The 144,179-nt window shown below is 38.6% G+C and overlaps 1 protein-coding gene and 1 pseudogene across 2 annotated transcripts; one reads left to right on the top strand and one right to left on the bottom strand.

The window, feature by feature from the left end:
* The first annotated feature begins 25,973 nt into the window (after positions 1–25,973).
* Positions 25,974–26,747, top strand: LOC472453 (large ribosomal subunit protein eL8-like; annotated as a pseudogene).
* An 18,630-nt stretch (positions 26,748–45,377) lies between these two features.
* On the bottom strand, positions 45,378–111,790 carry SDHAF3 (succinate dehydrogenase complex assembly factor 3). 2 transcript variants are annotated; one of them, XM_009453657.4, is made up of 3 exons: positions 109,829–111,790; positions 84,334–84,479; positions 45,378–46,153 (listed from the first exon to the last, which is right to left on the bottom strand). In XM_009453657.4, the coding sequence occupies exons 1-3, from the start codon at positions 110,000–110,002 to the stop codon at positions 46,015–46,017; spliced, it is 459 nt and encodes a 152-aa protein (XP_009451932.1). In that variant the 5' UTR covers positions 110,003–111,790; the 3' UTR covers positions 45,378–46,014. The 2 variants fall into 2 exon arrangements, with proteins under 2 accessions (XP_009451932.1, XP_001171009.1); XM_001171009.7 differs by lacking the exon at positions 84,334–84,479 and having other exon boundaries at positions 109,829–111,380.
* Between the last annotated feature and the right edge of the window lie 32,389 nt (positions 111,791–144,179).

Genomic DNA, 144,179 nt, shown 5'->3' with positions numbered 1-144,179 from the left:
GATCTCAAGAAGGCTTGGCAATTTGTTTGTTTTCATGTCACTGAGGTCAACAAACGAAAGGAATCATATTGTATTCATTCTCCCCAGGGGTTGATAAAGTTCCAAAGAGCTCTTTTGAGCCCCCATTCTTCTGGCCTCTCCATATTCTCTCCATTCCCCAGTCAATAAAGTCTCTAAGACCTTTTCAGGCAAAAGTATAGCATACACTGGTCTCTAGCATTGCTATAAAACCAAGGAGAAAAAGCCAAAAGAGCTGGAGGTCATTCTGAGAACTAAATAACTCAAGATCTATAACGTAGGTTATTAGTTTCAAAACTGAGAGCTGAGGCCAGGCACAGTGGCTCAGGCCTGGAATCCCAGCACTTTGGGATGTCGAGGCTGGGGGATCACTTGAGCCCAGGAGTTGGAGACCTGCCTGGCCAAGATGGCGAATCCCCATCTCTACTAAAAATACCAAAAAATTAGTTGGGCTTGGTGGCGCATGCCTATTGTTCCAGCTACTCAGGAGGTGAGGCAAAAGAATTACTTGAACCTAGGAGGTGGAGGCCACAGTGAGCCGAGATCACACCACTGCACTACAGTCTGGGCGACAGAGCAAGACACTGTCTCCAAACAACAACAACAAAAACAGAGAGTGGCCCATGAAGAACAGTGAAAGCAAAACTCAGAATACAAAACTCTCAGTGGATGTGCTTCACCAACTATGTCCTCAAAAGAACTGGTTTCAACTGCACAGGAAGTCAGTCCATTTATTAACATGTTGCATAATCTATATATACTGTCCAATTAATCACCTACTGTATTTGCCAAACTTTACTGTTTTCCAAAATTGAACTCACCTTCAAAGAAAGATAAACAGCCCCTAAGAAATACTCAAAATAATTTGCCAAGGATATTTATGGTCCGCCCCTGCCCCACGAGATGGCGTCTTGCTGTCACCCAGGCTGGATTGCAGTGGTGCAATCTTGGCTCACCGCAACCTCTGTCTCCCGGGTTCAAGTGATTCTCCCGTCTCAGCCTTCTGAGTAGCTGGGAGTACAGGTGTGTGCCACCACACCCGGCTAATTTTTGTTTTTTTTAGTAGAGATGGGGTTTCACCATGTTGGCCAGGCTGGTCTCTAACTCCTGACCTCTTGATCCACACACCTCAGCCTCCCAAAAGTTTTATGTTCTTAATGTCTTCTTAGTTATCCTCGTAATCTGGACCAAATGAATTGTTATAATTAGGTTTCAGTTCATTAAGTTTATAAAAATACACTGAACTGAGATTTTTGGTGAGCATGCTGCAGTGAGATGAATACCACTTGTCAGTGAGAGGATTTTTCATTTCTAAATTACTTAAATCATCTTTCTCAGTCCTCCTTCTGTAATAATTATGCCCCTTCAACATCTTTCTGAATCTTTATATCATTCTAAGTAGGTAAGGATATTCCTATGGCAAGGAGTTAGGAAACAAGTTGATGAAGAAAGGTAAGCCAAATAGATCCCAAAACAGCAAATAAATGGTTACATCATTGATATTCAATCATTGATTTTTGTTTTGTTTTGTTTTTACTTGTGTACCACAGTTCCTTTAGGGATTTTTTTTTTTTTTAAGAGACAGGGACTCATTCGGTCCTCCAGGCCATCATAGCTCACTGCTGCCTCAAATTCAAGGGATCCTCCAGCCTCAGCCATGCAAGCATCTGGTACTACAGGCCCATACCACCATGGCTGGCTAACTTTTAAAGTTTTTGTAGAGATGAGGCCTCACCTTGTTGCCCAGGATGGTCTCAAACTTGTGGGCTCAAGAAATCCTCCCACCTCAGTCTCCCAAAGTGCTGGGATTACAGACATGAACCACCATGCCCAGGCCCTTTATGGATTTTGACTCAGGGTGTAATGATCTGGTTCTTCTCTTCATCATGTTTTTAGGTCCCATTGAGGCAGTGCTGTGGACTGAATTGTGTCCCCCACCCAAGTTTAAAAATTAGAGCTCTAACCCCCAGTGTGACTGTCTTTGGAGATAGGGGCTTTAAGGAATAATTAAGGTAAAATTGATTTTGGACGTCCAGCCTCCAGAACTAGGAGAAAAGAAATTTCTGCTCTTTAAGCCAACAACTCTGTACTCTGTTAACTTCACTGTTATGGCAGCCCAAGCAGACAATATAGGCAGTTTCACTTTTGCCTCAAGTTGATAAAATGCCACCCAACACAATTGTTTTGTATGTAATGCTATTAATAAAAATTTTCCAGAAATTAAGTGCGTTCAAAATAATATAAAATATGCTTAGAGAGTTTAGGCTTGTAAAACTGAATATTATAAATGTGAATTGAAACCAAGTGACGTCTATACAAGTCATATTAGAATAAGAGTGAGTAAAATACTTCACAAATCTGGAAATAGCACAGAGATAACAGCTAGTCTGATGTGGCATGATATTTTAATTCAAAGGTATCAATTACACATAGCCTATCTGGTCATGTGTCTTCTGCAGAGATTTAGAATAGATTTGCCCCCAAATTATGGAATTATATAATGTTACAGCTGAACTAACTGCTAAAGCAATACAGTCTGAATCTCTCTTGTGGCAGCTAAGGAAGCTGAAAACCAAAGTGAGCAGGTAATTTGTCCAAAGTCACAACTTAGTGCAGGTAGTTTTAGTGGCCCATCGCCAGACACCAAGTCTGGGGAATTTTTAGGTTACTTTGTTTTTGCTTTTAAGTGGTCAGTGTTTTGGTCCACACAACATCTATTCTAACCTCCTTATTTGACTTCCTGGGCCACTGATGTCAGAAAAGCTCAAAACTGCAATTGCCAGACTCCCTTTCAGCCAGAATTCCACATGTGACCTGGTGAAAGATAAGAATTAACAGCTGGACTGTCACTCTTAGTTTTAGGGATGCTTGAGCATAGTTTGATCTGTAGTTGAACTTCTTGACATATCCACTGTGGCTAAATAAGCCTTCTAAGACATTCCTAAGTACTGTACCTAGTTGTCGAGATGGTTCATTGTGTAAACTGTAATATATGCACCGTAGCTGCACTAAAGAATGGAAGCATGGCATACAGCCTTTGGAATGCTGAGGATTAGCTGAGACTTCAGGCTTCAGGGATCCTAAACTCTATGACTTTCTTATGCTGATGTGATCCACATTCACTTCAGCCTGTCATTTGTTGTGACCAAAACATGCCCCAATGTATGTGCCTGGGGACATCAGAAACTGCACCGAAGGCTTCTGAGACACTGTTGCTCTGGATGCTGTCTCTTCTGTATCCTTTCTAAGAGCTAGTTAAATGTTGTGGTGGTAAGTTTGTGCCTTAAAAGTTTGACTAACAGTCCAAACTAGGAACCCACTCTAGTAACAATGCACCTAGGGTCTGCCAAGCAGATCCACCTGCATGAGACTTGGAGGCAGAAGTGAGCACCAGGTGACCAGGTGATGAAGCCCACAGGAAAAGCTATCAGATCTTTTAGTGGACATGACAAAAGTATTTGGTTTTTCTGGGGCAACTCCAGTGTCTATTGTCCAGTCTCTAGCATCATCAGTACAAGCAGCAAGCTATTGCAGCAGGGATTTTTTTCCATTATAACCAACTCAGGTATGGTGGGATACTTTTCCCTACTCTTTGCTCCTGACTACTTAAATTCTGTGGGCCAATCAGTTCCTTTAAATATGCATCTTTTTATTGGGTAGAGGGGACTCTTTCTGCATTAAGAACCCTGGGTCAATAAAATTAGAACCTTTTGTCTATCGCATTGAAGGGATTGTTCTGAACATTTTACTTCAGTTTGGCTTTAATTCCTATGTAAAACCCAGGTCTGAATGAAAGGTATTCATCTACACACTGTAAGGTTCAAGACTTGTTTCTAAAGGCTTCTGCCTGAAATTCAAACTCCCCCAAAGCTTCCTACAACTTGTTTATGATTCTTTGATCATCTCCTGAGGTTTTCAGTCAGGCAGTCAGACAACCAATGGAAGAGGAAAGGAAATTGAGGCCCATGGTTAGCTCTTTCTTGGGACCCCATTGCTGTGAGATGTTTGGATAATTTGGGAGACCTCTCTGGCCTCATGAACATTAAAACAGTCAAAAACAAGGAAGCTTTGGGAGAAAGAAATGTTTCACAAGAGCCTGGCTTACACAGCAGAGGAGGGAAGAAAACCAGTACAATGGAGCAGTCCCTGTGCATTTTGCCAAAGTAAAAATGCTTCACCCTGACTCTCACTGGCTACCACTTATCACATCAACATGGCTTAGGCTTTAATAGTCAATGGGATAATTGGCCAAAATATGTTTATGGACCATCTGATAGGTATTGAGATATTGTGAAAGCTACAAAAAGAAAGACACACAAGAAGTTTGTGTATAAGAATTAGTCTCTTTCAATGTGTTTGGCAGTGTTAGAAAAATTCCGGGGAAGGAGACAGAGATCAGCATGGAGACAGATGGAGACAGAGAAAGCAGAATGGGTTGGCCCATGGTAAGGACCCTGAAGCTGCAGGTCTCTAAAAATGAAGAGGCATCAATGGAGAGGAGAGGAGGAAGGCAGAAGGCTTTCTATACAGGGGGAAAATGGTTTGAACAAAGTACCAGAGGAAACAGAAACGGAGACAGAACTGAAACTCAGTGGACTTATTTGCTTACAGAGAGATGATTACATGGGTGAAGCAGGAAAATAAAGGACAGTGGCTAGAATAGGGTCCTAAGTCTTTCATTCTATTGCTCTGCCTGCCCTCAGATAGAGAAATGCAATACTGCAGCAAGTAGTAAGGCTCTTTTCAGTGTGCAGCTGCCTCCTTTATATCTTATGAACTTAGGATTCAAATTGAGTGGCTACGAATGTGTAAGCAAAGCCTATAAGCTTTCAAATGAAATAAGGAACTACTGGCCATTTCTAATTCTGATGTGTGTAGGGAAATGTTTCCATCCATTTGCTCATTTATTCCATAAGCATTAAGTACCCAATAATTAAGTATTAATTTCAACTGAGCACTTACCTGTGCCTGGCTCAATGCATTAATGTTATAGCAGAGACAGACAATTGCTTCTCATTTAACAGAACCCAGGACTTAACCCTTTTTGTATTAGAAATGACAGTGAATTCATCTAAAAGACTGTATTCCTCAGCCTCCTTTGTGGATGTGGGTGTGTGGCTCAGATCGGGCCAGGAGCAGTTGGATACAGGGGTTCTGGGAAAACTCCTTAGAAGGGATGTAGACTCAGTCCTTGATCCACCCTCCTTTCTGTTGCCTGAAACATGGCTATGTTAATGGACCTTCTCCCACTGAATCATGGTAGCATAAGGAAGCCACAGTCAGCCTAGGACTCTAATGACAACATGAAGCAGCCATACCAGGTCTTTACCGCCCACTTCTTTTTTTTTCTTTCTTTCTTTCTTTTTTTTTTTTTTGATACAGAGTCTCGCTGTGTCACCCAGGCTGGAGTGCAGTGGTGCAATCTCGGCTCACTGCAAGCTCTGCCTCCCGGGTTCACGCCATTCTCTTCCCTCAGCCTCCCAAGTAGCTGGGACTACAGGCGCCCGCCACCACGCCTGGCTAACTTTTTTGTATTTTTTTTTTTTTAGTAGAGATGGGGTTTCACCGTGTTAGCCAGGATGGTCTTTATCTCTTGACCTCGTGATCTGCCCGCCTCAGCGTCCCAAAGTGTTGGAATTACAGGCGTGAGCCACTGTGCCCAGCCCTCCTTTTCTTAATATACACGATAAAAATGAATGCCTACTTATCTTCTTTAAACTGACCACAATTCCTAACTGATGTTATCTCATTTAGTATTCATCACCTTATGCCCTTAACATATGTAAGAGCAGGAAGAATCCATTACAAACAAACAACAAAGCTTAGTATCTGAGAGTTAAGCTCACTCACAGAATCCAAGAAAGAAGAAAAAAGTTTCTGTTTGTCTCTTAGTCACCTGTTAGTCCACACTAAGTTCTTACACGAGCAAACATAAATCCACCTTTTTCTTTTCTTCATTCAAGTATTGTCAACTCATCTTTTAATCTCTTATCTCTTCCCCTAGCGTTACACTTCTTTTCTGACTCTGTTCCCCCAGAGCTGGTCATTCTGAGTTCTCTGCTTTGCCCTTTGGCCAAGCTGGAATGGGGTTAGAGTAGGGAGTAGAGGTTGGGGGTCAGGGACTGAGGGGGGAAATGGCATCAGGTGAAGGGCCCTCTAAGCAGGAAAAAATAGGATAAACAAAGTACAGAAAACAATAGGAATGGGGAGGGAACTGTGAGTGACCCCCCATTTGCTTAATGAGAGAGGATCAATATGGACAAAGGAGGGGGGATAATGAAAAAGGAAAAAAGCTTGAGCTGAATCCTGAGATTCTGAATGTAGGAAAATCAGACTCAGGAGGAAATCGGTCCTTTATGGGTCAGTTTGATGATAAAACATTTATAACAAACATTTTTAATTCTAAGATTGTCCCCTCTTCGTATAATCAATTGCATTTCCTGGCTAACAGAATATGTACTCTTCTCTGTATTACCAAAAGGTCCCCTTTTATTATCCTAGTCTGGCATAGACCAGAGAGACCCAGGAGTATGGATGTACACTCCACTTTAGAAGTGGGATGTTTACTCCTTTGAGATAGTTACTATTATTTCCATTTATCATATGATAAAAAAGAGACCAATAATTTAAGTAATTTGCCAAAGATCACAACTGGTCAAAGGCAAAGGGAGAACTCAAATATGGATATGCCTCTACTACTCTACTACTTCCTTTGATGTCTGACACCATGTGTGGCACAGGAGATATAAGACGGGGTAAAAAATGGTTCTTGCCTTAGGGGATTTCTCAGTCTATCTGGTAGCTTGATATACAGTAAACACAAATAAATAATACTAAGAGAGCATAGAGGAAGAAACAAACAAATAGGCAATGGTTTATAGAAAAGTCTCTTACAGGCCGCGCGCGGTGGCTCATGCCTGTAATCCCAGCACTTTGGGAGGCTGAGGTGGGCGGATCACAAGGTCAGGAGATCAAGACCATCCTGGCTAAAATGGTGAGACCCCATCTCTACTAAAAATACAAAAAATTAGCTGGGCGTGGTGGCGGGCGCCTGTAGTTCCAGCTACTCGGGAGGCTGAGGCAGGAGAATGGCATGAACCTGGGAGGCAGAGCTTTCAGTGAGCCAAGATCGCGCCACTGCACTCCAGTCTGGGCGACAGAGTGAGACTCCGTCTGACAAAAAAAAAAAAAAAAAAAAAAAAATCTCTTACAGCCCTTGAAGCAAAGTCTCTTGAAATCACCTTCCTTTTTTGACCCCATCCTTAGGGTTTAATTGAAAACTGGTGATTTTCTGGAAAGTCTTAACTTATTCACTTGCGGTATTTCAATGAATATTCATTGAATACCTTCTGTGTGCAAAGCACTGTGATTTATGTTTCTCTAAGGGGTTGACAAATGGATGAGGAATGGTCCTACCCTTCAAAAAGTTTAGAAGAAAAAGTATAAAAAATTAAAGGCATAAAAATCGTAGGCTAACAAATTCTGTAAGGGGAATCAAAGGTAAAAGGTAAGAATACCAATGTGCTTTCATCTGTGATCTTTGGTCTCCTTTAAAGGTTGATTCATTCATCTGCTAACTCATTTGTTAAAATTTTTATTGAGCCTTTACTAGATAAGTACCATGCTAAGCTCTGGTAAGTCAACAAAGAACAAGACACAACATATGCCTCAGGAGTGCTTATAGATCAGGCATTCCCAAGAAGGGGCATTGGAAAGGGGGAAAGTAATATCACCCACAGAGCGGATAAAAGTTGGCTCTTGGTGGAGGTGGAAGAAAATCTTTTTAAAAAACATATAAGACACAGACATGCAGTACAAAAATATATAGCATATACAGGTCATTACATTTTTAAGGAGGAAGGGAATGGTGATTAGGAACAAAATGTCTAAAAAGATTCTTTAGATGGGTGATGATAAAGAGGGCTGAGAAATGCTGATATAAACAATTTACCAAGCAATTTCTACATAATGTGCTAAATGCTGTGATAAGAATGAGTCAAGTGGGCTGTGGGAGTACAAAGAAGGGAGACCTAACCCAGATTTGGAAGACAGGAAAGACTGCTTAGCAGGCAATAGCTAAGGTCAAAAAGCACGCAAGGGCCAGAAAAGGGATAAAAATGTGTTCTAGATATATGGAGCAGTATATGCAAAGTGCTAGGGCTGAGAAAGAAAGCATGCGGCACTAATGGTACAAACTTCACCATAAAGTTCAAGTTTGAAAGGGGAAGGGATGATATGAGGCTTCTACTCTTATCCAATAACTGTTTTTAAAAAAATTCTAATAGGTCACTTGGCTGAGACAGCCATCGTGCTTTAGGTTTCTATGTGAGCAGACCAAAGCCCAATGTAAACAGTAAAATGAAACAAGAGACTTTGCCAATCAGAAACTGCCAACTAACCTCTGAGATTGTTTCCATATGAAACCAATCAATGTCTTTGGCTTCCCTCCACATAAACCTCACTGCCCATGCTGCTGTGGTGGTGCACTCTGAGCCTCTCCTGAGTTCTGCCAGATTCATGAAATAATCTTTGGTCAAATCAACTCTATTACATTTCTGTTGTCTAAAATGTTTCTTTAAGGGTATTGCATAAGGGTGCCACCTTTTGAGTGTGGTCCAAAGCAATAAAGGGCTCTGTAGCAAGTCAAGACTGCAACACAAGCTATTCTTCCACTTGGGACTTATGATTAGCAGATCCAATGAGACATAAAATGGCTGTAGCAAATAGAAATGATGTATGGAGTCTCTGACAGACAAAATAAGAAAAATCACAGCATAGGCTTCTAGGGTTGAAGCAAAGTCACACTCCCTTCAGCAGATAACTATCCTCATTTTGAGAAACAATCTTTTCTATGAGGCAGTGGTATAGACTAAATGCTAACTGTATCAAGTGAGCATGCAACCTGGCGTGTCTATAAAAAACTGGGTGTTACCTGATTTGCTGAGCCATAATTTGAATATATACAGCAGCCATCTATTTTCAAGTTCTATAACTAGATGGCTCAGATTTCTTTGACACTTCTGTTGCATTCCCACTTTTTTTTTTTTTTAATCAATCCACACTTAAGGCCCCATGGGAGTTCCTATGACTAAGAAGGAAAAAAGTCAGTACTGGTTTGTAGATGTCTCTATACAGTATATTAGTACCCACCAGAAGTGAATGGCTGTAGCATTATAATCCCTCTTGAGAGGATTGGTAATGAAGGGCATTAGTAATAGAAATTTATCTCAATGGGCAAAACTTCAAGCAGTTCATTTGATTGATCACTTTGCATCAGAAGGTAGACAAAAGAATGTATCTATATTGATTTGTGGGGATTTGTTAACACTTGGGACTGATGATCAGGGACTTGGAAAGAACAAGATTAGAAGATTAGTGACAGCAAGGTCTGGAGAAGTATGAGGATAGATCTCTCAGAATGGGCATGGTGTGAAAATATTTGTATTTCAACTGATGGCTTATCAAAAAATATCCAAAGCTTGTCAACCACAAAGCAAAAATCTGTATTAGATACACAAAACAAAAATATAAAGGATTTAAAGTGTGCCACTCCGAAAAACAATCACACTACAAAGTCAGCAAAAGAGGAAAAAAGAAAAAAGTCTATAAAACAACCAGAAAACAATTAACAAAATGGCAGTAATAAGTTCTTACCTATCAATAATTATCTTGAATGTAAATAGATAAAATTATACAATAAAAAGTCATAATGACTGAATAGACAAACAACAAGACCCAACTATATGCTGCATTCAAGGAATTGATATCAGTTTTAAGGACACATAAACTGAAAGTAAAGAGATGAAAAAAGATTTTGTACAAATAGAAACCACAAAAGAACATGGGTAGCTATACTTAGCAGACAAACTAGACTTCAAATAAAAAACCGTAAAAAGATAAAGACAACATTCTGCAAGGGGGTCAATTCATCAGGAAGATATAATAATTGTAAATGTATATGTACACAACATCAGAACACCTAAATATATAAACTATTAACAGATATGAAGTGTGTGAGAGAGATTATAGCACAATAATAGTATGGGACTTCAATAATGGACACATCCAGACAGAAAATAAGAAAACATCAGACTTGAAAAATGCTTTAGACCAAATAGACCTAACAGTGATAATACAGAACATCCCCTCCAACGGGAACAGAATACACATTGTTCTCAACTGCACATGGAACATTCTCCAGGATCATATGTTAAGCCAAAAGACAAGCCTTAACAAATTTAAGAAAGTTAAAAATATCAAGCACCTTTTCTGACCACAATGGTAAAAAAACAGAAATCAATAAGAAAAATGTAAACACAACATACTAAAACATGGGATGCGCAAAAGTAGTGCTAAGCAAAAAATTTATAGCAATAAACACATCGAAAAAGATATCAAATAAACAATGTTATGCCTCAAGGAAATAAAAAAAGAGAACTAAGCCCAATGTCAGCAGAAGGAAACAAAGAGATTAGAGCATAAATGAAAGAGACTGGAAGAACAATACAAAAGATCAGTGAAAATAAATTTTTTTTGAAAAGATAATTGACTAATAAAAGTGAGAACTCAAACTTGGAACTGAAAAAGACATTGCAACTAATAACACAAAAACAAAAAGGATCATGAGAGACTATTATGAAAAATTACATGCCAATAAATTGGATAACTCAGAAAACGAATAAATTTCTAGACACATATGCCACGACTGAACCAGGAAGAAATAGAAAATCTAAACAGATGAATAATGAGCAGCAGATTGAATCAGTAATTAAAAGTCTTCCATCATAGAAAATCCCAGGACCTGATGGCTTTACTGCAGAATCAACCAAACACTTAAAAAACTGATACCAACTCTTCACAAATCCTTGCAAAAAATGGAAAAGGCAGGAATACTTCCAAACTCTTTTTATGAGGCCAGCATTACCCTGATAACGAAACCAGAGAAAGACACTACAAGGAAAAAAACACATTCAAAAACACTGCAGGCCAATGTCTTCAATATATATCAATGTAAAAATCCTCAACAAAATATTAGCTAACTAATTTCAACAACGTATTAAAAAATAATTTACCATGATCAAGGGGAATTTGCCCCAGGGATGCAACGATGTTTCAACATACACAAATCTATAAGTGTGATACATCATGTTAACAGAATAAAAGACAAAAACCATGTGGTCATTTCATTAGATGTAGAAAGAACATTTGACAAAATTCAGCATCTTTGAGGGCATTCCAAGACAGCTGAATAGGAACAGCTCTGGTCTGCAGCTCCCAGCGTGATTGATGCAGAAAACGGGTGATTTCTGCATTTCCAACTGAGGTACCTTGTTCATCTCATTGGGACTGGTTGGACGGTTGGTGCAGCCCACAGAGGGTGAGCCAAAGCAGGGCAGGGTGTTGCCTCACCCGGAAGTGCAAGGGGTCAGGGGATTTCACTTTCCTAGCCAAGGGAAGCCGTGACCCACTACCTGGAAAAACGGGACACTGCTGCCCAAATACTGTGCTTTTCTCAAGGTCTTAGCAACTGGCAGACAAGGTGATTCTCTCCTGTGCCTGGCTCGGTGTCTGCCACGCCCATGGAGCCTTGCTCACTGCTAGTGCAGCAGTCTGAGATGGATCTGTGAGACAGCAGCCTGGCTGGGGGAGGGGCATCCATAATTGCTGAGAATTGAGTAGATAAAGCTTCCAGGAAGCTCGAACTGGGCGGAGGCCACCCCAGCTCAACAATGCCAACTGCCTCTAGACTCCACCTCTGTGGGCAGGGCATAGCTGAACAAAACACAGCAGACAACTTTTGCAGACTTAAACGTCCCTGTCTGACAGCTCTGAAGAGAGCAGTGGTTCTCCCAGCACAGCGTTTGAGCTCTGAGAATGGACAGACTGCCTCCTCAAGTGGGTCCCTGACCCCTGTGTAGCCTAACTGGGAGACACCTCCCAGTAGGGGCCAACAGACACCTCATATAGGTGGCTGCCCCTCTGGGACAAAGCTTCCAGAGGAAGGATCAGGCAGCAATATTTGCTGTTCTGCAATATTTGCTGTTCTGCATCCTCTGCTGGTGATACCCAGGCAAACAGGGTCTGCAGCTCACTCCAACAGACCTGCAGCTGAGGGACCTGTTAGAAGGAAAACTAACAAACAGAAAGTAATAGCATCAACATCAACAAAAAGATCATCTACACCAAAATCCCATCTGTAGGTCACCAACATCAAAGACCAAAGGTAGATAAAACCACAAAAATGGGGAGAAATCAGAGCAGAAAAGCTGAAAATTCTAAAAATCAGGGTGTCTCTTCTCCTCCAAAGGATCGCAGCTCCTCATCAGCAACAGAATAAAGCTGGATGGAGAATGACTTTCGCAAGTTGACAGAAGTAGGCTTCAGAAGGTCGGTAATAACAAACTTCTCTGAGCTAAAGGAGGATGTTCGAACCCATCCCAAGGAAGCTAAAAACCTTGAAAAAAGATTAGACGAATGGCTAACTAGAATAAACAGTGTAGAGAAGACCTTAAATGACCTGATGGATGTGTCACGAGAGCTTCGTGACACATGCACAAGCTTCAATAGCCAATTCGATCAAGTGGAAGAAAGGGTATCAGTGATTGAAGATCAAATGAATGAAATGAAACAAGAAGAGAAGTTTAGAGAAAAAAGAGTAAAAAGAAACGAACAAAGCCTCCAAGAAATATGGGACTATGTGAAAAGACCAGATCTATGTTTGATTGGTGTACATGAAAGTGATGGGGAGAATGGAACCAAGTTGGAAAACACTCTTCAGGATATTATCCATGAGAACCTACCCAACCTAGCAAGGCAGGCCAACATTTAAATTCAGGAAATACACAGAACACCACAAGGATACTCCTCGAGAAGAGCAACCCCAAAACACATAACTGTCAGATTCACCAAGGTTGAAATGAAGGAAGAAGTGTTAAGTGCAACCAGAGAGAAAGGTCAAGTTACCCACAAAGGGAAGCCCATCAGACTAACAGCGGATTTCTCAGCAGAAACCCAACAATCCAGAAGAGAGTGGGGGCCAATATTCAACATTCTTAAAGAAAAGAATTTTCAACCCAGAATTTCATATCCAACCAAACTAAGCTTCATAAGTGAAGGAGAAATAACATCCTTTACAGATAAGCAAATGCTGACAGATTTTGTCACCACCAGGCCTGCCTTACAAGAGCTCCTGAAGGAAGCACTAAACATGGAAAGAAACAACTGATACCAGCCACTGCAAGAACATGCAAAATTGTAAAGACCATCAATGTATGAAGAAACTACATCAATTAATGGGCAAAATAACCAGCTAACATCATAATGACAGGATCAAATTCACACATAACAATATTAACCTTAAATGTAAATGGGTTAAATGCCCCAATTAAAAGACACAGACTGGCAAATGGGATAAAGAGTCAAGACCCATCAGTGTGCTGTATTCAGGAGACCCATGTCACATGCAAAGAGGCACATAGGCTCAAAATACAGGGATGGAGGAAGTTCTACCAAGCAAATGGAAAGCAAAAAAAAAAGCAGGGGTTGCAATCCTAGTCTCTGATAAAACAGACTTTAAGCCAACAAAGATCAAAAGAGACAAAGAAGACCATTACATTATGGTAAAGGAATAAATTCAACAAGAAGAGCTAACTGTCCTAAATATATATGCACTCAATACAGGAGCACCCAGATTCATAAAGCAAGTCCTTAGAGACTTACAAAGAGACTTAGACTCCCACAAAATAATAATGGGAGACTTTAACACCCCAATGGCAATATTAGACAGATCAATGAGACAGATGGTTAACAAGGATATCCAGGACCTGAACTCAGCTCTGCAACAAGCAGACCTAATAGACATCTACAGAACTCTCCACCCCAAATCAACAGAATATACATTCTTCTTAGCACGACATCACACTTATTCTAAAACTGACCACATAATTGGGAGAAAGCACTCCTCAGCAAATGTAAAATAACAGAAATCACAACAAATTGTCTCTCAGATCACAGTGCAATCAAATTAGAACTCAGGATTAAGAAACTCACTCTAAACCACACAACTACATGGAAACTGAACAACTTGTTCCTGAATGACTACTGGGTAAATAACAAAATGAAGGCAGAAATAAAGATGTTCTTTGAAACCAATGAGAACAAAAACACAACGTACCAGAATCTCTGGGACACATTTAAAGCAGTGGGTAGAGGGAAATTTATAGCAGTAAATGCCCATAAAGCAGGAAAGATCTAAAATTGACACCCTAACATCACAATTAAAAGAACTAGAGAACCAACGGCAAACGAGTTCAAAACCTAGCAGAAGGCAAGAAATAACTAAGATCAGAGCAGAACTGAAGGAGGTAGAGACACAAAAAACTCTTCAAAATAATCAATGAATCTAGGAGCTGGTTTTTTTAAAAGACCAACAAAATTGATAGACTGCTAGCAAGACTAATAAAGAAGAAAAGAGAGAAGAATCAAATCGATGCAATAAAAAATGATAAAGGGGATATCACCACCGATCCCACAGATATAGAAACTACCATCAGAGAACACTATAAACATATCTATGCAAATAAACTAGAAAATCTAGAAGAAACGGATAAATTCCTGGACACATACACCCTCCCAAGACTAAACCAGGAAGAAGTTGGATCTCTGAATAGACCAATAACGGGCTCTGAAATTAAGGCAATAATTCATAGCTTACCAACCAAAAAAAGTCCAGGACCAGAGGGATTCACAGCCGAATTCCACCAGAGGTACAAAGAGGAGCTGGTACCATTCCTTCTGAAACTATTCCAATCAACAGAAAAAGAGGAAATCCTCCCTAACTCATTTTATGAGGCCAACATCATCCTGATACCAAAGCCTGGCAGAGAACCAACAAAGAGAATTTTAGACCAATATCCCTGATGAACATTGATGGGAAAATCCTCAATACTGGCAAACTGAATCCAGCAGCACATCAAAAAGTTTATCCACCATGATCAAGTTGGCTTCATCCCTGGGATGCAAGGCTGGTTCAACATATGAAAATCAGTAAATGTAATCCATCACATAAACAGAACCAATGACAAAAACCACACGATTATCTCAATAGATGCAGAAAACGCCTTTGAAAAAATTCAACAGCCATTCATGCTAAAAATTCTCAATAAACTAGGTATCAATGGAATGTATCTCAAAATAATAAGAACTACTTATGACAAACCCACAGCCGATATCATACTGAATGGGCAAAAACTGGAAGCATTCCCTTTGAAAACCGACAGAAGACAGGGATGCCCTCTCTCACCACTCCTATTCAACATAGAGTTGGAAGTTCTGGCCAGGGCAATCAGGCAAGAGAAAGAAATAAAGGGTATTCAATTCGGAAATGAGGAAGTCAAATTGTCCCTGTTTGCAGATGACATGATTGTATATTTAGTAAACCCAATTGTTTCAGTCCAAAATCTCCTTAAGCAGATAAACAACGTCAGCAAAGTCTCAGGATACAAAATCAATGTGCAAAAATCCTAAGCATTCCTATACACCATTAACAGACAGAGGGTCAAATCATGAGTGAACTCCCATTCACAATTTTTACAAAGATAATAAAATACCTACGAATCCAACTTACAAGGAAGTGAAGGACCTCTTCAAGGAGAACTACAAACCACTGCTCAATAAAATAAAAGAGGACACAAACAAATGGAAGAATATTCCATGCTCATGGATAGAAAGAATCAATATTGTGAAAATGGCCATACTGCCCAAAGTAATTTATAGATTCAATGCCATCCCCATCAAGCTACCAATGACTTTCTTCACAGAATTGGAAAAAACTACTTTAAAGTTCAAATGCAACCAAAAAAGAGCCTGCATTGCCAAGACAATCCTAAGCCAAAAGAACGAAGCTGGAGGCATCACGCTACCTGACTTCAAACTATAATACAAGGCTACAGTAACCAAAATAGCATGGTACTGGTACCAAAACAGATATATAGACCAATGGAACAGAACAGATGCCTCAGAAATAACACCACACATCTACAACCATCTGATCTTTGACAAACCTGACAAAAACAAGAAATGGGGAAAGGATTCTCTATTTAATAAATGGTGCTGGGAAAACTGGCTAGCCATATGTAGAAAGCTGAAACTGGATCCCTTCCTTACACCTTATACAAAAATGAATTCGAGATGGATTAAAGACTTAAATGTTAGACCTAAAACCATAAAAACCCTAGAAGAAAACCTAGGCAATACCATTCAGGACATAGGCATGGGCAAGGACTTCATGACTAAAACACCAAAAGCAATGGCAACAAAAGCCAAAATTGACAAATGGGACATAATAATTAAACTAAAGAGCTTCAGCACGGCAAAAGAAACTACCATCAGAGTGAACATGCAACCTACAGAATGGGAGAAAAGTTTTGCAATCTACCCATCTGACAAAGGGCTATATCCATAATCTACAAAGAACTCAAACAAATTTACAAGAAAAAAACAAACCCCATCAAGAACTGGGCAAAGGATATGAAGAGACACTTCTCAAAAGAAAACATCTATGCAGTCAACAGACACATCAAAAAATGCTCATCATCACTTGTCATCAGAGAAATGCGAATCAAAAACAATGAGATACCATCTCATGCCAGTTAGAATGGCAATCATTAAAAAGTCAGGAAACAACAGATGCTGGAGAGGATGTGGAGAAATAGGAACACTTTTACACTGTTGGTGGGAGTGTAAATTAGTTCAACCATTGTGGAAGACAGTGTGGTAATTCCTCAAGGATCTAGAACTAGAAATACCATTTGACCCAGCAATCCCATTACTGGGTATATACCCAAATGATTATAAATCATGCTACTATAAAGACACATGTACACGTATGTTTATTGCGGCACCATTCACAATAGCAAAGACTTGGAACCAACCCAAATGTCCATCAATGATAGACTGGATTAAGAAAATGTGGCAATATATAACATAGAATACTATGCAGCCATAAAAATGGATGAGTTCATGTTCTTTGCAGGGGCATGGATGAAGCTGGAAACCTCCATTCTCAGCAAACTATCAAAAGGACAGAAAACCAAACAGCGCATGTTCTCACTCATAGGTGGGAATTGAACAATGAGATCACTTGGACACAGGGCAGGGAACGTCACACACTGGGGCCTGTTGGAGGGGGTGGGGGGTGGGGGAGGGATAGTATTAGCAGAAATTCCTAGTGTAAATGATGAGTCGATGGGTGCAGCACACCAACATGGCACTGGTATACCTATGTATCAAACCTGCACATTGTGCACATGTACCCTAAAACTTAAAGTATAATTAAAAAAAAATAGAATCAATTAAATCAGTGGCTTTCAAAAAAATTCAACATCTTTTGTCATTAGACACTCTCAATACATTAGATATAGAAGGAATATACCTCAATACAATAAAGGTCATATATGATAAGCCCACAGTAAATATACTCAACAGTGAAAAACTGAAACCCTTTTCTCTAAGATCTCGAAAAGACAAGAATGCCTACTCTGATTATTTCTATTCAATGTAGAGTGGGAAGTCCTTGCCAAAGCAATTAGACAAGAGAAAGAAATAAAAGGCATCTAAATAGGAAAGGAAGTAGTGATATTATTATTGTTTGATGACAAGAACTTACATATAGAAAAACTACAAAGATTTCACCAAAAACTGTTAAGAGTTAATTTAAGAATATAATAAAGTTGTAGAATACAAACTCAACATACAAAAATTAGAGGTCTTTATGTACACTAACAATGAACATTCCAAAAGAGAACAATCCTATTTACAGTAGCCATAAAAATAATTTAGAAATAAATTTAATCAAGGAGATAGAGACCTGCACACTAAAAACTATAAAATGTTAATAAAATAAATTGAAAAAGACACAAATAAATGGAAAGATATCCCATGTTTCTGGATTGGAAGAATTGACATTGTTTAAATGTCCATAATACCCGAAGTGATATACAGATTCAATGTAATCCCTATCAAAATTTCAATGTCATTTTTCATGGAAAAGAAAAAAACAATCCTAAAATTCATATGGAACCACAAAAACCCCAAATAGCCACGGCAATCATAAGGGAAAAAAAAAACTGGAGGCATCACACCACCTGACTTTATATTATAAAGCAGCATGGTACTGGCATAAAAATAGACTCATTGACTAATGGGAAAACATACAGAGCCTGGAAATGAACCCATGCACATATGGAGAACTGATTTTCAACAAAGGTGCCATGAATACAGGAAAAAGACAGTCCTTAATGAATTCTGTTGAAAAAAATTGGATATCCAGATGCAGAAGAATGAAATTAGACCCTTATCTCACACCATATGTAAAAATCACCTCAAAGTGGATTAAAGACTTAAACATAAGACCTGACACTATAAAACTACTAGGGGAAAACATTCTGGAAAAACTACCAGACACTGGTCTGGGCAATGATTTTCTAGATTTGACCCCAAAAGCACACTCAATAAAAGCAAAAAGAGATAAACAGGATCACCTCAAAATAAAAATCCTCCACACAACAAAGGAAACAACAGAGTGAAGAGACAACCTAAAGATCAGGAGAAAATAGCTGCAAGCCATGCAGCTGATTAGGGGTCAATATGTAAAATATGAGAGTCAATTCTATACAAAGAAAACAAATCTGATTTAAAAATAGGTAAGGGAACTGAATAGACATTTATCCAAAGAAGATCTACAAGTGGCCAACAGATACTAGAAATATTGAGCATTTTTTCATAATTAGAGAAATGTAAATTAAAACCACAATGAGATATCCCCATACACGTATCAGAATGGCTATTCAAAAGATGAAAGATAATGAGTATTAATGAGAATGTATAGAAATGGGAACACTTGGACACTGTTGGTGGAAATATCAATTAGTACGGCCATTATAGAAAACTGCATAGAGGTTTCTCAAAAAACTAAACATAGAATTACATATGATTCAGCAATCCCACTTTAGAATATTTACTCAAAATACTTGAAATCAGTAGATTGAAGAGATGTCTGCATTCCCATGTTCACTGCAGCACTATTCACAGTGGGAAAGTTATGGAGTCAGCCTAAGTGTCCATCAACAGAGGAATAGATAAAGAAAATATGGTATCACACATAATGGAATACTATTTAGTTAAAAAAACTTGTCATTTGTGGCAATATGGATGGAAGTAAAAAACATTATGCTAAACTAAATAAACCAGACACAGATGAAGATTGCATGTTCTTATTATATGTAGAATATAAAACACTCAAATGCAAAGAAGCACAGAATAGAATGGTAGTTACCGGGGGTGAAGGTCGGGGGGTGGTACAGGAGGAATGAGGAAGAAGATGGTCAAAGAAAACAAAGCCTCAATTAGAAGAAATATTTCTTTTTCCTTTAGATGTATTGCATTGCAGACTGAATATAGCAAAATAACCTATTGTACATTTCAAAATCACTGAGAGTTAATTTCAAATGTTCTCACCACAAAAAATAAGTATTAAAGATAATGAACATATAAATTAGCTTGATTTAATTATTCCATATTATATTCATAAATATCACTTTGGGCCAGGCATGGTGGCTCATGCCTATAATCCCAGCACTTTGGAAGGCTGAGGCAGGTGGATCACCAGGTCAGGAGTTCGAGACCCACCTGAGTAGCATGGTAAAACCCCGTCTCTACTAAAAATACAAAAAAATTAGCCAGGCATGGTGGCACATGCCTGTAATTCCAGCTACACAGGAGGCTGAGGCAGGAGAATTGCTTGAACCCAGGAGGCAGAGGTTGCAGTGATCCAAGATCGCACCACTGCACTCCAGCCTGGGCTACAGAGTGTGACTCCATCTCTCAAAAAAAAAAAAAAATCACTTTGAACCCCATAATTACATGCAATTATAACTTGTCAATTTACAATTAAAAGTTTTTTTATAGGCCTGGCACAGTGTCTCATGCCTATCTCAGTATTTTGGGGGCTGAGATAAGAGAATTGCTTGAGCTCAGGAGTTCAAGACCAGCCTGGGCAACAGTGAGACCTCTTCTGTACTAAAAAACAAACAAACAAAACAAACAAACAATCTAATAAAAACATCTACGGGCCGGTTGTGGTGCCTTATACCTGTAATCCCAGCACTTAGGGAGGCCAAGGCTGCTGGATCATGAGGTCAGGGAGATAGAGACCATCCTAGCTAACATGTTGAAATCCTGTATCTACTAAAAATACAAAAAATTAGCCGGGCATGGTGGCACCACCTGTAGTCCCAGCTACTTGGGCGGTTGAGGCAGGAGAATCCCTTGAACCCAGGAAGCAGAGGTTGCAGTGAGCCGAGATCACGCCACTGCACTCCAGCCTGGGTGACAGAACGAGACTCTGTCTCAAAAAAACAAACATCTATGGTAGAGGATATTCCCAGTAATCAGGTGAATAAATTGACATAGTTTGTGAATATCTTTCAACTTCTTTCTCCAACCACCCTAGTGCTTAATGGGCCTATGTACAAAGTGGCCATGGCGGCAGGGATATGGTGGCAGGATGCTATGCATGGGCTGAATAACATGGACTTTCCCTCACCAAGGCTGACATGGATACCACTGTTGTTGAGCCTAATCTATCAACATCAGAGATCAATGCTGAGCCCTTTGATGTGCCAGTACCCGCTAGGAGACTAGATAGATATCTGGTAGCAAATTGATTCCGTCAGTCTCTTCTTTATGAGGAATAGGCAAGGATTTATTCTCATTGGAATAGGTATGTATTCTGGATATGAATTGGGCTTCCCTGTTGATAATACACTGCCAGCGTCACAATTTGTGAACCTATGGATTGCCTCACTCAGAGTTATGTGATTATACAAATGTTGCTGGTAACCAGGGAACTCATTTCAGAGCTAAAGAAGTGCACAATGGGCTCATGCCCATGGAGTTGATTAATCTCCCAGCACCAATCACCTAGAAGCAGTTGATCTAATAGAATGCTAGAATAACCTAGTGAAGACTCAGTTATGGTGCCAGTTTGGAGACAATGCCCTGAAAGTATGGGGTTCTATTTTACAGGATGAAGTTTATAGTTTGAATTAGTGACCAATATTTGCGGCTGTCCCTCCCAAAGTCAGGATAGATGGACCCAGAAATCAACCTGCAGAATTGCATATAATTCCCCTCACTATTAGTAATGTACTTGCAGAATTTTTGCTTTGAACTTTGCCAATTTAGAAGACGTGGTTCCAAGGGGAAAATGTTTCTACCAGGGGACACAATGATGGTTCTATTGAATTAGAAGTTAGGGCTACCACCTGGCCATTTGGGGTTCTTCATGCTACTGATCCAACAGGCAAAGATGGGGTTAATCAACTGGCTGGGATGATTGACTTTGTTTACTAAGAGGAAATGGGGTTGCTGCCTACACCGGAGCTGGGAGAACTATGTTTGGAACCCAGAAATGTTTCCGCCTCAAAAGGGCAGGTCCACTGAAGATTCAGGTCCTTCAGAATGAGAGTTTGAGACATCAAACATCACCAGGTTAAAAACAACAGTAAAGACAACTTTGATCTGCTGAAGTTACGGCTGAGAACAAAAGAGACAAGGGATTGGTAGTGAAAGAAGAAAGTTATAAACTATTACCTTGGGACTAGTTATAGAAGTAATGACTAATGTATATATTTTCTGTTTATTGTATAAGTGAGCGTTCATCTCTGTACATATAAATACAAATTTTTCTTTCATATGCTTCCGCTTATTAATTTTCACAAATTTTGTTGGCAGGTAAGTTTACTATTTCCTCTTTAGGTGACCAAATATTCAGATGGAACTGTGACTGAACTTTGGGAGTAGTTATCATAGCCCAGAGATAAATCATTTATGGATGTGGATGCTCTTATTGTTGTAACTTTAGGCTCCTCATTTTGAGAAAAGGATGAGAACATCTTCATTTGTAAAAAGGATAGTTGCATTTCTAAGTGAAAACATAGAGTTGTTTTTGTTGTTTGTAAGACAAATACACATAGAAGGATGCGAGCGTGCTGAATAGCTAAAGGGATGGATTTTGCCAGTTTCTGAGTTATTGTCCTTTAGCTTCAAACCCACTCTTCTAACTTAGCTTTGTGATGCTGGTGTTAGGACTCTACAAACTACATTCCTGCTTTGCCAGATGGTTTCCTTAGGCTCTGCCAATAGGGGATACTAGAGGAAAACTACTGGAATGGAGAAGGAAAAGCCTTGTTACTTCCAGTTTGTCTCTTATTCTTATTCCTATCAGTGTCCTCCAGGCTCTTTTCACTCTAGAAGCTGCTGCCCATTCTAGTAGCAGCAGTTGAAGCAAATTTACAGTTTCTAACATTTGCAAAACTAGCTGCATCATAGTCACTCCACCTAAGACACACCAGCTGTCCGCTGTCCCTCTCCTCAGAGGCCTGAATTTCAGCTACTCGGGGCACACTTCTTTTAAAGTTTAATAATTTTAACCTCTTCCCGTTATTCCCTCAGCGCTAGAATTGATAGCTTCTTCCTGCATTTGCTACCTCTATGACATCTTATTGTTCTCTTTTGCTTTATCAGTTCTTCATAACTAATAAACAACTTTTCATCTTCTGTCAATGAAAATGACTGGTGTAGTTTCTGTCTTTTGAGAGTAGTTTCGGTCTTCTGACTGGAGTCAAGTTCAGCCTAAAACTGCCTTCTCACATATTTTAAGTTCAGCTTAAAGGTTTCTCCATACAGAGAAATACTGTAAACCAGAGGTGTAAACAGATTATAACCTAATCTTGTTTCAATCAAGAAGTTTTGGCCAATTGAAGGCAGCCAGCTCTTCAAACCATGTTCAAATAAAGCGAACACGAAGATGTAATCAATCCAGCTGTTTCTGTACCTCAACTTCCATTTTCTGTATGTCACTTTCCTTTTCCTGTCCATAAATCATCTTCTACCACAGAGCTGTGCTGAAGTCTCTCTCAACCTATTTTGGTTTTGGGAATGCCTGATTTGCAAGTCCTTCTTAGTTCAATCAAACTGTTTAATTTGTCTATGGTTGTTTCTTTTAGCGACTCTAAGTGATTCAAGAGGTAAACTCAAGCTAGATCATAAAGAATCTAACGATATGCATTGAGGAGTTTGGACTTACCTTAAATAAGATAGCATTGAAGGGTTTTTAAAGCAAGGAAGTGACATAATCAGATTTGAATTTGAGAAAAATTACCCTCATGGCACTCTAGAGAACAGATTGGAGGGGTCAATACTAGAGGAAGTTAGGAAGATATTGGGGAAATCCAGATGAGATAATAGGTTGAACTAAAGTGAAAGTGTGGATAGAAAAAACTGAGTGAATGTAAGAGTTATTAAATAGAATAAACAAGACTTGGTGATAGGTTGAATAAAGGTGGGGAGGGAACAAAAGGAATGTATTTCATGCAGAGGTAAGGAAGAGAAACACATCAAAGATGACACCCAGTTTCTGGTAATGACAGCTAGGTGATTGTTCATAAAAAGAAGCCCAGACAGGGTGATCAGGTTTAGGGCAATGGAATGAGTGGAGTTTTGAACTATGGTCTTTGGGTTTTAGGATAGCTAGGGGTAGATATCTAAGGAATGCTTGGATTCAGAGGTATGGAGCTCATGAGAGAGATGTAGCCTGGGGAGAGATCTGGATATCATCAAATACATGGTTCAGAGAGCCAAAGGAGTTGATGGAGTACCCAGAGGGGGAATGGAGTAAGAAAGATCTAAGACCAAAATCCTAAGAACAAAATGTGAGGATGTTTGGTGTGGTACTTTGAGTAAGCAGGTGTTTCTTTTTCTTGCTTTCTTTTTTTTTTTTTTTCCAGACAGAGTCTCGCTCTGTTGCCCAGGCTGGAGTGCAGTGGTGCATCTCCGCTCACTGCAAGCTCCACCCCCCAGGCTCATGCCATTCTCCTGCCTCAGCCTCCCAAGTAGCTGGAACTACAGGCGCCCACCACCATGCCTGCCTAATTTTTTTGTATTTTTAGTAGAGACGGGGTTTCACAGTGTTCACCAGGTTGGTTTCGATCTCCTGACCTTGTGATCCACCTGCCTCGGCCTCCCGAAGTGCTAGGATTACAGGCATGAGCCACCGCGCCCAGCCACAGATGTTTCTTTTCATTCCTGAATTTGAAAGGTACCATTAACTGTGTCCAGAGTTAGGGCCCATTTACATGATCTCAGGAAATTTGCCTTGCAGTCTTCTTTTGGAAGAGTTACTATCATCTAGTGTTGACTGCCATGCCTGCACTGTCTCCCTACACAGGGGACTCTACTGGGACTACCCTATTGGCATCACTATTTGATGACCAGTATGGGGTGCTCGTCTATGAGGAACTGACGCAGAGGTAACTAAAGGAATGCTTGGCACCCTACGAGCAACATGAGAACCTTTGAGTGGGTAAGACCACTGAAAAGCAAGTGTCTAAAGTGTCACTTGATGAGGACACAACCAATAGGTGCTGAGCCAGTAGGTTACCTTTAGCAATTCAATAACATTTTCCTCTGGGAGGAAGTGTAATGGGATAATGGTTAAAGGCATAGGTGCTAGGAAAACTAAAAAGGTTAAAATCCCATTTCTTGCTCTTATCAGCTATTCGACACCTAGCAAGTTACTTCATTCCTCTAAGCTTCAGATTATTCATCTATAAAACAAATAGCAAATCATAGGGAAATTGAGGTTTAAATAATTTATGTAATATGATCTATATAATAGATGAATAGCTATATACTATATGTAATCTAATAATAACCAATATAAATCTCAGTATGTGGCATACATTCTATGTTAACTACATGCGCTTGATGTCAGTTTATTGCCTCTCTTCTCCAAAGTGATTCTGCCTTACCAGCTCTGTGATGATGGAGATTTAAATATTTTTCCTTTGTAGTGAGAAAATATCTAGCTTTATCAGTGAGAGTGCTGGAGGATCATTGTAAAAGCAGGGATTTATCTAGTGTGCTGCCATTTTTGCTTCTCCTTTGTTCCTACTGCACAGATGCCAGCAGCATGTGTCTTGGGACACCAGCATACTCCGCCTACCTGCATGTCCAGGATGTATAGTCTCTTGCCAAGCTTGTAGCCTGGCCTGGACTGGTGATCACCTCACCTGGCACTCAGGACATTATCAATGAACATCTCATGCTATGGGGCACCCTGCTCACAAGTAAACTCCAGATGCCCTGGCTCCCTCTTTGTGCCTACCTGGCTATCAGCCTCTGCCCATCCATACCTGAGTTGCTTATTGTGTAACTCCAGACACAAACACTGTGCACTCCAAGTCACACATTTCCTTAGGCCTCATACCCTCTGTGTGCCTGTTACCATCCTCAACCTGCTTGCATTGCATAAGGTTGTTAAGACGCCCAGATATCCACACTACATATCCATCTGTACACTGACTTACCAATGAGCAGAATCTCCAAACTCCCAATTCCTCTGTAAGCCTGCCTGCCTGCCAGGACCATCACACATGCCAGAGGGTAGTTTCCTGCTTGCTTAGCAACTATACACTAGCTCTAGCCTGGGCAACACAGCAAATGCCTCTGCTATCTACTAGGTTCTGAATCCCAACCTTGGGAAGGGCCTCTCTTTCCAAGTTTGTTCTTCTGTGGGTACTCTGCCTTATCCCTAGGGTATTCCTTTGAGTTCTCTTTACAGCTTTATAAGAGTTTTACAGTTACTTTCCTACTTAATACTTTTTATATTAAACTTTCCATATTCAAATTGATTGTTTGTTCCAGAATGAACACTGACTACTATACTATTTTTAGATATTATTTTATTCAACTAATATTTATGGAGTCCCTGCAATGTGGCTGGCACTTTATAAGTATCGGTCAAACATCAGAGAACAAAACAAACTTTCTGACTTATGGAACTTGCATTCTCCATAGAAAGACTGAGATTGGGCTCTCTCCTCCTGCCACCCAAGATGCCAAAAAGAAAGGCCAATGGGAAGAAGCAGGTGGCCAAGAAAGTGGTGAATCCCCTGTTTGAGAAAAGAATTAAGAATTTTGGCATTGGACAGGAAGGACATCCAGCCCAAAAGGGAGCTCACCTACTTTATGAAATGGCCCCATTGTATCAGGTTGCAGCTCCAGAGAGCCATCCTCTATAAGTTGCTGAAAGCGCCTCCGGCGATTAACCAGTTCACTCAGGCCTTGGACCGCCAAACAGCTACTCAGCTTCTTAAGCTGGCCACTGACCAGAGAAAAAGCAAGAGAAGAAGCAGAGGCTGTTGGCCTGGGCTAAGAAGAAAGCTGCTCGCAAAGGATATGTCTCTGTTAAGAGATCACCTGTCCTTCAAGCAGGAATTAACACCATCACCACCTTGGTGGGGAACAAGAAGGCGCAGCTGGTGGTGACTGCACAGGACATGGATCCCATCGAGCTGGTGTCTTCCTGCCTGCCCTGTGTCATAACATGGGGGCCCCTTACTGCATTTTCAAGGGAAAGGCAAGACTGGGGCATCTAGTCCGCAGGAAGACCTGCACCATTGTAGCCTTCACACAGGTTAACTTGGACAACAAAGGAGCTCTGGCTAAAATGTTGGAAGCTATCAGGATCAATTATAACGACAGATATGATGAGATTCCCCATCACTGGGGAGGCAACGTCCTGGGTCCCAAGTCTGGCTCACATTGCCAAGCTGGAGAAGCCAAAGGCTAAAGAACTTGCCACCAAATGGTTAAGTGTACCCTGTTGAGTTTTCTGTACATAAAAATAATTAAAATAATACAAATTCTCCTTTAAAAGAAGACTGAGATTGGGGCAACAGAGTTAAACAATGTGAGATGTGTCTTTGGGTCTAGAAGACATAAAGGTACCCTCTACATGTTTCATAAAGCTAAGCTTTGAGAACAACTACAATATTTTGAAGATATTCACTATACTATTTTACTGAAGTGTTACAATGCTGCCTTTCTCCCTACTTTAGATTAGTTGGTTTAAAATATTATCTAATCCAAATCCCATTCATTCAAATGTTTTTACCATAATCTTTTTGTTTAGTCATATTTTAAAATCAAATTGCTATTGAGTGAGCTTATCTTACAAGTTCATTATGATATACATTTTAAATGTAAAATTTTACTATTCTTGTAGCCTGGTGCTTTGTTCTCCTTTCTGTCATCTAATGTGAGTGGCAGCGTTTGTTAGATATGCCATTACTATGCAGATAGTTATTCTTTTAATGTTGCTTAGCAACAATTATTCAACATTCAGCTCCTTTCAGCTTTCGCACGGATATATTTTGAAATCCTGAAAAGGGTGTACTATTTCAGGTATCTAGCATTGAACTCTATTATTTCTTTGCTAAAACATTATAAGCTAATCTTACAATTTGTACAAAAATAATACATTTCCTAAAGCCCATAACTGCCAACGGACCCCAGCACTTCTGCATGTTTCTGTAAGTCAGACTTAAAGATGTCTAAAATACTCAACTAGTTGGAATAAGTGAATTTATATTTCAAATTCATTAATCTCGAGAGTCAAAATGCATTCCTTGATCAAATAAGTTCTGAAAATAAAAGGGCAAAAAATGTAGTTAAACTAGATACATTTAACAGCCTCTTGAAATTCCATAATTTTATAGGAATCAAGTTGATATAACAAAGGTCCTGTAGTCTTTCCTCTATCAGGTCTCTTAACAAAAGGAAAATGCAAACAACCCTCAAGTGTTGTTCATTGTAAAACCAATTTTTTGAAATACATCAACATAAAATGCCAAGAGCTAGAAAATAAGGAGCTTTATAAAAAATGAAAGCAACAAATATAATCACAAAAGTAACCATTAGGTCAATTTTCCCTCTTAAGCAGATATATTCCTACATGACATATTAACCAAATTCTTGAAGTGTTAGGAATAATTCAAAATTGGGGGGAGTTGGATTACATTGAAAGGGAGCTAATCACTATAAATGAAAGAATCTGTGGTTGATCCTTAATTGAAATAATTATTTTCCTATTTTTTTAGTTTTACTCACTCAAGGTATATTGTTGGTTTAGTTTGTTTTTAATATAGCAGTGAAAGTCAAGCCCAGAAACCCATCAGAATTTCCTAGACAGCTTTTTTTAAAACTACAAATGCGGTGGCTCACGCCTGTAATCCCAGCACTTTGGGAGGCTGAGGCGGGCGGATCACGAGGTCAGGAGATCGAGACCATCCTGGCTAACACAGTGAAACCCCGTCTTTACTAAAAATACAAAAAATTAGCCAAGCGTGGTGGTGGGTGCCTGTAGTCCCAGCTACTCAGGAGGCTGAGGCAGGAGAATGGCATGAACCTAGGAGGTGGAGGTTGCAGTGAGCCGAGATTGCACCACTGCACTCCAGCCTGGGCGACAGAGCGAGACTCCGTCTCAAAAACAAAAAACAAAAAACAAAAAAAACTACCAATGCCTAGGCTCTATCCTACACAGTTTCTTCAGGGTGGGCACCCAGCAATTTGTATTTTTTAAAAATCCACCATTGTACTCAATGGTAAAACACTCTCATTTATAAGGCTCAATATGCATTGGGAGAAGGAGGAGGGGTTCCATATCGTGTCCACTCTTTCTTTCCTTGATCTTGAGCAAATGTCTCCAAATGCCTTTGGACTGTCCATTTAGAGATTACACTTTATCTCTCTTTCCCATGCCCACACTTTGAACAATTATCTTTTCCACTCCAGAAGTTTTTAGTAGCTTAAAAATGGAAGTCAACAACATATACATACAATTTGAAGAATAATTATAAACACTCATATAAACATAACACAGCTTAGAATATGAAACATTGCCCCCCAGGATCCGAGAAGACCCCATGTCCCCATTTCCAGTCACAACCTTGTTAGTGGAGTTAACCACTATTTAATTTTTGTGATAGTAATTTGCTTGCTTTCTTTAACGTTTTACCATGAATACCTGCATTCCTCACGATATTGTTGTTTTGCCTGTTTTTCAGTTTTGTACTAATGCATTCACACCATATTTATTTGACTTCTTTCTTCTGTGTATATGAAAATAATAGTTCATTCAGGTTTGCTGCTATATGACTATATCATAACTTTTTTTCCATTCTACTATTGAGGGACATTAGCATTGTTTCTGGTTTGACAAAAACAAGCAATGGGGAAAGGATTCCCTAGCTAATAAATGGTGTTAGGAAAACTGGCTAGCCATATGCAGAAAACTGAAACTGGACCCCTTCCTTATACCTTATACAAAAGTTAACTCAAGATTGATTAAAGACTTAAACTTAAGACCTAAAACCATAAAAACCCTAGAAAACTGAAGCTGCTAAAATAATTCTTATATGAACATTCTTGTATAGTATCCTAATTCACACATGCACAAAATTGTCTAGAACTGGTTTTGTGGGTTGCAAAGTAATAGTAACAGCAATAACAATAATAAATGCTTTGTAGTGTTTATTACATTCCAGGTACTGTTCTGAACATTTCACACAGACTAGCTCATTTAATGCTCACAACACTATGAAAGCAAAAATTGGTTTTGGGGTGGGGAGACAAACTTTACTTTTATGAATCAAGTCACATGTTCAAGGTGAAAAAGCTAGGAAAATGGAATTCAAATCAATGCAGTTGGCAGAAGTGTCTGTACTCGACCATCATACTACAGTGTAATACCATGAATGCAGTAACATGAAAAATGCAATAGTATTATGCATAATAATCTTCAAATTTACTAGAGAATATAAAAATGTATTCCAAAGACATTATACTAATCTACACTCCCACCAGCAGGATAAGAGTTTTTATTATTTCCTTATCTTTATCAACACTTGTTATTGTCAGACTTTATTTTATTAAACCTGGAAGTTGTGTAATGTAATCTGATTGTAATTTCTATTTAAGTTTCCCTATTACAAATGAGGCCAAGGATTTTCTTCTGTTAACTGACCATGTAAATTTCCTTATTTGTGAACTTACTGTTCAATATCTTTGCCCATTTTCTATTGGAATTTACCCCTTTTTCATTGATTTATAGGAGTTCTTCAGATGTTTTTGGCCATTAATATGTGTAGCAACGATCTTTTTATACTCTGAGGCTTGTGTCTGCATTCTTTACTACTTTTAATAATAAGCTTTATGTTAATCAGACTTATTCATTTTGTTCTTTAGAACTTGTTGTCTTATTTTAAAAGTTCTCTCCTACTCCAATATTTTGAAGATACTCCGTATTATTTTCTTGCAGTGTTGTAATACTGCCTTTCATATTTTGATCTTTAAGAAACCTATAACCAATTTGAGATACCAAAGTTTATTTTTTCCTAGAAAAATACCACTTTCCAGAACAGTTTATTGAAAATTAGTCATTTCTCCATTATACTGCAGTACATCATTGCCGTAAGTCAAGGCACCCTATAATAAAAGGCTATAATATCTTAATAATTAAAGCTATATTTTGACATCTGGTAGGGTAAGTTTGATTATATTGTCTTTAAGGGTGACTTGGTTATCCTTGGCCCTTTACAATTCCATATAAATTTTAAAATAAGCTTGTCAATTAAAAATAAAAACATTTAGAAATTAGATGAAGACTGTGTTGAAACTACAGACCATTTGGAAACAAGGTATTTACAATATTAAATATTCTAATCCTTGACTGTGGAGTGCCACTTCCTTTAAGACTTCTTTAGTGTCTTTAAGTAAAAAGTTTACAATTTCCTCCAGAAATTTTTTTTTAGTATAGTTAATTCCAATTATTATTTTTAATTTTTTAAAATTAAGTTCTGAGGTACATGTGCAGAACATGCAGGTTTGTTACATAGGTATACACGTGCCATGGTGGTTTGCTGCACCCATCAACCTGTGATCTATAATAGGTATTTCTCCTAATCCTATGCCTCCCATAGCCCCCCACCATCTGACACACCCCCAGTGTGTGATGTTCCCCCTCCCTATGTCCATGTGTTCTCATTCTTCAACTCCCACTTATGAGTGAGAACATGCAGTGTTTGGTTTTCTGTTCTTGTGTTAGTTTGGTGAGAATGATGGTTTCCAGCTTCATCCATGTCCCTGCAAAGGACATTAACTCATCCTTTTTTACGGCTACATAGTATTCCATGGTATATATGTGCCACATTTTGTTTATCCAGTGTATCATTGATGGGCATTTGGGTTGTTTCCAAGTCTTTGCTATTGTGAACAGTGTCGCAGTAAACATGTGTGCATGTGTCTTTATAGTAGAATGATTTATAATCCTTTGGGTATATACCTAGTAATGGGATTGCTGGGTCAAATGGTATTTCTGGTTCTAAATCCTTGAGCAATAGCCACTGTATTCCACAATGGTTGAACTAGTTTATACTCCCCCCAACAGTGTAAAAGTGTTCCTATTTCTCCACATCCTCTCCAGCATCTGTTGTTTCCTGACTTTTTAATGATCGCCATTCTAACAGGAGTGAGATGGTATCTCATTGTGGTTTTTGATTTGCATTTCCCTAATGACCAGTGATGATGAGCTTTTTTTCATATGTTGGCCACATAAATGTCATCTTTTGAGAAGTGTGTGTTCATATCCTTTGCCCATTTTTTTGATGGGGTTGTTTTTTTCTTATAAATTTGTTTAAGTTCTTTGTAGATTCTGGATATTAGCCCTTTTCAGATGGATAGATTACAAAATTTTTTCCCCATTCTGTAGGTTGTCTGTTCACATTGATGATGAGCTTCTGCACAGCAAAAGAAATTTTTAGTTTAATTAAATCCCAATTGTCAATTTTGGCTTTTGTTGCCATTGCTTTTGGTGTTTTAGTCATGAAGACTTTGCCCGTGCCTATGTCCTGAATGGTATTGCCTAAGTTTTCTTCTAGGCTTTTTATGCTTTTAGGTCTTACATTTAAGTCTTTCATCCATCTTGAGTTAATTTTTGTATAAGGTGTAAGGAAGGGGTCCAGTTTCAGTTTTCTGAACATGGCTAGCCAGTTTTCCCAGAACCATTTATTAAATAGGGAATCCTTTTCCCATTGGTTGTTTTTGTCAGGTTTGTCAAAGATCAGATGGTTGTAGATGTGTGGTGTTATTTCTGAGGCCTCTGTTCTGTTCCATTGGTCTATATATCTGTGCTGGTACCAGTACCATGCTGTTTTGGTTACTGTAGACTTGTAGTATAGTTTGAAGTCAGGTAGCGTGATGCCTCCAGCTGTGTTCTTTTTGCTTAGGATTCTCTTTCTTCCGCTTGATCAATTCGGCTATTGATAGTTGTGTATGCTTCACAAAGTTCTCGTGCTGTTTTTCAGCTCCATCAGGTCATTTATGTTCTTCTCTAAACTGGTTATTCTAGTTACCAGTTCGCCTAACCTTTTTTCAAGGTTCTTACCTTCCTTGCATTGGGTTAGAACATGCTCCTTTAGCTCAGAGGAGTTTGTTATTACCCACCTTCTGAAGCCTACTTCTGTCAATTTGTCAAACTCATTCTCCATCAGGTTATGTTCCCTTGCTGGTGAGGAGTTGTGATCCTTTGGAGGAGAAGCAGCATTCTGGTTTTTGGAATTTTCACCCTTTTTGCGCTGGTTTCTCCCCATCTTTCTGGACTTATCTGCCTTTGTTCTTTGATGCTGGTGGCCTTCAGATGGGGTTTTTGTGTGGACGTCCTTTTTGTTGATGTTGATGCTCTCATCCTTTCTGTTAGTTTTCCTTCTGTCAGTCAGGCCCCTCTGCTGCAGGTCTGTTGGAGTTTCCTGGAGGCCCACTCCAGGCTCTGTTTGCCTGGGTATCACCAGCAGAGGCTGCAGAACAGCACAGATTGCTGCCTGTTCTTTCCTCTGTAAGCTTCGTCTCAGAGGGGCACCTGCCAGATGCCAGGCGGAGCTCTCCTGTCTGTCGACCACTGCTGGGAAATGTCTCCCCGTCAGGAGGCATGGGGGTCAGGGACCCACTTGAGAAGCAATTCTGTCCCTTAGCAGAGCTCAAGCGCTGTGCTCAAAGAACTGCTGCTCTCTTCAGAGCCAGCAGGCAGGAATGCTTACGTCTGCTGAATCTGTACCCACAGCCGCCCCTTCCCCTAGGTGCTCTGTCCCAGGGAGAATAGGGGTTTTCCCTCCAGAGAATTTTTAACATCTTTTTCTAAATTGGTTTCTAAGTATTTAATATTTGTTGATAAAATACTTACAAATTTTCATGCTGCTTTTTGCTGCTACACAGAAATTCAATTGATAGCAATTATTGCATCCAGCAAACTTCTCTTATTCATCTGAATTTGTGGAAATTTATGGATTCTTCTAGATTTTCTACATATACAATTATATTTTCAGAGACTATCAGTTTTGAATTCAGAAGAAATGACAGATATCTTTGTCTTTTTCTCAATCTTAAAGACAAAGCTTTCAACGATTCATCATGTTTGCTGCTGATGTTCAGTAGAAACCCTTTCATTGATAAAGTGCCCTTTATACCTGGTTTGCTAAAAGCATTTTTATCATGAATGGATACTGAATGTTTAGCAAATGCTTTTTCTCCATCTAATGAGATGGTCATAATTAAATCTCTTTTAATTTATGTGATCATAGTAATTGATTTTTTTATGTAAAAACAACTTTGGATTCCTGGCATAAACCCAACTAGTTCCTGATGAATCATCCTTTGCTGAATTTGTCTTGCTAATACTTAGTTTAGAATTTTGAATCTATGTTCCTAAGTGAAATTGGCCAGTAATTTTCCTTTTTCATACTTCATTTGGTTTCAGGTATTTGCTGGGCCCATATAGTTAAGGAGTACCCCTCTTTTCTGAAAAGGCTTAAGTTTGGAATTACATTTTGAATACTTGTTAGTACTCACCAAATAAGTTGTTTAGGCATGGAATTTTCTTTCTGGGAATATTGTAAATTATTGATTCAGTTATTTTGATGGCTATTGAACTATTGTATATTTCGGTAAGCTATGTTTTTATTAAAATTCATCAGTTTCTTCTACGTGTTACAAACTTATTGGTTTTAAGTTATTCATAATAATATGTTTAACATCATAATAGGAATATTTATGTCCTCTTCTTCATTCTAGACACAGGATATGTGTGCCTGCTTTTTTCCTTAACTTTGTCAGAGGTTTATCACTGTTAGAAATCTTTTTCAAAGATAAAACCTTAAAATAAAATTCTGCTCGTCTTTATTGCCTTCTAGTTTCTTTCAGCTTATTTTGTGTTGTTTTTCTATAACTTAAGATATATGCTTCTTTCATTAACATTTAGTCTTTCCTTCTGCTAGACACGTTTAAATCTATCAATTTCTTCCAAGTGCTGTTTTAGCTGCAACACATACATTTTAAGTATTTTCACCACTGTCCAGTTCCACTTATATTTTAGGTTAGATGAGCATTTCTTTGACACATGGGTTACCTTGAATTGCGTTAACATCCTCAAATATGAGGCTGCTTAATCATTTACTTACCAGGTAATGCCAAACTTTTTTTTTTTTTTTTTTTTTTGAGACAAGAATCTTGCTCTGTCACCCAGGCTGGAGTGCAGTGGCACGATCTCAGCTCATTGCAACCTCTGCCTCCTGGGTTCAAGCAACTCTCCTGCTTCAGTCAGCCTCCCAAGTAGCTGGGATTACAGGCATGCACCACCACACCCAACTAATTTTTGTATTTTTAGCAGACACTGGGTTTCACCGTGTTGGTCAGACTTGTCTCAAACTCCTGACCTCAAGCGATCCACCCACCTTGGCCTCCCAAAGTGCTGGGATTACAGGCGTGAGCCACTGCACCTGGTCAGTAATGTCAATTTTGAATTACCTTCCTAGTGGACTGAAATTTTCATTATATGACTCTTTCCCTAGCAGTTTCTTTTTTCCAATACTAATATATCTACATCAGCTTCCTTTTGGTTTGTATAATTTTACCCATCACCTTACTTTCCAAATGTTTGTATTTTATGGTTTAGGTGTTGTCTTTTATAACAGTATATAATTGGTTTCATTTTTTAATCAGTTAACAATCTGCCTTTAACTGGATAACTCAGTCCATTTACATTTAATGTAATTACTCACATTTTGGTTATGTCTACTAATACTGTCTCATTTTTTTCTACTTATTCTGTTCCTTCTATTTCTCTTATAATTTTTTTCTATTTCATTTTTCCACTCTACTAGTTTTGAAGTTATATATTCATTTCTATGTAACAATCATTTGTAGTGGTTACACTAGAAATTACATCTATACTTACATCTGTTAATATCTTTTTTTCTACTTATTCTGTTCCTTCTATGGTTTTTTCTATTTCTTATTTTATAATTATTTTTCCTGTTTCATTTTTCCACAGTACTAGCTTGAAAGTTAAATATTCATTTCTATATAGCAGTCATTTGTAGTAGTTACACTAGAAATCACATCTATATTTACAATTAATCAGTACATTTTATTCACTTCTCACACCATCTAAACTTAAAGCACTTCCTTCAATCATTACCATACCAATTGATGTATTATTCCTGTATATTTTTAAATCTCTCATTTTTAACCCCATGAAACATCAATATTCAATATAATAAAAGCTCCTTCAGAGTCATCCATTTTTACAATCTAATTGGTCTTTTATTTCTTCTCATTACACAAATAAAGCACATCCTTTTTTATTAAAAAGAAACTTTTTAAGTTCAGAGGTATATGTGCAGGTTACATAGGTAAACTTGTGTCATAGAGGTTTGTCGTATAGATTACTTTGTCAGGTATTAAGCCTAGTACCCATTAGTTGTTTTTCCTGATCCTCTCCCTCCTGCCACTCCCCACCCTCCAACAGGCCCCAGTGTCTGTTGTTCCCCTCCATGTGTCCATGTGTTCTCATCACTTAGCTTCCACTTATAAATAAGAATATGTGGCATATGGTTTTCTGTTTCTGCATTATTTTGCCAAGGATAGTGGCTTCCAGCTCCATCAACATTCCTGCAAAAGACATGATCTCATTCTCTTTTATGGCTGAATAGTATTCCACAGTGTATATGTACCAGATTTTCTTTTTACACTTCCACCAACAGTGTATAAGCATTCCTTTTTCTCCATAACCTCACCAGCATGTTATTTTTTGACTTCTTAATAGTAGCCCTTCTGACTGGTGTGAGATAGTTTCTCATTGTGGTTTTGATTTGCATTTCTCTAATGATCCATGATGTTAAGCTTTTCTTATATGCTTGTTGGCCACAGGTACATCGTCTTTGGAAGAGTGTCTGCTCATGTCTTTTGTCCACATCTTAATGGGGTTGTATTTTTCTTGTAGATTTAAGTTCCTTCCAGATAATGGATATTAGAACTTTGTCAAATACATAGTTTGCAAATACTTTCTCCCATTCTGTAGGCTCCCTGTTTGTGCAGCTCTTTAGTTGGAATTAAATCCCATTTGTAAATTTTTGCTTTTGTTGCATTTGTTTTTGGCGTCTTCATCATGAAATCCTTATCCGTGCCTATGTCCTGAATAATATTGCCTAGGTTGTTTTCTAGGGCTTTTATAGTTTTGGGCTTTCCATTTAAGTCTTTAATCCATCTTGAGTTGATTTTTGTATATGGTATAAGGAGTCCAGCTTCAATCTTCTGCGTATGGCTAGCCAGTTATCCCAGCACCATTTACTTATGGGGAGTCCTTTCTCCATTGCTTGCTTCTGTCACGTTTGTGGGAGATCAGATGGTTGTAGCTGTTTAGCTTAATTTCCAGGCTCTCTATTCTGTTCCACTGGTCTATATGTCTGTTTTTGTATTAGTATCATGCGTTTTGGCTACTGTAGTCATGTAGTGTAGTTTGAAGTCGGGTAGTGTAATGCCTCCAGCTTTGTTCTTTTTGCACAGGAGTGCCTTGGCTATTTGGGCTCCTTTTTGGTTCTGCATGAATTTTAAAATAGTTTTTCCTAGTTCTGTGAGGATGTTATTGGTAGTGTAATAGGAACAGCATTGAACGTACAAACTGCTTTGGGCTGCTATAAGGTCATTTTAATAAAATTGATTCTTCTTATCCATGAGCATGGAATTTTTTTCCATTGGTTTGTATCATCTCTGATTTCTCTGAGCACTGTTTTGCAGTTCTCCATGTAGAGATCTTTCACCTCCTCGTTCACTGTATTCCTAGGTATTTTATTCTTTTTGTGGCAACTATGAATAGGATTGCATTCCTGATTTCACTCTTGGCTTGACTGTAGTTGGTGTATAGGAATGCTACTGATTTTTATATGTTATGTATCCTGAGATTTTGCTGAAGTTGCTTCAGCTTCAGAAGCTTTTGGGCTGAGATTATGGTGTTTTCTAGATACAGAATCATGTCATCTACAAACAGAAATAGACTTCCTCCTTCCTATTTAGATGCCCTTTCTCTTGCCTGGTTGCTCTGGCCAGAACTCTAATACTATGTTGCATAGGAGTAGTGAGAGAGAGAGAGTATGCTTTTGCCCATTCAGTATGATGTTGGCTGTAGGCTTGTCATAGATGGCTCTCATAATTTTGAGGTATGTTCCTTCAATACCTACTTTATTGAGAGTTTTTAACATGAAGAGTTGTTGAATTTTATCGAAAGCCTTTTCAAAGCACATCCTTTATAATTTCCTTTAGTGAGAATCCGCAGGTGGCAACCTTGCTCATATTTTGTTGTCTGACACTATCTTTTTTCTACCTTCATTCCTGAAATACACTTGCTAGGTATATAATTTTAAAATGGAATTTATTTCTCTCAACACATTAGGGATAGTCATTCAACTGGTTTCTGATTTCCATTATTGTTCTTGAGAAGTCAGCTTAAGATTAGTTGTGAGGAAGATTCACTGTGCACTGCTTACCACTTTAGCCCACTGCATCTTGCACTGCAGTCTCTACTACTTCCAAGAGTCTGGTGAGACAGGACATTCACACACACGTTTCATGAAGTCGTCTTATTAATTGTAGGTAGGCAGTAAGGAAAAACAGTAGCCCAGGATTCATGACAAGCAAGTCTCCAAAGGCTGAGGAAAGCTGCCTAGGGCAGATTGGGACTCATCTGTGCATACTCTACTTGCACCGTCACGGAGAGCCCCTGGATTTTGAAAGCCGTACCCCCTAGGAGGTGACATGGGCTGCTGGGTTAAAGTGGTGAAGGACACCCTGTTCCAGGAGGGACAGGAACAGAGCCTGGGCTGTTCTGGACAATTCTTCATTAGGATGTTGTATTCCTGGCACATTTCTACAAGAGCTACAAGTGAGGAAGTGGAGAATAGCTGGGTCACCAAAGCCATCCAGGGACTTGTCCTGTACTAGCTGAGGTTCCCTTGTGACTTTTATTTCGGCTGCTTTTACAAGTTATTGGCATTCTGCTGCTTCAATACGGTATGTCTAAGAATGAGGATTTTATATCTATCCTGCTTAGGATAAATCCATAGACTATGTGTTTCATTGATTTGAAAAAGTCTCAGGAAATATAGCTTCAAATATTGGTTCTGCCTCGGTATCTATCTGAAACTATTAGATATACATTACACTCTTGTGTTTTAACCACCTCTCATATTCTCAAGTTTGTTTTTCATGCGGAATTCTGGATAATTTCTTTTGGTTCTGTATTGCAGTCACTAATTCTCATTATTTCAAGTCCATCTTGTCTTTTGAACTTGTCCATTAGGGTTAATTTTTTAATTTTAGTTATTCTATTTTCTACTTCTATAAGTTCTATTTGGTTCTTTTTCAAATATGCCAGCCTACTTTTTATAATGCCTTGTTTCTTGCAGATATTTCCAAATAACTTTTAAGTTTAAACATGTGAACACGTTTTATATTATACATGTGTTAATTCCAATATCTGAATTTTCTGGTGGTCTGTCTCTGCTGCCTCTTAGTCATGGTGCTAGCTTTCCATGTGGAGTCTGCTTGTTTACTGAAACTTGAGGATTCACTTTTCTGGAAATTATCTGTGACCCGAGTATCCTCAAAACTTGTTTACATTTGTCAGGTACTCATTCTGGGGCCATATATTAAATTTATAGCTTAAGTTTTGTTTTAGTACACAGATGACTTGAATCCAGGATAGCCTGCAATTCTGTACAAGTACTGGAGCAAGTTTTCTTCTGGCTCACTCTAACCCTGAGGGTATATATAGTCTTTAGGGTCCTGTCTCTCTGGAAAAACCGTTTATGACTCTCCAACTTACGCGGGTTCTGTGCTTTGTCTTCTGCCCACTGTGTCCCAAAGAACCATCAAAACCAAAGTAGAAATTCATCTTAGGGTAAAAGAGGCTTTGCCAGTTTCACTTAGCAATATTGGCCTTATAATTAATCTCTTAGGGTATTGCCAGCTCCTAGAAGCTTCTAAAAAATACTTTTTCTACTCTACCTAAAAGTTTTCATTTTCAGCAGAACTGCTCAGATTAGCATTGTTTGCCACATTACTGAAAAGAAAATCTAAAATTTTATTTAAAATCCCATATATTTCATAGCATCATTTTCTCACCTATCAATGTCAGGAAATGTTCCATGTCATTAAAAATTCTTCATAAACCTACATTTAAACTACTTCGTTATACATGTCATCACAACTCACTTAACCTTTTAAGTATTTGGGGGAGTTCTGCTGTTCCAAATTCACTCAAATATCACTTTTAATAACATGATTATGTGAAAAACTGCACATTCCTCAATATCTTTTCTTTAGGATAGAATCTTAGAAATAAAATTTACGGGTTCAAAAAGTACCATTGTTCTTAAAGTTCTTAATACATATTTCCAATTTATTTTCAATAAGCTGTATCAGATTCCTCTCAACCACCAAGTACAATGGTAAGAAGCCAATTGTGCCATGTATCACTACCATTAAGTACAATCCAAACACCCTCCTCCACTCCAAATGTTAAGCAGGGAAATAGGATTTGCATATCACTAAGGTGACTGGCTGCAAATAACATACTAAAAAAACAGGCTGGAGACAAGAAAGCCACATATAGATTGCTACAGAAAAAAATTGTAAGTCTAAAGTATCAGACTAATAGTCGGAAAAGGGGGAATGAGGGATTTTGAGACAGTAAGGCAGTACAGTGTATCAGCCCTAACTATATAATAAGCTGCCCCAGAATGTACTGATTTAAAAGAACTGCCATTAATTTAGCTTGTAATTGGCAATTTGGACTGGGATTAGCTGTCATGGCTAAGCTCACTCATATAAATGTGGCTGGCTGAGAGCTGGCTGGTCTAGGATGACTCACCTTTGCTCCACATGATCTGATCCTCTGGTAGGCCAGCCCTAGTTTGCTCACATGGCAGTTGGTCAGATGTCCAATAGTGCCGGCAGAAGTATGCAAGGCTCTGAGGGCCTAGAACCTAAGTTTGCATAATATTACTCCCTCATTCTTTTGAGCAAATCAAGTCACAAGGCCTGCAGATTTGAACAACTGAAAAACAGATTAATAGGAGGCACTGCAAAGTTACCTTGCAAAGGGCATGGGTACAAGGAGTGGTAGAGAACTATGAGCATTTTGTGATCCACCATGTAGTGTTGTCAGAATTGCTGAATAATGAGAAAGAGGCCTGTAGGGAAATGGTGAAATCGAAGCAAAATTGCAAAAATCTGAACTGGTAAACTGTGTACATGTTTTTTTTTATTTTTATTTTTTATTATACTTTAAGTTCTAGGGTACATGTGCACAACGTGTAGGTTTGTTACATATGTATACATGTGCCATGTTGGTGTGCTGCACCCATTAACTCGTCATTGCGCATATGTTGTTATTCACTGAAAAGGGAAGAGAAGTATATTTGATTTTAAACATGAGTTGGAAATGTCAGTCTCAAACACAGATCTGAAGTTCACAAATGAGATTAAGAAGCTCCATCAAAAACTACAAGAACTGATAAAAATCAGTAAAACTGCAAGATACAAAATCAACATATAAAAATTAGTAACATCTCTATATGCCAAAAGTGAACAATCTGAAAATTTTTTTTAATCCCATTTACAATAGTTACAAATAAAATTAAATACCTAGGAATTAACCCTTTAACCAAGAAGTAAATGATCTCTACAATGAAAACTATAAAACAATGAAAAAAATTGAAGAGGACACAAACTATGGAAAGATATTCCATGTTCATGGATTGGAAGACTCAATATCATTAAAATGTCCATATTAACAGATTCAATGCAATCCCTATCAATGCCATTCTTCACAGAAACAGGAAAAATTCTAAAAATTATGTGGAACCACAAAAGACCCAGAATAGCAAAAGTTATCATGAGCATAAAGAAGAAAACTGGAGAAATCACATTACCTGACTTCACATTCTACTACAGAACTATAGAAACCAAAACAGCATGGTACTGGAATAAAAACAGACACATAGAACAATGGAAAGAAATAGAGAATCCAGTAATAAATCCACACATCTCCATACATCTACTGGCCAGGCGAAATGGCTCATGCCTATAATCCCAGCATTTTGGGAGGCTGAGGCGGGCGGATCGCTTGAGGCCAGGAGTTCGAGACCAGCCTGATCAACATGGTGGAACCCCATCTCTACCAAAAATGTAAACACTAGCCAGGCATGGTGGCACATGCCTGTAGTCCCAGCTACTCAGGAGGCTGACGCACAAGAATCTCTTGAACCTGGGAGGTGGAGGTTGCAGTGAGCCAAGATCATGCCACTGCATTCCAGCCTGGGTGACAGTGACACTCTATTTAAAAAAAAGAAAGAAAAAAAAACAAAAAACCCCCACACATCTATAGTGAACTTATTGTTGACAAAGGTGCCAGGAACATACATGGGAGAAAAGACAGTCTTTTCAATAAATGGTAGCGGGGAAAACTGGATATCCATATGCAGAAGAATGAAACTTGACCCCTATTTCTCACCATATACAAAAATCGAATCAAAATGGATTAAAGACTTAAATCCAACACCTCAAATTGTGGAACTACTATAAGAAAACACTGAAGAAAATATCCAGGGCATTGGTCTGGACAGAAACGTGAGTAATACCCCACAAGCACAGGCAACCAAAGCAAAAATGGACAAATGGGATTATAGTACATTAAAAAGTTTCTGCGCAGCAAAGGAAATAATAAAGTGAAGAGAACCCAGGGAATGGGAGAAAATATTTCCAAACTATCCATCTGACAAGGGAGTCATAACCAGAATATATAAGGAGTTCAAACAACTCTATAAGAAAAAAATCTAATAATCAGATTTAAAAATGGGCAAAAGATCTGGTAGACACTTCTCAAAAGAAGACATTTAAATGGCAAACAGGCATATAAACAGGTGTTCAAAATCACTGATCATCAGTGAACTGCAAATCAAAACTACAATGAGATAGCATGTCACCCCAGTTAAAATGGCTTTTATCCAAAAGACGGGCAATAACAAATGCTGATGAGAATGTGGAGAAAAGGGAACCCTTGTGCAGCTTAGGTGGGAATGTAAATTAGTACAACCACTATGGAGAACAGTTTGGAGGTTCTTAAAAAAACTAAAAATAGAGCTAGCATATGATCCAGCAATCCCATTGATGGATACAGATGACAAATAAGAAAAGTCAGTATACTAGAGAGAGATATCTGCACTCTCAAACTGCAGCATTCTTCACAATAGCCAAGTTATGGAATCAGCGTAAGTGTCCATCAACAGATGAATGGATAAAGAAAATGTGGTATACAATAGAGTACTATTCAGTTATAAAAAAGAATGAGATCCTGTCATTTGCAACAACATGGATGGAACTGGAGGTCAGTATGTTAAGTGAAATAAGGAATGAATAATACCTAGTATTTCACAGCACAAGGTGACTATAGTCAATAATTGTACATTTAAAAATAAGTATAACTGGATTGTTTATAACACAAAAGATAAATGTTTGAGGGGATGAATAGCCCATTTTCCATGTGATTATTACACATTGCATGCCTGTATTAAAATTATCTCATGTACCCCATAAATACATACATCTATGTATCCACAAAAATTAAAAATTTAAAAATGAGATTTAGGTTGGGGTTAGTGATTTAAGAGTAGAGCTAATATTTGAAGCAACAAATGTGTAATGTGAGAGTCCTGAGGATGAAATCCCACAGACATCATATTTTTAAAAGTGGGGGTAGGGAGGAGAAAATTTATAATCTAAAGGAGAAGTAGGCAGTATAAAAAGCAGAAGTGGTTTAAAAGCAGAAGACAGTAATACTATCAAGTCTTCAACTTATCAACCTTACAGTGATTAATATCCCATTGATTTTGGCAAGTGAGTGGTTACCCTGGCTAGAGCAGCAGGTGAAGTAAAAGAAAAAGACATGGAAGGTACTGCTCAGTGGCTGGCTGAAGTGAAGGATCACAGAAACTAGGGAGTCTGTAATGGAAATAAAAGCACTAGTAGAATGACATTGAAGGCACCAAGTAGTCAAAGGACTGATAAGTTTATGTATCAGTTTACTGTTAAAGACCACTCCCTATTACCCAAACTTTTAGTTCACGAACTTGGTGTCCCAGTATTTGCACAGTGCATCTAGGCAAAACAGCAAACAAAACTTAGTTTTGTTTATTAAGTAGTCCAAACAACTTATTTGTGCCAAAACAATTTAGCACCTGTTGGATACTATGCAACTTACACTGTAATCATATTAACCAACACTACCTACATTTTCTGTTACTCATCTTCTGTGATATTTGCATTTTTATCACAGCAACCACTAAAAGCCCAGCTTCACAAAGATCTGTCATTAAAAAGAATGTGGCAATATAACTGTAAAACTGAAAATCCTTGCACTAGTAATGTGCGTGGTGTCCAGCAAACACAAATGTGACTGTGATTTCCTCAAAGCTAAAATATCCTGCAGCACCCCTGAGTTCTCTGAGGTGCCCAGGGAATCTCAGTTTATAATTTTGGAACCATAGCCCTATTCCCTATCCTTGCTTTTATTTTTCTCAATAGTACTTATCACCCTACATATTTTATTTCTCTCCTTTAGAATGTTGAGTTCCATGGGGGTAGCAGACTTTTTGTCTTTGATAAGTGCTATATCGCTAATACCTAGAATGACATCTGGCAAATGCAGGTTTTTAATAAGTATCTGTTGAATGAATTGTGCAGTGGGAGTAAGAAACTGATTATATTGTTAAGAGATAGTGGCAAAAGCACAGGATATTGAAATTCATAATTTCAGATGCAAAACAGTTCTGAACAGAGTGAAGGTTTAAGTGTAGCCATGGCATGAGTGAGTGGTTGAATGAAAGTGAATAATGCTAGATAACTCTCAGTCTGCTGGTTAAGTAAACGACATAAATACTAAGTCACCAAAATAATGGCAAGATTTGAGGTTAAGTCAAGTGCCAACGAACAGAAGGGAAGTATACCCTAAAAGAAAAAAAGCCACAAAGGAACGAGTTCTTAAGCGAGGGTGGCATAGTGATGGGTTGAAAGGGACAATAGGATGGGTCTCTTGTAAAGTGGGAGTTGTGGCCCACTTTACAAGACTACAGCGAAGCAGCGTCTTCAGAAGTATTAGGTTTCTATTAGGCATGATGAAAAGGATAATGCTGTAAAGAGTTTGCAGATGTATTTGTTCATGATGAACGAGGGCTCCTGAATGCACAACTAGATTTTAAACTTCTTGAGGGCAGGAGCTTTGTCTTATCCATTGTTGTATCCCTGAAGCCTGTTATAACACAGACGGAATAATTATTGATTATCATCTTTCTCAATGAGAAAGACCAACAACAGATCAGACTGACTCAAAAAAAAAAAAAAAAAAAGGATGCAAGAACGGACTAAGGTGGCCCTAGCAGGTATATACAAAGAGAGAACACGAGACACCAACCCAGAGAAAACATGTATCAGTTTCTAAAGAGATGACATAAATTGCAAGTACATCTAAAAAAATGATCGTTTCAGAATCTTGGAGTAAGCCTTCCTAACTAACTGTCTTAGTCTCTTTGGGCTGCTATAACAAATTACCTTAAACTGGGTGGCTTATAAATAGAAATCTGTTTCTCACGTTTTGGAGACTGCAAAGTACAAGACCAGGGCACCAGCAGATTCAGTGTCTCATGAGGGGCCACTTTCTGCTTTAACATCTTCTCACTGTATCCTCATATGGTAGAAGGGGCAAGAGATCTCCCTGGAGCTTTTTTTTTATACGGGCACTAATCCCATTCATGAGGGCTCTACCACCTAATAGTATCACACTGGGAATCAGGTTTCAATAACTAAAGATACAAGTCATTTAGCATAATATTTTTTAAAATCCACATTTTATATTGTAAATGGGGTTACCGTTTTTAAAATTTGAGATCTTAGGAAAGTTTATTATACTTAAGTTGATTTGTAATGTCCTCAACTATTAGTTGATAAATGAGAGTCTCAATGTAGCTACACATTATTTCAGGGGTTGTTATTAACAAACAAACACTGGAGGAAACGTATTATACTTTGTATAGTTTAGTTTAGTTTATTATACAAATGATAGTAAAATAAATAGTGAATTTTAAAGCTTCTTCCTAACCTTTCATTGTGAATGAACAGTGATGCAGGGAGAAGAGACATTCAGAAGAAAAATCATGTACGTATTATTAAAGTAGAAATGATAAAATGTTCAGAATGACAATGTATTTAAAAAATAACCTTGTTGGAATTGTACATCTATCATTATCACAACATGCTTATTTGATGAAGCTAAAGAAAAGCCAGAAGACTAATATGGCTGGATGAGAATAGCATTTTAAAACGTTTTCAGCAAAATTCTAGAAATTTGTCCATTTTAGATACATTATTTGCTGTTTAGTTCCAAAACTGAATTTCATACAAGTGCTATTATTCCAATAGTTTTTTCAATTGTCACTAGTGATCTTGATCCATATACTGCAATCATAATATCCAAAATAAAAGAGTATTTCATTAATAACAGGTGTTTTCAAAGCTTAAATATATTTCAAAAACCAATGACAAAGTAGGGGTTCTAAATTTTTGCATGTCTTATTAAGCTTTGTTGTATAGACTAAAATTTTGGTTTCGTAGACTCAGAAATACTAAATTGCCTATTGGGTTTTGTGGCTTCTTGCATCAGCTCCTGCAACTGTCCAATTTGTTCATCACGAAAGTCATTAAGTTTTTCTTCTGGGAGGAAGGTGCCAAAACATGCTTTTCCAGTTGAATTTTGTCTGTTTTCGTTAGCCTGTTGCGATAACGCTGTTGCATACACCTAAAAAGATAAAGAATGAAGGTTATAGATGTAAAGTTTAAATAATATTTAACATTAGAGGACTTGAATTCTAATTCTGAGTCACCTATTTTTCCTCATCAGTAAATGCAGAAGTATTTGGTTAAGGAGATATAAATATAGTTGTGAAGATACAATTCATTGATAATTTCATGTATATCTATTTTTAGCACTTTTAAGTGTTTTAACCAACTTTTAGCAAAATTTTTAACCTGGATATAAGTAAAGAGTGGTGAGTCCCTGGATGGGCTTCAGAAGCATGCATAAACCACCTCAAACCATATGCAAAATTGTATTTACACAAGTACGGACATCATTTCTGGGGCCATAGCTTTCAACGGATTCTCAAACAGGAACCATGGGTCTTTTTTCCCCCAACTTTTATTTTAAACCTGCACATATATCCCCTAGATACAAGGGGTACATGTGCAGGTTTGTTAGATGGGAATAACTGCATGATCCTCAAGTTTGGGTACAGGTCCTGTCACCCAGGGAGTAAGCACAATACCCAACATGTAGCTTTTCAACCCATACCTCCCTCCAGTAGTCCATGCTGTCAGTTGTTCCCAGTTTACATCCATGTGTGCTCAATGTTTAGCTCCCACTTAAAATTTTATTTTTCTGTTCCTGTGTTAATTTGCCTAGGATCATGGCATCTATGTTGCTGCAAAGGACATGCTTTCATCCTATTTATGGCAGCACAGTATTCCACGGTGACATGTAACACATCTTCAAGTGAGTCTAAATTCATTCCTATGTCTTCAATTACAATTTTAATTTAAAATATACTAGAGAAAAACTTCTTAAACCTTTAAGCCTTCAATGTTTAACAACCATCTGTGTCAAGAAAAACTTTTTCATGTTCTAATTTGGTCTTATTAATAAGTACATTCAGCCTAATATTCCAACTATCCCCATCTGCACAAGTGCCACTGTTTTGAAACAGATTCACTCTAAAATTAATCTTTTAAGCAGACAAAGTGCCAAAGTATTTTAGTTCATGAAGTTAAAGTGAATGAACTGGCTAACTCTGGATAATGCTGCTACCTGATCTGGCTTGAGATATATAAATTGCTTGTAATTGCTGGAATGGCAGCATTGCCAGAGCAACTTTAATTCCAAACATTCCAAACCTATGGAGAAAATATTTCTTCCATGATTTACAGAAATCCACTTACTAAGACGAAAACATTTCAAGTTTTATCAATTCCACTTCTATATGCTTCAGGGCAGGCAGGGTTTTTCAACCTTGGCACTATTTTGTGTGTGTAGGGGGGGTAGGGGTGGGGAGGGGTCGGTGAGAGTCTGCATTGCAGGATGTTTAGCAGCATCTCTTGTCTCTGACCACCAGATGGCAGTAACACCCCTCTCCCAGTCTTGATAATCTAAAATGTCTCGAAACACTGCCAAAGGTTTCCTGGCAAGGCAAAAATCACCCTACCATCCTAAAGAAACTTTAAAACATGTGAACAAGTATCATGCACAAGAATGTTGATTGTTAAAGCAAAAAAAAAAAAAAAAAAAAAAAAGGAAATAATTGTACTTCAATAGAAAAGTCAAATACACTGAAATTTACTCAGATGATAATAAAGATGTCACAACAAATAAGCTACAAGTCTATGTATCAACACGGATGAAACTCCAAAAAATAAAATCTAAAAAGCAGGCTTTAAGAAATTATTCATTTGCAAAAATGGACAACTAAGGAGCTCTAAATAGCAAAAACAGAGGACTCACAACTCCCAATTTCAAAACTTAACTAGAAAGCTACATTAAACAAAAGTGTGGCACTGGCATTAGAATAGATATATAACACCAATAGAATGAGGAGTCCAGAAGTAAATCCTTACATATATAGCCAATTGATTTTTGATAAAGATGTCAAATCCATTCAGTGGAGGAAAGAATAATCTAGGCAACAACTGGTGCTGGGAAAACTGAATTTCCACATGCAAAAGAGTGAAGTTAGACACCCCATCTTCTACCATATACAAAAATTAACTCAAAGTGAATCAAAGACCTAAATATAAGAGCTAAAATCATGAGAATCCTAGAAGAAAATATATAGGTAAATCTTTATGACCTTTGATTTGGCAATAATAGGTTCTTAGATATGACACCAAAAGCCCAAGCAACAACAACAAAAATAAACTGGACAGTATCAAAATTAAATACTTCTGTGCATCAAAGGACACCTAATAGTAAAAAGACAAACTACAAAATGAGAAAAAATTTGCAAATCATATCTGAAAAGGGTTTATTATCCAGAATATATAAGGAACCACAACTAAAAGACAAATAGCCCAATTTAAAAATGGGTAAAGCACATGAATAGACATTTCTCCAAAGATATACAGATGGCCAAGTACATGAAAAGATGGTCAAAATCATTTGCCATTAGAAAAATGTAAATCAAAACCACAATGAGATGCCACTTCACCCTAAGATGTCTACTATAATAATTTTTTAAACCCCAGAAAAATAACAGTTGGAATAAACTAGAATCCTCATACATTGATAATGAGAATATAAAATGGTATAGCCACTGCAGAAAAGATTGGCAGTTCCTCAGAAAGTTAAACACAGAATTACCATATGATCCGGCAAATGCACTCATAGGTATATTACCAAAATAACTGAGAACAGGAACTCAAACACATACTTGTATACACAATAGACGACATTTGGAAAATAACCTAGATGTCCACCAGCAAGCAGATAAACAAAATGTGGTATACACATACAATGGAATATTTATCACCCTTAAAAGGGAATGAAGTTCTGATCCATACTACAACATGGATAAACCTTAAAAACATTATGCTAAGAAGCCAAACATAAAAAGACATATTGTATGATTCCACTTACATGAAATATCTAGAATAGGAAAATTCATAGACAGAAAGAATAGATAATACTAAGGGCTGGGAGGAGGTAGGAGAGGGTGTTACTGTTTAATGGCCACCGAGTTTCCATTTGGGTGAGGAAAAATCTAGAATAATGTCTCTACAATGTATCATTTACAGTGTCCAGGAAAAAAATTAAAAATTATTACAAACACAGTTAAGAGAAGAGGCAATCAATGGAGACCAGTGCCTGAGATTATTCAGACATTAGAATAAGCAGAGATAGATTTTAAAGCAGGTACTATAAATGTTAAGTATGTAAAAGAAAATACAGTCATCATAAATGGGGCAGATAAATCTCAGCAGAGAATGAGGAATTATAAGAACCAAATAAATTCTAGAACTCAAAAATGCACTATCTGGAATTTTTTAAATGTCACTTAATAGTAGACTGGAGATGAAAGGAAGATTCATGAACTTGAAAATACAGCAATAGAAATTATCCAGTTTTAAACAGAACTATTTAAAAAATGAGTAAAAGATTAGTGATCTGTGAAATAATGCCAAAAGATCTACCGTAAGTTTAAGTGGAATCCAAGAAAAGAGGTTACTGCCTTAGCAGAAAAATAAATTTTAATGGGTATCTTATTTTTTTTTTGAGACAGAGTCTCGCTCTGTTGCCCAAGCTGGAGTGCAGTGGCGCGATCGGCTCACTACAAGCTGTGCTTCCCGGGTTCACACAATTCTCCTGCCTCAGCCTCCCCAGCAGATGGGACTACAGACGCCCACCATCACACCCAGGTAAATTTTTTGTATTTTTAGTAGAGATGGGGTTTCACTGCGTTAGCTAGGATGGTCTCAATCTCCTGACCTCATGATCCACCCGCCTCGGCCTCCCAAAGTGCTGGGATTACAGGCCTGAGCTACTGTGCCTGGCCGGATATCTTATTTTTATAGTTTTATGAATTTTAATGAATATTTTAAGGAAAAATAAATTCAAGAAGCTTAGCAAGTTCCAAGCAGAATACAAAATACTATACCTAAGCATATGATAGTTAAATTGTTGAAAAATAAAGCAAAAATCTTTTTTTAAAGTTTAAAAATATATATATCATTTACAAATATATGCAAATGTACAAAACATAAAAACAAGCATGGAAACAACCAACATCAGGATCCTGATTACCTCTGAGGAGTAAGAAAGGGGAATGGAATTTTAGCTGTACCTTTTAATATTTATTTACTTTAAAAAAGTGAACTAAATATTTCAAAATATTAATATTTGTTAAATCTGAGTGGTGAATACATAACTTTCCCATTTTTGAAAATTTTCATAACTGTGCATAATTTCAGAGAATATTTCACTTAGGGTATAATTTATAATAATTATGGGAATAATGTTTCTTATGGAAAGTAGAAATACATTTCATGTGTGAGAAATGATCAATGAATGAACATCTTGGGTAGAAAGACTCACGAAAAGGAAACAAAAAAACCCAACCTTTCGCCCGTACACCACCCATTACCGACTAGTCTTTGACTCCATGTACTTGCAACAGCATTCCTTTCCTGGCAAGAGAGAAAAATGGCCAAAATAAAAATAACTTCAGGACCACAATTTGGAGGTTTCCAGATATAGGAAGAAGCAGCAGTAAAATGTGAATTTATGACTAAGTCACCCCACCAAGCATATCTACCTGGAGGGAAGAGACTCAGAACAGAAAAATACTACACTACACATTAACTAACAGCATCCTTTGGTTTCAAACTGTTATGCTGGCTTCTAAGAATAAAGCTATCCCGAAAGTTAGAAGATTTCTATGATTGCTCTCTTGAACCAAAGAGAATGTGCAGTGCTTCCTCAGGGTAAGTTAAGCAGCTGCTTCAAGTAGCAGAAAGCTGTCGAAGAGAGACACTTTTGAGTATGGTGAGAGCAGGTGCAGTGGGCTGAATGGTGTCCCCAAAAGATGTCAAGTCCTAATCTCTGAAACTGTGTTACCTTATATGTATATTATAGGTTTTGCAAGTGTGATTAAGGATTCTGAGATGAGATTATTCTGATGGTCCTGAAAATACGGTCACAAGTATTCTTAGAGGGGATGAGATAAATTAGGCATACAGAGGAGAATGTGATATGAAGAAAAAATAAGTTTGGAGCGATATGGCCATAATTCAAGGGAATCCTGGATCCACCAGAAGCTGAAAGATGTGGATTTCTTCCCTAGAGCCTCTCACTCTTTAATTAGGCCTCTCCAGAATACACTACCATTGTTTTAAGTCAGGCTGTGGTAATTTATTACAGCAGACACAGGAAATTAATACAGCAGTGAACTACAGAAACACAGTCTTAAAGTCTCCTAGTAGAAAAAAACTAACCTTCATGCTATACTGTTTCCCACTAGAGTTTTTGAAAAGGCAGAGAAGCTGTAGTACCAGTTTGTCAGTGATAGAACAATTAAATATTATAAGGCCAGCTGTGCCTTCACTGTACTCTCTAATTCTCTACCTGTATATTAAACTTGCTTATAGTCTGAATCAAATTGATACTATTAAATTACTGGTATGGTCGAGCACACTGGCTCACACCTATAATCCCAGAGCTTTGGGAGGCCGAGGCAAGAGGACTGCTTAGTTTTTAGTAAACCAAACATCACACATTCTCACTTGTAAGTGGGAGCTAAATGATGAGAACTCACGAACACAAAGAGGGGAACAACAGACACCTACATAAGGGTGGAAGAAGGAACAGAAAAGATAACTATTGGATATTGGGCTTAATGACTAGGTGATGAACTAATCTGTACAACAAACCCCCGTGACACAAGTTTACCTACGCAACAAACCTTCACATGTACCCTCAAACCTAAAATTAAAATCTAAAAAATGTGTCAGTTTAATAACATTAAGAAAACAACCAAATTATAAATTATCTTAAATTACTTCAATTTTAGAACTCATTTATCTATTATACAGATGTTTTTAAAGAATAGAAATGAACTATATTAGATTTCTTCTTACCAGCATTTAGAATCAAACTAAATAAACCATTTCAAGGAATAACATAGAGAAACAACCAGATATTACATGTCTTCTGATATTAGTACATATTACCAAAACAACAACAACAACAAAACCAAAAACAAACAAAAAAATACACCTAATAAGCCTCTACATCTAATTATCAATTTACAGGAAACACAAGAGACCTAAGTGTTAAACATCACCATGGGAATGCAATCAGCATGATTCAGAGTATGAAAAACTACATAATAACGCCAGTCTCAGAAGTAATAAAGGAAAAATAGCAACTTTACAGTGAAGAAAGCTGAAAGATACCACCTCAATGAAATGATCAAGGTAAACATGACCAGTAGTAAGTCACACTGCCCTCATGTACCTCCCGATAATTAGGCACTGAGAGGATGTATCACCTCGGTGGTATGCTTCCCAATAATGCACAACCTCAATCTAATCATAAGAAAACATCAGATAAAGTTCAATTAAGGGACACTCTATTAAATAACTGATCAGTACCCTTCAAAAGTTTTAAGGCCATCAATGACAAGGAAAAAGGAAGGAAGGAACTATTACAGATTAGAGGAAACTAAGGAGCTCTGATGACTAAATGTGATGCAGGATCTTGCATCAGGCCCTGGAACAGAAAGAAAAAATTCCTATAAAAGCTGGTGAAACTGAATATACTCTGTAGTTTAATTAATAATATAATATTGCATCAATGTTAGCTTCTTAGTTTCTATAACAGTACTATAGTTATGTAGGCTATCACAGGGGAAGTAGCTGCAGAAAGGTATAGGGAACCTGTACTATCTTTGCAACTCTCTTCTGTAACTCTAAAATTAACTCAAAGAGCTTAACAAAAGAATTTTAGATTTAACAGGTGTATTAACTAATTATAATACTTTCTTATTTGAACAAAAATGCTCACAGTGGCTCATGCCTGTAATCCCAGCATTTTGGGAAGCTGAGCTGAGTGGATCCCTTGAGGTCAGGAGTTCGAGACCAGCCTGGCCAACATGGTGAAACCCTGTCTCTAATAAAAATACAAAACTTAGCCGGTGTGGTGGCATATGCCTGTAATCCCAGCTACTCAGAAGGCTGAGGCAGGAGAATTGCTTAAAACCAGGAGTCGGAGGTTGCAGTGAGCCGAGATTGTGCCACTGCACTCCAGCCTGGTGACATAGCAAGACTCTGTCTTTTAAAAAAAAAAAAAAAAAAAAAAAAAAACTGCTAACAAAAAGAATCAGGAAACTTTAAAAACTGACTGGATGTTTGGTATTAAGAATTATTTTGGCCAGGTGTGGTGGCTCACGCCTGTAATCCCAGCACTTTGGGAGGCTGAGGTGGGCAGATCATGAGGTCAGGAGATTGAGATCATCCTGGCTAACACAGTGAAACCTCGTCTCTACTAAAAATACAAAAAATTAGCCGGGCGTGGTGGCGGGCGCCTGTAGTCCCAGCTACTCGGGAGGCTGAGGCAGGAGATTGGCATCAACCTGGGAGGCGGAGCTTGCAGTAAGCCGAGATCGCGCCACTGCACTCCAGCCTGGGTGAGAGAGAGAGTGAGACTCTCATCTCAAAAAAAAAAAAAAAATTCTAATTTTGGAGGTGACATAATAGTATGGTCATGACTTTAAAGAGTCTACATTAAAATACCTAAGAAAAATTTTATGTTTGTGATTTAAAAATCTGGGAGAAAGAGAAATAAGTGGGGGTACAGATGAAACCTGATTGGCCATGAGTTGACAACTGTTGAAGTCGAGTGATAGGTACACAGTGGTTCATTATATTTTCTCTACATTTTATATGGTTGAGATTTCTCTAAATTAAAAAAATGCATATATACACATGCATATACATATTCATATGTAACTTAAAATTAGAAACATTCAACTAAAACTATTTCAATAGCTTCTCACTTTCAACTATGGGTTTGAAATTTCTTCTCAACAAAGCTTCCCAGGTAGTGGTGCAGTCCACAGCCTGCTAGGAAGCAGGCAAGCATTGCCACCTGAGTTCTACCTCCTGTCAGGTCAGCAGTGGCATTAGATTCTTACAGGAGCATGAACCCTATTGTGAACTGCCTATGCAAAGTATCTAGGTTATGTGCACCTCATGAGAATATAATGCTTGATGATTTGAGCTTGATGATCTGAGGTGGAGCCATTTCATCCCAAAACCATCCCCTACAACCTGCAGAAAAACTGTCTTCCACAAAACCAATCCCCAAAAGGGGACCGCTTACAGTTCTTTGATAAAGCCTTGATTTACCAGTTTTTCTTCTGTTTCTAGAAATATTTCTTTAGAAATATTTCTTAAACATCTTATTATAATAATTTTTTACAATATACATTTTTAAAATCCAAGTAAGACATACCAAAATCATTTTTAAATAGGTTTCACAGTAATTTCCTCATCAAAACAGTGGGATTTCAGAACTGTCACTTTAGCACATAGCTGGTGAACCTTTATTTAATAATTCACTTTGTGTACCATTAATATTTTTATTTATAATGTAAATCATTGAAATTCCCCACAGGCTAGAACCAAAGTGGCATAAAATTCCTTATATAACTGACATACAAAAATTGAGACTGAGACTGACTGGTTCAATAAACAAATATGGGCCACAATTTAAGATTCCAATAATGAACAGTGTTGGAAGAGAATTGGATTTGAATATGGAAAGGTGGTTAAGAGTCACAGAAAGACAAGAACCAAGAAAACAATGGATTTCGGAGAGTTGAGGACTCTGAGTAACAGGACTATGAAGGCAGAAAAGCTACTGGACCCATTCATCCCTTAAAAAATACATGCATATAGAAAGAGGTATAACGATTGGTCACATTAACTATAGTTCATCTAGACTACAAAAGAGCATGCAATAGTTAAAAAGAACAAGGTCAAACATGTACTGACATGAAAAGCTTCCCAAGTAAAATAATCAACTTGCAAAATATCATGGATATATGCCATTTGAATATGCTACAAAACATGTACAAATTTAAACAGAGGCTGAAAGGATGGCCAGAAACTTTTGAAGAATAGTTTTTCATATTTTGTTCTGAACACCTCAACCCTGTACTGTTTTGATATTTTATAATAAATATTATTTAAGTAACTAAATGAAAGGGAAAGAAAGGAAAGAATAGCTATAGGAAAAATTTGGGGATAAGGAAATTACAGCTCCAGTATTTCATTTGTCCTTAACAGCAGAGATCAAAGCAATTTTGCAGATTGTAATTAATATAATTTGAACACAAGCTTTAAAAAAGAAAATCTAAGTTCTCATTATTTTGTTTAATCATATATCTAGTATTTGCTCATCTGTGTTTTCTAAAACAAAATTACAACTAAATGGCCCCAAAGTAATAATGATATATGAAAATCCAAACTGTCAAGCTCTGTAAATAAAGATAATTAGTTGCCTCACAAAAGGCTATTCTTATTTAGAAAAGCATGCAGCATAGGCCTCCTTTAATACTAAAACCAAATGGTTTAAAACATTTTATGAAAATAGCATTATTAAGGTACTCATCAACTGTATAGAGTTCAAGAAAATACCAAACTATATGACATGTCCCATTAAAAACTTGACTTTTTAAATATTTTATATACAAATAATTTCCTCAATAGCATAAAAAAAGATTTTAGGTTAAATCATAAAAATGCTGTCACAATCAGAATTAGTCTGATGCCTTTCTTCTGAATTACAAAAATTATAAATTCCCTTTAAAATAGGCATAAATTGTGCTACTATTCTCACAAACTTCCTAGATAGCTAAAATGACAGTAATTTTTTATAGTTTTGAAAAATTATTTGTATTCTTTAAAGTAAACAACCAAAGGAAAGCCAATTATTATCTAGGAAAGAAAAAGGTAACTTTCCCCCAAAATTTATTCAATTATTATAAGATTCTCTTTAGCAACACTGAACCAACAAACCTAAGTTGGGAGCATTTGGTCAAGCTTTCCCTAGAGAACTTATTAAAAATATCATGCCTCCTAGAGGAGCAAAAACAAAAAACACTCCTCCCCACAAGAAACCTGAAAGTTACCTGAATTACAATAACTAAATTCAAAGACACTTTGGGGATTTGAAGCACATCTGCCCAAGTCATTAATACAGAATATATTATAGAAAAAGAAAAAAGAACCTATGTTGGCAATGATAATAAATTTGGTTTCTTGGGCTCATTCTGACGAGGTTTTATGATTTTCAAGTCAAAGATGGTAGCTTATACATGCTATTTCTTAGCCCACAAACACTTGTAATATATAACTCTTTGATATACAGAGTGCAAAGAATAGAAAGTAACACTAGTGTCACTAATAAGTCAATTTCTCAGGTGGCCATGAAGCTTAGCCTCTGTGAAGTCAAATTCCCCAGGTTCCTCTGTAAACCAAACTCAAGATTCACCTGTGACTCCCAGAGATGAGCAAAAAAAGGTGTTAGTTGTGACACAGCACAGCAAAGATAAAAAGAAAAAAAAGCAAGAACATAGAAAGTTCTTGGCTAAGGAAGTAGTAAGGAAATGTTATAGAAAACCTAGTTCACAAATATTCTTTATATTTGTCTACTATAAACTCTATGTCCATGATATTGGACACTTACAAATCAAATGTCATAATGTCAGAAATGAGAAGTCAGCACAGAAAATAAGCACATTCTTGTTTATGAAATTCATCCCAAAGTTCCCAGAAACAATAATAGCATTGTACTTAAGGTAATATTACATAACTTATTTTACTTAATCTAAAAATGTATTCATAAAACTAATTTTAAAAATACATTTTCCTGATCATTTAGGTGAATGGACTACTTGTACATTTTATATTTTATATATAACCTTTAATTTATTCTTTAGTAATATTAGAATACAGTGAGGCACAAGGAAACTTTCTGGAGTAATAGATTTTTGTTATCTTGAATGTGGTGACAGTTTCATGGGTGTATACATATTTCAAAACTCACCCAAGTATACACATTAATATGTGTGGTTCACTATGCATCAATGACACCACAGTAAAGCTGTTACATTCAAAAAAAAAAAAACGAACTAGCCAACTCCTTACCTTACTCACTTATACCTCAATGGAGGTGAGGATGGGTTCTAGCAAAGTAGCAAGAAAATAAGTTTAACTGTAATTCCTAAGGATGACAATGATCCAATTAGATAAGAATGTATATACACTACTGATTTAAAAATTGATGGGGAACAAAAAACAGCTTATAAAGCTAATACACAAAACTCAAAAAAAGCTTTTGAAAAAATTCTTCCAAATATTTTACTATCAATATTAGTCATCAAAAACAACTAAATTGTAATAGTTAAGAAAATAGAACAAAAAATTTCACTCGTAGACATTAAAAACATAAAGAGTTCAAAACTATAATTTTTTCTTTTTTTACATTTTTTATAATCAGGCTTTTTCTTTTCACTCTACAGAAAAACTGCATTTAGCAATAGATTTTTAACTACCTGTTCCTCTGTAATGCAGGTTAATTCTATATTTAAAAAAATTATATAAACTAAAGGACATGATGCATTCAAATTCTATTTTGATGTAATCTGTTTAGAAAATCACCAATTTATTGAGAAAATAAAATTAGTATGTTTTATAACAAATTATTTACATTATAGCTGTCACCAAAAAAATGTATAGCAATCTGCATAATTCTTACTCTCCAAAGGAATCTATTATAACATCAAGTGAGTTACATCAAATCAAGTATTTTAAAAATTATATTTGATATATATTGAAATTGACAGTACTTTCACAGTTCAATTTGGGGTAATACTGATCCAAAGCAGACGATCATGATATTAATACTTTTTTTTTTGAGACAGTTTCGCTCTTGTTGCCCAGGCTGGAGTGCAGCGCCGCGATCTTAGCTCACTACATTCAAGTGATCCTCCTGCCTCAGCCTCCCAAGTACCTGGGATTACAGGCGCCCACCACCATGCCCAGCTAACTTTTGTATTTTTAGTAGAGGCAGGGTTTCAACATGCTGGCCAGGCTGGTCTTGAACTCCTGACCTCAAGTGATCCGTCTGCCTCCCAAAGTGCTGGGATTACAGGCGTGAGCCACCGCACCCAGCCCTGAAAGTCAAATTTTAACAGAAAATTTAAATGTATTCTAATGTCTTACAAGTTATCTTCTGCATTTGTTATTCTAATTAACCAAATGAAAGAGTGTAGCATTATCACAATCACATTTCACGTTACCCAGAGTCTACATATCTGTAATCAAACTAAAATATCAAACAAATAAGATAGCTTACTCACTAAAGGAGAATATAAGAATAAGTATATAAGAAATGAACAGGATATTTATTTATAGGCTAAAAGAAAAGGGAACAAAAATTAGTTAAGTAACATAATAAAAAATGCAAAAGGCATGAAGAAAACACAAAAGCCAAGTGTATGAAACCTCTCACCTTGGAGTCAACACCTATCCCAATTACACCCCCGGTTAGCAGGAAGAAGTTAGAGCAGGTGTCACACTTTTTCCATCTTCATTAGCCCACACCTTAAGATTAAGGTGTTATAAAACCCAAAGGAAGGGATTGAAACCATCATTGCAAAATTATAACTGAGACAGTGAAAGAGATCTGACCTAACCAACTCCATCTTGCTTCTCATGTCCAAGGTATCCTTATTCATTCCTGGGCACAGGTTGAATTAACTTTGGGAGAATTTAGTTTACAGTTTGAAACAAAGATAACACATCTTTCCCAAAACAAACCCCCTTCTTGCCTGGGAACTAGACTGCTGTTGTAGGACTAACAAATTAGCCAAAAGATTATGATTTCAGACTCATGCAGCTGGAGGCTACAAGATTCTGACCCTCCCCCAGATTGCTCCTGGGGATAATATCACTATTGTGAAACTTAAGATTGATGCAGGATTTTTTGCTCTAAGTTTAGTTCAGCTAAATCCAAGTTCTTGTCTCATGACCAGGAAAAATTAGGCACGTGAACACGTTGAAGGGTGATGAGGGCAGAATTCATTAGGCAAAAAGAGGGGGTCCTGCCAGCAAGCTCCCACCTCACAGACTGAATACCAGGGCTCCCACACATAAGCTGAAGAGACCAGGCTCCTCCCCTGCATAAAGCACGAATTCCTGGTGGCTCTACCCCATTCCCCCCAGTGCATGTGGGCCTCTAGTTCACTGTGGGCATGTCCAGGCAAGACCCTGTGCAGGTATTCCCTTATCTGCACAAAAACATCCAGTGTAAACACTTGTGGGTGGATCACAGATTCACTAGGGACCCTTCCCTATCTACCTAGGCATTTGTCTGCCTCCTGCCTCTGTCAAGATCAGTGCTTGTTTTGCAACCCCTGCACTTGGATCAGCTGGCACCACCCAGATCGATAAACTGGCTCATCTTATCTGTGGGCCCCCCACCCAGTGCAAGAGCATGGCTTCAACTCTGTATGATTTTATCTCTGACCCCACCAATCGGCACTCTAGACTCACTGTACCCCACCCACCAAATTTTCCTTAAAAACCCTGATCCCAAATGCTTGGAGAGATTGATTTGAATAATAATAAACTAATCTCCTGTACAGCCGACTATGTGTGAATTACTCTTTCTCTATGGCAATTCCCGTTTTGATAAATTGGCTCTGTCTAGGCAGCAGGCCTGGTGAACACATTGGGTAGTGTATTAGTCTGTTCTCACACTTCTCTATTAAAAAAACTACCTGAGACTGGGTAATTTTTGAAGAAAAGAGGTTTCATTGACTCACAGTTTGGTAGCCTTAACAGGAAACATGACTGGGAGGCCTCAGGAAATGTACAATCATAGCAGAAGATGAACAAAAAGCGAGCACCTTTTTCACATAGCAGCAGGAGAGAGAGCCAAGGGGGGGAAGTGCTACACACTTTTAAACCATCAGATCTTGTGAGAACTCACTATCATGAGAACAGCAAGGGGGAAATCTGCCCCATAATCCAGTCACCTCCCACCAGGCCCCTCCTCCAATTTGACATGAGATTTGGGTGGGGACACACATCCAAACCATATCAGGTGGTTACACGTAAATCCACCCTAACACACTCCTCTTTAACTGCCTTGGCATGAAAAGAAAAAAAAAAAAAAATCACTGAAAGTTGTAAAATTTTATCAAGCATTGTCAAGAAAGAAAGTACCTAGATCAGTCAAATTAGTATTTTGATGCCCTGAGTGAGACACTATAGTGGGAAAAGTACATAAAATCCATTTTAAGTTTAGTCATAAAATCCATTATGCATTGTTCTATGCTGAATTAATAACTTTTAGACAGCAATTATTATTTCTACTATTCTATAAGGTCCTTCATCTGGCTCCTTATTTCACCAGCATCAATACAAACTACCTATAATTCCTGTAAACCTAAAATAAAATTCTAAGCCCCCCCGCCAACTAACTGGCCCCTTCTCTTGGCCAAGGGCATTCTAAAGTAAACCTGAAATATTAGTTCAGGCCATGATGGGAAAGGGTGGTCAGACATGCCTGATCATACCTTCTTCCCTTTGGAATTCAGGCACAGCTGACCAGCATTAACATTAAAACAGAAACCTTAAAACTAACATAACAGACTCAGTAAGTCTTACAATCTGTTCTCTCCAAAAGCTGCTATCAGGAGACTTCATCTGCGTAACAAGAACCTTCCTCTCCACAACCCCTTATTTTAACCCGGACACTCCCTTTTATTGATTTCAGGTCTTTAAACTCTTTCAACCAATTGCCCATCAGAAAATCTTTGCATTCCCCCTATGACCTGGAACTCCCACCCTCCCCAATTTGAGTTCTTCCTGCTTTCCAGACTGAACCAATGTACATCTTACATGTATTTACTGATGTCTTATGTCCCCTAAAATGCATAAAGCAAGCTGTTGCCCAACCACCTAGGGCATATGATGTCAGGACCTCCTGAGGCTGTGTCACGAGCATGTCCTTAACTTTGACAAAAAACTACTAAGTTAATTGGTTTAGACTTGTCTCAGATAGTTTCTGGTTTACATTCCCAAATATTCTATACCCATCCATGCATCAGCAGCCATATATTCTATTTGGAATGTCCTTATTTACTTCATGGAACAAGATGTCAAGACTCAGTTCAAATGTCATATTGTTGAGGACACCTGTACCCCTGCCCCAGGTTTGCCTCTATGCTCTCTTGGCAATTTGTACAAAGTTTTTTTATAGCAGACTTCTTACTGTTGTTGATGTTGACAGCAAAGTCCTCAAGACACAGGATCATGCCAAGACACCCACATCCCTTCACTGTCTAGCAATACCAGGCATTGATACACATTTATTAAAGAAAAAAGGAAAAGAATAAAATGTGTAAACTGTACTGACCAGCTAAAACCTGTATTCACAATTCACCTGACAAATTTTGTTTTACAAGGCAAACTGCCAACTTAGCCTTGCAGTCTGCATATTAACCTCTTCAATTTCACAGAAACACATAGAACTTGAACAAATTTGAATGGATGAGCTTGCAAATCTAAATATCAGAATTCAGACCGAGGTTTATCCCAAGAAAATGTGGATACTCAGTGAGGATTAGTATAAACATGATTATTTGGAGGTGTTTCTCCTTTACACCATTTTACAAAATCTCACCTAGTCATTTAAATTCTTCAATCACAAAAAAAGTATTATTAAAAAGGCAGCAAAGTCCATTTAATTCCACATTTGAAAGTCAAATGTTGATTTTCAAATAAATACCCATAAAAAACATGCTAATGGAATGCTAACTGGTAACCAAAATAAAAACAAGCAAAAAAAAAAAAAAAAAAAAAAAAAGTAGGAAAATCCTTTGAGATACCTTAATTGATGTGAAGTCAAGAAATTTATTTTATTTTATATTTTCTTTGAGACGGAGTCTTGCTCTGTTGCCCAGACTGGAGTGCAGTGGCACGATCTCGGCTCACTGCAAGCTCCGCCTCCTGGGTTCACGCCATTCTCCTGCCTCAGCCTCCCGAGTAGCTGGGACTACAGGTGCCGGCCACCACACCTGGCTAATTTTTTTGTATTTTTTTAGTAGAGATGGGGTTTCACCAAGTTAGCCAGGATGGTCTTGATCTCCTGACCTCATGATCTGCCCACCTCAGCCTCCCAAAGTGCTAGGGATTTAATCTTTTAAAGAGTGAGTTATATTCAAAGAACTCCAAGCTATTGTTTTCCATTACAATTTCATCACAGCCATGACACATTATTTCAAACTATGTTCCCTAATAGGTTTATCTTGCCATCTTTCCTATAGTTTCAGTTCACTATGTAATTTTGTTTATATAATATGTTGCTTCAGTATGATGCAAATTATGGAAATTATGTTAGTCTATCATCCCTCCATCCCCACATTGGTAGATCAGTTTCACTTCAAATCTCCACCACTAGTTATTCACTGTGTGTGTGATGAATTCACGCAACTCAAGATGACTTAGGGCATAAATGTCATAGCTATATAAAAGAACTATGAACCGGAAAGGCACGGTGGCTCACACCTGTAATCCCAGCACTTTGGGAGGCCGAGAGGGGTGGATCACCTAGGGTCAGGAGTTCAAGACCAGCCTGATCAACATGGAGAAACCCATCTCTACTAAAAATACAAAATTGGCCGGGTGTTGTGGCGCACACCTATAATCTCAGCTACTCAGGAGGTAGAGGCAGGAGAATCGCTTTAATCCGGGAGGTTGTGGTGAGCCGAGATTGCGCCATTGCACTCCAGCCTGGGCAACAAGAGTGAAACTCTGTCTAAAAAAAAAAAAAAAAAGAACTATGAACCAATACACCTTTAGTTTAGAGATAATAATTACCTTGCCACCATACAATCTGTTGAATAAGCAGGAGGCCATGAGCCTGATTTTGTCACCGCACTCCAGCCTGGGTGACAGAGTGAGACTCCGTCTCCAAAAAAAAAAAAGAGGCCAGGCGCGGTGGCTTGTGCCTGTGATCCCAGCACTTTGGGAGGCTGAGGAGGGAGAGGAGATCGAGACCGTCTTGGCCAACATGGTGAAACCTCGTCTCTACTAAAATATAAAAAAAACAGCCAGGCATGGTGGCACGTGCCTATAATCCCAGCTACTTGGGAGGCTGAGGGGGAATCGCTTGAACCTGGGAGGCAGAGGTTGCAGTGACCTGCGATCGCGCCACTGCATTCCAGCCTGGCAACAGAGCAAGACTGTGTCTCAAAAAAAAAAAAAAAAAAAAAAAAAAAAAGAATTTTCAACCCAAAATTTCATATACAGCCAAACTAAGCTTCGTAAGTGGAGGAGAAATAAAATCCTTACAGACAACCAAATGCTAAGAGATTTTGTCACCACCAGGCCTGCTTTACAAGAGCTCTCGAAGGAAGCACTAAACATGGAAAGGAACAATTGGTACCAGTCACGCAAAAACATACCAAATTGTAAAAAACATCAACACTATGAAGAAACTGCATCAATTAACAGGCAAAATAACCAGCTAGCATAATAATGACAGGATCAAATTCACACATAAATATATTAACCTCAAATGTTAATGGGCTAAATGGCCCAGTTAAAAGACACAGACTGGCAAATTGGATAAAGAGTCAAGGCCCATCAGTGTGCTGTATTCAGGAAATCCATCTCACGTGCAAGGACACACATAAGCTCAAAATAAAGGGATGGAAGAATATTTACCAAGGAAATGGAAAGCAAAAAAAAGCAGGAGTTGCAATCTTTATCTCTTATAAAACAGACTATAGGCCAGGCGCAGTGGCTCACGCCTGTTATCCTAGCACGTTGGGAGGCCAAGGCAGGCAGATCACAAGGTCAGGAGTTCAAGACCAGCCTGGCCAATAGGGCGAAACCCTGTCTCTACTAAAAACACAAAAATTAGCTGGGCATGGTGGCGGGTGCCTGTAATCCCAGCTACTTGGGAGGCTGAGGCAGGAGAATCACTTGAAACCGGAAGGCTGAGGTTGCAGTGAGCCGAGATTTCACTGCACTAAAAATTAAAAAAAAAAAAAAAAAAAAAAGGACTTTAAACCAACAAAGGTCAAAAGAGACAAAGAAGGGCATTACATAATGGTAAAGGGATCAATGCAGCAAGAAGAGCTATCTTAAATATATATGCACTCAAATTCATAAAGCAAGTTCTCAAGAGACCTACAAAGAGACTTAGACTCCCACACAATAATAGTGGGAGACTTTAACACCCCACTCTCAATACTGGACAGATAAATGAAACAGAAAATAAACAAGGATATTCAGGAGTTGAACTCAGCTCTGCACCAAGAGGATCTAATAAATATCTACAGAACTCTCCACCCCAAATCAACAGAATATACATTCTTCACAGCACCTCATCGCAATTATTCTAAAATTGACCACATAATTGGAAGCAAAACACTCCTCAGTAAATGCAAAAGAATGGAAATCATAACAAACAGTCTCTCAGACCACAGTGCAATCAAATTAGAACTGAGGATTAAGAAACTCACTCAAAATCGCACAACTACATGGAAACTGAACAACTTGCTCCTGAATGACTACTGGGTAAATAACAAAATGAAGCCAGAAATAAATATGTTCTTCGAAACCAATGAGAACAAAGACACAATGTACCAGAATCTCTGGGACACATTTAAAGCAGTGTGTAGAGGGAAATTTATGGCACTAAATGCCCACAAGAGAAAGCAGGAAAGATCTAAAATTGACACCCTATTATCAAAATTAAAAGAATTAGAAAACTAGAGAAGCAAGAGCAAACAAATTCAAAAGCTAGCAGAAGATAAGAAATAACTAAGATCAGAGCAGAACTGAAGGAGATAGAGACACAAAAACACTTCAAAAAAAAATCAATGAAGCCAGGAGCTGGCTAATATCCAGAATCTACAAAGAACTTAAACAAATTTATAAGAAAAAAACAACCCCATCAAAAAAATGGGCAAAGGATATGAACACACACTTCTCAAAAGATGACATTTATGCGGCCAACATATGAAAAAAAGCTCATCATCACTGGTCATTAGGGAAATGCAAATCAAAACCACAATGAGATACCATCTCACTCCAGTTAGAATGGCGATGATTAAAAAGTCAGGAAACAACAGATGCTGAAGAGGATGTGGAGAAATAGGAACACTTTTACACTGTTGGTGAGAGTGTAAATTAGTTCAACCATTGTGGAAGACAGTGTGGCAATTCCTCAAGGATCTAGAACTAGAAATACCATTTGACTCACCAATCCCATTACTGGATATACACCCAAAGGATTATAAATCATTCTACTATAAAGACACATGCACATGTATGTTTACTGCATCACTATTCACAATAGCAAGACTTGGAACCAACCCAAATGTCCATTGATGATACACTGGATAAAGAAAATGTGGCACATACCACCATGGAATACTATGCATCCATAAAAAAGGATGAGTTTATGTCCTTCGCAGGGGCATGGATGAAGCTGGAAACCATCATTCTCAGCAAACTATCACAAGAACAGAAAACCAAACACCACATGTTCTCACTCATAAGTGGGAGTTGAACAAGGAGAATATATGTACACAGGGAGGGGAACAGCACACACCAGGGCCTGTCAGAGGGTGAGGGGGGCTAGGGGAGGGATAGCATTAGGAGAAATATCTAATGTAGGTGACGGGTTGATGGGTGCAGCAAACCACCATGGCACGTGTATACCTATGTAACAAAACTGCACATTCTGCACGTGTACCCCAGAACTTAAAGTATAATAAAATGAATAAGTAAATAAGAAACCAGGAGAGAAACTTACTGTTGTAATCATTCTTTGTGTAATCCCAACCAAACAGCAGCTAATTGTGAAGTCGAGTCCCATAGACTATATAGATGCTTGCTGACTTATGATGGGGTAGTGTCCTGACAAACCCACTGTAAGGTAAAAATACTAATAGAGGAAAATAATTTAACACACTTAACCTACCCAAGATCATAGCTTAGCCTATCCTACCTTAAACATGCACAGAACACTCACATTAGCCTACAGACAGGCAAAATAAACACTGGCAACACAGTATACTGTAGAGTACTGTGACTGAGTGGCTGATTGGGACCCAGCCACTGCCCAGCATCACAAAAGGCTATTGCACTGTATGTCGCTGGCCTAGGAAAAGATCACAATGCAAAGCACAGTTTCTACTAAATGTGTTTCACTTTTGCATCCCTGTAAAAGTAAAAATATTTTAAGTCCAACCATCGTTAAGTGGGGGACCATCTGTACTTTTTTTTTTAAGAGATGACAAAGAAACTGAAACAAGTAGAAATTAATGTTTGTTTATATTAAATTCCAAAAAATAATTTTCCTACTTAAAAAAGAAAAAGAAAAGTCTTATTGCGCCTACACTGACTGTTCTCCAAAGCTCAGGCTTCAGCAGCCATTTGTCATTCCTTCCACCAATACACCTCTATGTTCCAGAGCTTCAGCATTGCCAAATTCAAAACCTAATCTCAAGTCTGACCACCTCTGCCTTTCACCACAGTCACATATTTACAACCGCCTACAGCGCATCTCCATTTGGACACTTTTCCATTGGCCTATTCTTTTTTTTCTTTTGGTGGGGGGTAAGGTTGTAGATTAACAGCATCCCAAGGCAGAAGAATTTTTCTTAGTACAGAACAAAATGGAGTCTCCTATGTCTACTTCTTTCTACACAGACACAGTAACAATCTGATCTCTCTTTCTTTTCCCCACATTTCCCCCTTTTCTTTTCAACAAAACTGCCATCGTCATCATGGCCCGTTCTCGATGGTTGCTGTCTCTTCAGAGCTATTGGGTACACCTCCCAGATGGGGCGGCCGGGCAGAGGCGCTCCTCACTTCCCAGATGGGGCAGCTGGGCAGAGGCGCTCCTCACTTCCCAGACGAGGTGGCCGGGCAGAGGCGCTCCTCACTTCCCAGACGGGGCGGCCGGGCAGGGGCGCTCCTCACTTCCCAGACGATGGGCGGCCGGGCAGGGGCGCTCCTCACCTCCCAGACGGGGCGGCTGGGCAGAGACGCTCCTCACCTCCCAGATGGGATGGCTGGGCAGAGGCGCTCCTCACTTCCCAGATAGGGCAGCCGGGCAGAGGCGCTCCTCACCTCCCAGACGAAGGGTGGCCATTGGCCTATTGTTAACAAATCCTTGTCATTATCTTTCCTTTCCTAATGTCATCAGGATAGCACCCATCCTCAGACAAAAATCATAGAATCAGATGGCAGCAAATATGGCAGAGTAGAGAACACCAATGGTCTAACCCTCCAAAAAGCAACAAATAAACTGGCAAATACTGTCAGAACCAACCTTCTCGAAACTCCCGAAACTAATGGAAAGCTTACAGCAACCAGGTAAATGTTTAGTCAAGAAAAAAAGAACTAAATCTCAGTAGGACAGTTTCGTGGCTTTTTAACTCACTCTTATCTACTTCCATGTTCCCCAGATGACCAGTGGCCTTGAAGACATCAGCCCACACTCCTGGTAGACATACTCAGTACCAGAGGGAACTGAATAGGCCTTATTCTTTAATAAAAAGAAAAAAAAAATTGGGGTTGTTTGTTATGACTTATTTGGTGATTTCCTGGAGGACGAGCTCAAAGGGACTGCCTTTCTCTTGCTTGACTTAGAACTCTCCCTGTGCTGAGGGGGCTATTTGGGAAACTTCAACAAAAATATGTAAAGCAAATGTTAGTCAGTGCTGCCTGGGGCAAGGGATATTGGGGGAAAACAACAGACTAACCAAAAAACTTGGGAGGAAAGTCTGGTGAATGTGATGCTCTGGTGAATAAAGCTTTGAAAAGCACCCACATATTTCTGGAAATCTAAAAGGTCATACACATGGCTACAAGTCTAAAATGTTAAGGAAGTTTAGATTCTAGCATCACTGCTTAGAGGAGATTACCCCCAGGAGAGCTGCCTCAACAGGAACATCTACAAACTACGTTTTAAGAACAAGACACACATTTTTATCATATTAAGCCACTAAGACTTTGGAATTATTTGTTATAGAGGCTGGCACTAATTACGTGAATAATACAGACTTGAAGGAATCTAAAAGACGTGTATGCCATTTTGCTGGAAAATAATAGAGAACTTATTTAAATAAAAATGTGTAACTTTATACTATGTTCTGTTCAATTAGAATCTCAGCAAGTATACTTTCCTTATATCATTGAATTGCTAACAGTAAACAGAAAAAAGAAAAAAACAGGTTGTTTACACGTGTATACATTTTTCAATAATTTACATTAAGCCTTACACTGTAACAATTTTAAAGCTTCATGAATCAAATTTTTATAAGTTGAAGTATTTTAAATTAACTATAGAATGAAAGTTTATTCCTAAAATGTTAGCTAAAGTTAAAAATATCCTGTTAGTCCTATTTTATCACAGTTTAAGGTCATAGTCCATACACTGGGTTTCTTATAGTGATCCTGGTCTATATTATTTTTTAATTATTTTTTCCAGTGACACTGATCATGCATCTTTCCATTTCAAAGAATTACTCATAAACATGGGGAAACTCGCTGGGTGCAGTGGCTCACATCTGTAATCCCAGCACTTTGAGAGGCTGAGGCGGGTAGATCACCTGAGGTGAGTTTGAGACCAGCCTGGCCAACATGGTGAAACCCCGTCTCTATTAAAAATACAAAAATTAGCCAGCGTGGTGGCAGGCACCTGTAATCCTAGCTACTCAGGAGGCTGGGGCATGAGAATCGCTTGAACCCGGGAGACAGAGGTTGCAATGAGCCGAGATTGTGCCACTGCACTCCAGCCTGGGCAACAGAGTGAGACTTTGTCTCAAACAAACAAACAAAAACACGGGGAAACTAAGATGTTTATAGGATCAGAAGAAATGGAAACATTAAACAACAAAAAAAGGTTCATGGGTAAAAACTTTCATATTCTATATTCGTGGAAATGTAACTGTTAGCCTGCTAAAAGTGTTCTCTCAATTAACCTAGCCCCCAAAAGGAAATTTTAAGACAAGTAACCTAGCAATGATTGTATTTTTTTTTTTATACTTTAAGTTAACCTGTGCACAACGTGCAGTTTAGTTACATATGTATACATGTGCCATGTTGGTGTGCTCATGGCACACCATGATTAACTCATCATGATTAACTCATCATTTAACATTAGGTATATCTCCTAATCCTATCCCTTCCCCCACCCCCCACCCCACAACAAGCCCCAGTGTGTGATATTCCCCTTCCTGTGTCCATGTGTTCTCATTGTTCAATTCCCACCTATGAGTGAGAACATGCAGTGTTTGGTTTTTTGTCCTTGGGACAGTTTGCTGAGAATGATGGTTTCCAGCTTCAGCCATGTCCCTACAAAGGACATGAAATCATTTTTTATGGCTGCATAGCATTTCATGGTATGCATGTGCCACATTTTCTTAATCCAGTCTATCATTGTTGGACATTTGGGTTGGTTCCAAGTCTTTGCTATTGTGAATAGTGCCACAATAAACATACGTATGCATGTGTCTTTATAGCAGCATGATTTATAATCCTTTGGGTATATACCCAGTAATGGGACTGCTGGGTCAAATGGTATTTCTAGTTCTAGATCCTTGAGGAATCACCACACTGACTTCCACAATGGTTGAACTAGTTTACAGTCCCACCAACAGTGTAAAAGTGTTCCTATTTCTCCACATCCTCTCCAGCACCTGTTGTTTCCTAACTTTTTAATGATCGCCATTCTAACTGGTGTGAGACAGTATCTCACTGTGGTTTTGATTTGCATTTCTATAAGGATTCCCAGGGTTCTAACTAACTACAAGGTTGGAATTCCAATATACAACCCACCTTGTTTGTCAGGAAATAGAAGGGAACTGTCACAGCAAGGATACCAGGTACAGAAGTCTAACTTGAAAAAGTCTAGAGAATGTAAAAAAGAATCAACTCAGGAAGCCAGTAAAATGACGACTTTTGAAGTTCTTTTAGTACTCTACTAGACAATTAGTATCCAGATTCAAATGTCAGTACCCCAGGGATACAGAGATTATACACAGCAAGGCAATCCACTAGGGTAAGGGGAAAAATAACAGAATTCGTATTTAAAATTTCTGGTTAGAAAACCAAACACCACATGTTCTCACTTAAAAGTGGGAGGTGAACAATGAGAATACATGGACACAGGGAGGGGCCTGTCAGGGGCTGGGGGACTGGGGGAGGGATAGCATTAAGAGAAATACCTAATGTAAATGACGAGTTGATGGGTGCAGCGGACCAACATGGCACATGTATACCTGTGTAACAAACCTGCACGTTGTGCGCATGTACCCCAGAACTTAAAAGTATAATTAAAAACATAATTCACTCTAAAAAAATATATATGTAAAACATTAAAAAAGAAATTTTTAAATTAATATTTATAGATTATCCTTAGCATCCTCATGACTGTGTAACATACAGTCTAGGTCATGTAGAATACAGGCAATAAATAATATGAGGGAAGAACAGAAGTTCTCCTGTTCCCCTGCACTGAAGAAACCTCCACCTATACCCCTGTATTTACTTTTGATGTATGCTATTTATATGTGCTACAGTTTGATATGTCAGTTAAATGGATTTAAATTTATATTATCTAGTTTAATTAAACTAACCCCTAAAATGGACAGATAACTTCAAAAGATGCCCATAAAGAATATTCTGAAGACAACATTAATAATGCAAGCACAAGCAAAAGATAACAGTGGAGAATACTTTTCCAACTATTAGTGCAAGCTCATCAGCCACATTAATGAGGTAAAAACAATGGCAATAATGTACACCTGATATGGTGGGAATGGCACTTTACCTCTATGGTTTTCATCCCAACAACTCAAAACCCCAGTTTTTTCACGAGAAAGACATTAGACAAATCCAAGCTGGGGGACATTCTACAAAAGACTATGTGTACCTTCAAAACTGTCAAGGTCATCAAAAACAGGGAAAGGCTGAGAAACTCTCACAGCCTAGAGGGCTAAGGTGACATGACAACTAAATATAATGTGATCTCCTGGGTGGAATCCTGGAACAGAAAAAGGTCATTAGGCTAATGACCTAAGTTAATGTGAATAAAGACTAGGCTAAATGTGAATAAGAATGGACTTTAGTTAGCAATACTGTGTCAATATTAGTTCATTAGTTATGACACACGTACCATACTTTTTAAAAAAATGGCAATATAATTAAGTCTAAAAACAACCTAAAACTTTCAAAAATATCAAGAAGACTACTTGGAATGCAAATTGATATCTACTGTTATTAATGAACACTCCCCACTAGGTAATGTATCATGCTTTGGATATTAGCTAATTGTAAGACAGTTCAGAATTTATAATATATATAAATATATATGCTCCAAAAGTTTAGAGACTACAATTCTAGAAAATAAGTAGTCACCATGTAAATAACTAGATGTGATACTACTGTCCATATATCCCCAGTTACTTATTGTATATATACCAAATATCAAATGCTAAGGATATAAAGATGATCTCACAATTTCTGATTTAAAGCAGCTTATAATTTAGTGGGAAAGCACACAAGTAATAAGGTAGTTAATCACCACACAATATAATGAAGAGCAGCAAGTGCATAATAATTGCCATAAATAGAAGTGAACAAAGTTCAGTGGGAGCACTTGGGCTGAGAAATGAGGCATGGGGCAGAAAAGGTTTCCAGGAAAATGTGCCATCTAAGCTAAGTCTAAAAGGATAAGAAGTTGGCCAAACTAAATCAAAGGAAGGTGTTCAAGAAACAAGGACCAGTATGCACAGGAGTCCAGAGCTACACTGTCCAATAGAGAAGCCACAAACCAAGATGACTACTGAGCACTTGAAACATTATTACTGAGACTGAATGAGGAACTCAATTCTTGATTTGATTTCATTTTAATTTAAATTTAAGTTTTAAAATTGAAGCAATGCAGCACAGAAAAGATATTAATGCTCCCCAAATTGACCTCGTTTAATGCAATTCCAATCAAAATCCCAGATATGTTTTTTGTACATAAAGACAAGCTTATTATAAAATGTACAGTGGAAAATAAGGTTCTATTATAGCCAAAGCAATTTTGAAATAGATGAATTAAGTGAAAGGAGTAACTCTTTCTGATGTTAAGGATTAATGTATTGCCACAGGTAACAAGGCAGTGTGACAGCTAACAGACATGGAATAGAAAGAAAACACTAGACTGACAAATATGCCTAATTGATTTTTTACTAAGGTACCCGAGTAATTAAATGCAGGAGAAATAGTCTTTTAACAAATTACGCTGAAGCAACTGGATATCCCTAAGCAAAAAATAAATAAACCTTGACCTAAAACTTCAAATCATATGGAAAAGTTAATTCAAAATAGATCATGGGCTTAAATGTAAAACATAAAGTTATCAAAAATAAAAATAAAAACAAAAAACAAAACAGGAGCAAATCTTCAGGACCTAGAAGTAGGTAAAGAGTTCTTATACTTGACACCAAAAGAATAACCCCAAAAAGGAAAAAATGATAAACTGCGTTTCATCAAAATTTAAAACTTCTGCTCTGAAAAAGACTGTGTTAAAAGGATAAAAAAACAAACTACAGCCTAGGAGAAAATATTTGCAAACCACATAACTGACAAAGGACTAGCATTTAGAATGTATCAAAAACTCTCAAAATTGGAAAAAAAAAATCCAATTGGAAAATGGGCAAAATAAATGAGCAACATTTCACCAAAGACAATATAAAGGTGAAAAATAAGCACAAGATGTTCATCATCACTAGTCATTAGTGTCAGGCCTCTTAACCCAAGCTAAGCCATCATATCCCTTGTGACCTGCACATATACATCCAGATGGCCTGAAGCAAATGAAGATCCACAAAAGAAGTGAAAATAGCCTTAACTGATGACATTTCACCATTGTAATTTGTTTCTGCCCCACTCTAACTCATCAATGTACTTTGTAATCTCCCCCACCCTTAAGAAGGTTCTTTGTAATCTCCCCCACCCTTAAGAAGGTTCTTTGTAATTCTCCCCACCCTTGAGAATGTACTTTATGAGATCCACCCCCTGCCTGCAAAACATTGCTCCTAACTCCACCGCCTATCCCAAAACCTATAAGAACTAATGATAATCCCACCACCCTTTGCTGACTCTCTTTTCGGACTCAGCCTGCCTGCACCCAGGTGAAATAAACAGCCTTGTTGCTCACACAAAGCCTGTTTGGTGGTCTCTTCACACGGATGCATGTGACAATTAGGAAAACATGAATTAAAACACGAGATATCACTATACACCTTAATTAAAACAGCCAACATCCAAAACACTGAGACCACCAAAATGTTGGCAAGGATACACTACAGAAACTCTCATTCACTGCTGGTGGAAATGTAAAACGGTCACTAAAATGCTGGCAAGGATATGCTACAGAAACTCTCATTCACTGCTGGTGGAAATATAAAATGGTCACCAAAACGCTGGCAAGGATATGCTACAGAAACTCTCATTCACCGCTGGTGGAAATGTAAAATGGTACAGCCACTTTGGAAGACACTTTACAATTTCTAACAAAACTAAACATACTCTTACCATATGATCCAGCAATTGCATTCCTTGGTATTTATCCAAAGAAGTTGAAAAATTATGTACACTCAAAAACCTGCAAACGGATGTTTACTGCATCTTCATTCATAATTGACAAAACTTGGAAGCAACCAGGATATCCTTCAGTAGGTAAATGAACAAACTGTAGTACATCCAGACAATGAAATATTAATCAGAGCTAAAAAGAAATGATCAAGCCATGAAAAGACACATAGGAAACTTAAACGCATATTACCAAATAAAAGCAGCCAAGAAGCCAATTTGAAAAGGCTACATTCTGTATGATTCCAACATGTAACACGCCAGAAAAGGCAAAACGAGGGTGAGAGTACACAGATCAGTGGAGAAACCACCTTTGCAAAAATTACAAGTGAGAAAATTATGACAGCAAAAGAGATATGACCTAATCAACTGCATCGTGACTTTAACCTCCCAACTGCCCTTGTTCATTCCTAGGTGTAGGTCTAGCTAACTTTGTGAGGAATTTACACTTTAATTTTGAAACAAAGACAGTGACAGGCCCTCCCCAAAACAAACATCCTCCTTGCTTGGAGACTAGATCACCTTTGTAAAACTAACAAATTTGCCACAAAATAAGAAATAATGGCTCAGGGCCAGATGCAGTGGTTCATGCCTGTAATCCCAGCACTTTGGGAGGCCATGGCGGGCATGGCGGGATACCATTGCTTGAGGTCAGGAGTTCAAGACTGGCCAAGATGGCAAAACCCTGTCTCTACTAAACCACCACGCCTACAAAAATTTGCTGGGCATGGTGGCACGCATCTGTAGTCCCAGCTACTCAGGAGGCTGAAGCACGAGGATCACTTGAACCTGGGAGGCAGGGGTTGCAGTGACCTGAGATTGCGCCATTGCAATCCAGCCTGGGCGAAAGAGCGAGACTCCATCTCAAAATAAATAAATAAATAAACAAAATAATGGCTCAGAAGTCACGCAGTCAGAGGCCATAAACTTCCTAACCTCCTCAATTGCTCCTATGGATAACATTACTACTGTAAAACCTAAGACTGATGTTTGACATATTTTTCAGACCCTGCATTCTAATGGATCCACTGGTGTTACCCAGACCCATAAACTGGGATATCTGGTCTTGTGACCTCCCACCCAGGAACTGACTCCATGCAAGAGGACAGATTCAACTCCCTATTATTTCATCCCTAACTTAACCAATCAGCATTTCCCATTCCCTAGTCCATGCCTGCCAAACTATCTTTCAAAAACCCTAGCTTCCAAATTTTCAGGGAGGCTGATATGAGTAATACCAAAACTCCAGTCTCCAATTTAGTTGGCTCTATGTGTATGAAACAGTTTCTCTATTGCAATTCCCATCTTGATAAATTGGCTTCATCTGGCAGAAGGCAAGTAGAACCCATTGGGGGTTACAGTTGTGGGTTATCAGAGGTTCGTGAGGGGGATGAACCGGCAGGGCAGAGAGAATTTTTAGGGCAGTGAAAATATACTATATACTACTATAAAGATGGATACATGTCGTTATACATTTGTCTAAACTCACAGAAAGTAAGAAAACAAGAGTAAACCCTACATGTAAATGATGAACTCTGGGTGATCTTAATGTGTCAATGTAGTATTGGGGCTCAGAAAATGATACCCCAAAGTAAGGCTCTTTGGTATCATGACTGGGGAACAGCAGGGAACCAGTGGATGCAAGCTGAAGTTTTCTCTGATCTGCCTAAAGTTTCCCTAATCTGCCTAAAGATGGATCTGGAAAGACCGTACCACAGGAAAAAGAGACTAAAGGTTGGCCGAGCGTGGTGGCTCATGCCTATAATCCCAGCACTTTGGGAGGCCGAGGCGGGCAGATCACGAGGTCAGGAGATGCGGACCATCCTGGCGAACACTGTGAAACCCTGTCTCTACTAAAAATACAAAAAAATTAGCCAGGCATGGTGGCAGGCGCCTGTAGTCCCAGCTACTCGGGAGGCTGAGGCAGGAGAATGGCATGAACCCGGGGGGCAGAGCTTGCAGTGAGCGGAGATTGTGCCACTGCACTCCAGCCTGGGCAACAGAGGGAGACTCCAACTCAAAACAAAAAAAAGGACTAAAGGTTAGCAACCTCACCCAGAGCAGCTTTACCATTCTTTGGAGGGCTGCTCCCTGAGATATTTTAATCTATGTAACAAGACAACCTTTGTTCACTAGATTTCTTCCCCTCATCCTCCCAAAGCCTGTCTGTCCTCACCTCCACTCCCTAGAAGCCCCAAGCCCCTATTTCTTTCTGCAGCTACAGATATTATAAAAATTCCAATCATCTGGCCTTTCTGAGTCTTTTATTTTGTGAGACTCTTGTGTATATGCACATAATAAATCCGTATGCCTTTCTCCTATTAATCTGTCTGCTTTCAGTTTATCACAGATTCAACTACAGAAACTTCGGAGTGTGCAGTAAAAGTTCCCGTCACCCCTACAGTTTGTTCATCTATTGTAACAAATGTACTACTCCAGTGGGGGATGCTGATAATGGGAGAGGCTATGCATATGTTGGGGCAGAAGGTATATGGAAAATCTCTGTGCTTTCCTCTTAATTTTGCCATGAACCTAAAACTAATCTTAATATATTAAGTCTTAAAACACACTAACAAACAACTGACAGCCAGGCGCAGTGGTGCAGGCCTGTAGTCCCAGCTACTGAGTATTTTAACCCCACTATTTAGACTACTGATCAGAAAAAGATTCCTAGGCCGGGTGCGGTGGCTCACACCTGTAATCCCAGCACTTTGGGATGCCACAGTGGGAGGATCACAAGGTCAGGAGATCGAGACCATCCTGGCTAACACAGTGAAATCCCATCTCTACTAAAAATACAAAAAATTAGCCGGGTGTGGTGGTGGGCGCCTGTAGTCCCAGCTACTCGGGAGGCTGAGGCAGGAGAATGGCGTGAACCCGGGTGGCAGAGCTTACAGTGAGCTGAGATGAGGCCACTGCACTCCAGCCTGGGGGACAGAGCGAGACTCCATCTCAAAAAAAAAAAAAAAAAAAAAGGAAAAAAAGATTCCTTTCAAAATATTACTGCTCACTGACAATGCACCTGGTCACCCAAAAGCTCTGATGGAGCTATACAAGGAGATTAATAATGTTTTCATGCCTACTAATACAACAACCATTATGTAGCCCCACGGATCAAGTAATTTTGACTTTCAAGTCTTATTTTAAAAATACATTTTGAAAGACTATAGCTGACATAGATAGTGATTCCTCTGATGGATCTGGACAAAGTAAATTGAAAAACTCCTGGAAAGGATTCACCATTCTAGATGCGATTAACAGCATTTGTGATTCATGGGAGCAGGTCAAAATATCAACAGTAACAGGAGTTTGGAAGAAGTTGATTCCAACCCTCATGGATGACTTTGAAAAGTTTGAGAATTCAGTGGAGTAAGTAACTGCAGATGTGGTGGAAACAATAAGAGAACTCTACTTCAGAAGTGGAGCCTGAAGATGTAACTGACTTGCTGTAATCTGATTATAAAAGTTGAATGGCTGAGTTCTCTCTTACGGATGAGCAAAGAAAGTGATTTCTTCAAATGGAATCTACTCCTGGCAAGGATGCGTGAACAGTGTTGAAATGACAACAAAGGATTTAGAATATTACATAAACTTAATTGATAAAGCAGCAAGAGGACTTTGAGGGGATAGACTTCAACTTTGAAAAAAATGACTACTGTGCATAAAATGCCATCAAACAGCATTGCATGCTACAGATCAATCTTTCCTGAAAGTGTCAATTAATGCAGCACACTTTATTGTGGTCTTATTTTAAGAAATTGCCACAGCTACCCTAAACTTCAGCAACTACCCCCCTCATCATTCAGCAGCCATCAACATTGAGGCAAGATTCTTGATCAGTAAAAATATTATGACTTGCTGACAGACAATCATTAGCATTTTCAGCAATATTTTTAAATTAAGGCATGTATATTCTATTTTAAGACAATGCTATGACACACTTAGTAGATAATAGTGTAAACATAACTTTTATATGCATTGGGAAACCAAAAAACCCACATGGCTCATTTTATTGCAATATTTGCTTTTTATCACAATATCTCCAAGGTATACATGTGCAGTTTGCTCCTACTACAGTGGTTTTGCCATTTAGTATATAGTACAAATCTGCAACTATGTATTGTTTGGCAATGCTTTTTATTTTGCAACTAACCCTTCTGGCACCAGTAAGCTTTAAAAAAAAAAGTGTATCTTGAGTGAAAAACTGAAATTTTTATTTCTAAAAACCAGTTGATAATAAACATGCAACATGGAGACTACTCCAATCTCACAGACTAAATGTATATCAAAAGACACAAATCAGCCAGGCACGGTGGCTCACACCTGTAATCCCAGCACTTTGGGAAGACAAAGCGGAAGAATCGCTTTGAGCCCAGGAGTTCAAGACCAAAACCTGGGTAACATAGTGAGACCCATGTCTCTACAAAAAAAATAGAAAAAAAAAAGCCAGGTGTGATGGCGCAAGCCTGTAGTCCCAGCTACTCAGGAGGCGCAGGTGGGAGGATCACTTTGGCCTGGGAAGTTGAGGCTGCAGTGAGCCAAAATCATGCCACTGCACTCCAGCCTGTGAGACAGAGTGAGATCCTGTTTCAGAAAAAAAAAAAAAAAAAAGACACAAATCTACTGATTGTGCATCAGAATCTACTTTTAAAATTACTGTACATGGAGACAATAGGTATAGCTACAGATAACATATATTTACATATTACACTGAGAAGCACAATTTTTTCATTTAGATCAAATCACTAATCATCTAAGTTAATTTCACTCATTTTTATTCTAGGTTATCTTACGCACGTATAAAAAGTAAAGCAATAGTTGTTAGACTGTTAACAAAAGAACTACTTTGAAAAAAGTTGAATGCTGTTAGCTTTATATCAGTGATAGTAGATGCTTCAAATGGAAAAACCAGTTAAATTAAATCTAGGAACAGGGTGAATTGTTTATCAAATTCATGGAGTCAAAGTAAAACTATTGGTGACTATTTGTTTATTTTTATTTTTAAGAGACAGGGTCTTGCTTTTTCGCCCAGGCTGGAGTACAGTAGGGCAATCATAGCTGGCTTCAGCCTCAAACTTCTGGGCTCAAGCAATCCTCCAGCCTCGGCATCCTGGGCAGCTGGGCCTACAGGCATGAGCTGTCATGCCTGGCTAATTTTTAAAACATTGTTGTAGAGACAAGGTCTCACTTTGTTGCCCAGACTGGTCTCCATCTCCTGGCTTCAAGTGGCCCTCCCGCTTCAGCCTCCCAAAGTGCTAGGATTATAGTTGCAAGCCACTGTGCCCGGCTGGAAATTCATTCTTAAAGGTTAAACATCTGATGTTATCGTGTTATTGTAAATTCAGTTTTTAAAAAGTTCAGCAGTGGCTCACATCTGTAATCCTAGCACTTTGGGAGGCTGAGGTGGATCACTTGGGGTCCGGAGTTCGGGACTAGCTTGACAACATGGTGAAACCCCGTCTCTACAAAAATTATCTGAGCATGGTAGCATGTGCCTGTAATCCCAGCTACTTGGGAGGCTGAGGTATGAGAATTGCTTGAACCTGGGAGTAAGAGAGGTTGCCGTGAGCCTGCACTGCAGCTTGGGAGACACGGCAAGACTCTGTCTCAAAAAACATAAAAATAAAAATAAATAAATAAATAAAAAGTTCACCACTGAAGATAAAATTATTTTTTACAGTGATAACACATTTTGGTGGAGCAGAGTACCAAAGTAAGAAACAATGTTCTTATTAGAGTCTTTGAGAGGAATGTACATGCAATTGGTGGTGCGTACACAATTTATAACCATGCCCAAACTGTGACATTCTAATAATCAAAACAGAATCTGCTGTCAAATTGACACTTGGCTAAAAATCTGTATTTATACAGTAATATATAAAATTTTTGTAACAAGACTGCTATTGAGCACAAGCACTTCCCCATGGCAGCATGAGCTTTCCTTTTGGGCTGCCTATCATATAGATTTTAGAAACCCTGGAGCCTTTTCAGAACTAATTTGCAAATCAACCTAAGTACCCTACAATGATGCTGAAATTTCTTATAAACTAGTTCCCTAGATTTTGGTTGCATTTTGTTCAAATCAGTAGGAATTATTTAATCAAAGTACTGGACAAATAAACAAAAAGCTTAAGCTTTTAATGAAGTGTTTTTGAAAACAAAGCTTATAACTAGAAGACAAATTTACTAAAAGAAGAAACAATGAATTATGAGAGCACAAATAATGCACAAGATCTAATTTTGAAATTCTATAATTGTGTATCTATCTCAACTTCTGAAAACAATCTTTTGAAGGAACTCCTAGTTATAACTGCGTATACTTATATTCATACCCAAATAGAAGAAAATTGAAAAGGCCTATGATTTTGAAGCATGTGAATTTGGCAAAACGTTTAAAATAATCCTAAATACAGATAATTTATCTGACAAGTTTTATCCTACAGAAATATCTGTCAGAGAAAACTAATCTAAATGGAGACAATAACAGTACTTATTGGCCGGGCGCAGTGGCTCACGCCTGTAATCCCAGCACTTTGGAAGGCCGAGGTGGGTGGATCACGAGGTCAGGAGATCAAGACCATCCTGGCTAACACGGTGAAACCCCGTCTCTACTAAAAATACAAAAAATTAGCCAGGCGTGAGAATGGCATCAACCCGGGAGGTGGAGTTTGCAGTGAGCCCAGATTGCGCCACTGCACTCTGGCCTGGGCGAGAGTGAGACTCCGTCTCAAAAAAAAAAAAAAGGTACCTATTAAAATCTTTGGGCTTAACTATTTATAATTTAAATGCAAAAAAATATTGATTTGAGAATCTCCTCCATTGGGCAAAATTTGCTGAGTTTCTTTGGTATCCCAATATCTATAGCAGAATAGTTTTCTCTATTAATCATAAAATGTAACTTCAAAAAAGATATCAGGCAATTAAAAAAATTAAAACCAAATTGCAAAATCTGTATTCTTCAGAGAAAAAAAGTGACACTGTATTACAGACAGGAACAGATAGAAAGTACATAAATATGTCTCAAGAACAATTATTTTATGTTCTTTTTGTAACATTTATACAATCACAATAAAAAGTGTTTTGCCTTCAAATATACAAATGTTTTATATTTTGGAAAATTTTTGAGAAGTTATAAAGAACTGTTTCATAGTTCTAACAACATAATAAACACAATTTATATGTCAATAAATACACATTTCAAAAATGTGTGTATGATGTGATTTTAGTGCTTCTTTTACTCCCACAAGTGTCCCAGTTTTGACAACAAATTATACAACCAAACTAATAATAGACAGGACAAAAAATCAGCACATTTAAAAAGGCCAGAATATTACTGGCCAAAAATAAAAAATGTCATGTTATCTCTTTGCTTTTTAAACTAAATTATCTGTCATCTAGCGTTCAAAAGTGGGGGGGAAAAAGCCTATTTAAGTTTTCACAAAATTTCCAAATCTCTATTTTTATCTTTTCCAGGTCATCAATGATATAACTCATAATTTCACAATTAATCTGCTAACTATAAAGCTGCATCTTCCTTAAAATTTTTATTATAAATATATTTTATTGTAGTAAGAACTACAAAAATTTACTCAAAAACAATCATGTGTTTGATGGCTATCTGCCTTCCAAGACTGGGAAATCTCGAAAACGAAGATTCTCTCTCTGTTGGGGTTTTGAATTACTATGAATCATCAGGCTATAGAGCAGGATCTGAAACATGGAAGGCATTTAATAAATGTTTATTGAATGAAATAATTTCTTCAATTAAGACAAAGAAAATTTAAGAGAACACTTGACAGCGACAGGGAAAGGAAGCAAGATTCAAAATGGTAATGAGACCATGAAGTGGTCATTCAAAATTCTAGGTAACACAAAAGAATGTATGTTGAACCAATTCCTTAATTTCTAAAATAAAGTCAAATAAAATTTCACATATTGGGTTTCATATATTCATCTAGAACTGGTAAATAAATGCCTTCAGTATCCCTTAAACTTACTAAGAAAAATGACTTTTACCAAACCAATTATTTAAACACTATTCAGTGATTACCCATGAAGCCTTCAAAAATGGATTAACATTGTATATAGTAGAAAAAATATTTACTCCCTTTTAAAATTAGTTAAAACATATATATAAAATAGTTAAAGTGGCAACAAATCTGTAACAGACAATTCAAATATGAAATGTACTAGTCAGAATGTAAAAAGACAAATACTACTTCAGATAAAATTTAAAGTTTTCATTTAGTTACATCTTCCCAGACATAAGTATCTTCTGCCATCATGTGGAAATTTCTGAAATTACATGTACACACAAAATTAATGTTATCAAGCTCCTAGAACTGATAAAGGAATTCAGCAAAGTTTCCAGATACTAGATTAATGTACACAAATCAGTAGCTCTTCAATACACCAATAGCGACCAAGTGGAGAATCAAATCAAGAACTCAACTCCTTTTACAATAGCTGCAAAAAAAAAAAACAAAAAATACTTAGGAATATACCTAACCAAGGAGTTGAAAGACCTCTACAAAGAAAACTACAAAACACTGCTGAGAGAAATCACAGATCACACAAAGGGAAACACACCCCATGCACATGGATGGGTAACATCAATATTGTGAAAATGACCATACTGCCAAAAGCAATCTACAAATTCCGTGCAATCCCCATCAAAATATCACCATCATTCTTCACAGAATTACAAAAAACAATTCTAAAATCCATATGAAACCAAAGAAGAGCCCACATAGCCAAAGTAAACTAAGCAAAAAGAACAAATCTGCAGGCATCACACTATCTGATTTCAAACTGTAAGACCACAGTCACCAAAACAGCATGATACTGGTATAAAAACAGGCACATAGACCAATGGGACAGAATAGGGAACCCAGAAATAAACCCAAATATTACAGCCAACTGATCTTCGACAAAGCAAACAAAAAAGTAAAGTAGGGAAAGGACAACTTTTTCAACAAATGGTGCTAGAATAATTGGCTAGCCACATGTAAGAGAATGAAACTGGATCCTCATCTCTTGCCTAATACAAAAATCAACTCAAGATGGATCAAGGACTTAAACCTAAGACCTGAAACTATAAAAATCCTAGAAGATAACACTGGAAAAACCTTTCTAGACATTGGCTTAGGATTTCATGACCAAGAACCCAAAAGCAAATGCAATAAAAACAAAGATAAATAGCTGGGACCTAATTAAACTAAAGAGAAAAGGACAGTCAGCAAACAGACAACACACAAGAGTGGGAGAAAATCTTCACAATCTATACATCTGACAAAGGTCTAATAACCAGAATCAACAATGAACTCAAACAAATCAGTAAGAAAAAAACAAACGATCCCATCAAAAAGAGTAAAGAATGTAAGTAGACAATTCTCAAAAGAAGATATACAAAAGGCCAATGACCATATGAAAAAACGCTCAGCATCACTAATGATCAGGGAAATGCAAATCAAAACCACAATGTGATACCATCTTGCTCCTGCAGGAATGGCCATAATAAAAAAAATAAAAAAATAATAGATGTTGGCATGGATGCGGTGATCAGCGGACACTTCTACACTGCTGGTGGGAATGTAAACCAGTACAGCCACTATGGAAAACACTGTGGAGATTCCTTAAAGAATTAAAAGTAGAACTACCATTTCATCCAGCAATCCCACTACTGGGTATCTACCCAGAGGAAAAGATAATCTTTTTCATTATTTGAAAAAGATACTTGCACATGCATGTTTATAGCAGCACAATTCACAATTGCAAAATAGTGGAACCAACCCAAATGCCCATCAATCAATGAGTGGATAAAGAAACTGGTATATACACACAAACACACAGTGGAACACTACTCAGCCCTAAAAAGGAATGAATTAACAACATTTGCAGTGACCTGGGTGAGACTGGAGACTATCATTCCAAGTGACGTAACTCACGAATGGAAAAACAAACATTGTATGTTCTCACTGATATGTGGGAGCTAAGCTGTGAGGATGCAAAGGCTGTAAGAATGATACAATGGACTTTGGGGACTTGGGGGAAAGAGTGGGAGGGGTGTGAGGGATAAAAGACTACAAATATGGTGCAGTGTATACTGCTCGGGTGATGGGTGGACCAAAATCTGACAAATCACCGCTAAAGAACTTACGCATGTAACCAAATACCACCAGTACATCAATAACTTATGGAAAAAGAAAAAAAAAATTAATGTATCAGTCTAGGGTATTAGCTTACCCTAGCAGTTTCTAATATTTGAAAAGATTAATCCAGTTTTTAAACAAAGTAAATATTCTTAGAAGAATTTAAGAAGGGGCTGGGAGTGGTGGCTGACTCCTGTAATCCCAGCACTTTGGGAGGTGGAGGTGGGTGGATCACTTGAGGCCAGGAGTTCGAGACCAGCCTGGCCAACATGGTGAAATCCCCTAATAAAAATACAAAAATTCGCCAGATGTGGTGGCATCTGCCTGTAATCCCAGCTACTCGGGAGGTTGAGGCGGGAGAATCACTTGAACCCAGGAGACAGAGGTTGCAGCAGTGAGCCAAGATCGCACCACTGCACTCCAGCCTGGGCAACAGAGTGAGACTCTGTCTAAAAAAAAAAAAAAAGAATTTAAGAAGAAAATAATCCTGTAAAGTTGCTCCTTCTTCCTGAGAGAAGATAGTGGTGTTCATTTGTACCTTAAGGAAACTGCATGCAGACACTCTGTTTCATTTTCTTTCCAAGACTCAGCAGTTATGGCTCTTCTAGGCCTTTTCCACTTCAAGATCTTAAATTCCTTAAATACTGTCTCCTTTTCTCTCCCCGACTTTAGGCACTTAAAACCCTATAATAAATTGGAAAAGAAACAGGAGTATTAAGCTACTTTAACTTGTTCTGAATAATTAGAAACTAGAGATGCTTGATACTAGTTCTATAAAGACAAAAGCTTATTAATAGCCAAATAGCAAAAAAACAAAATTAAAAACTGAACCAGCTATGCATACAATCATATGCCTAATGGGTTGACAGTATTATCTACATAAAGACATGAATTAAAGTGCTTGGAATAAGCCTAATGCCCTAAATTCTCATATATTTATAAAATACAATTTCAGAATTTAAGACTTTGTTTACATTATTAATCTTTATAAACACTACAATTCAGGCCAGGCGCGGTGGCTCACGCCTGTAATCCTAGCACTTTGGGAGGCCGAGGTGGGCAGATCACGAGGTCAGGAGTTTGAGACCAGCCTGGCCAATATAGTGAAATGCCGTCTCTACTAAAAATACAAAAAATTAGCTAGGCGTGGTGGTATGCGCCTGCAATCCCGGCTACTCGGGAGGCTGAGGCAGGAGAATTGCTTGAACTCGGGAGGCAGAGGTTGGAGTGAGCCAAGATCACACCACTGCACTCCAGCCCAGGCAACAGGGCGAGACTCTGTCTCAAAAAAAAAAAAAAAAAAAAAAAGACAACAATTCACACATTTCATTGCTCAACTTTTTATCCAGCTGTGGTAATTAGCATATTTGGTCTTTGTCAAAAAATAATCACTCATTTTTCTTTTGGGGGGGAAAAAGACTTACTGAACATCTATTAAAACATACTACTGTCCCATTAATTTTACAAAGATAAGTAGAACATTGTTTTTGTTCTCAATGAACTTACCATCAACTAGTGGCAAAAAGGTGTACATAAGTAACTATAATACAATGTAGATAACATTAAGTACCAAAAGAGACTGTAATCCCAGCACTTTGGGAGGCCAAGGCAGGGGGATCACGAGGTCAGGAGATAGAGACCATCCTGGCTAACACAGTGAAACCCCGTCTCTACTTAAAAATACAAAAAAATTGCCAGGTGTGGTGGCAGGCGCTAGTCGGTAGAGCACAAGACTCTTAATCTCAGGGTCGTGGGTTCGAGCCCCACATCGGGCGCCAGATATCGGGGGAAATTCACCCCCGATATTTCACGTAGGTTCTTTTCTATTTTCCCTAAGTGTCGGCCAGTCTGAGAAATAAAGGGAAAGAGTACAAAAGAGAGAAATTTTAAAGCTGGGTGTCCGGGGAAGACATCACATGTTGGCAGGTTCCGTGATGCCCCCTGAGCCGTAAAACCAGCAAGTTTTTATTAGTGATTTTCAAAAGAGGAGGGAGTGTACGAATAGGGTGTGGGTCACAGAGATCACAGGCTTCACAAGGTAATAAGATATCACAAGATAAATGGAGGCAGGGTGAGATCACAGGACCACAGGACCGGGGCGAAATTAAAATTGCTAATGAAGTTTCAGGCACGCATTGTCATTGATAACATCTTATCAGGAGACAGTGTTTGAGAGCAGACAACCGGTCTGACCAAAATTTATTAGGTGGGTATTTCCTCGTCCTAATAAGCCTGGGAGTGCTATGGGAGACCGGGGCTTATTTCATCCCTCAGCTACGACCATAAAAGACAGCCATCCCCAAAGCAGCCATTTCAGAGGCCTCCCCTCAGGGATGCATTCTCTTTCTCAGGGATGTTCCTTGCTGAGAAAAAGAATTCAGCGGTATTTCTCCCATTTGCTTTTGAAAGAAGAGAAATATGGCTCTGTTCCGCCCGGCTCACCGGCAGTCAGAGTTTAAGGTTATCTCCCTTGTTCCCTGAACATTGCTGTTATCCTATTCGTTTTTCAAGGTGCCCAGATTTCATATTGTTCAAACACACATGCTCTACAAACAATTTGTGCAGTTAACGCAATCATCACAGGGTCCTGAGGCGACATACATCCTCCTCAGCTTGCGAAGATGACGGGATTAAGAAATTAAAGACAGGCATTGGAAATCACAGGGTATCGATTGGGGAAGTGATAAGTGTCCATGAAATCTTCACAATTTATGTTCAGAGATTGCAGTAAAGACAGGCGTAAGAAATTATAAAAGTATTAATTTGGGGAACTAATAAGTGTCCATGAAATCTTCACGATTTATGTTCTTCTGATATGGCTTCAGCTGGTCCCTCTGTTCGGGGTCCCTGACTTCCTGCAACATGTAGTCCCAGCTACTCAGAAGGCTGAGGCAGGAGAATGGTGTGAACCCGGGAGGCGGAGCTTGCAGTGAGCCAAGATCACGCCACTGCCCTCTAGCCTGGGTGACAGAGCGAGACTCCATCTCAAAAAAAAAAAAAAAAAAAAAAAAAAAAAAATACTACCAAAAGAGAAAAATACAACTTGAGGGAAATTTAAGACATAGAGATTTCTTTCCATTTGAAGAATTAATCAATTAAGAATTGACAGCACCATATGAAGGTTGTTTTGAAAGACACTTTAGGGTTTGGCCATGCAGACAAAGACAGTAAAACATTAAGCCAAATGAACAGTCAGAGTCAAAACAACTTGAGGCCACTTTCAGAGAGCAATGCTCAGTTAAGTGACTAGAACATAGAATTCATGACAAAGAACATTGAGATAAAGGTAGGAAAAATATATTCGGGCCAGATTTTGCACAGTTTTGAATGTCACGTTAAAGAGAGGTCAATGGGAAAACACTGATGGGTTTTGACAAGGGTAATAAAATGATCAAAGTTGTATTTTATAAGGTGACAGTTAAAAGAGACTAAAGGCAAGATTATTCATGAAATAACTACAAACATCCAGAGGTACTGACAATTGGAATGGAGAGAATAGGTCAGAGTTCTGATACCGTAAAAGAAAACAGTCAACAGGATTTGGCAACTAACAGCATACAGAGGATAAGAAAGAAGAAAGACTTAATTAAGAATAACAAAATTACAAAATTTGTTTTCAGAGCACTCTTACCTGGAATTCTTGTCTCCTTCCTGTCAACCTACTTCCTACCCTACACTGATAGCAGCAGGAGGCAGACAAATGCCTAGGCAGATAGGGGCAGGTCCACAGTGAAACCTCAATTTCAAACCAAAGGCAGTTTAAAGCCTAAAAGTCAAGCTATGAGTCTCAGATACATCTACAGGCCAGACTAAGAACCTCTCTTCCTGTCTGGTGCTCTTTCCTCTGATTGATCCTCACCCTTCACCTATTTTACATATACACACCCTTCCCTAATTGGCTTTTTTACACTGTCATGCCTACTTTTGAGTGGTGCCTTTGTTTTAGCCTTTTTTGCATACTCACAAACCAATCGGCATATACTCCCCCATTCTGAGCCCATAAAAGCCCCAGACTCAGCCATATTTTGGAACTGCCCATCTCCAGGTGTGGGGGACTACCCACCTTCAGGTGGGGGACCACTCACTTTGAGTCCCCTCTCCACTGAGAACTGTTCTGTTGTTCAATAAAACTCTTCTCTGCCCTTCTCACCCTTCGGTTGTCAGTGTAACCTCATTCTTCTTGACACAGGACAAGAACTCAGGAACCACCGAACACAGGTAGGAAAAAGGCTGTAACACTGTGGCCTTCTGCCGGCACCGGGCAGCGCCCCCATGCAGTGAGAAGCAGCGGCAGGGCCAGGCCAGCCCCCGAGGCACTGCTGGGAGCAGGGCAGTGGGACTGAATGAGCTGTAGCACAGGCAGGCTGGGGAACACCTGGCCCAGACACAGGCTGAGTGTGGATCCTGTGACAAGCACAGGATCTGGGCCAGACTGCAAGCCAGGCGTGGTCCAATGGACCTAGTGGGTAGGCGCCTCCTGCAGTGAGCCTGGGCACAAGCAGGGACCAGATGGGGGTGTCACTGGCCACAGAGGTCTCCAGCTGGCAAAGCAGCACCAAAAAAATACTGTGTCAACATTAAAGCTAAAATATCTAACATTTGTGGAACACTTACTACGTGTAAGGCACTGGACAACTATTATGCATATACTATCTTATTTAATCCTTAACCTTAGAGGTAAGTACTGTTGCTATGCCCATTTTACTGATGAGGAAACCAAGGCTTAGAATGGTTAATCAAATTACCCAAGGTCACAGAGTAAGTGGCTAGATGTTAATCAACGTCAGATAATCATTAAAAGTGTTAGTCATATTAAATTTAATATGTAATCTCTCATATGGGTATACATATTTTTAAAATAAATTCAAAGATAAAATGATCTTCAAAAGCCAATGAGGGCTGGGCAGTGGTGGCTCATGCCTGTAATCCTAGAACTTTGGGAGGCCAAGGCAGGTGGATCATCTGAGGTGAGGAGTTCGAAACCAGCCTGGCCAACGTGGTGAAACCGTCTCTACTAAAAACGCACAAAAAATTAGCCAGGTGTGGTGGCAGGCACCTGTAATCCCAGCTACTCAGGAGGCTGAGGCAAGAGAATTGCTTATACGTGGGAGGTGGACGTTGCAGTGAGCTGAGATTGTGCCACTGCACTCCAGCCTGGGAAACAAAGACTCTGTCAAGAAAAAAAAAAAAATGCCAGTGGGGCTTGGCACACTGGCTCACCCCTGTGATCCAGCACATTGGGAGGCCAAGGCGGGTGGATCACTTGAGGTCAGGAGTTCGAGACTAGCCAACACGGTGAAACCTACTAAAAATACAAAATTAGCTGGGTGTGGTGCCACGTGCCTGTAATCCCAGCTACTCAAGAGGCTGAGGCAGGAGAATTGCTCAGACCGAGGAGATGGAGGTTGTGGTGAGCCAAGATGGTGCCACTGCACTCCAGCCTGGGCGACAAAACAAAACTCCATCTAAAAAAAAAGCGAATGGAATGAGGGCATATGAAGGATTGGCAAGTGACATGGTAGATATATTGGTAGATAATCAGAAATTCAACAGCTAAGAAAGAGAGATGCTTTCCCTCTTGTACTCACACTACTCATACTCCAAATCACTGTCACGCTGCCAAAAGACCAGCATTCACAACTATTATTCTTTAAGACACAATGGGTCTCACCCTATCACATACTGATTTGTGGCAGGCTCATAAAGTCCTTAAAGATCCTGACTATGTACTAATATCCATAACCCCTAAAAAATAGTAGACATTGAATAACTGAGTAAACAACTGAACTCAGTTGGGCTGCTTCTGTCTAGTTCTCTCCAACATAGTGTGAACACCCTCACATAGTTCAAGGCCTACATTTTGAACAATTTCTCCATATCCTTGACTTGAACTTGATCTTGAAACCTCCGCTCCTGATCTCTTGTCTCCTTTCTAGTTTTGAACTTAATAATGTCCTGTGCATTATCCTTGACTCTCAACTTGTTAAGGTCATGGACAAATATAGCTGGCCTGATTTATATTACAAGTGTTTCTCCTAGTTTCCAGGAAATTTCCAAGAGTTCCCTAACCCACAGACTCCCTCCTCAGTTATCAAGGAAAGGATTTAATTTCCATGGGCTCTAACAGAACGTATGTTAGATCATGAAAGGGTTCTCCTTTGACTGACAATGTAAATCTAGTAGGCTATGCAGAGGATGTGAGAGATGTGGACAAGTTCCCAATGTTCTCAGCTTTAGTTTGTATATACTTTCCCAAAGAAAGAATATAATAAATACTAGTGAGGCTCCCAGACAGCCCTGAAAAACAAACAACCAAAAAAAAAAAAAACAAAACACAAAACCCTATATTTAAAGAAAATGGTGCAGTTAAATATTACACAATAGGAATCACATTTTATTTTATTTTATATTTTCAGTATAAATCTACCATTTTATATTATATTAAGGACTAGGTAACTGCTTATGGCTATTTCAAGCATTCAAACTAAGAAGATGAATTATCATTACTATCTTCCAAGTATTAAGCAGAGCAATAAATTGCTGGATATTAATCAAACAATAGTAAGTAGTAAGTGAACAAACATTATATTTAAATGCACCATATACATCTACTTCTTTAACTACAGACTAAGCTAAAGCAAAATAATTTCAGATTCCAGTTATGCCTTTAAAAGAGAAAAAAACTTCTGAATAACTTTTTAACTTTGCAAAACTTCACACTACCCATTACTATTTAAGAAAATAGTTTAAAAGTGTACTGTACATAGTTCAATCTTACATAAACTCTTGCCACCCCCTTAATTTAGGCTGTAAAGAATATTTTGATAGCATTTTGTTAAAAAAAAGTGGAACTAAAATAATCTGGCAGGTCTTACTTACTGAAAGTACCAAATCGGAATTCTTCACATGAAACAGAAATTTTCTTTTCAGATACATGCATCAAGATTTCTAGACATACCCTATTTAAAACAAATTTGATTTATGCAAATACAGGTTTACACAAAGAAACAAATTACAGGTTGATAATTCACTTTTCAAAAGGATTCACAAAAGAACTCTTTTAATTAGTAAGTTTGCCAATATACCTAAAAGTTATATTTCAAAAAAAATCAGTTTATAAAGAATTCTTCAGAAATATACTCAAGGGTATTAAATTAGTTATAGTTAGTTATAAGAGTATCAAGCTTCGGAAACTCCTATTAGTCTTTGTCCTAACAGCTCGACAAATATTGCAGGTGAAACCAAATACATTAACTGAAAATGGCATAGAAATGCATATTTAAGATAGTCTCTGACAAATACATTTATATCTATCCTAATCATCATGAACCTACCAAATTCTTCTTTAAAAATATATACAGAGACTAGCCCGGGCATGGTGGCTCACACCTGTAATCCCAGCACTTTGGGAGGCCGAGGCGGGCGGATCACGAGGTCAGGAGATCGAGACCATCCTGGCTAACACGGTGAAACCCCGTCTCTACTAAAAATACAAAAAATTAGCCAGGCGTGGTGGCGGGCGCCTGTAGTCCCAGCTACTCAGGAGGCTGAGGCAGAAGAATGGTGTGAACCTGGGAGGCGGAGCTTGCAGTGAGCCGAGATTGAGCCACTGCACTCCAGCCTGGGTGACAGAGTGAGACTCTGTCTCCCAAAAAAAAAAAAAAAAAATATATATATATATATACACACACACACACACACACACGCACATACATCACACACACACACACACACAGACACACACACACACACACACACATATGGGGACTAGCAAATAATGCAGTCAATAATGACTAAAGGTGACCCCAAGAAACCAATGGGCTAAGATCTACTTTCCCTTCTTTGTATAGGCCAGAAGTACAAAAAGAAAAATCCAGAGATCCCCATTAGTGTTGCAGGTTTTTAAGAAGTCCTCTTGCAGGTCAGAGACAACGTCTAAGAAAGGAATTTAAATTTGATGATCTGGAAATGAAGCATTTTGGAGCAGCTAAGAGAGGCAGGAAGAAGGATCCTAATGTCCACAAACTATCACTGCCAGCTAGCTTCTTGTTCTGTTTAGAGTTGTATCCTAAGAACAAATCCACAAACACTGGCATCTTAACTGAAGACCAAAATGTTAGGTATGATGTAGAGTACCCTTACTGATAACAAAAAGCAGCCTTACAATAATAAGGGGGTAAAGCTCAATGAGAAATATGACAAGGATGTAGCCACTTCAGGAAAATTTGACAGTGCAAAGGAGAAAGCTAAAGTTCCTGGGGAAAAAAAAAAAAAAAAAGAGGAGTAGGATGAACAGGATGACAGACAGGAGAAAGAGACGGTTAAGGAAGGGGGTATGAAGAAGAAGTAAAACTGAGCATCTCTTTCCATGTAAAATCCAGAGTAGGGAAAACATCATAATACACCTCTCTGAGAATGTCTCTGCCCTTACTAGATTTAATTACAAAATTAGAATATGATCACGTCAGTTTCTCTAAAAGTGTTCTGAAAATCTTAAGTATGTGCATTAAACAGTCAGGGGTGTTATGAGCACCCAGAAACTGTATCAAACTTGCAAAAATGTCCAAACATTTTAAAGTAAGAACATCTTCTCAGCTGGGTGAGGTGGCTCACACCTGTAACCCCAGCACTTTGAGAGGCCAAGGCAGACGGGTCATGTGAGGTCAGGAGTTCAAGACCAGCCTGGCCAACATACTGAAACCTCATATCTACTAAAAATACAAAAATTAGCCAAGCATGTTGGCAGGCACTTGTAATACCAGCTACTTGGGGGGCTGAGGCAGGAGAATCACATGAACCTGGGAGGTGGAGGTTGCAGTGAGCCAAGATCATGCCACTGCACTCCAGCCTGGGAGACACAGCAAGACTCTGTCTCAAAAACGAAAGTTCTTTTCACTCTGTGCATCTTTCTCTTAGCCTTATAAAAGCATTTAATGATAGTCACAGCATTTTTCTTTTAAAGTGGTGTTCATTCTGGTTATTCACCAGTAATCCAGAGTTATCAGTTATATATATCTATAGCTTATAAAATAAATAAATCACAAACTCTTGAGGCCCATGATTGGAAGTGTGAGGCAATAAACATGTTACTTTTGGGAGGGGCCACATTCAAGGCATGTGGTTTGAAGCCAGATTCACTGAGGCTGCAGGTGGCAGCCATCTCACCCAGGTAGCTGCTGTAGCTGTTTTTGCAGTTACGTGTTTGCTGTATCATCTGCTGCCATTCTGAGCTTTGGAAAGGGGGGAGGGAGTCAACTGCATGAAAAGTGTATGGATTGGTTTTTAAGTGGGATAGTTCTTAAACAAACTATAGACCTCTTCGTCAGTAAAGAGTTATTGCACCAAAGTCCAGAAACCGTTCCTACTTAACCTATGACATGTACAATAATATTCCGGTTTTGGCCTTGGGTTTTTGTTTGTGTGTTTATAACAATGAAATGTCTTTTAAAGGAAAATAAACCATACTATAATTTTTAAATCTATTCGAATAAAGCACAAATATTTTAGTGTTTTAGAGCTCTGAAAGCAAAGTGCAATTTACTTTAGAAATGCTTTGAGTTACACTGATTTAGGAGTAAAGAAGAGCAAAAACTTGTAAATGAGGCAAATACCATTCTCCCTCCTCTAGGGTTAAGCTAATTAAATTTACACACAAAGAGAAGAATCTGAAATTTTTCAGGCCTAGGAAAAATAAGTAAGAAGTAGTTTAATCCATTAACATGTGTAATAGTAACAATGATACCTCAACAGAAAGAAGGTGGTAAACCTAAAAATAAAGGATTGAGGGCAAACTTACAATATGCATTCAGTACTGTTCAGGAAAAAAGGGCAATGAAGCTGTAGGACCCACAAAAATAATCACTAAAGGGATGTTTTCTACTGCAGACACAGTGAGGTCTGATGAAAAAAGCTCTCACGCCTACCCACTCCCTGTCATTTTAATTCCATGTTTACCAGGCAACCTTCTAAACACTAATTCAGTTTCCCAGAAAGCTTAATAGAGGTCCACAATCCCCTGAAGTCAAAGAAGTTCTTAAAAACAAAAGCTCTTTCAGAACTTATCTGGCAGCAAATCCTGACATAAATGTACATAAAGTCTTTATTTACTCCACTTACTGTGAATATTCAAATTTTTTTCTGCAGACATACTAATGTATTTGATTACAGTACCACCCTAGATCCCACTCGGTGTTTCTTAAAATTCACTAAATACTACTTCTTCACTTTCTAAAATCTAAAAAAAATACATGATTCTGAGACATATCTGAAAAGGTTTCCCCTGGAAGTAAATATAAATATTCTAACTCCTGGAAATGAGAGCCCTCTTCACAAGCCCCCACTCCCCTAGCAGCAGAAAAAATAAATCAGTATTCTTATTTATATTTCAATGTTATACAAATTTAAGTAATGTGAGTCTGCTGCCAAAAATCTGATCATTTCTGGTTATGTTGGTAAAGTCCAACTCCAGACTATAAGATCAATTACCAGACCCTATATGATCACAATCAAGGTGGCACATAGCTACCTAGAATATCTTTCTGAAGCCTACTGGTTTCTAAGCCAAGCGGAGCCTATTTACCTGTCTTCCACCCTCCCTGATTGATGTGTCAGAAGAAGACAAATCAACAGTTAACCTATATCCCCTCCCAATCCTACCTCACTGACAGCCTTCATTCACCTTCTATAAAACATAGGGGAAAAAGGTAAAAAATTAAAATGGAATACAGTTACTACATGGTAACTTAATTTTTATCAAATTTAGTGGAAAATCATTGAATATTTAAGTATGATCTCTAAGAAATTAAACATAAGATTATTCACATTGCTTAACAAGACATAATACTAGACCAGATAGATGACACTGATGTGATGATAGGTACCAAATAGATAACCATGATGATTTTCTGATCTCAGTTTAGAGCCCTAAAGACTCCAAATATTTTTTCTAACGGTTACATAAAAAAGAAATATTTAGATACATTTTGAATCTACACGTTTAGATTTTCATTTACTTCATTTACAAAACTCAACAAGAAATCATACAAAATATATAGATGACATTAACATTTATTAAACATGAAAAAGTCTGAGTTGAACCTACAAAATTTTAAAGGCAAAATTAGGAAATGTATATATAAGGCGCTAGTAACTGACTCACTGAGCATGTCTGCCTCAAGTCCTTTGTGAAAAAGACTGGTAAAAATATTAACTACATCCAGTGCATTTTAAAAATTATCCTTAATAACTTTCTTATAATTACTAAAGTAACACCTGATTTTTGCAGATAATCAAGAAAATCTGAGGTACACAGAAGAAAATTACAATCATTCTTAATCTTATCATCCAAAGATAAAGTTTATATGTAATTATGTTACAGTTTTTCCATGTTATTAGTTCTTCTGAAACACCATTTCTAATAACTGCATACTAACCCATCCATCATGTGGCTATAATTTCATTATTCTATCATTGGATATCTACAGTAATTTAAAATTCTCACTTTACTATAGATATGCAACACAGCAATTAACATCTTTGTACGTAAATCACAGAATGACCTATTAGAGTCTCTTTTGCCCATTTCTTTTAGTAAAGCTTTAAGTTTTTTCCTATTGAGCTAAATAAGTTCTTTTCATATTAATGTGACCAATCACATATTAATCCCAAACATTCTATTTGTCTTTATAATTTAACCAAGCCATTTGATTCAATAGTTTAACTCACCTCATAATATAATCACATCTTAAGAGGTAAAAAGGAACTTTTGGTCCATCCCTAATTCAGGGGTAAAATATATTTTCCCTCTTGAGACAACTAAGGCCCAAAGAAACCTTTCAAAAAATCACACAGAAAACAAATATGTGCCTGATTATTTAAAAAGTTTAACAGTTACAGCCCAGCAATTTCCATTCTCATCTCATTACTGAAAACAATCTTTCAAATAGAAATATCAGGCAATTAGCACTTCAGGCTAATAAACATAAAAACAAATTATTACTTAAATAATATTTAGATACTGATTTACAAGATATTGTGCTAGAAGTGTAGAAGATAAAAAGATGATTAAGAAGATATCTTTTCCCTCAGGAAAAATATAAAAACTGAAGAATCAAATAGACAAATTGTAAAAAGCAAACAAGCAAGATTCAAAGGAAAAAATCTGTAATCATCTTACAGCACAAAAGTTTAATAGTTTTTTGGAAACACTAATTTTAAATCTTGACTAGACCTTCATAAACTAAGAACACAACATTTTTGTCCTATCTAGCTATATGATACTGATAGCAGCAGGAGACAGACAAATTCCTAGGCAGACAAGGGCAGGTCCAATGAAACTGACTTTCAAGCCAAAAACAGCCTGGAGCCTGAAAACCGAGCTGCCAGTTCCTGGCAAAGTCCATGACCAGATAGAGAACTTCCTCCCTGCCTTTTCAGCCAATCAAATGGTGTTTTTTCCAGGCCTGCCCATGGACCAATCAGCATACACTCCTCCATTCTGAGCCCATAAAAACCCCTGGACTCAGCCACAGGTGGAGACTATCCCCCTTCAGGTAGGGAATACTATCCACTTCAGGTCCCCTCTTGTGTGGAGACTGGAATAAAACTCTTCTCCACCTTACTCACTATGTGGTTGTCCCCATAACCCTATTCTTCTTGGATGCGGGACAAGAACCTGGGACCTGCCAAATGGTTGTAGCCCTCCCACCCTCTGCCATCACAGGGCTGCGGCCACACGTGACAGGAAGCATTGGAGGGGCGGGGCCAGCCCAAGAGCCACAGGCCAGAGCAGGGCAGTAGGAATGAACAAGCTATAACATGAACAAGCTGATCAGCTCACCCAGCTGCAGGCAGTGACACACTCCCACCAGCTGGACTACAAAAGAAGAGCTAGGACCCTTCTGGGGGACCAGACCCCAGGACTTCCCGAGCCAGAGCTGTAACATGCCCCAGTTTGCTAGGCTGCAGACAGCAGAAATAAGCTGTCTTGTTTACTCATTGTCAGTGTTTTTGTGATGGTTTATTGAATGGTGATTTGTCACACATATATGTTTTCTACATCAAGGTTGTTTTTTTTTTTTTTTTTTTTTTGAGATCACTCCGTCACCGAGGCTGGAGTGCAGTGGCACTGTGTGGGCTCACTGCAACCACCTTCTCCAGGATTCAAGCAATTCTCCTGCCTTAGCCTCCTGAGTAGCTGGGATTACAGGCATCCACCACCACATCCAGGTAGTTTTTATATTTTTAATAGAGACGAGATTTCACGTGCTGTAATGCCCCCTTTGGGGCTCCACAGTTCCTGGCATCTCCAAGTTTTCGGGCTCCACTGCCTTCTCCTCATCCTGATGCTGGCACCCAAGGTGGAAGCTGCTGTGGTATGCCTGGTCCAGCCACGGCCTCGCACGAAGCCAGTGCCTGAAGCTGCCCATCCCACCGCAGACCCACCACAGCAGCCGGCACACCTGGCTGTGCACCATGGCTGGATCCCACACTCGCTTGCTCACATATCCTTTGCTGCTCTGTGCCTGGCTCGCCCTCAGCAGACATGGGATCCAGGCTGGTAGCATAAGCTGAGCGCAGCCTGCCAGCCTGGGTGGGCAGAGCATAGAGACTAGTGGCCAGCTCAGAACTAAGTGAGGCCTGGGCAGGGGTGCTGCTGGCCAGAGATTTCCGGCTGGCAAAGCGGCACTGAAAAAATCCTGCATCAGTATCAAACAAGTCATTTTACTTCTATAGGCCTTAGTTTCTTCATCTTTAACATGAAAGGATTTCCAAGTAAAGATGGCAGACTGGGGATATCACGAGAGCTTATTTTTTTATCTCCTCTCCCTTCCAAAGCCAGACTAAACTAGCAGTAAAGCAATTTTTAAAAGGAATAATCCATAATGACTAGAGAACAAGAATGGAGCCATTAGCGGCCAAGCAATTTCAACAGATTTTCTGAAGATGGAAAGCAGAACAGTGTAAATAATGAAGCAAAGCAGACACAGGAGGCCACAGTTCCGAATACAAACAGAGAATACACCTAAAGAGACAGCCAAGCTGCCAAAACCAAGTGAACTCAAACACCAGGTAGGTAGGAAATCAGGAGCAGGAAGCAAATACAGGCAAGATTAACCTAAAAGTAATTTCCCAATCAACAAGCCTATCTATATGTATAGTTCTTGGTTAGTTTCTTATTGTTTTATTCATAAATATGGACAGATAACCAAAATTCTCAAGACATTTGGAACATGAAAGAGACCAAAATAAAACAAAAAATGTCCCCTTTGAAGAGATAAACAGGAAAGAGTACACTGCTTTTTATTATAAGCCCTTCTACACTAATTAATTATTCTAAGCCATATGTATCTACTACTTCAACTTAAGAAAAAAGTTAGGCCGGGCGCGGTGGCTCACGCCTGTAATCCCAGCACTTTGGGAGGCCGAGGCGGGCGGATCACGAGGTCAGCAGATCGAGACCATCCTGGCTAACACGGTGAAACCCCGTCTCTACTAAAAATACAAAAAATTAGCCGGGCGTGGTAGCGGGCGCCTGTAGTCCCAGCTACTCGGGAGGCTGAGGCAGGAGAATGGCGTGAACCCAGGAGGCGGAGCTTGCAGTGAGCCGAGATCGCGCCACTGCACTCCAGCCTGGGCGACAGAGCGAGACTCCGTCTCAAAAAAAAAAAAAAAAAAAAAAAGAAAAAAGTTAATCTCTGCTACTAAGGAGGCTGAGGCAGGAGGATCACTTGAGCCTAGGAGTTCGAGAGCAGACTGGGCAACAGAGCAAGATCCTATCTCAAAGGGAAAAAAAAGTGCACCAACTGAAAAACAGGGGCTTAACAAAACAATCAGAAGCTCTCTTTCAGTTAATTCTACTCCCTATGTAAAACTTCAGTTGTATACAGTGTTCTTATTAAGCAACCATAAACTACATTTATTTAATAAAATAGTAAGAATAAGGAAAATTAATATCATCCACATATTCTTTCCCATATTTTTCATGAATTTTAATTTCTTTTTATTTTCCTTTCATGCATATATAATTTTTATCACCTTAAATTTTGTACAAAAACTTCAAATTTTAAGATTGCACATTACCTATACACATACCTCTACACACACAATGTTTCAGAACTATGACCACTAGCATATTAACATTATCATGCTATTACCATTATTTTAAATCTGAAAATTTTGAATCATTTAAATAAAAGAAACATACACCTGTATTCTAGTAACATACCATAAAGTCAATAATATATGCAATATTGATCAAACTATAATTTTTACTTTGTTACTTTATCATGAGTATTGTTATAACACATTTTATAACACCAATAAAAATTAAATATTCCTAAGTAGTAATATCTTAAAAGCTTCACTAATAATGCAAGTGTTTCAGACATGAAAAAGTAGAAAACATTCTATGTTGCAAGGATAAACTGTTTTGTATCTTCTCTTGTACCCCTTTTTAAACCATTAGTTAAGGACCACAGTATGGTTAAAATGTTTTAAAAGTTAAAACTTGACTTTGGGAGGCCGAGGCAAGTGGATCACTTGACGTCAGGAGTTTGAGACCAGCCTGGCCAACATGGTGAAACCCCATCTCTACTAAAAATATAAAAACTAGCCAGATGTGGTGGTGGACGCCTGTAATCCCAGCTACTTGGGAGGCTGAGGCAGGAGAACTGCTTGAACCCAGGAGAAGGAGGTTGCAGTGAGCCGACGCAGTGCCACTGCACTCCAGCCTCAGTGACAGAGGGAGACTCAGTCAAAACAAAAAACAAAAAACAAAAAAAATTTGATGTAGAAAACATATATGTGTGACAAATCACCATTCAATAAACCATCACAAAAACACCGACAATGAGTAAAATGCAGAATTAACAATTTGACTGAGACCCAACTGACCCACTCATACTTGGGAAATGTATCCCTGACACATACAATCCATTCACTAAACAGAGAAGCAATTCATTCCTTTTCTCCTGCAAGCTAAAACTATAAATCAAGATGTTCAAGAGCAACAAAATGAGGTCCACAAATTAGGTAAGAGAAGCATACATTTATAAAAACTAGCCAAATACCCATCCAATCCTAATTATACTAAGGAAACTCTAAATATAGGTGACATGCCACTTAATAATACATGTGTATATATGATACATACATACAAATGATGATCCACTTCAAAATCATATATAAGACATCCCATGAGAGTTACAAAGGGATGGCTACCTGAAGTCTGAAGCATTTCCTCCTCTCGAACAAATGCAACAAAATAAAATGGGAAAGAAAATGTTATAATAACTAAATTATCACACAAGTATAAAGAATTGAACATAATCAAGAAGAGCAGTTACAGTCAGTCCATGATACCGGGATCATTGCCTTTACTTGAAGAGAAGAAAAAGAAAATGGATTCTCTTGGATCTGGCAAGATAGCCAAATAGGAACAGCTCTGGTTGGCAGCTCCAAGCAAGACCAATACATTTCTCCATTTGATTTCTCCAATGATTTCTCCATTTCCAACTAAGGTACCCTGTTCATCTCACTGGGACTGGTTAGGCAGTGGGTGCAGCCCATGGAGGGCGAGCAGAAGCAGCATGGGGTGCTGCCTCACCCAGGAAGCGCAAGGAGTTGGGGGGAGGTGAGGGGCTCCCTTTCCCAGCCAAGGGAAGCCATGAGGGACTGTGCTATCCGGCCCAGATACTATGCTTTTCCCATGATTTTTGTAATCCGAAGACCAGGAGATTCCCTTGTGTGTCTACACCACCAAGGCCCTGAGTTTCAAGCTCAAAGCTGGGCAGCTATTCGGGCAGACACCGAGCTAGCTGCAGGGTTTTTTTTTTTTTTTTTTTTCGGTACTCCAGTGGTGCCTGGAACCCAGGCAAGACAGAACCGTTCACTCGCCTGGAAAGGGGGCTGAAGCCAGGGAACCAAGTGGTCTCGCTCAGCAGGTCCCACTCCCATGAAGGCCAGCAAGCTAAGAACCACTGGCTTGAATTTCTCGCTGCCAGCACAAGTCTGAAGTCGACCAGGGATGACACAGCTTGGTGGGGGGAGGGGCATCTGCCATTACTGAGGCTTGAGTAGCCTGTTTTCCTCTGACAGTACTAAGGACTGCGAGGAACTCAACGTAACGCAGCAAAGCAGCTGTGGCCAGACTGCCTCTCTAGATTCCTCCTCACTGGGCAGGGCATCTCTGAAACAAAGGCAGCAGCCCCAATCAGGGGCTTACAGATAAAACTCCCATCTCCCTGGGCCACAGCACCTGGGGGAAGGGGCAGCTGTGGGCACAGCTTCAGCAGACTTAAATGTTCCTGCCTGACGGCTCTGAAGAGAGCAGCGGATGCTGACAAGGAGGGCTTTCGCAGGACGGTGCTTGAGCTCCACTAAGGGACAGACTGCTTCCTCAACTGGGTCTTTGACCCCCATGCCTCCTGACTGGAAGAGACCTCACAACAGGGGTTGACAGACACCTCATACAGGAGAGCTCTGGCAGGCATCAGGCTGGTGCCCCTCTGGGACGAAGCTTCCAGAGGAAAGAGCAGGCAGCAATCTTTGCTGTTCTGCAGCCTCTGCTGGTGATACCCAGGCAAATAGGGTCTGGAGTAGACCTCCAGCAAACTGCAGCAGATCTGCAGAAAAGGGGCCTATTAGAAGAAAAACAAACAGAAAGCAGCAACATGAACATCAACAAAAAAGACCCTCATACAAAACCCCATCCAAAGTAAATCCATGAAGATGAGGAAACACCAGCACAAAAATGCTGCAAATTCCAAAAACCAGAATGCTTCTTCTCGTCCAAATGATTGCAACTCCTCTCCAGCAAGGACACAAAACTGGATGGAGAATGAGTTTGATGAATTGACAGAAGCAGGCTTCAGAAGGTAGGCAATAACAAACTCCTCTGAGCTACGGAGGCATGTTCTAACCCAATGCAAGGAAGCTAAGAACTCTGACAAAAGGTTACAGGAACTGCTAACACAATAACCAGTTTAGAGAAGAACATAAATGACCTGATGGAGATGAAAAACACAGCATGAAAACTTCATGAAGCATACACAAGTATCAAGAGCCAAATCAACAAAGAGGAAGAAAGGATATCAGAGATTGAAGATCAACTTACTGAAATAAGGCATGGAGACAATATTAGAGAAAAAAGAATGAAAAAGAACGAACAAAGACTCCAAGAAATATGGGACTATGTGAAAAGACCAAGCCTACGATTGATTGAGGTTCCTGAAAGTGGTTTCTTTGAAACCAATGAGAACAAAGAGACAATGTACCAGAATCTCTGGGACACAGCTAAAGCAGTGTTTAGAGGGAAATTTATAGCACTAAATGCCCACATCAGAAAGTGAGAAACGCCTAAAATTGACACCCTACCATCACAATTAAAAGAACTAGGGAAACAAGAGCAAACAAATTCAAAAACTAGCAGAAGACAAGAAATAACTAAGATCAGACCAGAACTGAAGGAGAGACATGAAAAACCCTTCAAAAAAATCCATGAATCGGAGACGTTTTTTTGAAAAGATTAACAAAATAGACCGCTGGCCAGACTAATAAAGAAGAAAAGAGAGAAGAATCAAACAGACACAATAAAAATGATAAAGCATTCCCTTTGAAAACCAGCACTAGACAATGATGACCTCCCTCACCACTCCTATTCAACGTAGTATTGGAAGTTCTGGCCAAAGCAATCAGGCAAGAGAAAAAAATAAAACTTATTCAAATAAGAAGAGAGGAAGTCAAACTGTTTGCAGATGACCTGATTGTGTATTTAGAAAACCCCATCGTCTCAGCCCAAAAACTCCTTAAGCTGATAAACAACTTCAGCAAAGTCTCAGGATATGAAATCAATGTGCAAAAATCACATGCATTCCTATACACCAATAATAGACAGAGAGCCAAATCATGAGTGAACTCCCATTCACAATTGCTACAAAGAAAATAAAATACCTAGAAATACAACTTACAAGAGACACAAAGGACCTCTTCAAGGAGAACTACAAACCACTGCTCAAAGAAGTAAGAGAGGACACAAACAAATGGAAAAACCTTCCATGCTAATGGATGGGAAGAATTAATATTGCTAAAATGGCCATACTGCTCAAAGTAATTTATACATTCAATGCTATTCCTATCAAGCTACCATTGACTTTCTTCACAGAACTAGAAAAAAAATTACTTTAAATTTCATATGGAACCAAAAAAGAGCCCGCATAGCCAAGACAATCCTAAGCAAAAAGAACAAGGCTCAAGGCATCACTCTACCTGACTTCAAACTATTACTACAAGGTTACAGTTACCACAAGAGCATGATACTGGCACCAAAACAGACATATAGATGAATGGAACAAAACAGAGGCCTCAGAAATAACACCACACATCTGCAACCATCTCATCTTTGACAAACCTGACAAAAACAAGCAATGGGGAAAGGATTCCCTATTTAATAAATGGTGCTGGGAAAACTGGCTAGCCATATGCAAAAAACAGAAACTGGACCCCTTCCTTACACTTTACAACCAACTCAAGATGGATTAAAGACTTAATCGTAAAACCTAAAACCATAAAAACCCTAGAAGAAAACCTAGACAATACCATCCAGGACATAGGCATGGGCAAAGACTTCATGACTAAAACACCAACAGCAATGGCAACGAAAGCCAAAATTGACAAATGAGATCTAATTAAATTAAAGAGCTTCTGCTCAGCAAAAGAAACTACCATCAGAGTGAACAGGCAACCTACAGAATGGGAGAAAATTTTTGCAATCTATCCATCTGACAAAGGGCTACTATCCAGAATCTACAAGGAACTTAAACAAATTTACAAGAAAAAAAAAAAAACCCATCCAAAAGTGGGCGAAGGATATGAACACACCCTTCTCAAAAAAAAAAAAAAGACATTTATGCAGTAAACAAACATGAAGAAAAGCTCATCATCACTGGTCATTAGAGAAATGTAAATCAAAACCACAATGAGATACCATCTCACGCCAGTTAGAATGGCAATCATTAAAACGTCAGGAAACTACAGATGCTGGAGAGGATGTGGAGAAATAGGAACACTTTTACACTGTTGGTGGGAGTGTAAATTACTTCAACCATTGTGGAAGACAGTGTGGCAATTCCTCAAGGATCTGGAACCAGAAATACCATTTGACCCAGCAATCCCACTACTGGGTATATACCCAAAGGATTATAAATCATTCTACTATAAACACACATGCACATGTATGTTTACTGCAGCACTATTTACAATAGCAAAGACTTGGAACCAACCCAAATATCCATCAATGATAGGGTGGATACAGAAAATGTGGAACATATACATCATGGAATACTATGCAGCCATAAAAAAGAATGAGTTTATGTCCTTTGCTGGGACATGAATGAAGTTGGAAACCATCATCCTCAGCAAACTAATACAGGAACAGAAAACCAAAAACCTCATGTTCTCACTCCTAAGTGGGAATTGAACAATGAGAACTCATGGACACAGGGAGGGGAACATCACATACCTGGGCCTTTAAGGGGGTGGGGGGAAAGAGGAGGTAGAGCATTAGGACAAATACCAAATGCATGCAGGGCTTAAAACCTACATGATGGGTTGATAGCTATAGCAACCACCATGGTACATGTATACCTATGTAACAAACCTGCATGTTCAGCACATGTATCCCAGAACTTAAAATAAAATTTTAAAAAGTAAAAAAGTACTTACATTGCAGCAGTAGCTAGGAACAACTACATACAGATGGAAAAAAAAAAAGAAAAGAAAAATTCCAGCACTATACAACTACTTTCATTCTCTTAACTCCTAAATGTTAATGTTCTATCTTTGACCAACTTATACCCAAAAGGGGCACTTCCACCCACATCTTTAGTCTACCAACTACAGGTAATAACTTCCAAATCTCTGTCTCCAGCCACAATCTGTCTCCTGAGTATCAGACCAACACATATCTCTCTGAACATCTTCACTTAACTGTCCATGAGAATTTTTAGCACAAAGCACACCAAACTGAACTCATTCCCAATCTGTTCCTCCTATATGACTATTCTGGTTACTGGTATCATGCTCCAAACCTGAGAGTTATCCATTCTGTTTTCTTCTCCTTCACTAATACTGTATTAGTCAACAAGTCAAGTTCCACTCTACTTTAAAAGAAAAAAAAAAAACCTCATAAATCTATATCCTCCATTTTCAAGGCCTCTGTCTTGGTTTAGGTATATACCTATTTGAGACTGGGATTACTACATCCATCTACTAACAGTTCTCCCTACTTTCAATCTGGCTTTTACTTCAATTATTCCTCTATATTGCTGCTAACATGATCTTTCTAGAATGTAATTTAAGTCATTTCCACCATTTACAAAGCCTTCAACGATTCAAAATAAAAACTTAAAACCCTTAGCAGAATATCCTGTCTCCTGCCACCTCTTTAGCTTTATTTCTTCCTCATCTTCTGCGTAAAACACTAAATTCCAAACACAACACTGCAGTTCCTGGAAAAAAGTCATACTGTTTCAGCCGGGCGCGGTGGCTCACGCCTGTAATCCCAGCATTTGGGAGGCCCAGGTGGGCGGATCATAATAAGGTCGGGAGGTCAATACCATCCTGGCTAACACAGTGAAACCCCATCTCTACTAAAAATACAAAAAATTAGCTGGTTGGGAGGCCGAGGCGGGCGGATCACAAGGTCAGGAGATCGAGACCATCCTGGCTAACACGGTGAAACCCCGTCTCTACTAAAAATACAAAAAATTAGCCGGGCGTGGTAGCGGGCGCCTGTAGTCCCAGCTACTCGGGAGGCTGAGGCAGGAGAATGGCGTGAACCCGGGAGGCGGAGCTTGCAGTGAGCCGAGATCGCGCCACTGCACTCCAGCCTGGGCGACTGAGCGAGACTCCGTCTCAAAAAAAAAAAAAAAATTAGCTGGGCGCTGTGGTGGGCGCCTGTAGTCCCAGCTACTCAGGAGGCTGAGGCAGGAGAATGGCATGAACCTGGGAGGCGGAGTTTGCAGGAAGCTGAGATCACACCACTGCACTCCAGCCTGGGCGATAGAGCGAAGACTCCATCTCAAAAAAAAAAAAAAAAAAAAAAAAAAACCCAAAAAACCTCATACTGTTTCTTACCTCGATGCCTCTGCATATGTTATTCCCTCTTTCTAGAAGGTTCTCTCTTTGATATGGTAAATTTGACCTACTCAAGACTTAACCATCTTGTGTAGCTTTCAACTTCCTCCATTACTCCTTGATCCCACAGCATTTAATAGACACTCTTTCATACTATATTACAATTGTCTATCCTTTTCTACTAAACTTTGAACACTGTGAAAGTAAAATACATTTATTATTCATTTTTGTGTCTTAAATGCCTAGCACATTGTCTGGAAATATAAGTGATCAAAACTATCTGAAAAATGTTTCTGCCTTTTTCTAGAAACAAAACAGTTAAAAAATATTCCCCAACAGACACAGAACAGGTACTTAAGAAAAACAACAGGAACTAGGCAAGAGACAACTCAGAAAAATACATGGGACAGAAAAAGAAAAATACGTGAAGTCTCTTCAGGTAGCTCCTGAGAGCACACTCTTCTGTGCTCTTTGTCTCATATTCTCTCACCAACATGTTTTATCTATTTAATCTTCAATGCTTATTCTGATTTCCTAGAAAATAAGTGGTAGGCACAGAGAGAAAAATAGAAAGCCTTAAACAACTATTCCTCAAAAATGAGCACAGTCAGAACTTTTAAAATGCCATAGTAAGACCCCTGATCTATGGAGTCTCAATTTCACTTCTAATAGTTACCTCCTAAGAGTTGAGATTACAATGCACATTTTACAAACCAGTTATCGTACATTCTCCCTTCATAGATTCCCAAAAACTCTTCCTGAACTTAAATTTTTTCTCTTATGGTGAGAAATTACATAAATTCACTATTTACTCTGTAAACATGCTTTTACATTTCTATACTTAAAATACTTTCCTTCCACGTTGCCCCACTTGGTCCCTGAACAAAAACTCTCCCCAGCTGAATTCTCTCTACTATTATATTGCCAGTTTTCCAGGATCACAAATGAAGAGAATTAGAGAACTCTCTTCCAAATATGGGGCCTCTAGTGTTCTTGATCCCTTTCTTTTCTCCAGTGGCAACTATACCCAAAGTTGCCCCTGATGTAAAACAAATTCAGAATCCATTCAAGTCCATAATTAAGTTTAGATGTGTGTGAGGGACTGGGATCGTGTAGACCAGACTCTACATATTAAGTTAGAAGTCCACAACAGTTACTCTTAGTTTGATGTAAACGTAACCATTAAGTTATATTCAAACAACAGGTGCCAAGTTTGTAATGAGCACTAACTGAAAAATAAAGGCATAAAAATCCATGTCATGTCTAGCAGTATCTAGTATAACATAATCATAAATTAGATATTTTGAAGAACATGTGTGGGGGAAAAAGACTTGGAAGTCTTAAGTATATTACTCTCTGGTGATAAAACTTCTCTAGCCAGGTTTTTCTCCCCTCCCATCATTAGCATCTTCTCTAGCCCTACTCTTTCAAAAAGACCAGTTCTTCAAGTATCTTTCCTGGTAGGATCCAACCTACCACGTCTAACTCCCAGGCTTAGATTAAGCTGCCTTGTAACTGTGATAATTATGTTATACAAAGAGATTACTATGTTTAAATTTATCTTTACCCAGCTGCCAATTCATTAATTCCAGTAGATCAACAATGGTCGGGGAAGACAGGAAAACTGTTCTCTACAGACGCGTGTCAACTAATAAATTCAGAAGGAATGAGGGAAACAAAAGAGCCACCATTGGAACACAATGGCAAAATCCATCAATGAATGCTAAGACTAGTAATCATCTGAAAGCCTGAGAGTACCTACCCCCAAATATGTATTAATTTCAAAAGAGAAAATAGTAAGTTTACAGGAGAGACACCACGTGGATTATTACTTTAACCAAGTGATCACAGTTATCATCACCAGTAAGAAGTCATGTTAGTATCATGTGCCCTCTGACATTAAGTGTTGAGACGAACACTTTGCCCATGTGGTATTCTCAGTAATGCATAACATCAATTTAACCATGAGAAAACATCAGACAAACTCAAACTGAGATACATTCCACAAAGTAACAGACTAGTACTTTTCAAAAAAGTATCAAGGTAATGAAAGATAGGAAGACGGAGCAACTGTCACAGAATGGAGATTAAGGAAAAAGAATGACTAAATGCATTGTAGAATCCCCATTGGATCCTGGAACAGAATAAGGACATTAGTGAAAGGGCTGGCAAATTGTAAATAAAGTCTGTAGTTAACAGTATTGTAGCAATGTTAATTTCTTGTTTTTGATCACTGTACCCTGATTATGTAAGATGCTAACACAGGGGGAAACAGGATGTAGGGAACTCTCTTTCTAACTCTTCTGTATGTCTAAAATTATTCCAAGTTTTAAAAAGCTCAATCCCAGTTACCAAGCCTACCAGGTCAAATAACACATTTTTTATTTATGCAGTTCTTTTTTATACCCTCTCTCTCTCCTACAACCTATTATCAATTTTTTCTGAGTTGCTACTCTTTCCTACTTTTTCCCAAAGAGGCTTCCATGTGCTTACATTTTAAGACTTCTTAAAATAACCTTATTTCCTCCCAACAGAGAGCTACTCTCCTTCCTGTACGGCCACAAAATGACCTACCATAAAAGATGTAAAATACTTTAATACAGTATCTTATAGCTTCATAACAATTAGCAATACACAAGTGCTTGTAAATACATTTACATACGTAAATTTTGAGATGCATAAACACTTATTATTTTATAGATGAGAAAATAAGACTAGAAAAATTATGTGATCTGACACTTAAAATGTCAGAGACTGAATCTGAATCCAGTTCTTCAGGCTCCAAAACCAAATTACCTTATTAAAATAAAGTGCTCTGTGTCTGAAAAGCTTCAACTTCCCTGCTTCAGGCAAGCGAATTACATCAAATACACCATGATTTTCAAGAAAGTTCTAAATTTCCCGATTGTTCTAAATGTCGCTCTTAAAAGCTTCAATAATTATACAAAAAAGAATTCTGGAAGTCAGTGCAAAGTTTGTGTTCACCCTAACCATTCTTTTGATTTTTTTTTAAAAAGCAGACTTCAGTCATCTCCCCTTCAACTTTTTAGGCCGAAGAATCGCTTACCTCTATTTTCATATCAGCTCCAACTCATGCTTTCAAATATCTGAGCTGTCATTCCAATCTCTAATTCCATTCATTTATTTATATTTGCAAATGAAAACTAGGGGCAATCCTGCAGGGCCCCGAGCCCCACGAAATACTCTGAATATCTTTTTTCCTTCACTCAAAAAAAAAAAAAAAAAAAAAGTCAAACGACTTATTGCTAATGCATGTGTCTGTTTAATATTTAGCGCAATGGTGCAGGGCGAAGTAACAAGGACTTGAGACCGGAGGAAACAACTTTCGCCTGACTTAACTGCCACCAGCATTTTTCTCCTTCACAGTTTGTAATCTCCAACCTTTTGTAATCTTTTTCATGTTATCTGATTTCTGTATCAGCCAAGTGAGAAAATTATTTAAACCCAACCAAAAGCGCTGAGATTAAATAATAAATTACGGAAATAAGCCTTTAAATTTGAAAACTAATAAGAGAACCATTAATTTATTAATGGGCGCTTACTAGGTGCAAAGGCACTTAAAAGGACAAAAAGCTCCTGAGGTCTTTGAGCACTTAACGACGACTTGCTCATTTTTGTGACCTCCTACCCTCACCCTTCGAGCACCTGGCATCTGCAGGAGCTCAAAAGTTGAACTGAATTGGGGACGCTGAAGTAATAGGATCTGCTCTAGTGAGAAACCCGTGGGAGAAACTTTGGAAAGTGTTACCGGAACAGCGTTGCTGTTCAAACAGAACAGGTTGCTGCTCTGTTTAACCCCGCATAGGGGACTGGAACTAGAAACCTGGACACCGAAGAACCCCAAAGGTCTTGGGCAAAGAAAAGGGAGCGTCACTTGCCTCCCATTCCTGCAAGAAACGCTGTGCCTCGTCAGAACCAACGGTCTTATGTCTCCTAAATTCGTCTTTCACGTACTGGTCGCCCAGGGATTTGAGGTCCGGGGGCAGAACACGGTGCAGCTGCAAGACGCGCTTGTACAATGCCCGGACTCGAGAAACGTGCCGCCCCGGCATAGCGCCCCACGCCGACCGCCGACTGCGCCTGCGCAGAGGGACGGCGCGTTCCCGCCCTTCTGCGAACTTGCGTATTAGTGAACCGGAAAGCAGACGAAAGAGGGCGCGCGACCTCTATCCGGTTTGGTCCTTTGCAGAATCAGGTCCTCCCGGAAACCCAAGCTCCGCTGCGGGCGGAAAACGGGTCGGTCCTTCTCTAGGAGGGGCGTGGCCCTCGTGGAGTCGCGCCTGCGCCTCGTCGTGGCTTCTGGCCTGCGTCCTGACGACACAGGCCTTGAAAGAGAGAGGTCTGTGGTGGGCCCTTGTCATTTCTCAGTCCCACTCCACTGTCTTTTTCATTCAACTTCGTTTCTGTCCTCCTACCAAAGGCCTGAGAAAAGCTTCGTTAAAATCGGGCTCCTCCGGGAATCCTTCCATGGTTCCCAACCCATTTGAGGCATTTAGAGTATTACTGCACCCTGCTTTAGGGATCAGAGTGAGATTAATCTCGCCATCCACTAGCTCACCAACCCACGCTCTTTGCACAGCTCTGTTCTCCCAATTTATACTCTGGGCATGGGCTCTTCCTTGCAAACAACCCAAGTGAGCCCAGAGCTGGCGGACTCCTTAGCCAAAGTCAAGTTGGCTGCTGAAGGATCCTTGGGAAGAGTTTTAAACGTATTGTTTCCAGGGCCACGACCCTGGAGAGTCTGGTTAAATAGTCTAGGATAATAAGAACGAGGAATCTAGAAATTTACAAAGCTCTATCTTTTACGAAGGTAATACTGAGAGTAGAACTGGTTTCCAAAGCTGGCAGCTCCTTGTGTTGTCCTTTCCTGTCACATGTTTGGTTCTTCAGCAAATCCTGATGGCGTCACCAACAAAAATGCAGAAATCAACCATTTCGCCCCATGTACTCTACCACAATCTCTCTCCACTGGATATTGTGTTAGCTTCCATATCTGTGTTCAGCTTCTGGCCATGACCAACTTCGGTCATGCTCCAACATAATTTAAATTAAATTTGGCCTAAAATTTCCTCCCTACTCTGAGTTGCTATGTAGGGAACTGCAACCTAACTTAGTATGTAAATAAACTGCAACTGAGAGTATATTCTTGTGACAAGTAGCTGAGCTTCAGCCAATCACAGGCTGCCAACTGATCAGACTATGTGCATATAAGGCAAATACGTCATAATGTCCTGCCCAAATAAGACTAGCCCAACTGTAAGCAATCAAGCTGTTTCTGTGGGGCACTTCCTTTTTCTGTCTATAAATACTGCCTGCCCACAGTGCTGGGTAGAGCTCTCTGAACCTCTCCCTGTTAAGTGCTGCTGCCTGATGAATGCCTCATAAATCGTGTGTGTGTGCGCACGTGTGCTCGTGCAAATAAACTTTATTAGATTTAACTTGTTTAAAGTTTTTCTTTTAACAATCTAAACTGTAAATCAGATCATTTCACTCCTCTGCTCAACAAAAGCCTCCAGGGATTTTCATCAGAGTAAAGCCCAGTCTCTAGCCCTTAAAGGTTTAAATTTTCTCCTATTGCTTTCCCCCTAGTTAGCCAGTTGCAGCCACACTGGCCTCCTAGCTCTTAGTTCATATTTTAAAAAGCCAGGTACACTCCCAACTGAGGCCTTGGCACTTGCTGTCCCGTCTACTTGGAATGCTTTGCCAAATGTATCTTCCTGGCTAACACTTTTATTTCACTCAGCGCATTACTTCAGGTCCCCTTCTAATGAGACCCTCCCTGGCAACCCTATTTGAAACCCTGCTTGAAGTTGCAAGCTCACCAAACCAAGAATTTCTTATGCTCCTCCTCTGCTTTGTTTCTCTCTATATTACTTACATAATTTACTCATGTGCTTATTCTCCATTTATTATCCCCCAACTAGAGTACAAATTCTATGGGGGCAGGGATTTTGTGATTTGTTAGTGACCTGCACTAGGTCTGTAGTAAGCACTCAATAAGTATCTGTTGAATTAATGTGTGAAACTCACTAACGGTGTCAGATGCCTCATATTCCTGCTGGTGAAGAAGAGGCAGAAATGTTGAAATTTGTGTGATTGTCTCACAGACCCCAGACTTCTTTCTGTGCAAAAACTTTCTGAAAGAAAAACAAGACACACTCAGCTACTGAAGGCAGGTACTTACTCATTTTAGTATCCTTTTCAGGGCCCACCACAGTGCCATACAAATAGTAAGTAGAATTTATTGCCTTGAATAGAGCTTCTCCTTTTGCTTAAATTTAGGGAAAATATGTGTTTTAAAAAACACAGAACTTTTTAAAAATGGATTTAATTTGGTATTATGGCAAACTGCATTAATGGCAAGGATTGAATGGCAGCGTGGTTATTTTGCTTCAGGAAATTTTTTTCTAACCATACTTCATCTGTTAATATCCCTGTAAAATTGAAAATTGATTTCTTGTCCCCGTTTGTTTTTTTCTGGTTTCCTTTGGAGTTAAAGAACATGTGTAATAAATACCTCTTTCAAGAGCCAACACTCTTATAAAAATGTGAGAAAACATTCTGCCAATGAATTAATTAAAAAATAAAGGAATTAATTGAGCCTAAAGAGAGTAGAAAGGGTCCACAAAGCATTGGAGAATCAATGCTCAAAAATGGCAGATGATGGGTGAAAGAGAAGCCAAGACATAGTGGTGTGGTTAGGCCTTGAGATGTGGAATCAAGCAATAACAGTGAGAATAATGACAGTTAACCTTTATTTTATTTTTTTTACAACAAGCTGGACAGTGAGCTATGTTTTGAGGACAAAACTTTTCTCTGTTTCCCTGACCAATTTAGGCTGATCAGTGTTCCTCTTGTGGTAAAAATAGCCATGAACTGAAAATAAAATCACACTTATATTTCTGGCCACCAATCTAGATCACTACACTTCATGCAGACCTTTCCTTTATCCTTCCTTCATGTGTTTCTTTTTCTTATATGTTACTCTGCAAGTGATTTAACCGCTCTGTGCCCAGATTTTCTCACTTGTAAATGAGCTGGGTTAGGTAATTTGCAGTACTTTCCAACTTTACTAATCTCTAACCATGACTTCTCTCAGATTCCCTCCAAAATTTTTTGTAAAGTGAAAGAGAACATATATCCACTCTTAAATAATTGCTTTAAAAATTTTTTGTTTAGAAAAACGTGGGGTAAATGCCTTAAAATTGTATATGGAACACATCACCTAAGCCTTTCAGGGCACACAAAATATAATAACCACCTATAGCCATAGGGATGATCAACACAGCAATTGCACTATTCAGTGTACTGCTTCTGTGGACTACCTCACACACAGCTAGAAATGGAAGGAGGCAGCTAGGGACAATTTTTGGCAAGCAGATAGAGAATTTTGAGGTCAAAAGAGATGGAGAGAATTGGTAAATGAGGAAAAATAAATTAAAGGAGAAGAAATACCTGTATGAAGTGTACTGAATTTTCACTTTGTATTATACTCTAGTCTTTACTAAAATGTTGAAAACAAGACTTGCTTGCAAATAATGCTAAAGCATTTTTCTCTCAAACGGAAGTGAGAAAGGAGTGGGGAGGGAGAGAACTGATGACAAAAGATTTGGAAGCTGCTTTACATCATTAGATAAGAAAACAACGTTTTTACAGTCTTGAATTCAGTTGCACAAGTGGCTCAGTTTTCAAATTACAGTTACTCAAATTTCAAGTTCTAAATTACTGAGAACAATGAAAAGTCTGGGACAAGATACATCTTCAACCCAAACAGCTCTCACATGCTTAGAGGCCTAGAGAGATGTACAAACCTGATCTGGCCATTGCGACTACCCATGGTCCCCCAAAACAACACCAGAAATTGTCTTTCATTTCCCACCTTACCTTGGAGTCTCAAAGTTAGGTACATCATTGTGTGACGATGAAAACTATAAAAAGAAAAGAATTCTTTAACGTTTTTAAATGGTATCTGATATGTCTAATTATTGAAATGCAATGGTAAGATAGCAGATGTCTTAAAACCAAAATTTCAAGCTTAAACATATTGTTCAAGGAATTAGAAAAGCAAATACATTCATGGAAAGTCCATTCTCTGAAAGTCAATTTAGAAAGCATAATAGTCTTTAGCATTTTTCTGAATTTCTGAAACATGTTACATAAAAAATATCAAAGAGACGGGAGGCTGAGGCAGGAGAATGGCGTGAAACCGGGAGGTGGAACTTGCAGTGAGCCGAGATTGCGCCACTGCACTCCAGCTTGGGTGACAGAGCGAGATTCCGTCTCAAAAAAAAAAAAAAAAAAAAAAAATCGAAGAGAAACTTAATGTGTTTGTATCTGGAGAGAAAAAGCAAACCATAAGGAATGTTTTTAAATGTTTATAATTGTTGATTACTGAGAACAGAAAATCAACCGAAAGTCCAAATAAAATGTTATATTTTATAATTTAAAGTATTAATGATATACTATAAGATATAAGGAGGAAAAAAATGACCATTGTTCATAAGCTGAAAAACATTTGACAAATTCAACACCCATTCCTGATTTTAAAATAATAATAATAGCCGGGTGTGGTGGCTCACGCCTGTAATCCCAGCACTTTGGGAGGCCGAGGTGGGTGGATCATGATGTCAGGAGTTCTAGACCATCCTGGCTAACACAGTGAAACCCCGTCTTTACTAAAAATACAAAAAATTAGCTGGGTGTGGTGGCGGGCGCCTGTAGTCCCAGCTACTGGGGAGGCTGAGGCAGGAGAATCGCTTGAACCTGGGAGGCGGAGGTTGCAGTGAGCCAAGAGCGCGCCACTGCCCTCCATCCTGGGCGACAGAGCCAGACTCTGTCTCCAAAATAATAATAATAATAATAAAATAGAAATCAATGAATTCTGCAACACAAAAGCCAGCATCTTAGTTGATAGAAAAACATCTGACAAAGTAGGCAAAATTTTGTGTAAAAAGGGAAAAAAATGCACATACAGCTGACCCTTAAAGAATGCAAGGGTTAGGGATGCCAGTTAAAAATTCATATATAACTTCTGACTCCCCAAAAACATAACTACTGTGCAAAAAGGATAAACTAAAAACTGCATTATCTTGTTCAGTTGATTATATTATTCAAATTTTCTATACTTTCTCTTTTTTTTTGCCTCCTTGATCTTTCCATTTCAGTAAGTAGAGCTTAGGATTCACCCACTATTGATCAGAAGACTTATAATTGGGTAAACAGTTGATTAACACATATTGTATGTGTATTATATACTGTGTTCTTATGATAAAGTAAGATACAGAAAAGAAAATGTTAAGAAAATCATAAGGAAGAGAAAACATATTTACAGTACTGTACTATATTTATCAATGCCATAAGTTTATGTCATCTGTTTCCAAGATGAATTGTATGTCAGAGATGGCTGGCAACCATAAGTGCAGACCTCAATCTATGGTATATATCAAGCAATTTAACTTTTTCTTTTAATGTCATGACTTTTTTCTGCTTCTTGGGCGCACTTCCAGCATTGCTAGTGGCACTTCACATGGGTCTCTTGGTGTTATTCAAGGTTTCCTGTATTGCACTGGATGCAATAAAAAATATGCAAGAACTGTGACAGATCTCTTTTTACTGGGATATGCGGTTTACTGGAGAGATGAACTGTTCACGCAGAGATTATTAGCATCACACAGTGCTTTATTGTTTTTTGTTTTTGTTTTTTGAGATGGAGTCTCCCTCTGTCGCCCAGGCTAGAGTGCAATGGCGCGATCTTGGCTCACTGCAACCTCCGCCTCCCAGGTTCAAGCGATTCTTCTGCCTCAGCCTCCCCAGTAGCTGGGACTACAGGCGCGTGCCACCACCACACCCGGCTAATTTTTGTATTTTTAGTAGAGACGGGGTTTCACCGTGTTATCCAGGATGGTCTTGATCTCCTGACTGTGTGATCTGCCTGCCTCAGCCTCCCAAAGTGCTGGGATTACAGGCGTGAGCCACTGCCCCTGGACGTAGCATCACACAGTGTTTTAAGCAGATACTTGCAAACCTGAGCTCACCAAAATAGCAACAGGAGGTGGCTATGAAATTATTACAGTAGAACAGTATGAACCACCATTAGTTTTATGCAGTTATTTAATACCACACCTTTATGTTTGTTTACATTTCTCTCTACTGGGAATGACCCCATATACAGTCTGTTTGTATGTATAAGTTTTGATAAATTTTAGCTGTTTATAATAGATTTGGGTATATTTTATGGTAACAAATGATAAAAATAAACTAGTATCTGCATTGTATTTTATGAATTTATGACATACCTCACATTTTCTTAATTTTTTTATATTTTAGGCTATGCTGTTTGTGAGTTTTGTCAAACTGTCACAAATCTCCAAAAAATTTTCAATGTATTTTTTTTTAAATCCACATATAAGTGGACCTGTGCAGTTCAAACTCATGTTGTTCAAGGGTCAACCGTATTTCCTTAGTTGTGCAAAAAGAATAAACTCAAAACTGCATTATCTGGTTCAGTTGATTATATTATTCAAATTTTCTATACTTTCTCTCTTTTTTTGCCTCCTCAATCTTTCCATTTCAGTAAGTAGAGCTTTGGATTCACCCAGTATGATTGTGGATTTGTCAGTTTCTCCACATGAGTGTATTTGTTTTTGGTTTGTGGTTTTGGGAGCTATGTTGTTAGACACATTGAGACTTATGATTGTTATACTTTCTTATACCTTTCAATAACATGAAATAGTTCAAGTTCCTTTCAGTATTTTTGTCATAAATTGTATTTTATCTGGCCAGGCATGGTGGCTCACGCCTGTAATCCCAGCACTTTGGGAGGCCGAGGGGGGGGGTGCAGATCACGAGGTCAGGAGTTCGAGACCAGCCTGGCCAACATGGTGAAACCCCATCTCTACTAAAAATACAAAAAATTAGCCAGGCATGGTGGCACACACCTGTAATTCCAACTACTCAGGAAGGTAAGGCAGGGGAATCACTTGAACCCGGGAGATGGAGGTTACAGTGAGCCAAGATCGTGCCACTGCACTCCAGCCTGGATGACAGAGCGAGACTCATTCTCAAACAAAAAATTCTTTTTTATCTGATATTAATATAGTTATAATTGCTTTTGTTTTGTTAACATTTGCTTCAAGTGTCTTTTTATGTTCAACCATTACATGTCATTTTGTTTTTCTCCTCTTTATTATAACTGGGTTTTATGCAGTCTCTCAGTTGATCAATTTAGCCTATTATTGTGTTTCATGGTCTGTTTGAACTACTCCCTGCTGTCATATTTTGTGTTTTCTACTAACCACAATTTCCAGATTTTTTTGACTGTATTGCCTTTTATTGAACTACCAGTTGGAAACTTTTAAATTCTATTTCTTTTTTTTTGTGTGTGAGACAGAGTCTCGCTCTGTTGCCCAGGCTGGAGCACAGTGGTGTGACCTCGGCTCACTGCAAGCTCCGCCTTCCGGGTTCATGCCATTCTCCTACCTCAGCCTCCCGAGTAGCTGGAACTACAGGTGCCTGCCACCACACCTGGCTAATTTTTTTGTATTTTTAGTAGAGATGGGGTTTCAGCGTGTTAGCCAGGATGGTCTCAATCTCCTGACCTTGTGATCCACCCGCCTCGGCCTCCCAGGGTGCTGGGATTACAGGTGTGAGCCACCGCGCCCAGCCTTTTAAATTCTATTTCTGTTGTTCTAGTCATCACCCTTGCATTTTCAACATGTATCCATAATATCATATTGTTCAAACAATATCTAAGGTTAATCAGTTCCTATATGCTCCTCCAAATAAGACAGGAACATTAGCATGATTTTATTTCCCTCCCTGCCTGTCCTCTGCAATGTCCTATATTGATGTATATTCCAATTGTAGGTTCAGATTATTGTTCAAATTTAGTTTCCCTATTCTTAGTTAGTGATACACTATCCTCTGTTCTCATCCTGTTCTGCTTGCTCTGTTAACTGTTTCCTGAGGTATAAGTACTTATATTTGTTGAGTTCATTGTATTTCCTGGTATTGGCTTTCCACAAATACGAACAATTCTGACTAGGTACTTACTTTTGTATTTCGGATGCCCAGTTAGTGTGTCTCTTCTCTCAAAGGAAAGACAAGACAGGCTACCAAGGATTGTATGTCTATCAATTTTCAGTAAGAGTAAGGGAGTAGAGACAATGTGCCACTAGGATATCTTGCCAGTCTGAGTATCTTAGTGGGTATCTTAGTCTTACACTTGTGGAAATTCCTACCCTCTTGTGTGCCCTTGTTATCCACTTAAGGGCACATTCTTATCTCTCTGACCCAATCTCCCATACCCATTGCCTTCACCTGGAGGCAGCCACCTGGCTGCTCCTACTGTGGTACCCTGACTAATCACCCTGTTTGCTGCCAAGACCCTCCCTGCTCATCGTGTTTATCTCTTCCAGGTGTGGTACATTCTGGGAATCACTCTTACCTGCTTCTAGCAGTACTCATGTACTTACCTTTTGGGCTGAGCTTTCTTTTTCAATGAGAGCTACTCTCCATCACCCAGGGAATCTTCACAGTTTCTGAAGTTTCAATACTTACAGTACTGTTATTTCTGGTAAGATTATGAATGTAGTTCCCAATTTTGAACAACACATTATCTCTTTTACATATAAACAGATATTTTACATAACTTGTTTAAAAACTTTAAAACAGAATTCATATTACTATTAAATTATTAATATTAAATTCCCCATCTTTTCCAATCCAGTTACAGCTTTTTAAAATATACGTTGTCTCGTTTCTAAAGATTAGTAGGAATGGGAGGTTGGGGTGTGTTTCCAGTCTATTATTTTAACATTTGAAGAATGATATATTATTTTCAGTTGTAAAAAAAAAATGAAATGTAAATGTCCAACACCAAGGAATTAATTAAATTATGATATAGCCATATAATAGAATATTAAATATGCTTTTAAAAATGATGTTAAGTATGATATTTTAATGACAAAACACATCAAATTATTGTTAATAATCAAGAGCAGGATACAAATATATATAATATATATGATTTTAGTCATTTTTTAAAAATAGAAACTCTAGAAGCAAACATGCTAAAATACTTACTGGTAAGATTATGAATGTAGTTCCCAGTTTTGAACAATAAGTTATATATCTCTTTTACATGTAAAAAGATATTTTACATTACTGGCTTAAAAACTGTTGAAAACAAAGAATTCATATTACTTTCAAGTTTCCATAAAAATCTTGACAAAAGCTGATCAAAAATTAGATGATATCGCAAAGAAAAATTTAAACGCATTTTTTTAAAACCAGGAATTTTATAGATCTTATTCTCTGACCACAATGCACAAAATTAGAAAATCATAATACTTACTATGTAGCCACAAAAATTAAAACAACACAAAAGTACAACCACTCAAAAATTCTAAAGCATCCTTATACATAAATCTTAGAACAAAGAAAGGAACATAAAAACAGAATATTTAGAAAATATTAAAAAGATACTTAAGGTCTGGGAACAACACAAAACAAAATGCATTATATTTCAAATTGTGTGATCATATACTCAGGCACTCATCTAGGAAGACATTATAGATGAGTGGAATCTAAGCTGTGCCTTGAATAATGATATCATATAGACAGGTTAAGAAAAGACCTGAGGTTTTTCAAAAGAGAAAACCAACATGAAAAGCAACACTGAGCTTGTGTTGTTAGAAGAGTGAAGAAACCAAACTGATTAGAATAATGAATAGCCTATTGTAGGCAGAATAGAAAATAGTCCTTTAAAAAATAGGAATATTTGTTTGGATCTAGAAAGAATTATATAGGTATAATATATAGTATTATATAATTACATATCTTTATATATTTATTAACGTATAATTTTACAGGTGGTAAAATGGGCCAGAGAAGTTAAGTGACATCCTAAGTTGAATGGGTGTCGATTATGAAACTGGTCCAATTGTCCCATAAAACTGATGTTTATGGTTTCTTTTGAATAAACATAGAAATAGACCCTCCCAAGACTTTTTTAGTTATTCCCTATATTGTTTAAGGGATAATGGCAAGAAAAAAATGTCTGGGAGATTCCTAAGACTTAAGAAAGTTACATTTTTCTTATCTGAGTTACTTTCTCAGGAAACCAAACATCAGGCCTTCCACATAGTATCAAGGAACTGAAACTTACTAAATCACTGCATTTGGACAATGAGATGCCAGATCCCTTAGCCATTATTATTGCCTAACTGACCACCTGCTTCCTGTTGGCCAATTCCTCTTCCTTACCCCTCCCTAATTCCTGTTTTCCCACGCATAGTTACTTTTCTTTCCTGGTATATAAACTTTCAATTTTAGTTGGTCAGGGAGATGAATGGAGATGGATTTGAGACTGATCTCTGATCTCCTCAGCTACAGCACCTGAATAAAGCCTTCTTCCCTGGCAATACTCTGTCTCAGTGATTGGCTTCCTGTGTGGTGAGCAGCAGGACCTAGGCTGAATCCCTGGAGTTTCAATACCAATTATATAAAGCCTTAAAAGGCACACAAAGTAGTTCACCATTTACAGAGTAGGAAATGAGGAGTTACTGGGAGATGTGAGTCAAGAGAATTGGTGAAAGCAGTCTTTTAAAAAAAATCTGGCAGCCATGTGCAAAATAGACTATTGAATGAATAAATACCTTCATTTAAACAAAGGGCCTTGCATGAATCCACGATGACAACATGCCTGAAGAACATGATTAACTCAACTGTCTGCACTTGAGCCAAAGAAGACAGCAAGAGATTTCCAGGAGTTCATAACACATAGAGGCAGGCAGAGCTGTGGGAGCATGGGCATGAGACTATGAAGGACATTGGATTTAAGGACTGACCGGATATGAGGAAATGGAAAAAAGGCTGAATCTAAGAGGTTTTCATGTTTTCCTTTGTGGATGTATAATTGAAGACAGAAAGTCCGGAGAGAAAACTGCTTGTGGAAATGCATTTTATTTTAATCACACTGAGTTTGAATGGGGCAGCCTACCCTACATGATGCATTGAAAATTTACCTAATAGTGTCAGTGCAGTTCCTTTAATCGTCTAAGTCAGTGGCTCTCAACATCTGCTGTATATTACATTCACCTGTGAAACTGGTAAAAAAAAATAAATAAATAAAATACTGTTTCTTAGGCCTCATTCTAAACTGCTTGAATGAGGCCTCAATTCAAACCTCCAAGGGTGGGCTGAGACATTGATATTGCTTAGAAGCTCCGGGCAAAGTGATTCTAATGTGCAGCCAGGATTCAGAACCAGTGATCTAAATTCCCATCTTGGAGACATTTGAGTTCTGGGAAAGTACACAAGATATTACGGCACTGTGTTAAAAACTAATTATTAAATGTTCAGCCTTTTCTGTACTAAAGAGTCCTTGCAACAATGGGGGAAAATATTGTTATATAGTTAAGAATATTTTAAACCGTAAAAGTGAAACTTCTCTCTGAGGAGGAGAATGTAAAGTGAAAACAGTAAAAACATAACTTTGAGTTATATCCGCATTTATAAAGTAGGGGGAGGTGATTATAATGTCATGATCTGAAGAGCACACCCCAGAATCTTTCCACATGCCATATCCGCAATACCACATGTTTCTCCAGGAAAATGATTTAACTTTTCCAGATAACTAATGAACATTTGGAATACAGCTTACTTATACAATCATCTCTTGATATATATGGGGAATTGGTTCCAGTGCTTCTCCTCTGCTCCCCAGGTACCAAAATCTGCAGATGCTCAAGTATATGATAAAAAATGGCATAGTTATTTGCAAATAACCTATACACATCCTCCCATATACCTTAAATAATCTCTAGATTACTTATAATACCTAATACAATATAAATAGTTGTTATACTATATTGTTTAGGGAATAATGACAAAGAAAAGTCTGTATATGTCAGTACAGCTGCAATTGTTTTTCTGAACATTTTTGATCCTGAGTTGGTTAAATCTGTGATGCAGAACGCGTGGATATGAAGGGCTGACTGTACAATGTTGGCACTCTTAATAAAGATCCATAAAATCTCCATTATCTATATCTTCTTCCTTCCTACTCTCCTTCAACCCAAACTTTCCACCAGAACTCTTGATTATATCCCAACTCTTCTGAGGAGTGTCTTCATAACCCCTTGTTCTTTCTCTCACAGGCATTTTCAATTATTTTCTTCATGATATTATTTCATTGAGCTCACAAACACTCACAAGAATACTTAAGGTTAAAAGAAAATCTCTCTATTCTGCCTCCCCTTTAAGCGACCATCCTGTTACTCTGCTTTTTTTCATTGACTTGAAAATATACATTCCTATTCCCACTTTCTCCATCTCCATACCCATTCCTCATTTAATCCCCTGCCTCCTCTTTTTTTTGAGACTGAGTCTGGCTTTGTCACCCAGGCTGGAGTGCAGTTGTGTGATATTGGCTCACTGCAACCTCCACCTCCCCAGGTTCAAGCGATTCTCCTGCCTCAGCCTCCCAAGTAGCTGGGATTGCAGGCTAATTTTTGTATTTTTAGTAGAGACGGGGTTTCACCATATTGGCCAGGTTAGTCCAGAACTCCTGACCTCAAGTGATCCACCCACCTCGGCCTCCCAGTGTTGGGATTACAGGCCTTGAGCCACCACGCCCAGCCCATTTGACCCCTTTTAACCTGGTGTTGGCCTCACTATTCTTCCGAAATCTCTTTCTTCAAAGTCACTAGTCATTTGCTTCTGTTCACACTCCTACCCCCTCCTGACTTCCTAGAAGTCTTTGCATCTTTGCCTTCCACACATTTGTGCTGCCCAGGCGATCCCACCTTCAGGACCCCACTCCCTCTGTCTCCTTAACTGGCTGTAGTTCTTCCAGCCCACAAATGTGAACACGTTCGAAGGCTCAATCCAAACATGACTCCCTGTCAGCGCTCTTGTCCCGGCCAGCTGTCCCCAGCAATTACTGATGCTCTGCTGCCCCCACCTGGCCAAGCCCATTCTAACCACTTCAAAGGCCTCACTGGACCCTTATCTGGAAAACCGCCAGCATAGCTTCTCAAAAAGCCGTTCCAAGCCTCATGCACACACCTCTGACCTCTCCACAGTTAGAGTCTTGCTCTCTATATAACCACAGGGTAAGTCCAAACTGGGTGTCCTGTCATCCTTTCAGAGTCTCTGTTCCAAGATAAACTCATCAGTTTTCTCCAAAGACTTTTCTCTCTCCACGCATCTGTGACATCTTTCCTTCTTTTGATACATGTCATTGTCGAGGAATCCTTGTTTTGACGCTACTTTTGTAAATCAGTTGCTTTTTCTCCTTGCCATTGCCCAACCTGCCTAGACTCTGTATCTCTCAGTTGAAGGATTGCAACAGTCTTCTAATTGCATTTCCTTTCTTTAGTTTTTTTTTCTACCTCCAATTAATAGGACATAACATATTCAGATTGATCTTTTTAAAACATGGCTTCACTCAGGTGTCTCCCACAGCCCACCATCTTCCAAAGCTTTCCCACTGTCCTCAGAGTACAACCTGTGCCCCCAGGATATAAAGTCACATTGTAATCAAAGGCAACTGGCAGCCACACTATTACTAACTCACTTTTTCATAGCACTGTACTTTCATAGTACATAGCACTCTTAAAATTGAAGGAAAACAATCTAAATAATTCAGACAAAGATATCAACTTCATAAGGCCATTGTCATTTAACCTACAGAAAGCAAAAGTCAGTAAATATATAAACAAATGCAAAAAAATTGACAAGGGACATTATCTCCCTTCTCTCTGTCCTCCTCAAATTAGAATGAATTTACAGTATCTATTCTGTTTTGTTGTTGTTGTTTATTTCAATAGTTTTGGGGGAACAAATGGTGTTTGGTTGCACAGAAAAGTTCTTTAGTGGTGATTTCTGAGATTTGGCGCACCCATCACCCGAGCAGTGTACACTGTATGCAATGTGTAGTCTTTTATCCCTCACCCTCTTCGCACCCCTCCGCTCAAGTACCCAAAGTCCATTATATCATTCTTATGCCTTTGCATCCTCATAGCTTAGCTCTCACTTATAAGTAAGAACATATGATGTTTGGTTTTCCATTCCTGAGTTACTTCACTTAGATAATGATCACCAACTCCATCCAAGTTGCTGCGAATGCCATTATTTTGTTCCTTTATATGGCTGAGTAGTATTCCATGGAATACTATATATTCCATGGAATACTATATATGTTATGTCCTATTAATTGGAGGTAGAAAAAAAACTAAAGAAAGGAAATGCAATTAGAAGACTGTTGCAATCCTTTAACTGAGAGATACAGAGTCTAAGCAGGTGGAGCAATGGCAAGGAGAAAAAGCAACTGATTTACAAAAGAAGTGTCAAAACAAGGATTCCTCGACAATGACATATATCAAGAGAAAGAAATATGTTACAGATACATGAAGAGAGAAAAGACTTTGGAGAAAACTGATGTCATTTATATATATATATATAACATATATATATATATATAACATATATATATAATACCGTGGTGTGTGTGTGTGTGTGTATACACCACAGTTTCTTTATCCACTCATTGATTGAAGGGCATTTGGGCTGGTTCTATATTTTTGCAATTGCAGATTGTGCTGCTATAAACATGCATGAGCAAGTGTCTTTTTTGGATGATGACTTCTGTTCCTCTGGGTAGATACTCAGTAGTAGGATTGCTGGATCAACTGGTAGTTCTACTTTTAGTTCTTTAAGGACTCTCCATACTGTTTTCCATAGGGGTTGTACTAGTTCACAGTCCCAACAGCAATGTAAAAGTGCTCCTTTTTACTACATCCATGCCAACATCTATGGCCATTCTTGCAGAAGTAAGGTGGTTTTGCACTGCAGCTTCGATTTGCGTTTCCCTGATCATTAGTGATGTTGAGCATTTTTTCATGTTTGTTGGCCATTTGTATATCTTCTTTTGAGAATTGTCTATTCATGTCCTTTGCCCACTTTTTGATGGGGTTATTTGTTTTTTTCTTGCTGATTTTTTTGAATTCCTTGTAGATTCTGGATATGAGTCTTTTATCAGATACATAGCTGGCAAAGATACTCTTCCACTCTGTGGGCTGTCTGTTTGCTGATTATTTCTTTTACTGTGCAGAAGCCTTTTAGTTTAATTAGGTACCATCTATTTGTTTTTGTTGCATTTGCTTTTGGCCATGAAGTCTTGGTCATGAAGTCTTCGCCTAAGTCAATATCTAGAATTGTTTTTCTGATGTTATCTTTTAGAATTTTTATGGTTTCAGGTCTTAGATTTAAGTCTTTGATCCATTTTGAGCTGATTTTTGTATAAGGTGAGAGATGAGGATCCAGCTTCCTTCTTCTACATGTGGCTTGCCAATTACCCCAACACCATTTGTTGAATACAGTGTCTTTTCCCCACTTTATGTTTTTGTTTGCTTTGTTAAATGGCAGTTGTCGGCCAGGCGTGGTGGCTCATGCCTGTAATCCCAGCGCTTTGGGAGGCCGAGGCGGGCAGATCACGAGGTCAGGAGATCGAGACCATCCTGGCTAACACAGTGAAACCCCGTCTCTACTAAAAATACAAAAAATTAGCTAGGTGTGGTGGCGGGCGCTTGTAGTCCCAGTTACTCGGGAGGCTGAGGCAGGAGAATGGCATGAATCTGGGAGGTGGAGCTTGCAGTGAGCCGAGATTGCACCACTGCACTCCAGCCTTGGCGACAGAGCAAGACCCTGTCTTAAAAAAAAAAAAAAAAAAGTCAATTGTCTATAAGTATTTGGCTTTGTTTCTGGGTTCTGTAGTCTGTTCCATTGGTCTATGTGCCTATTTTTATACCTGTACCTTGCTTTTTTGGTAACTATAGCCTTGTAGTATAGTTTGAAGTTGGGTAATGTGATGCCTCCAGATTTGTTCTTGCTTAGTCTTGCTTTGGCTATGCAGGCTCTTTTTTGGTTCCATATGAATTTTAGGAATGTTTTTTCTAGTTCAATGAGGAATGATGATGGTATTTTGATGGGAATTGCATTGAATTTGTAGATTGCTTTTGGCAGTATGACCATTTTCACAATATTGATTCTACCCATCTATGAGCATGGGATGTGTTTCTATTTGTGCCATCTATGATTTCTTTCAGCAGTGTTTTATAGTTTTCCTTTCAGAGATCTTTTATCTCCCTGGTTAGGCATATTCCTAAATATTTCTTTTTTTTGCACCTGTTGTAAAAGGGGTTGAGTTCTTGATTTGATTCTCAGCTTGGTCATTGTTGGTGTATAGCAGTGCTGCTGATTTGTGTACATTGATTTTGTATCCTGAAACTTTACTGACTTCGTTTATCAAATCTAGGAGCTTTTTGGATGAGTTTTTAGGGTTTTCTAGGTATACAAACATATAATTGGTGAACAGTGTCAGTTTGAGTTCCTCTTTACTGATTTGGATGCTTTTTGTTTCTTTCTCTTGTCTTATTGCTCTGACTAGGACTTCCAGTACTATGTTGAATAGCAGTGGTAAAGGTGGGCATCCCTGTCTTGTTCCAGTTCTCAGGGGGAATGCTTTCAACTTTTCCCCATTTAGTATAATGTTGGCCGTGGGTTTGTCATAGATGGCTTTTATTACCTTGAGGTATGTCTCTTCTATGCCAATTTTGCTGAGGGTTTTCATCATAAAGGCATGCTGAATTTTGTCAAATGCTTTTTCTGCATCTGTTGAGATGGACATGTGATTTTTGTTTTTAATTGTTTGTGTAGTGTATCACATTTATTGACTTGTGTATGTTAAACCATCGCTGCATCCCTGTTATGAAACCCACTTGATCATGGTGTATTATCTTTTTGATATGCTGTTGGATTTGATTAGCTAGTATTTTTGTTGAGGATTTTTGCATCTGTGTTCATCAGGGATATTGGTCTGTAGTTTTCTTTTTTCTTATGTCATTTTCTGGCTTTGGTATTAGGGGGATACTGACTTCATAGAATGATTTAGGGAGGAATTCCTCTTTCTCTATCTTGTGAAATAGTTTCAGTAAGATAGGTACCAATTCTTCTCTGAATGCCTGATAGAATTCAGCTGTGAGGCCGGGTGTGGTGGCTCATGCCTGTAATCCCGGCACTTTGGGAGGCCGAGGCAGGTGGATCACAAGGTCAGGAGTTCTAGACCAGTCTGGCCAACATAGTGAAACCCCATCTCTACTAAAAATACAAAAAATTAGCTGGGTGTGGTGGTGTACACCTGTAATCCCAGCTACTCGGGAGGCTGAGGCAGGAGAATCACATGAACCTGGGAGGCAGAAGTTGCAGTGAGCCGAGATTGTGCCATTGCACTCCAGCCTGGGTGATGGTGCGAGACTCCATCTCGGGGAAAAAAAAAAAAAAAAAGAGAATTCAGCTGTGAATCCATCTGGTCCTGGACTTTTTTTGATTGGTAATTTTTTTATTACTGTTTCAATATCACTACTTGTTACTGGTCTATTCAGAGTTTCTATTTCTCCCAGATTTAATCTAGGAGGGTTGTATATTCCCAGGAATTTATCCATCTCCTTTAGGTTTTCTAGTTTGTGTGCATAAAGGTGTTCATAGTAGCCTTGAATGATCTTTTGTATTTCTGTGGTATCAGCTATAATATTTCACACTTCATTTCTAATTGAGCTTATTTGGATCTTCTGTCTTCTTTTCTTGATTACTGTTGCTACGGGCCTATCAATTTTATTTATCTTTTCAAAGAACCAGCTTTTTGTTTCATTTATCTTTTGTATTTTTTTTTGTTTCAATTTCATTTAGTTCTGTTCTGATCTTTGTTATTTCTTTTCTTCTGCCGGGTTTGGGTTCTTGTTTCTCTAGTTCCTTGAGGTGTGACCTTAGGTTGTCATTTTGTGCTCTTGCAGACTTTTTGATGTAAGGATTTAATGCTGTGAACTTTCCTCTTCGCACTTTTTTTTGCTGTGTCCCAGAGGTTTTGGTAAGTTGTGTAACTATTATCATTCAGTTCAAAGAATTTTTAAATTTCCATCTTGATTTCATTATTGATCCAAAGATCATTCAGGAGAGATTATTTAATTTCCATGTATTTGTATAGTTTTAAGGATTTCTTTTGGAATTAATTTCCAGTTTTATTTCACTGTGATCTGAGAAGCTATTTTATATAATTTCAATTTTCTTAAATTTATTGGGACTTGTTTTGTGGCCCATGATATGATCTGTTTTGGAGAATGTTCCATATGCTGATGAAAAGAATGTATATTCTGCAGTTCTTGGGTAGAATGTTCTGTAAATATCTGTTAAGTCCATTTGTTCTAGGGTATAATTTAAGTTCATTGTTTCTTTGTTGACTTTCTGTCTTGATGACCTGTCTAGTGTTGTCAGTACAGTATTGAAATTCCCCACTATTATTTTGTTGCCATCTATTTCATTTCTTATGTCTAGTAATACTTGTATTATAAATTTGGGAGCTCCCATGTTAGGTGCATATATATTTAGGATTGTGATATTTCCCTGTTGGACTAATCCTTTTATCATTATGTAATGTTCCTCTTTGTCTTTTTAAACTGTTGTTGCTTTGAAGTCTGTTTTGTCTGATATAAGAATACAGTATCTATCCTTCATTATTACAAATTTAAGGTGAGTAAGTCATATTCAGCTAGATTCCAGCTCTGCCACTTTTGAAGTCTATGCCTTGGGCTAGTTGTTTAACCTCTCTGGACTTCAGTTTCCCCTCTTAAAATGAGAATGTTGGTAGGTACTTAAAAAGCATCTGTGAGGCTGGGCTCTGTGGCTCATGCCTGTAATCCCAGCACTTTGGGAGGCAGAGACGGAAGAATCACCTGAGGTCAGGAGTTTGAGACCAGCCTGGCCAACATGGCAAAACCCTGTCGCTACTAAAAACACAAAAATTAGCTGGGCGTGGTGGTGGGTGCCTGTAATCCCAGTTACTCGGAAGGCTGAGGCAGGAGAATCACTTGAACCCGGGAGGCGGAGGTTGCAGTGAGCCGAGATCTCGCCACTGCACTCCAGCCTGGGCATCAGAGTGAGACTCTTGTCTCAAAAAAAAAAAAAAAAAAAAAAAAAGCGTCTGTGTAATTTAGCTATTTAATATGTAAAAAGCATTTAGAAGACCAGGCATAGTGGCTCATGTCTGTAACCCCAGCACTTTCGGAGGTCAAGGCAGAGGGATCTCTTGAGCCCGGGAGTTTGAGACCAGCCTGGGCAACAGAGCAAGACACCATTTCTACAAAAAAATTGTTTTAATTGTCCAGGCCTGGTGGTGCATACCTGTAGCCCCAGCTACTCGGGAAGCTAAGGTGGGAGGATCACCTGAGCCGGAGAGATTGAGGCTGCAGTGAACTGAGATTGTGCCACTGCACCCCAGCCTGAGCAACCGGAGTGAGACCCTGTCTCAAAACAAACAAAAAACAAACAACAACAAAAAAAACATTGAGAATAGTTAGTGACTAGCACATAAAAAGTGATTATTAGAGTTAACAATGATAATAATGATGATGATATAAATTGGTAGTCAGTAGAAACTTTACCCACTATTTTAAAAAATACGTTTTTTAAACCTAATTTTCACTTTAGAACATAACATTACTGTTAGATATACACAACTTAAAATTAACTGAAATAATGATATGATATAACCATATATGACTGTCTAAATTTTTTTTTTAAATAATGTCTCACTTTGTCATCCAGGCTGGAGTACAGTGGCATGATCTCTGCTCACTGCAATCTCCATCTCTGGGCTCGAGCAATCCTCCCACCTCAGCTCCAGAGTAGCTGGGATTACAAGCATGCGCCACCATGCCCGGCTAATTTTTTGTGTTTTTAATAGAGGAGGTTTCACCATGTTGGCTAGGCTGGTCTTGAACTCCTGGCCTCAAGTGATCTGCCCGCCTTGGCGTCTCAAAGTGCTGGGATTACAGACATGAGCCACTGCGCCCGGCCCTTAAATATTTTCCAGGCCGGACTAAGAGTGTTTAAACAAACACTTTTTCCTCCCCCATAAAATAAGACTTTGACAATTAATGACTACAGTATTTTTTTTACAAACATATTAGCAACTGTCACAAAGATCTTAGAATTATGCTTAGAGCAAATCACAAAATTATCTCATTCATTTTAATTATCTTATTTACTTGAACTCCAAATGGCCTTTCAGATAGTACAATAATGTTCTTAATCGATGAGATTATTTTAAGATATAACAATGTCACAACATATGCATCCATTAATGAAATATACATTTCAAAGTTATGTCAAATGGGATCCATACTAACAAAAACAAAAAAGAAAAAGAACACAGATGTATTCTCCTTTATGGATGTATGATGGAATTATAGCCTTTTCAGGAACTCTAGCAGAATAAACATTCTATAGAGACTGTATTTTGCCATCTATAGGAATATAATATTAAAGAAATTTTTTTGTTCACAGGTACCAAATTTAAATACAATCATGCCCTGCATAACAATCTTTCAGTTAACAATGGACCACATATACAACAGCGGTCCTAAGAGATTATAATGGAGCTGAAACATTCCTATTGCCTAGTGACGTAGTAGCAGTCATCATATCGTAAAGTAACACGTTACTCACCTGTTTGTGGTGATGCTTGTGTAAACAAACCCATTGTGCTGCCTGGCCTATAAAAATACAGCACATGCAATTAGGTATAGTACATAATACTTGTTAATGATAATAAATGACTTACTGGTTTATGTATTTACTATACTCTACTATCATTTTCATTTTTTATTTATTTTTATGTTTTATTGAAAATAAAAATGTGGCGCCCGCCACCACACCCAGCTACTTTTTTGTATTTTTAGTTGAGATGGGGTTTCACCGTGTTAGCGAGGATGGTCTCGATCTCCTGACCTTGTGATCCGCCCACCTCAGCCTCCCAAAGTGCTGGGATTACAGGCGTGAACCACCGCGCCCGGCCTATTCTTCATTTTTAATTTTTTTTATCAGGCTCCTAATGAGCCCATCAGATCAAAAAGGGCTACCAATATTCCTAAGGGATTCTTGAGCACACAGAATGTTTTCCATAGTACTCCTACTGGAGAAGCTACCTAATGTCTCAAGAAGTTGGGTCTGAGAAAAGAAGGATTTTCCTAGAATGCCTTCACCCTAAATGGGTGCTTCTCAAACTGTGGTGTGCTCACCAGTCATCTGGGTATCTCGTTTAAATGCAGATGCAGATTCAGCTGGTTCAGGGAGGGAACTGAGATCCTACATCTCTATCAAGCTCTCAGGTGATGCCAATGCCTCTGAACCATAGACCACACTTTCAGAAGTACAATCCTAAAATGTAGTCTGTTTTATAAGCTAAAAGAGAGTGACATTTTGCTTCCCCCAATTAAATTCTGTTTATTATAGTATGTATAATGTAGATATTTTAGGTGACTTGTAAACAATTATAATTTCTCTAAACTGACATGCAATTTAAAATCATTAAACAGGCCAGGCGCGATGGTTCACAACTGTAGTAATCCCAGCACTTTGGGAGGCTGAGGCGGGTGGATCACTTGAGGTCAGGAGTTCGAGATCAGCCTGGCCTACATGGTGAAACCCCGTCTCTACTAAAACTATTTTTAAAATTTTGCAGCGCATGGTGGCACGTGCCTATAATCCCAGCTACTCGGGAGGCTGAGGCGGAAGAATCGCTGGAACCCGGGAGGCAAAGGTTGCAGTGAGCCGAGATCGCACCACTGCACTCCAGCCTGGGAGACAGAGCAAGACTCCATCTCAAAAAAAATATAGAAAAAATACAATAAAATAAAATCATTAAACAAAGGAGCAAAAATAAAGCTTCAGTATATTATTTTTGTTGTTGTTGTTGTTTGTTTGTTTTTGAGACAGAGTCTCGCTCTATCGCCAGGCTGGAGTGTAGTGGCATCATCTCGGCCTACTGGAACCTCTGCCTCCCAAAAGCAATTCTCATGCCTCAGCCTCGGAGTAGCTGGAATTACAAGTTTGTGCCTACACACCAGGCTAATTTTTTTATTTTTTGTAGAGACGAGGTTTCACCACTTTGGCCAGGCTGGTCTCAAACTCCTAGCGTTAAGTGATCTGCCAGTCTTCGCCTCCCAAAGTGCTAGGATTACATGCATGAGCCACCGCACCTGGCCTCCAGTATATTCTTCGAGTTAAAGAGCTAAGGCAGGAGAAGGATACTAAAAAGGTGAAGGCCAATCATTCTCACGTTGGAAGCATGGTCTTCAGGTTTGGGGGCCTGCCCAGCCGGGGTAGATAGCTTTTATATAGGGTATGGCAGGGCAAGTGAATCCTAAGCACTTAAGGCTAAAAGTGTTCACGAAAGTCTACAGTTGCCTAATCAAATTGCTTTTATGCCGTTGGCATCATTACATTACCCCATAGGGAATTTAAACATAACATAAACATGTATTTAAATGAACTTGCAAGAAAGCTTGTTGTCCCCTCTCCTGTTTTAATTAGATATGTCTTATATAAGAAATATATAAATGCAGACTCCGTGGTTTCCCTGGCAAGGCTACGGCACTAAGTAAATCCACTTTAAAACTATTTTGTTTGCTTTTTTTTTTTCCCTTAATTAAGTTTTTTAAGTTTCCTTAGCTCTCTGTGTGGCTGCTTCAGCTCTGGCAGCTGGGTTTGTGGTGAAGGGTTGGGAGAACGCATACCAGCCTCCCCTCACCCCTCCTAATCACACCCCTTGTACAGCTAGATAGGAAAGTAGAAGAAACTGGAAGGGAAAACATCCCAACCAAACAATAGATGCCCTTCATATAAATCCCCTGTCATGCTTAAGAAAAGCCCATTATTTTATCTAGCACATTGATGGTGGGAGGAGGGGCTTTACTCGAAAGCTTTCATTTCTCCAAGTATGTGGATGGCTTTCCAAGGCTTATGGAAAACAAGGATAGTGTCCAATTACACAATGCCAATGTATTAAAATATGCTGCTGGCCCAAATGCTATCTTCAACATAGATCTCTGTACTGCAGGCTCCTAGATCAGGGGCTGCAATCATGTGCTAGCAAAATAACCAACATGGGACAACATAGAGGCCTCTGGTTTCTCTCTTCTTTTCTTAAAGCCTTAGTGAAGAAAGCCAGGGTTGACAAATGGCATACGCTGCTGAATGCTATTTAAATTAGAAAGCTGAATGGTTTCAAAACTATATGCGTTTTTCATCTGCCTTTTTAAATTTTGTTTTGTTTTAGTTTAATATTAATTAAACCATAAGTGCTGCTAAAATTGAGAACAAAAAGTAGCATATGCATAATATGACCTGTGTATGTTGATACAGCTGGCTCCAAATGTGTAATTAAGCTAATGATGACTCATATAAGATATAGGTATATATTTGTATATCCCTTTTATGTTCTAAGACTACATCAAGGAAAAAAAATTAGTAAATCCATGTAGTATGTTTTAATTTATGCTTCTCTTCTTCAGGTTAGGTACTTGGTTTAAATGTATTAAAATTTATATATGAACAAAGATATGCGTAGAAAAAACACTGGAAGAAATACACCTAAATGTTAATAGCGATTATTTCTAAAAAGTAAAATTAGAGTTGATTTTTAATTTAAAAAAAAGTTGTCTTTCTTCTCCCCACCCCTTCCAAAATTTCTAAGTGCTTTGAAACAAAAACAAATGAAAAAGACTGTATTACAAGCAGAAGTATGTTAATGATTTTTCTTGATATTTGTTCCACAACTATTTTACATAGATTACTTAATTCAGTCATTCAACACAATTTATTAAGAATCTCCTATGTACCAGGCACTGTGCTCAGGCATTGGGAATGCATTAATATACATACATTACATATTTTCATCAAACAAATATCTTACCAAATATTCTCCACTGGCTTACAGAAGGGTACTAGAAATGCAGGCTTCAAGGTACACTGATCTTCTTCGAAATTACCCCTTATTCTCTACCTTTCCTTAATGGAACTGAGAGTAGAATTAGTCTGACTAAGCAAGCTTTTTTATCACTTTATTTTTATCTTTAGTGAAAAAAAAGTCACCTAATGGTAACTGCCTTCAGCCATGAAAACACAAACGTGCAAGTCTTGTGTCCATCTTTTCAGAGCTTTGTGCCAAGAACTGGTAATGATAGAGCAGCCCCCACACTCCCCTGAGGCAGGGACAGGCCTGGGGAGGTGGCAGTGAACAACTTCCCTCACCCTTCTGAAGACACTTGTACTGTACTTAGGAAGCCCTAGAGAAAGCTGTGTGGGACCAGGTTCACCAAACAGAATAAACAAGAAGTGATCAAACACTCAAAGACCAAAGTCTGTGAAAGATGCTTAGCTAGTTAAATATAGATCTTCATAATGGAACTTTTGTATATGCCCCAGGTTCCAGAAGAAACCTCTGTGATTATCAAGTTCCATCCATCTAACATTTAAATTCTAATGTAGCTAAGTGGTGCTTCTTCAATGTCTAGGTGTAGTGTGTTATTTAAAAACATCTCCAGCCAAGCCCACCCTGTTGCTTTCCACAATAGGCAGCACATTTCAAAGTTTCCTTGACTGCATAGTCAGGGTTTTTGATAAACTGATCCTGGCCTTTGTTCCTCCCACTTCATTCCTGCATAGCCTTTCACTTCAGTTAACTGGGATAACTAGCCAGTCCTGGAAAGTTCCTCCCACTTTCCCATTTTTGTCTCTTAATCCCAAAAGCCATCCTTTCTTTTCTCCATTTTATCTATTCTCCAATAATACACGACATTCACTTACTTCTTCAGGAAACTTCCTGAGAGGACTTCAACCCCCAGCATGTCTCCATCCTTGGACTCCACTGTGCTTCTCTCTGTAGACCTCATTGGGCCATGAATAGGTGTATGGAGGCAGATGGTTCGGATTGAGTGGGGTGCAGTACCCTGTCTACACACTCTTAGAGTGTCTTCTCTCTCTAGCTTCTTACCATTCAGTACTGGCACCTTGATTTTGCTGTCTTTGCCATAAGACGGCCAATCTAATACAGAGCTTAGTTATGTCTTCAATGAGCCAAAAGCCCCTCTTGTATTGCAGAGTACATAATGGGTAATAAAATATTAAATCATTTTTTAATGATCTAATTGCTCAGTTTTTCAAGATTAAGTCTATCCAAATAGACTTTGTGCTTTCTGGAGGGAAGGACCATCTCGTTCTTCTTTCATCAATTAGAGCTCCCAGTGCAATGCTTTTCACATGTTAGGTGCTTAACAAATATATGTTTGTTGATGTATTTCATATTCAACACTATCAATAACAAAGTGTTCCCATAGAGATACCTCAAAGCAAAAAATGTGTCTTATAAATCTGGAGCTGGTCAGCTCTCCAGCTCCACCCTCTTTGTACTCTTAGCCAGACTCCTTTTATAGTTTGGGTGTATATTAATTAATACACATGTTAGAATAGCTGAAATCTAGAATACTGATAACAAACACTGGCGAGATGTGGAGCAACAGAAACTCTCCTAATTCTCGTTTATTGCTGTTGAGAATTCAAAATGGTATGACCACTTTGAAAGACAGTTTGAAACAGTCTTATGAAGTTAAACATACTCTTACCACATGATTCAGCAGCTGCACTTCCTCCCAAATGTGTTAAAAATTATGTACACACAAAAACCCTCACTGGTATGTTTATATCAGCTTTATTCATTACTGCCAAAACTTGGAAGCAACCAAGATATCCTTCAGTAGGTGAATTAATAAATACACTGATATATTCGGACAATGAAATATTATTTAGCACCAGAAAGAAATGAGCTATCAAGCCATGAAAAGACATGGAGGAAACTTAAATGTGTCTTACTAAGTGAAAGAAGCCAATTTGAAAAGTCTATATACTGTATAATCCCAACTATATGACACTCCGGAAAAGCCAACACTTTGGAGACAGTAAAAAGATTAGTGATTGTCAGGGGTTAGGGGAAGGGAGAGATGAATAGGTAGAGCACAGAGGATTTTTATGGCAGTGAAAATACTCTGTATGATGCTATAATGGTGGATACATGTCATTATACATTTGTCAAAACCTATTAAATGTATAGTGCTGAATCCTAATATAAACTATGGATTTTGGGTAATAATGATATATCATTGTAGGTTCATTGATTGTGACAAATGTGCCACTCTGGTGCCAGATTTTGATAGTAGGGAATGCTAAACAAGTTGGGGGGCAGGGGAATGGCAAGGAGTATAGTGGAAATCTCTGTACATTCTGCTGTTTTGTTGTGAACCTAAAACTGCTCTAAAAACAGTCTATTTAAAAGGCAGGTGTGGGGGTGGGGGAATTCCTAAGTGGGTTCTACAAAGGAGCATTCCAATTAGAGAAGCCAAAGCTGTATCTCTCTAAGTCCCAGCCTCAGATACAGCTTCCCCCTGCTTGCTGAAACACTTCTGTGGGAGCCCTAGGATGCCAATGTAGAAAGCCCTCTTACCCTGAGGCTACCTTGCTGTGAGGAAGCCCAAACCAAGCCCCACAGAGAGTCCACATGGAAAGGCCCTGAGCTATGTAAAGAGATATGCCTAGCCAGCTCCCAGCTGTCCTTGCTTCCCTCCTGCTCCACCTCAAACCACTGTGACTGTAATCACATGAGAAATGCCAGAGCTAAAACTGCCAAGCTGAGCCGTTCCTGAATTGCAGCCCCATAAAAATAATGAAAGATGATAAAATACCTGTTATTGTTTTAAGTCCATAAGTTTTGGGGTAGTTTGTTACACAGCCTAGATAACCAGAACAGTCACCAGAAGTACAGAGGCCACTACCCAATTTTGCCTGGGCCCATGAGGGAAAAAGGGTATTTCTGCTCAGAGGCTTTGCTGCCTCAGAATTTTAGCCTACAGACCATAGGTTTGGAGTCAAGAGTCTCAGTCTTTATTCTTTGCTCCAACTTGATTATGAAGAATGACTTCATGCAAGTCACTTGACTTTTTCAGATTCTACATCTACAAAGTAAAGAGAATCTGTCTTTGTTTTCTACATGGCTCTTAAGAAGGCTGTGAGGGTCAACAGGATGTCATAGGAACAATCCTCCCAAGGCAGGTGTTCCATAAATGTAACCTGTGACTTGATTTCCTCACGCTTTCCCGTCTTCATGAAGGTCTTGTAAGATGCTGAAGTAGTGTGAAGTGGATGCTATAATAGTTCATTAACTGGATTTACCTCCAACACAACTCCAGCAGACTCAATAGAGACTCCAGTGAGTCTGTTACCTCCTGACTTGTTAAATTACAGGGGAAAGCACTAGCCTCTCCATAATTGTACAGAGGAATGCTGCTTCCCATGCTAAATCTCTCTTCTGTAACTCCATGGGGTCAGTCCCCATTACTTTTCAATAGAAGAAACAGGATAAAAAATTCTCTTCAAAGGGCCTCTTTTTATGACTTTGCTCTCTGTGAGATCTCAGGGAACATATGTGGTTAGGATCGTTTCTTCCAGCACCACAGACTTTTTCAAAATCCCTCCTTTGGCAGCCAGCAAGTCTCTTATAATCCCTCTGGAAATAGCTTTTCCCTGAGAATAATCACCCTGGCAATGAGGCAGGGAAGAACACATAACTATGTCCCAGGAAAGCCTTGTCGGAGGCCCTCATTTAATGCCAATTCTATACAATGCGACTCCTGAAGGAAAATATCGCCTTGATAGAGAAATCAGGCCCTGTGGCTGCTCAGCCTGGGTGGTCTGACAACCAGGTAGAAAGCAACTGCAGGGACAGTTCTTAACCTAGGTCACTTCTAATGCTCAATGGTAAGAGGGAGATATTAAAAATTAATTATTTAACTGTCTATTCAGATTTTATCATGTCTCCAATCAGACAGAAGCAGGATCTGGAATAGCTTCTACCCTAAAACCTAAAATTGAAAAAAATTAAAAATATATAGGTATGCACTTTTACTTATATACAATATGAATTGTTCAATTGTTGTAAATTTTCTTGAAAACCTTGAGCAGACTATTTATTAACAGTAAGGACAAGAATGTTCAATATTTTTGAAAAACAAGAAAGATGGGCACAGATCATTGATACTGCACTAACTAGGAATCTGGAAATGTAATTAAGTAGTTATGTTGAATTTAGTGAAATTGGTTTTAGTTGCATCAGGATAACTGATAACATCGCATAGAAAGAGGTAAATTTAGAAGAACGTGTTATATTTCATAGAGTATATTTTAGGTGATGTTTTCTTCACTTTCCACCCTTTCCACAACCCCATTTCTGCTAGAGTAAGAACACAAAGACATTTTGTTTCTGGCTTGTGTAGGCTCCCTTCAATTTTTAAAAATTGAATGTGAAGCAAACTCAATTCTAAAGGCTACCTTGACTCTTAACATTGAAAGTATCAAAAATAATTTTTGGATAAATGAAAAGATACTTTTTTTGAAAAAAATAATGTATTCAAGTTACTAGAAATTTTTAGATTGACTTTTTTCTACTATTATAATTTTTAAGTCTTTCAGGTCTTTTCATGGAAGCTTTCAGGGCTCTATCCCAAGGCATTAACTTCTGTTAACAGATCTGTCCTGGCTTCTTATTGGCATTTATTCCTGTGCCACCCACGTAGAACTCCAAATGTGGATCCAAGGATTGCTGAGCTGTGAACACTCTATTTGTGTAATTCTGCCAGTGACCACCCTTAAACCTCAAAAGAATCAAAGGAAAGCAAAGATATGCTGAAATTTTAAAAAGTTTTTTTAAAAAAACCTTGAGGACACTTACAAGAATATGAGTTCTTCTATACTGCATTCTGTCAAATCTGAGTCCGAAGGGTCAAGACCACCTATGTACAGTTTTCAGCAGCTATTGGCTCTGGGCATGACCTGTGGTGAAGTTGTATGCGCATATGTACCAGCCTGCCCAATGCTGCCACTTATGTTGCCAGCCTGCCCAACGAAAAAATCAAGACTAACCACAGCCTGAAAGAGGAAACTGTCATCTGCTGCAAAAAGTAGGTGAATTGTGAGCCTTGGATCAAAACACTTTCTTTTACCTTCCTCAATACTTAAATAGGATTTGTGTGTGTGAGAGTGCTGTATGCGCGTGCAAACTTTGTACCTTAAACCATAACATAAAGACATGAGACAGTAGGGCTTCCTCATCCAGCAACTGTGGCTTAGACAAAAGTTAAACAAAAAGAAGATATAGTAGTCATCTGAACCTTAACTACTAACTTTCTTGCCAACATCACCGGCAATAAAAACTTTGTTTTGTCTTTATTCCAATTTGTAATTTCAATTTTATTCAGTGTTCTGAATTAAAGTGAGGAGAACATCAGTTAATTATAAGCTAATTTTGCCATAATCTGGAATAAATTAGACGATTGTTTAGTTCAAATAAATATATTGTAATCATAAATTGGGATTTCAGACTTTGAAGGGAGCTTTGAAGTTACTTCCCATCCAAACCTCTCATTTTAGAGATGAAAAAAATGGGGAATCCAATATGATTAAATGACCTGCCCAAGGTCATATAGCTAATTAAAAGCTAAGCAAGAACTAGATATCATGTCCCCTGCTTTCCCATTAGGGGGTTTGTTTTGTTCTATTACATCTCAGCTTTTGGTTAGTCATAATAAGAGGTGGCAGTGGCCTGGATTAAAGAAAATAGCAAATAGACCTCCTGCCCCTTTCTTTGTTCTTTGGCTCTTTGAAAATGGGACTGTTTTGTTGTTAGTTTAATTATTTTTATATACTCTGCATCATCTAACATAGTGTACATTTTTTCAGCAAAAATGTGTTAATTGCACTGAATAATTAGAGAAATTAACTGATGTTATCTTTTGAGAAACAGCAGATTAATGTTAATATTAGCATTTAGGATGGTAAAGGAAAGCTGTTAGCCAGGTGGAGAATGATAGAGGAGGAAGCTGGTTTGGAATTCACATTTTCCATTTCCAGACCACAAATCATAATCCACATGGAGGCAATAGAGACTTAACAGGAAAATACAAACAGCAGTATTATTCACATCATGTGGATAAGCCATTCCTTTTTCTCATTATCCTTCTCATGTTGCTAATGAATCATGTCTAACTCTCTTTCTCAAAATTTGTTCCTTCTTTCTCAGATATAACTTAAATCATCTCCTTATTGTATATGGTACAACTAGCCCTGAGCGTATGAGATTTCAAAATAGATTGCTAATTACACTTTTTGCAGAAACAATATTGTGTCTTATAAAGAGCATTTGAACTGAAAATTAGGAGACATGGTTTCTAGATCTGGACCTGTCAATAAGAAATTATGTGATTTTGGACTAGTTGTGCAAAGCCAGTGGTGATCTCCCATCTCCCTTCCAACTTAAAGATTATGTGGCTCAATACCCTTTCATAATGAAGTCACAAATAGTTATTAAATGCTACCTGGGCATTTATTTTTCTAAAAAAGGTAGCTATCTCATTTAGAGAGAGCAAACTTAACATACCATGTTATCACTATCATGAATAAAAGACTCAAGTGACTTGTTAGGCACCAAGGGGGTTGAAGGGATAAAAAGAGATACATAGGCCAGGCACAGTAGCTAACATGTGTAATCTCAGCACTTTGGGAGGCCGAGGCAGGAGAATCACTTGAGCCCAGGAGTTTGAGACCAGCCTGGGCAACATGGTGAGACCCTATATCTACAAAAAATACAAAAGGAATTTAGCCAGGTGTGGTGGCACACGCCTGTAGTCCCAGCTACTTGGGAGGCTGAGATGGGAGAATCTCTCACATCTGGGAGGCAGAGGTTGCAGTGAGCTGTGATTGTATCACTGCATTTCAGCCTAAGTGACAGAACCAGAACTTGTCTCAAAAAAAAAAAAAAAAAAAAAAAAAAAAGAAATATAAAACAGGTTCTCTGCCCTCAAAAACTTTAACAAACCAGCTGGGGAAAGAGAACCCATCTATAAGGGGACAAGTAACGTTCATATTGTCACTGTCCATGTTAAGGGTCTAATTGGTGTCCAGTTGGTTTTATTTGGGTAATGTTTTTTAAACAAGTACTAAGCTAGGCTACATAATCTTTGAACTCTGTAGGCATACAGAGGGAGAAAAATGTGACCTAGACTAGAAACGCATATCCTAAAACTGGAAGACTGCAGCAAGAGCAGCCAAAGTACTCTTTCACATAGATAGACGGTGGAACCAGGGCAGTCACACAGGGCCCCACAGTTGGGTTTTAACGCTCTGTGGTTGCTGCCTTGAAATTCTTAATAACATTATCTTTGAATATGGATTTTGTGAGTGAAGTCCAATGGGACAATGGAGCATGCGTCAGGACCTTGGAGCTTCAGCTTCACATGGTCCTGCCTCCCTCTACCTGCCCTGGAGAGGCTCTCAGGAGTCTGCTCCCCTACTCCCTGTCATTCTCCACCCCAGTTCATTTCCCCCTCTCCTCCCTACAATGACTGCCATCCTCTGCTCCTGGCGGGAGCATGGGGGTAACATAAAGAGGATAGAGTTAGGTATCTGCATTCTGACATCTCAGGATAGGGCATGGTGGCAGCCCCTGAGCCCTGGTTTGACAGCACCACTGCCCATACCTCTGTTGAGCAGCCCATCAGAGGCTGCATCTAGGTGGGCTGGGTGGGAGGCGGGGGCAGCCTCTCCCCTATCCCACCTAGATCCTGAGCACATTTCAGCCCTGAGGTTTAAAGATGCTTGGGGATCACCCATCTCCTGTGGATTGAGGCAGCACTCTCAATTTCCATAGACCCTAGCCCCACTGAGTGGTATGGGTTCATGGCTGGCAGGAGCAGAACCTGGTAACTGACTCAGTACCAAGCACGCATGTCCTTGTGCAGCTGTGAGGATTCACACTCACCCCACAAGTACCCTCTGCTCCATGCCTGAGAGGAATCTTCTCTTCCTCCTTCCACCTTTCCCGAGTATGGTTCATATTTGTCTCTTCTGGCCCACTAGAGGCAGGAAATTGTCTGTTCACTTTTATACGGTGCTCTGACATTTGCATTTAAAACTGGCACTACACAATATAAAAATAAATGGAAAATTTGTAATAAACATTTAATATCTAAATTTTTCTTTACTTAGAATGACATTAAATAGCAAATAAAAACACCAAGAAAAGTTTGAGAGGGACACCATGGAAGAAGGAAAAAAGCTTCATACCTACTGATATAGTTTGGCTCTGTGTCCCCACCCAAATCTCATCTTGAATTGTAATTCCCATGTCTTGAGGGAGGGACTGGTGGGATTGATTGCATCATGGGGGCGGTTTCCTCCATGGTGTTCTCATGATGCTAAGTGAATACTCATGAAATTAGATGCTTTAAAAGTGTTTGTGAGGTCCCCCCTCACTCTCTTTCTCTCCTACTTCACCATGGTAAGATGTGCCTGGCTTCTCCTTCGCCTTCCACCATGATTGTAAGTTTCCTTAGGCCTCCCCAGCCATGTGTGACTGTGAGTCAATTAAACCTTTTTCCTTTATAAACTACTTGGTCTCGGGTATGTCTTTATAGCAGTGTGAAAATGGACTAATACGGTGCTTTCCTCCCTGATTTTTGACAAGGGCTCCCCATTTTTATTTTGCACTAGGCTTTACAAATTATGTAGTCAGCTCCACAAAGAGTAAGAGGAATTCTGTCTTTAAAACGTTTATTTACTTGCAATTATGTTTATATAATTGCAAAAAGTTTAAGGATTTCCAATAATTCCTAATCTCCTACTCTTTTTTTTTAATTTGTCACCTCACCGTTTCTCTGAAGACTCCTCAGTTTTCCAGAAAACCTGAGTTTTAATATCAGATTCTTGGAAACAATTGTTCCACTATCACTTGCACCATTTTTGTCAGTCATTTTGAATAAAAACTATTCACTAAATACAAGCTAAATGGGAGAAAGAGAGCCCCTAAAAGAATAAACAGTATTGCCGGGCACAGTGGCTCACCTCTGTAATCCCAACATTTTGGGGAGCTGAGACGGGTGGATTGCTTGAGGTCAGGAGTTCAAGACCAGCCTGGCCAATATGGTGAAACCCTGTCTCTACCAGAAATATAAAAAACTAGCCAGGTGTGGTGGCATGCACCTGTAATCCCAGCTCCTCAGGAGGCTGAGTCAGGAGAATAGGTTGAACCCAAAAGGCAGAGGTTGCACTGAGCTGAGATTGTGCCACTGCACTCCAGCCTGGGCAACAGAGCAAGACTCTGTCTCAAAAAATAAAGCATAAAATAAAAAGAATAAACAGTATCTACTACACAATACTCTCAATTTGGGATAGCAGAGCCCTAGTCCTCCTTGGCCTAATAATACACCCCACTAGGTGTCATTGGCTGAGAGAGTACATTAATATTTAGAGCATGGGAAAAATATATTAAACATGCACAATCATGATTTCACTTAATATATTTGTAAAGAAAAATACTATGCAAATTATGGAACAAATCACTTGTACGCTATATATCATTAAGGAGCCATGTGCTTACAATTTTGTATCCTGCATTCTTCACTTAATACTTAAATGTTTCTCCCAATGTATCTACTATAATTAGCTTATTATTTTCTTACTTCTGGATATTAGTTGTTTCTGGTTTTGTGCTTCAAACTCCCATGTTTAGAATTACTTCCTTAGGATATATTCCCCTTAGGACAAATAATATGATATTGATTTAAAAAAATTGATATTTTCAAATTGCTCTTAAAAAATGTTACAGAAATTTCTAGTCCACAAACTTGAGCATTTCACAGTGTCTTGGTCCATGTTCTGGTGCTATGACAGAATATCAAGGACTGGGTAATTTATAAAGAAAAGTTTACTAGGCTCATGGTTCTGGAGGCTGGGAAGTCCAAGAGTATGACACCTGGCATCTGGTGAGGGTCATCACAGGTGGAAGAGCAGAAGATAGAGGGCAAGAAAGTAAGTGTGAGAGACAATTAGCTTTTCTAACAAAGCCACTCCCACAATAACTAAATCACTCTCACAATAAGAAAAGTAATCCATTCATAAGGGAGTAGCCTTCATGACCTCATTGACTCCCAAAGGCCCTCCTCTCAACACTACCACAATGGCAACTAATTTTCCAACACATGAACTTTTGGGGGACACATTCAAACCATAGCGTACAGCATCCTTTCCAAAACAAATTTGTCACCTAATTATCAATTAATTAATCATTTCCCAATTCAGAAAGTAAATCGTATCTTATTGTTTTAATTTGCATTTCTTTGATTACTAGTAAGACTAAACATTTACTAATCATTTTTTAATACCTCTTTAGTAGACTGTCTTTGTATATACGTATATACCTTTAAAAAATTAATAGGATATTGCAACATTAGT

This window comes from Pan troglodytes, chromosome 6 (assembly GCF_028858775.2).
Source record: "Pan troglodytes isolate AG18354 chromosome 6, NHGRI_mPanTro3-v2.0_pri, whole genome shotgun sequence".
Lineage (NCBI taxonomy): Eukaryota > Metazoa > Chordata > Mammalia > Primates > Hominidae > Pan > Pan troglodytes.
Note: the sequence above shows the minus strand (reverse complement) of the source record. Positions and strands in the feature narration are given on the sequence as shown.

Bases quoted from the DNA above. Each gene is read 5' to 3' on its own strand.
- SDHAF3 (XM_009453657.4), bottom strand. From the start codon at position 110,002: ATGCCGGGGCGGCACGTTTCTCGAGTCCGGGCATTGTACAAGCGCGTC. The intron at 84,480-109,828 runs GCAAGTGACGCT...AATTTATTATAG, and splicing joins GTTTCTTGCAGGAATGGGAG to GGTTTTAAGTGCCTAAAGTC. The intron at 46,154-84,333 runs GTACAAATGAAC...TTATCTTTTTAG, and splicing joins CTGCATGCAGTTTCCTTAAG to GTGTATGCAACAGCGTTATC.